The 144179-nt window shown below is 39.7% G+C and overlaps 1 protein-coding gene and 1 non-coding gene across 3 annotated transcripts; both read right to left on the bottom strand.

The window, feature by feature from the left end:
- Positions 1 to 1044: 1044 nt before the first annotated feature.
- Positions 1045 to 79160, bottom strand: CEMIP2 (cell migration inducing hyaluronidase 2). Of its 2 annotated transcripts, XM_065878779.1 has the most exons (24): positions 79017 to 79160; positions 64352 to 64691; positions 59884 to 60024; positions 58719 to 59280; positions 54967 to 55136; positions 50769 to 50957; positions 48674 to 48843; positions 47400 to 47609; positions 46883 to 47088; positions 46673 to 46742; positions 43198 to 43326; positions 40913 to 41001; positions 29927 to 30058; positions 28151 to 28186; positions 27235 to 27390; positions 24511 to 24688; positions 22093 to 22308; positions 17499 to 17707; positions 14230 to 14412; positions 11225 to 11444; positions 8442 to 8540; positions 5035 to 5189; positions 3421 to 3524; positions 1045 to 3070 (listed from the first exon to the last, which is right to left on the bottom strand). In XM_065878779.1, the coding sequence occupies exons 2-24, from the start codon at positions 64677 to 64679 to the stop codon at positions 2874 to 2876; spliced, it is 4149 nt and encodes a 1382-aa protein (XP_065734851.1). In that variant the 5' UTR covers positions 64680 to 64691; positions 79017 to 79160; the 3' UTR covers positions 1045 to 2873. The 2 variants fall into 2 exon arrangements, with proteins under 2 accessions (XP_065734851.1, XP_065734852.1); XM_065878780.1 differs by lacking the exons at positions 50769 to 50957; positions 79017 to 79160 and having other exon boundaries at positions 64352 to 64679.
- A 59714-nt stretch (positions 79161 to 138874) lies between these two features.
- LOC136125233 (U6 spliceosomal RNA) lies at positions 138875 to 138981 on the bottom strand. The gene has a single exon (XR_010656001.1). It is a non-coding gene; the product is annotated as a U6 spliceosomal RNA (small nuclear RNA).
- Between the last annotated feature and the right edge of the window lie 5198 nt (positions 138982 to 144179).

Raw genomic sequence — 144179 nt, forward strand, 5'->3', positions numbered from 1 at the left:
CCCACCCCTCCTCCCAAACCAAGTACTCCATTTAATAGCATGAGGGTATGTTCTCTTCTGATGGAGCCAGAGAACAGAGAAGTCATAAACACCTCCTCCCCACACCCAGGTCTAAACATCAGTTTAGCAGCTGCTTTGGAGTCATATTCTACAAGACCATGAGCCTGCCTTTCATCTTCTCACAAGCACTCTCTTCCAGGCTCTGAAGATAATATACAGCACACTGATTCAGGTGGAGAGGCAGAAATCTCACAGGAAAGACTTAAAACCCAGGTCTGTCGACATATGAGAAGGCCCTGCGTTTCTCATCAGCTGGCTGATTTGTGCACGGCCACATTTCTGGAGCTCAACCAATTGCCTCCCCGATGGAAAATGCTTACGAACTTATAAATCATCTTTGAACACGTTTTCTCAGTAAAAATAAAACAGATTGCTAGCTCCCAACTGCTGAAATGTGGCTATCAGCTTCGATAACCAATTTAACAATTTGAAACAATTAAGGACTAAAAACTCTACTTGAAAGTTCGATTAAAAGGAAACCATAGCGAAATGCTTTGTTTAGGGCTGGGAATTCTCTAAGTAATATAGGAACCGCAAATAAAAAGAATAGATAATCTTAATTTTGTTTTCCTCACAAAAAAATTATAGACTGAAGTTAAACAGTGGGCCTATTATATGAGTGCAGTGGTTCTTAAACCTGGCTATATGGTATTAGCATCACCCAGAGCTTTAAAGAAAACTGCAATGCCCAGGCTGCACCCCACACCAATTAAATATGAATGTAGGAGCTGGGGGGTGGGGCCCAGGACTTCACAGTTTTTAAAGCTCCTCAGGTGACTCCAATGTGCAGCCAACATTGAGAACCTCTCCATTGGCCTCATGAACATTACTTAGTTTTACAAAATCTACTTAGTGGAGGACCATTTCCCTTCCTTATGTCTGCCCATAGGTTCTTTACAGCTGGGATAGGAATAAAAATTGACAGATTGACTGATTGACTGCTTGCTAGATAAATAGAGTCACACACACATATAAAAAAATATACATGCACGCATATTTTTATTTATTTTACTTAGGCCCTGATCATTAGCATATAAATCAGAAAAACTGAGTGCCTTAGAACGTACATATCCTCTCCAAATCTTTAAAGAGCCAAACTCTAAAAATCACACGTAAAAGATATTGGTCATAAAACACACACACACACACACACACACAAACTTTAATCACCTTGAGGAACGATGATCCAATAATATATTTAATAGGTAAGATTTCATTCATCGATATACAAAAAAAAACACACCCCAAAACCTAAACTTTAAGACATGTGCCCTTAGCAAGAGCACTTACAGTTAGAAAGGTTTATCGGTAGCACTTTGAGGTAGCATATTTTATAAAGTAATAGAAGTCACAGAGCTGCTCTGCAGTTTCTCTTGGACAGAAAAGGACAGGCCATCAGCCGTTGCTCTTGGTAGAGAAAAGTGAATTTGTCTGTACTCACTGCCAAAGTCAACCTGAACATACTCCCTCCCGTCTTGCCATGGCCATCCCTCCACTACACTTCATGCATTGTGGGTTTAGGAAAAGGTAAAGGCATTACAATGCTTCTTTCCTCTTGGTGTGGTGACATCCCAGGCTGTGGCAGCAATCTTTCTGCCACATGCAGTGCTCACTGGCAGGAGATGCATGCACCTATAGGGGGAAGGAAAATATGGCATCGCAGTGTCTTGTTTTAATTGGCTCTAACAATTTAGTTAAGAGTAACGGATTCCTCTAAGGCTAAAAAAAGGTTTCTGAATATTCCCTCCATGATTCTGGCCCTTAAAAGGCTCTCCCTTTTTTCTCCCCCTGAGTACAATATTTTGGGGGTATCATTAAGCTTTCTGCAATTGTCCTGCCAGGTTGGTGAGCAGTAAGGCTTAAAAAAAAATCCACACACAAAAACAACAACAACAAAAAACTGGGTGCAGGAGAAACTCCAAGAACAGACTTCCTTTGTGCAAGTTGAAACGACCCAAGTTTATAGTTCAGGAAAATGGCCTGCTTCTTTTTTAAAAAAATGTAAATATTTAGCTCAGCTCTGCATTTTAAATACAAATATACAGTCAAAACAGGCTAAAGATTAAAGCTGCAAAAATGGCCCCACCAACATCAGACCATGGTGCAGGTCAAATTTTTTCCCAATGGTCACAGATTAAAGGGATGTCTAACTCCTAAAAGCCCTTTGTCCCAATATATTCCATACTTCTTGTTTGAAAGTTGAACCCTTAGAAGGAATCAATATACAAATGAATAAAAATAGCACATGTCCAGGCAAAAAAGGGCATGAGCTGGGCCTGAGTTGCCACTTAAAACTCTACCATTCAGTATCATACCAAATCCTCAAAGGCTGCCTGGAACCAGGGCCCAAGGCATTCCTGAACATGCCAGCCACGCAGGTCAACTGCTGACCCAAAGTCAACAACACAACTGAGCATTAGACTTCAAGTATCCAAGGTGCTACAAGAGCTGGTCCTCTCAAGGACTCAGGCTGACTCTCAGAAGCCCCCTCTCCCCACCAAAACATCCCATTGTACAAAGGGTGAAGCACTGTTTATGGTCACTACAAAAACACAGGAGTGGGAGGTGAGGAATAAGAGAACTGATCTCTGAAATATACCAGCCTAACAAATACAAATAAATTCTTTTAACATTTTGTACAACTAGAAGGTGCGTGAGCCCATATTCAAGCAATCACTTTAAATTCTTTCTTTTCTCCCCTTTCTGTATCAAACAGGAAAATAGTTCCGTTGGGTTAACAGTGTCATTTTAAAATGCCATAAATTAAATAAGTTAGTTCACATTTTTTCCCCCAGCTAAGTTACAGTTAGTCTCTAATGTGCTTTTGAAGTTTGCTTCAACAGCTCCAAGTCTCTTCGGCGGACCGTGCCAGCTCTGGGACAACCATATCCATCCAGCTGCAAAGGTACGAATTGTTCAAGCAGCCCAAGGCCCTCTCTAGCAGGACTAGTAAACAGCTTAGTCCATGATGGTTTGAAGTTTCCACTGAATCCCAAAAATATGGTACTCCCTTAAAAAAAAGAAAAAGAAAAAGTTCAATTTGTACCTCTACTAGTTCCATGCAAGAAAATGTGGGAGGTGAAGCGGAGGTGAGCAAAACAAAGATGGCTGTGAAACAAAAACAAAAAGAACTGTACTTCTTTACGTCAGAGAATGAACTCTCACCACCCACCTCTTGCCCCAAATAACAAGCCACGTCCCAACACACTTCCTCTACAACTGTCTTCTGATTTAGAAATTATTTTCATGATACCCACCCCAGCCAAACAAGCTCATGAAAACAGTCTGGTAGCTATACTCCACTGTAAAAATGCATATGTTGCTGGCCTCCTAAGAACTTCACAGAATACAAATACAAACCTTTGTTATAAAGATTGGCTGGTTTGGCTAATCCCAGAGATACTAATGAATCTGAAATATTCAACTGCTTTATCTCTCCTCTTGTGCTCAACAGGACAATTGACCTGTAAAAGTTAGAAAATCAGAGCAAATTTCAGTAATTCAGCATGCATTTATTGAGTACCGTTCTGAACTAAATACAGTAGATAAAAGCAGAACTCAAAAACAAACAAGGGCTTCCCTGGTGGCACAGTGGTTGAGAGTCCGCCTGCCGATGCAGGGAACACGGGTTCGTGCCGTGGTCAGGGAGGATCCCACATGCCGTGGAGTGGCTGGGTCCGTGAGCCATGGCTGCTGATCTTGCATGTCCGGAGTCTGTGCTCCACAGCGGGAGAGGCCACAACAGTGAGAGGCCCTCGTACCACAAAAAAAAAAAAACACACCCCACATGCCTTTTCATCCCTGCTGTTACAAGTGTCCCCTTCAATGCCCCACCTAAAGCTTATGTTGCTATTACAAGGGGTCTATAAATGTAGGGAAAGCAAAAGTCATTTAGGTCAGTGGACCTAGTGGATGGCTTGGGACACAGCTCTGTCATGGAACAAACTATTTTAACAGAGGAGGTTAGTTTTGTTAGTCTCAGATGCTCTATATACCTACTTAAGTTCTATTATCTACTTACTAAGTAAATGGATAAATGCCAATTCTAAAAAAAATGAAATAAAATCTGTTCTCCATGGTTTGGTTTAAATTGCTACTTTTATTGTGAGTATATCAACACACACATTCAGATCTTTTTGTGGATTCTCTCTTCTGATCTCTCTATCCTCTGCCACTACTACACCGGCTTAATTACTATGGCTTTACGGCTTATTTTAATACCTTTTGTGTCTGCCCAACAGAAAAAAAGGAAGATTTCTCTCCTGTGAACCTTTGTTCAGAGACTAACAAAGAAAAATGAATCAGACTAGGGCTCTTAAAAGAGAGACCACACACTCATTCACTTAAAAATCAATTTACTCCTGGGGAATTCCCTGGCGGTCCAGTGGTTAGGACTCCACGCTTTCACTGCTGAAGGCGCGGGTTCGATCCCTGGTCAGGGAAATAAGATTCCGCAAGCCACATGGTGCAGCCAAATTTTTAAAAAAAAATCAATTTACTCCTTTCCAGTCACTTCCAAGTGACCCAGGTGACAACTTCCTATACCACAGTCATAGCACAATGCTGTCTGAGGGTTCATCAGTGGGAAAGATGGCTGCAAAGGTAAAATTATCTGTAAAATTATCTATAAAATTGTTTTAAAATGATAATGAGCCTTCTGAGTGCGTTGGGTACCATGTAGACTAACTTAATACTAAAAAGTGAGATAGGAATGATCCAAAATTTTAAGCCTTTCTCCTTCCAAGAGCCTTCCCATCATTTGCAAACTCTTCTAACATCCAAGTCCTCACTTATCAATGACAAGCAACTTGGATCACACAGGCATCAACCTGAGACTAGGAAGGAATGACTATCTTTCAAGAATCCTAAATACCCTAAAAGGGTAAAAGGGCAGGTAGACAAACCAAAGCTCAGAGTTAACCGGATGTCATCTTTAAGGTACCTTATCCCTCACACAGAGCAAGCTTCACCTACCTTGGAGGGATGCTTGTTTTTAAATACTCTTCCATGAGACTGACATCAGCAAAAGAGAAAATCTTTTTCTCCGTCAACCGGAAGGGAACACTGCAGGCATCCACAACCAGGAGGAGGACGCCCTCACTTCGGAAGGTAAAGTCAGTGCCGTTGATCTGAGAATACAAAAACATCTGCAGTCATCACCATTTCGGCATTTCCAGGATGACTCGTCTTTCCAGCCCCTTTCCCTCTGTCTTCTAAACCCATGAATCAAATAATAATTCCCAAACTCAAACTGCATATTCCATTACTCTTCCCCTGCCAACATTTGAGATTGAGCCTGTGTTCTCACAGACTTTTGCCTTCACTGGTCTTTTCTGACTGGCTAAGTTGCTACAAGCAAGGCATAGCAGCCCACACTCAGCTGAGCAGGGTGACTCTCTCTGCAGGCTCAGGGCCTTCATTCTTATACACGTAGTCTCTCAGTGGGGTCAGAGCTTTCCAACTCAGTGATCGGGTGGCAGCCTCTATACTGCAGCTCAGATACTGTCACATTGGTTCAGGAAAAATACATGTATCTATATGAAATAGATATCGAGTCAGATAGATAGATAAATAGATAGAATGCTTTAACCCACATAAACCCCCCATTATAGCTTAGATTTAGAACAACAGAGGAGCCAGATTGCTTGATCTCCTTTGTTTCATATATAGCTCTCCTTTAAAATCAAAATGGAAAAATGGTAATTTTACCAGGATTTAAGCCACAGGGTATTACTATATCTTGTTCACCATTACTGTGAACTGAAATTTCCAGTTGTCCTCTTTAAATTAATGGTTTGAGACCTTTTCAAGAAAAAGGAATTCCAGATACATCCAAATCTCATTAATTCCTCAACCAAAAAGGAAGGGAAAAAAACTTATTAGACTGAAAAATGATTTAACACTAATTTAAGTCATAGGCACTGTTTCTCTTTAAAATGTGTGAAATTATAAACCATGTTAAAAGCTAACGAAGGAGAGGGGCTTCCCTGGTGGCGCAGTGGTTGAGAGTCCGCCTGCTGATGCAGGGGACATGGGTTCGTGCCCTGGAGCGGCTGGGCCTCTGAGCCATGGCCGCTGAGCCTGCGTGTCCAGAGCCTGTGCTCCGCAACAGGAGAGGCCACAACAGTGAGAGGCCCCCGTACCGCAAAAAAAAAAAAAAAAAAGCTAACAAAGGAGAGATGCGCTCTTCACTACACCTGTCCTTGCTTGGAGAAGTTATACTTAAATTTTATTTCTAATCACTAATGATCTCATAGGAATACAAAATGGCTTTTTGCCTGTATTTAAATAGCCCTAGTCTAGAGAATAATTCTAGAAATGCTTGACATAAAGTGCCATTTTATATTTAGAAAGACTGAAAGTGACTCACTTATTTTTAAAAATCTGGATACTTAGAACTGAGACACATTTGATAAAAAATATACATAATGATCCCTAACACACCCAAACTGTCCCCTTGAAAAGTACCCCCCAAAAAAACCTGTTACTTAAAGGAAACACAAAATTTTCTGTAAAAACTAAAGCAAGGCCATGTCCAGCAAAGACTCTTCAGGTAATGCATGTGAAAAGTATTGGAGGTAAATGTGACAAAACACAGTCCTCTGTGATCTCTTTTAGAGTCCCAGGCACCCAGTGTGCAGAAATGGAGTCAAACAATGTCTACAGACCCAGAGGAATACCCTACCTGAGATGGTCTGGGCAAAACAATATCTTCTTTAATTATATAGTGAGCTAGCAGAGCAGAGAGGCTCAGCACCAACTTGCTTACCTTTGCAACTGACACCCACCAGATTCCACGCAAGTAGGCTGGGATGGGTTCCTCATACAGCTGACTGCATTGAGATGTTGAGCTAACAAACTTCATACCAATAAAATTACATCATGAACATACTACAAAATGAAGAAATGCTAATGCAGGGCAATAGATATATATACTTGAGAAATCTTTGAGTTACGTAGGGATCTTTCACTCTTTCTCTCTTTCTAATTGTGGTAAGAACACTAACATGAGATCCATCGTCAAACATTTTAAGTGAACAATATACTACTATTGACTACAGGGACAATGTTGTACAGCAGATTTTGAGAGTTTATGCATTTTACTCAACTGAAACATTATGCCTTTTGATTAATAACTCCCCATTTCATGCCCCCCCCCTTAAGTAGCAGTATTTTAAATTCAGGGTTGTTAAAAAGTTCTTAATTCAGAGTTAAGTTCTAGAGATGGATGGATAATGGTGATGGTTGCACAACAATATGAATGTATTTCACACCACTGAACTATATACTTACAAATGGTTAGGATGGTGAATTTTATGTTATGTGTATTTTAACACAATAAAAGAGATTGGGAAAGAAAAAAAAGAGTAAGATTTAATTTTGCTCACATATATGGGGATTTGTGAATGTGTTGTCCACCACTTAAAAAAAAACCGAGCTCCTAAGGAGACCACATGAGGCTGAGCCCAGACCCTAGCTGGGTATCAGCTGGATGGCTAGATACCTCCTACCCAAAGAGCTCTTTATACAGATGCACTCAGGTCAACTCGATTTTGGACAGGCCACATGCCTAGAGCTGGTTACCCCGCAGGCTAGCTTGGCTCTTAGTCCAAATTCCAGTATTGATATGAGGCTAAGGCTTTTAACTCCCGTTATCCTACTTAAAAAAGACAACTAACACTTTGCATCTTCACTTTCTTCATCTGAAAAAAATGGGAACCAGGCAACTTCAAAATAAAATGCTGAGGAAATTTTAAAACCTTCACTTCCCATATTTTAAACCAATAACTGGGGAACTTCTTTTAAGTTTCAAAATCCAAGGTTAAAATTTCTGCATATTGATAATCTATGACTTTTTTTTTTTTTTTTTTTTTTTTGCGGTACGCAGGCCTCTCACTGCTGCGGCCTCTCCCGCCACGGAGCACAGGCTCCAGACGCGCAGGCTCAGCGGCCATGGCTCACGGGCCCAGCCGCTCCGCGGCACGTGGGATCTTCCCGGACCGGGGCAGGAACCCGCGTCCCCTGCATCGGCAGGCGGACTCTCAACCACTGCACCACCAGGGAAGCCCCTATGACCATTTTTTTAAACCAAAAACACCTTGTCTCCTACAGAAAAGAAATCTGAATAATTACCTGAATAATTTTAACATTCGCCTAAAAGTAATCAATAAACATAATTGACTGAGAAAAAAATTTAATATTTATTTTATTTATTTAAAACGCAAATGTTTAGGAGGTATTTACACCTCTACTGTATTGCTCACCACTAATAATCAAAATGTGATTATAAACAAGTGAATGTTGCCAGAGATAATTCATGTTACCAAGATAAAATGTAAAATCAAGAAGCTGAGGCAATGTACACACCAGATGGTACTCACAGAAATAACAGAGAGGTCTCCACGCTGAGTCTCTGCTTGACTGGGTGACTGGAATTGCACAGGGAGGTAGCTTCTATGAGGATCACTTGTAAACACCACCTAGACAGGGAAGAAGTTCCACATCTATGTCAACTGCATCTTCCTCCAAAAAGATCCTTCAAAATAAACTCAACTATACCAAAGCCAGTGAGTGGGTTTTTGTTTTTATTTCTGTTTTCTCTGAACTTTCTGTACATATTTCATGACCTGGAATTCTATCTTTTGATACAGGCTTTATACGAGAAGTGTATGTTCCTAACTTTCTGGAGCAATCTCAGTTTCAAATCACTGTAATCTTGTTAATAAAATCAGTTCTACAAATGACTATATAAATATGCTTTATATCTAAATCTTTGTAAACATTTCATGCAAAAACAGTCACAAATCTTTTCAAAGGTCCTTTTCAGACCAGTTATTCTGAATTGGGACTCAAGTCACTCCAGGACTGAGGAAAGAAGTGCAGATGACAAGGACTACCCTGTTTAAAAACTTTCAGGGGCCTGTACATCACCAGGTCTAAATTCCTCCACCAGACCTGCAAAATGTTCCACAAATAGAGCCACGTCGTATACACACAGGACCCTATTTCCCACTATTCTATCACATTCAACATGCAGGGCAGTTCCCTCACTTTCCCATGAGCACTTTACCTCCTCTTCTGCTACCCTGCCTTTTCCGATGCTGTTCCCTTCCCAAGAACACCCTTCCCTTTTTCCTTCTACTCCAAATCACTGCCAGTCTCCAAACCCCAACACCCACCTCCTCCCTGAAGGCTGTCTTTTCATTCAAAAGCACTCTTAACTTTTCACACAATTTAGCACTTAAAAGCATATGCCCTGGGGAATTCCCTGGTGGTCCAGTGGTTAGGTCCAGCGTTTTCACTACCATGGCCCAGTTTCAATCCCTGGTCAGGGAACTAAGATCCCGCAGGTCACGCAGCATGGGCAAAAAAAAAAAAAAAGTGTATGTCCTTATAAATCGATGCCAACAAGAGCAAATAATCATGGCAAGAGCAGATAATCATGATATTAAGCACTCAGAAGCTGGACATTGCTTTGAAGTCTCAGGTCTGAAGTCAAAAAATTCATGTGAATTTTCCTACTTATTTCTAATACACATGTGTTTTTGACATTGAAAACAAAAATTCCCCTCAAGTTTCCAAGTAAAAGTGATGTCCCCAGATGCTTCAAATACTTCTCAACTGCCAGGTCACGAGTCAATACAGCTTTAAGAAATGAATCCTGATCAATGTTTTAAGCCCAAAGAATAAAGAACACTAAACGTCAATGCATGGAACCATTTAACAAGATAGGCCCAGAATAGTTCTGAAGATGATTAAATTATTTTATAAATTGTAGTAATTCTTATAATAATTATAAATTATTTGAAGTCTTTTCAGTAATGAAGGACTTTCTTAACAAATTCAACTTAAGAATTAGGCTGGAAAATTTACTTCCCCACAAAGACTATCTGAAAATTTCACTTTAACAGTCAAAACATTACATAGGACAGGCAAGGATTCATGTAAACTTCTTCATGTACCTGGCTTATTTTTTTGTCTGTTCGTTGGTTGGTTGGTCTAGTTGAATTGGAGAATAGAGGTGGCTCAAGGGTATGAGCAACCAAGACTATGACAGTGAGTTGTCATCAGAAAAATACTTATCATATATCACGATAGGAAGCATAAATCTCTCTTCCTTTCCCTGTTCTTACTGCCTCCAAGGGACAGAAACAAGAAAAATTAGAAATAAAGAACCTGTGCAATGGAAGAATTTTTGTTTTCTCAAATCACTTATAATGATAAGAAATAAAGATTTAGAGGTTTTCTCCATATTAATAGCAAGCATTTCTGTGGCAATAAGGACTTTTTAAAAACTCCTCTAGGCCAGTGAAACTAAAATGTGAACATGTATCAGAATGATCTCCAGGGCTTGTTAAAGCACAGACTGCTAAGCCCCATCCCTGAAGTTTCTGATACAGTAGAACTGGGTGGGACCCAAGATTTAGAATTTTTCATAAGTTCCCAGGTGATGCTGATGCCGCTGGCCTGGGGACCACAAGTTGAGAACCATTCTTCTTGACCCATGTTTGTTTATATAGAGGTTAAAGATCAATTAGGGCAATATTAATTCTGTATTTCACCTGGAATTAGTCTGACTTCCTTTGGAAACCCCATGCCTGATTTTAGCTCATACTTTGGATTTACTTTCATTGCCATGTTTTCTCAAGATCTAGAAGGAGACCATCTCATTAAGAATATGTCACAAGAAGCATTTCACTTCTAGCCAAAGTCAGTTTGTACTTTTAATTACAGGTAAACATAATAGCACATGCTTCAAATTAATGGCTTTTCATCTTGAAGGAAACAATTTTCATACGAGTGCCTTTTCTGAAGATAAATTTCACACTTCCAAGAAAACAAATTATTTTTTGATATCACTGACATGCAAATGAAATAGCGATACTGTAATGGAATCACATCTGAGAAAGAAAAGATGACAACTAATATATCCACAATCATCCAGGGCAAACTGATATATCACAGGGGGAAGGTAGTTTTATTATAAATTTGGACTGGTTTGCTTCTTATGAGCATCACATTCTAGAATGGGCCAAAATTCAGGGGAAACCATGCAATATTTATAAATTGGCAGCATAGATGTTTCCAAAAAAAAATGTGCTGATTGCACAGAACCTTTTGACTTTTTCTCCTGGACCACAGACCACTTTTATTCCCTGTTTACCTGATGGGTTCCGCAGCCTTGACAGAGTCCCTTGAGCATGGATGGCATCGGCTTGAGTGCTGACGGCTTTCTGTAATACTGGGGATACGCTTTGGCCATGCAGTTACTGATGTCTTTGGAGTCTGTTGCTGCCTGGATCTTGACTCTTTCGCATCCCTGAGATGAACAGTAACTGTGACCATCCCTGTGGCTTTTGGCTTTCAGATACAAAAACAGCAACCTGCACAAAACAGAAACCAGTCCAACGGATGTTAGATTAACTTTCAAAAACTTACAAAAATTCCTCAAATAAACTCATGGCCAGAAGGGATATTCCTCCAATGAATTAAATTTTTTTTAAAAGAAAAATAAACTACAAAACCAATAAAGTTGTTTCCCTTTCCTTTCTACCCTCCTAGGGTTCTGAGTCAAATGCAATACCACTTTAGAAAATATTTTGATAACCTGATTCAGTCGTTATGGGCAGTATCAAAGTCGATTTCTGGTTTGAATTAGTTCAACTGGTAATTTAGGAGGATGGAATTTGGCTTGGCTCAAGAATTCCTTGGAAAACTTTACACTTGAGTTTAGGATTTGGTAAATTAGTGTGGTTTATTCTTTTTTTTTCTTTTGGTTTACAAATTGTTTTGGTTTAAGGCACAAAACTGGAATAATTAAAACAGCAACTGTGAGACTTGTTTGGTTAAGGCCAAGATATGGTATCAAATCAATTCCTGTGATATTTACTAAGAGCAGATGGGCCTGGGGTCCTTCTGTCTGTACTTTGGCCAAAATCAAGCGAAATGAACAGTCCTACCCATTCTGAATTCTCCTCCTACTGCCAAGATGAATGGAAAAGCAAGTTCCAGGCAGTAGTCCAATGTCTGTCAGCAAACCTAGGCCTTCTAAACCAAAGGAAGTCAAGATTCTAAAAAGGACTCGATCAAATGCGATTGATTACTGGAGTTCAAGAGTTCACTATCTATCTATCTATCTATTTATTTATTTATTTATAACAGTAAACTTTTATTGAGGACGTACAACATCCCAGGCCCTATGCTGAATGATTTGCATGAACTGTGTGCTCTTCAACCTCACAACAACCATATAATATAGCATTTTTATTATTCCCAAATAACAGATAAGGAAACTGGGGCACAGAAATATTCACTAAATTGCCCAAGATCACACAATTAAGTAAGGCAGAATATTATATAAAGTCAGGCAATCAACTGCAATTCTCCAATTGCAGTCATGAAAAACCTTCTATTTATAAACTCAGCTCTGCTTGGCAAAGTAAGAACCAACAAAATAGAAGATCACCCTGGATCAGTAGAATTTCCTGGTAATAATTGCTTTCCCAGAGGGGGACCCACACTAGCTCAACTTTAAGAATTGAGGAAGGCAATGCAACATCTAAAGTGCCTGGTTTACTGAACCCTTACATGACAGCCCATAGCAGTCCTTTCTTTGGAGACATCACTCTTAAAGAGTTCACATTTTAATATGAGGTCAGTGAACAACACAAAGTTGTGATGAGGTGAAAATCAGCCACTGTTCCAACATCCAGTAATTTTAACATATATATAAGGAATGACAGGGACTTGATTAGGCATGGGACTTTTGATATATAATTTAAATCATCAAAATGAATAGAATTAAAAAAGAATTTGAACCTCAAAGGCTGAAGGACCCTAGAAATATCCAGATGAAGAAATACTTCCCATCCTTTTACATATCAATCATTAATTTGTGATCACCAGACTGTCCTTACAAATTTGGGCGTTCCATTTATTTTTGTGGAAAATCAACTGAGAATGTGGCAGTTCTATCATCTATAGAATAAAAGCCCAACTAGGTTGTTGAAGTTGAAATCAGAGATAATGATGATAAAAAAAAAGGACTTAAGCTGATAACACTGGCTGCTGCACCAGCCCTGAAGGGCAAATGAGTTGCATCTTATTCAAAAGTTAACAAGACACTTGACTGAACCCTAACCTCATTCCCCCACAGTCAATCTTGCCACCCTTCTCTCCAGTAGGAAATTTTGTCTTTCCCCAAACATGCCGTGCCATGTTCTTCATGCCTCCATGCATTCATCCACACTGTCCTTGGAACACCTTCCTCTTAGTCACTCCTCAAGAGTCAGCCCCAGTGTTATCTTCTTGGGTTGTCACTGGCCACCCAAGGCTGAACCTCTGGGTTACCTCAAAAGGCACACTATAGGACTTGTAGCATTTAAACCTTTCGCCCTCTGATTACTTGCTTTACATGCCCACATCCTTCAATGGACAGTGAATTTGCAGAAGAAATGTGCCTTATTTACATTAGTATCTTTATAGTACCTAGACAATGACATAGAGTAGAAATGCCAGGTTAAGGGATGGATATTGAAGGAGCATGCTACTTTCTGGAAGAGCACAGGAGAGAGAGCCTACCATAACCCAAAGGCTGAGAGACTGTAACTGGATAAAAGCAGACAAAGCCAACAGGACCCCAGGTGAACAGGATTAGAACTAAAAAGTGGAAAAAAGCAGGCTAGAGAAAGTTGAAAGCAAATATGCCATGGTTACACAGTGATTTTTTTAAACCCAAGGTCAACTTGAGAGATAGTCTTAAAGGAAGAGAAAAATGAGCTTTCACTAAAATGTGAACTATATCACATGGAAATAATCATCTTTAGAGTCGTTATGGAAAACACTACTTTAATTTTCAATTGGGCCTACTGGTTCTTTATTGACAAGGATAATTTCTCTTTCTAAATCGCCTTAATAGGTAAACAGCAAACATCTCACTCGATTCCTACTGCCAACTGTAATTACGAGTCATTCTAGTTCTCTTCTAAACCTCTAATGGTGATGAGCAGAGAATTACCCACATCAGCTGCTTTTCTAAGCAGCCATCACATCACAATCTATTCTTAGTTACACTGAAGAACTAGTAATTTCACCACTAAAGAAAAACAGCAATAAAAAAAAAAAAAAAAAACCAGCAATAATTCTCATTCACTGGTTGCCCCGAATTACCCCGTGCTGGAGTCAAAGTAGAATTTCCTCTCAGACTGTTTCCTCTGCAATTCCTCCAGCGAATGCAAGGGCTCATACTCTTCCATTTTGGATAATGAGCCATTATGCCGCTGTAGAAAGCCAAAGGTAACCTGAAAACTTGTGTTTGACGGATAGCAGAGCCCAACTCGAATCCAGTCATTCCTATAAAGGAGAGACAATAAAAACATGAATTCACATTTGAGCCAGTACATTTTGAGTATTACAGCATATGTAAATTTTAGCCATGGTCTTCTCCTCCTTAAATTTCTGCTGTGTATGGAGCCACTAACAATGCCAAGTCCTGAATCCTAACACACTAATGAATCATCGACTTTTACATGTTACCCAAATTTCTCTCCTCAATATATGTACAACAATGATATGGCTTATAAAAAATTCTTGGTTTCAACAGGACTTCAGGGAATGTGAAGAGAAGCTGGATAAAATGTACTTAGATACTGCAAGCAGATAATAAAATTGAGACAGTTGGGTATGGGTATACTAAGATGGAAGAAACACTAATAGCCTGATAGTGGAAGCATACACTGGTAAAATCTTTCCAAAGAATTTTTTTATTCATAAATATATTTTTATCTTTTATAATTACATTAGGATAAATTGTTAGTGGTAAATTTGCTAGAGATAAAGGTGCATGCATTTTTAAAGTCTTTGATGAATATTACCAAATTGCCATAGTGTTGTTTCTTACCTAATGTTCTAAGATACAAAATTAATACTTTTTGAAAACCATTAAGAATATTTCCCCCTTTTTTATCATTTCTTTTTTTGGCATTCTTTAAGTTGTGGCAAAATATACATGTGGTAACATATAAAATTTACCATTTTAGACCTTTTTTCACTTTACAGTTTAGAGACATTAAGTACATTCACAAGGTTGTACAACCATCACCACTATCCATTTCCAGAACTTTTTAATCATTCAAAACAGTTTTAAAACAATATGTAACAATGCCTTAAAATTGTTCACACAGATTTCATCCAGTAATCCCACTAAGAAATTAGAAATACAGACCAAAAATGTATAAGAAAAGATGTTGTATCCAGTATCATTTGTAATACCAAAAGGGGGAGAGGGGCAGGAGAAAAATAATCTAAATGTTCACAGGGGAATGGAGTAGTTAAATAAATTTTGGCGTATTTATATGCTCAGAGAACACTTGAGGGTGGAGAGACACGAGAACCCTATAAATGTTTATAATGCCTCAATGTGATTAGAAGAATTATAGGTTATTGTAATTTTTTAAATGTTTTTCTATATTTCCTTATTTTGTTTAATGCATAAGTACAGCTTTTATAACTTTTAAACTGTTATTTTCAAAAGTGCCACTATGACAAAATCCATGACCTCTCTATAATTATATTAAATTTGGAAAAAAAAATTATCCATCTCCTCCTCTTGCCTCTGCCCATGATGTAACTTTTACAAACTTTTAGATAATTAAACAAGGAAAGTTGGACTGAATTTCAAGCCCATATAGAGTTTTGAAACTTCTGAGCTTATCCTTTTTTTCACTTTAAAATCTTTTTACTTTCTTAGTATTTATTCAAAAGTTATGCCTTGTATGTGCAGAACCCTGCATAACATTTGATTATAATACCTCACCTCAGATTCATAACCTGCCAGATATAACTTTTTGTATTGAGGATCACTCTTTCACATATCTCCTCCACCCTCTCTGACAATCGTTTGTTCCTTCATTGACTTCTAGGCAGCTCACTGATGGGGGTGACAATATCAGATTGGCTTTTAGAACCCGCACCCTGGACACAATGTGGACCAAGGATTGAAGGTGAAGGGAGGTGGGGAGACCGAATAGGAGGCTGCTGCAGGGATCCAGGCAAGAGAGGCTAATGACCTAAACTCAGTCACAAGCAGTGACGGTGGAAAGAAGTGGAGAGATTTGAAAACATTAAGCAGATAGGATCAACAGGGCTTGGCCATTGATAAGATGGAGAAATGAGAGAAAAGAAAGAGGAAAGGATGAGTCCTGAGATTTTTTTGGCTTGGTTGACTCAGTAAGTGAAGGTGCAACTGTCCAGCAAGGGCATAGAGAAGCAGCAGCCAGTGTTACAGGAAAATAGCAATGGTTCAGTTTAGAGCATGTGCCAGAGGCCTATCATCTCAGAATAAGAGCATCTACCATGATGTTCAGCCATCCTTGGAGGGGAATTCCTACATGTTCTATGTCCATCTCTGTTCATTCCAATTGGGTATTTTAAGAGAGTTCTGACGAGTCAGCCTTTATGACCAGTCAGGTGAACAAACCAATTTTTCAGGTACATATCTGAGCAGTTTCATGGAGTCCCATGGGTTAACCATCACACGTCTAGATAGTCCCAGCTCTTGTTTCTAGTCTCATCTTCTGTAACTTCCCCCACCTACGCTCCCATCACACTCAATCTATCAGTCCCTGAGCAGAACTAGCCCTTTCCCAACTCTGCTGCTTTTGTAACAAAACTGATCACTTGCTATCACTTCTCAGTGCAGCCTGGCCCAACTCCCTTAGGCAGAATAGTTGCTCTTATCTTTTGTCCTTTAAACAATAGTACTGGTTTATTTACTTAAATTTTGTTCTACCTGTATACTGTGAGCTCCTGAAGGGCAAGTACTTCTCTCAGTCATCTTTATATCAACTGGCAAACAGTAAACGCTTAAATAAATTAATGTAAAAATAGAGCCCTTGATTGAAAGTAATATTATTAGAGCAGACAACTGAGAAATCAAGAAGGGATAGAAAGGTGCTTTCACATTCTGGCAGGGATGGCAAATACCTGGCATTACCCATGCCACAGTTCTTCCACTTCTTGCCCATTGCTGACATGAATAATCAGTCATACTACTCTCTTCTGTCAAGTCTAAACTTGGCCTCAAAAATCTTTTTACTTTCTAGGTAACCGAGTGCTCAGTTGGAACACCAGATAAAATTTATTCCCATCCCAGCTACAGAGAATTAAAGTATTCAGCAGACGGTATTAAAACCTACCGTTAAATGGCTTTCTGCCCACAACTCCTTGACCATAGAGAAAAAGACATGTTTTTAATAGGACAGAATTCAATTTATACAATCTCTTAATTCCATCAATATAACATATATAGCCTCCCCACAGGAGGAACAAAGTACATAAAGTTGAAGTTCTTTACTTGCTACAAAGGAGATACGTTATTTTTTTTGTCCACTAAATTATTAATTGCCCAACTATTTGAAATAACAGTAATAGAAGCATACTTGTTGAAGTTTATGAGGTATAGAAAAGCAGTCTTCGGTGCTGGCCCATTCCAATGGATGGTGTAGCCCTTCTCCAGCATGATCACAGGCTGGTACTGTGGAAAGGTTGCCTTCTGGTTAATTCCCCGGAGCACCATAGGGTAGGCTGGATACTCATCTCGTGTGATGGTCATAGTCAGATTCTGAGTGCTCCATGTCTGCACATAGACCTTCAAAACGAAATTAAGGATTAAAGGGAAGAGAATGAAAATTTAAATAGCTAAAGAAAACATATCTAGCACAAAGTCAAACGTCTCTACTTTCAAAGAGAGATTCTATGATCCGTGCCAGACTGACTGAGTAGTAGCCAACTTCATCCTAAGCTCCACTTACAATGAAGCCTGCTTAAGCTGAAATAGTAAAAACAGACCATGTGTTCTGGTAGCCAAGATCTTCATCATCCCTTCCACAACAGGCCAGCTTATTCGTTAGAATATAAAACCTTTGTGGGTTTACATAGCCTGTCAAAGAAATCCCTCAATCTGAAGTACACACATACAAAAAATTAGTACATTAATGTGAAAACTGATACCCTCTAGTCAAATCTGAAAGACTTTCCTCTGAAATAAGAGATGGAAATTTAAAATATCTCAGAGCTTTGGCTTTCAATTTTCCATGACCTACATCAGCCCAAGAAGTCATTTTCCACCCATTAAAAAAAAAAAAAAGTTATAAAGTGTTCTGCAAAAACTGGAAAAACATATTAAACTGAGGCAGATTTGAAAGCCCTGAATTTATTCCAGTGGCATTTGAGCCCCATACTGTGCCAAAACAAAATCTTCCCCAAATGCATCCTCCAAAGAACAAACCTCAGAACAATTTCCTAAAACAAATCAGTATCCTGTAACAGAATTCCCCAGAAGTATTAAAACATTTGCAGAATGTTGCATTTAATCCACACTACTTCTCTATGTTTTCTGTTTCTCTGATTTCTGCAGTTTTATCCACATTGATTCCTCAATTATAAATTCTTTGAGCCAGAAAGTCTTCTTAACTCTCATTCATGTTTGACTATAGTACTCTTCTCTACTGACACCACTTAAAGATTAAAATAGAGATAGGAATTTACTTATTTATTTATTTATTTTGCGGTACGTGGGCCTCTCACTGTTGTGGCCTCTCCCATTGCAGAGCACAGGCTCCGGACATGCAGGCTCAGCGGCCATGGCTCACGGGCCTAGCTGCTCCGTGGCACGTGGGATCTTCCTGGACCGGGGCACGAACCCGTGTCCCCTACATCGGCAGGCGGACTCTCAACCCCTGCGCCACCAGGGAAGCCCAGGAAATATATATTTTGGGACTACATTTAAATATATATGCTTGGGACTTCCCTGGTGGCGCAGTGGTTGAGAGTCCGCCTGCCGATGCAGGGGACGCGGGATCGTGCCCCCGTTCGGGAAGATCCCACATGCCGTGGAGCGGCTGGGCCCGTGAGCCATGGCCGCTGAGCCTGCATGCCCGGAGCCTGTGCTCCTCAATGGGAGAGGCCACAGCAGTGGGAGGCCCGTGTGCCACACACACACAAAAAAAGTAAATATATATGCTTAATATATTATATTTATTTATTCTTTATTTAAATGTTTATATTTGATCTGTATTTCATTATATAATAGGTTAAAATATAATAGAATACACCCCCGCACCAAAATATCCTGCCTTCTTCCAAATCCAAGAAGGATTTGAGGTGGCACATTCTCCTTATGTTACCACCTTTCTCCCTGAGCACCTCTACCCTTGGGTCAGCAAAGAGCAGACATCCCATTAAAATATATTTACAAATAGCTAAAGAATGATTATTCTATCTTGAGATCCAGTTGCTTCTACCTTTTGTTAAAAAAATACAGTATTATACATCATCCAAGAAATAACAAATGGCTACATATCTGGGCTCCCAGCCCAAATTCCAAATTCTCAGGAGAAAATTTCTGTCCTACCATTCCCAGAGCCGCCTGGGCAGTATTAGATACTTTTTTCTTTCTTCACCTTCAAATAAAAATAGAATTACTACTTTGCTTTTTAAGTTAGAAGTTATCAGGTTCACATTCTCAAATACCTTAGAAAATCCAAAGACTATACAGAGACATTTATAATAAAATATAAAGTTTTCATGAGTGAGCACATACCACTTTAAGACAGATACATGTACCTTTGAATACACATGGCTAGCAATTTAACTAAAACTGTAGCTACTAAAGAATTAAAAGCTTTTTTATCTTTGTTTTAATTCTAGAATTACTATATCTTCTTAGGCATTAATGAGTCAACTTAATTTTAGAGGGCAATTCTGGTTAAGAATAAAACGAATGGAAGAAGAAATCACATTTCCAACCACATTCTCTTCTTCTTTATTTTACTATAATTATTTCTCCATCCTTTCCTTGTCCTTCCCAGAACTTAGGCAAGTATGACTCCTCTCGCTCCCATGGGGATGAGAAATCCCACAACAAAGAAGCTAATACGCCATTAAAATAAACCAGAAAAGGCTCTCTAATCTTTACCCCTCTTAAGCCCTTTGTCTTGTCTATAAATGAGAATCTTTTTAAGGTTTTTTTTTTAAATTTAAGAATCATAGCATTCTTTAACAGTCATGATTCAAAGTCTGAAGAGTAATAAAGAATTCTGCTCCAAGAAGCTCCCACTATAGAAAGCTTAGATGGTAGAAACCACATAAAACTCAGGGGGCTCAAGAAGTTGAAAAGCAGGAGCCACAAACACACCCTTGATGGGCAAAGTAGCCAGAGCTCAGTGGAGGGGCTCCGTCACAGAACTGGTACTTCCCCAGGAAGAACCCACCCTGCAAATAAGAGCACTCAGCAGCACATTAACAAGGGAGGCTTCTTTCCTACCTTTCAGGCTATCAGAGCCCAGTCTGCCTTGGAAGATACTTTGCTCTTCCTCTAATTCTCCTCTCCATGCTCCAATTATCCTTTTTCTCTATTCTTTTTTTTTTTTTTTTTTTTGCGGTATGCGGGCCTCTCACTGTTGTGGCCTCTACCGTGCGGAGCACAGGCTCCGGACGCACAGGCTCAGCGGTCATGGCTCACGGGCCCAGCCGCTCTGCGGCATGTGGGATCTTCCCGGACCAGGACACAAACCCGTGTCCCCTGCATCGGCAGGCAGACTCTCAACCACTGCGACACCAGGGAAGCCCCCCTCTATTCTTTTCTCTCTCTTAACATCTATTATTAAATATGACCATGTAATTCTCTAAAATATGGAAATAAAATTCTGCTCTCTTCAAAATTCTGGGCAACTGGTACCTCCATTCTGCAATCTGTCATCCATCAAATACCACTATTAAAATCATCTTTGCAACTTAGAGCCCTGCTCTTCAAATAATACTAATTGCAGCAAGCACTTCACTATGTGCTAGGCCACGGGTGAAATGCTTCAGCAATACTCGTGCATTCTCTCCTCACAACAGCCATGTACGAGAGGATCTAATATTATCCTCACTGAGCAGAGGCACAGAGCAATTAATTAACTGACCCACCTCATATTAAAGGAAATAACAAAGCCAGAATTCAAACCCATGCAATCTGGTTCTGGCATCTGTGCTCTTTATTTTTGGCTGTGTTGGGTCTTCGTTGCTGCACACGGGCTTTCTCTAGTTGCGGCGAGCGGGGGCCACTCTCCGTTGTGGTGCACGGGCTTCTCATTGCAGTGGCCTCTCTTGTTGCGGAGCACGAGCTGCTCTAAGCATGTGGGCCTCAGTAGTTGTGGCGTGCGGGCTCTAGAGCGCAGGCTCAGTAGTTGTAGCTCACGGACTTAGTTGCTCCGCGGCATGTGGGATCTTCCCAGACCAGGGCTTGAACCTGTGTCCCCTGCATTGGCAGGCGGATTCTTAACCACTGCGCCACCAGGGAAGCCCCATCTGTGCTCTTAACATACTACCTCCCTAGTCATTCCATCCTCTTATACTGGGCATCCAGTTAATAAACTGTACACTAGCTTAATGTTTTCAAAGAAGTGTTTCCCAATCTATATCATCCCCTTCATATTTTCATAGACATTATATCATAATATAATTTGCAGAATTTCCTTGGATTCCTTCCTTATCCACTCATTCCAATTCCTAGCTCTGTTTCTGAGAACATCTCACTTTCCGTGTGATCTACTGATATTCTGCCTCACAAGTCAGAGTCCCTAATTTAGAGATAAAATAGAGATAATAACCCTGAAAGCAAAGAGTGAAACACCCTCTCAGGGGACACAGCTGTAGCACAGCAAAAAAACCTGGCCTAGGAACTCAGGACATATGGGTTCTCACCCCAACTACAATACAACCATATTTAACCAAGAGCAAGTTATCTTACTTCTCTTGGGCTTACTTTTTCACTTTTAAATTGGTTTGGAGTGGGGGAACTTTAAATAAAATTCTGTGAGTCTATGATTCCTAATGAATTTTTTTCTTTTATTTTCCCTAAAGAACCGCCCAAAAAACCCATGCTTTGGAAAGTATCAATCATCCCGAAGAGCTGAAGAGTACTCCTCACAGAAGCAGTGCTGTCAGGAGCTGGTAAGGAATCAGGCCTCACGATGTGTTCTGGCCTACCTGGGCATAGTTCCCACTGCACACCACTGCATTCCATTTGGTAACATTTACACAGCTTGGATGGCGGATCAGGTAGTTGTCAATTCTTCCCACGTAAACATCCTTGTATCCTGTCACAGAGCCATCAATGTCATGGAATATGGAGTTCTTATCACCATCTAGCTCACAATCTTCAAACCAGGGACCAGGCTTTCCAAAGAAGACATTGAGAGACACCTGAAAACAATGAAAAACAGGGACATCATAAAATGAGGGCTCCTGCCATGTTAGCCAGCATTCCCTGCAAGGACCCAACTTCATATCCATTACAATTACTTTAAGGTTAAAGCAGTTCTGAGTCACAGCATAATTGTCAACTAACATTTTTGATTAATTATGACATGCACGGGGAAAAAAATTTCCCAAAGCCTTGTAGAGTTCAAGCAGCAAGCGTTCAATTTCATCTTTGGTGTTTTCCCTTTTTTTAACTTAAAAACTATTACCTATTCCCCAGATAAAACTAATCCATGGTAAGAGAAACTAGAATAGTTGTGGGAAGGGGAACTATGCAGTCATATGTATTTGTTAAAACTTATAAACTTTATACTTAAGATCTCTGCGTTTCCCTGTATGCAAACCATACCTCAATTAAATAAAAATCTATTATAAGTTCTATCTCCTGAGCTAATCATTTTATTTCACTCCAAATGCTTTAGTTAACTTGTTAATGACTCCTCCCACCAAAAAGTAAGTACAGTTCCAAACTAAAACACAATCTAAGTGTTGCCTTGGTATGGCTGCACGACTCACTACAACTTGTTGAAAAGTGTGTTATCTTCTCTCTCCCTCAACGTAGACCAAGTCCAGCTCAGTAATTTTCATGTCGGGTAATGTTAATTCAATGCCCTTATCGAACACATAGTACACAGCTGCAAAGCAGGCTGCAGGTTACATGCTTTATAATCTTTAGCTGCTTCTTATTAGTGGTAAGTTACTAATGTTATTCAAGCCATGCAGATACACCTCTATAACGCTTTTATTGGGAAGTCTTAAAATCAGCTGAACATCTAAATGATAAGCTGCTCAATGGAAAATCAGTGATGTGTGGGACAAGTGGCTCTAAATTCTTAGTTCTAGGCTCTTTTCTCTTTTTCCTTATACCTCCTATGGTTAAATCTAAAAGAAGTCTAGGGCATACTGTCCACCTTTTTAGGAATAACAAATATGACAGACCATTCCCTTTATGAATGGTTTCAGAGCATTGCCACGTTAGAGAATTCTAGGCTGATGAAACACTGAAACACTAAAACAGCATGGATTCTCTTAGGCTGTTAGAACTCTAGAACTCTGCAACAAACGAAACATCTAAAAACTTTTTTTTTCAGTATGACCATGTCAGTGATCACCAAACTCTGTGCATGGGGAGAGCCACGTGGGCAGTAAGCGAACATCTAACCTCTACACTGGAGAGGTAATCCAAGAACCACCCTATTTATTTACGTGGGACCCTATCCACAGTGTAGCTCTTCCTCTTCCCCTGGAGTTATGTGGCCTAGAAGAGAACCAGTCAACCAAGCTGACAACCCAGCTTGCACGTGTGCCTCTGTTCCATGCCTCAGCTATTCATGAAAACCACATATAGACTTTGGTAAACTATCTTAAGTTCTCTTTAAACTGGGCAACCACAGAGTTTGCCTGTGGACGTGAATGAGAGAACTACGAGCCACTTTCCAACTGTGGCTGTGTCTGTGGGAGCAGAAAGCAATACGGTCTGAGGCTCAATCTCTACACCACTGTCATCTTAGAAGTGGAAAGATGGGGTGAGGCTGGGAGTATATAATCAGATTGTCCTGTGTTTTAATGGTAAAGAGGGTACTGACGAAACTACTAAGAAAACTATTCCTGTGGCCTACGGCATTGTAAACAATTATCTCTAAGTCTTCTTTGCAATCTTCATAAAACCCTTCCAATAGTTCATATAAGAAATAACCTCATTTGTTTCATATCACCTCACTATTCCTCTTCTTTCCCAATCTTTTATCCTCTAGTTCCCCAGAAGAATAGACCCCAGAAAAGTAAAATACCAGGTAAAACCCAAATCTCTTCATGGATTATTATACTGAATTTCTACAAATTATATGTCCTCTTGTTCCTATGAAATTCTACAATTCCCATCCCCGTGTCATCACTTTAAGTCATTTTCCTTTTGAAGATATCACCAGAATATCAGAAATACCCCAGGTCACATGGGACTTCTGTTCTCACCTTGAACTCAGCAGGACAGAGTACCTGGAATTAGGAGTTGCTCTTGCATAGATTTCTCCTCCCAATCGTAAAAACTCAGTGCGAACCCTTCGTTTGTGTTTTCGTCTTTGGAAATGTGCCATCCCTCTTCTACCCACCATACTCACTGTGTAGGAACCATGAGAACATACTTACATGTGGACCAAACTTCACAAGGGAGATGTTATTCCTGGGGGTTATCTGCCAAGAATTCTTCATGAGGAAGCCAATAGCACTGGTATGCCTATCTGGAGTTGGCACATATTGTTTGAAAGTGCACCTGGTGACATGAATGGGCCCATCATAGATCTGAAAGCCTCTAATTGGGAATGTCCTGTTGAGATACAAGATTTTGTTTAATGCATATGGGCCCGTCCCTTTAACAGCACTTCACTTGCGTACTTGTTTTATAAATACTGTTGAATATCCCATATACACCAAGCACAATTCTAGGATACAGTGGTAACCAAGCAAGAGCTCCAATCAAATGAAACCTACACTGCAGTGAGAAAGGCAAACAGAAAAACAATGGACAATTTCAGATAATAAGTGCTTGAAGAAAGTAAAGACATGGTAATACAATAGACTGGGTAGAAGAGAGATGCTATTTTGGATAGAATGGAGGCTTGTCTGAAAAGGTGACTTGGCTTCCTTGAATCAACTCAGTTAAGATCTTTTCTTTGATAACTCATACACTTTAGCTTTAGTCCCAAAATCTCTAGCATGAGAACAAAAGACAAATCTGTGCTTAAACAGAGAGAATCTCCTTTCAAGCCACTAAATGATAGTAGGAAGGAGAAATGATATGCTTAAAAGTACAAAAGTGTAAGTCTGCAAGGTTTACTATGTCAAAGGGGATGGCTAGATTGAGAAATTCGTTTTATTCATTTTACTCCTTTCTGTTCCAACACAACTCCTTAACCTACTAATCATATATTATTAACCGTAATTAACGTACAAAACCCATAATATTCTGGATCCCTTAGGTTTTTCCCCTATTACGCTCTTACTGGCATTGCAGAGGACTTCTATAGCAACTAATTAGTTTACAGCTTGGTGGTGTTTTACAATAAAAACATAGATGCTAGCAAGCAAATCAAATAGCCTACTTAAAAATCTATGCCTCTAGACATATATACGCTACCAAACGTAAGATAGATAGCTAGTGGGAAGCAGCCGCAAAGCACAGGGAGATCAGCTCGATGCTCTGTGACCACCTAGAGGGGTGGGATAGGGAGGGTGGGAGGGAGGGAGATGCACGAGGGAAGAGATATGGGGACATATGTATATGTATAACTGATTCACTTTGTTATAAAGCAGAAACTAACACAACATTGTAAAGCAATAATACTCCAATAAAGATGTAAAAAAAAAAAAATCTATGCCTCCTGATGTTTTTCCAAGGATACATCACAAAACGGTCCTCTGCCATAGAAAAGGTTGTAAAGATACAGTAAAATAAAAACTGGATCCAGTGACCAACTAGGAATCTTCATTTCGAAAATTCCTCCTTGGCAAAGAAGCAATAGCATTTTGAAATAAAACTAAAGGCCAGTGTAAAATAAAAATAATGGAATTGAATTGGCCACCATTTTTACTGCAGCCCATACCCAACTAATACAGCCTTTTTTCTTTAATTTACATATTAGAAGAGGCAGCTTTAGCCTAATTGTAAAGAGCAGAGCACTGAAGCCAAACTAACAGGGTTCGAGTCCCACCTTAGCTATTTTTAGTAAGTTACTCACTTATAAAGCAGGATGATGACAGCACCTACCTCACTGGGCTTTGCAAGGATTAACTGAATAATAAAGTATTTTAGAACAGGGCCTGATACATCATAAGCATTTAATAAATGTTTGCCATTAAAAATCCATGAAGTTCCTGTCCCAGTGGCTTCCACAGTCTAACAGGAGTTCTACACATAGCATAGCATATAGTAAAGACGTTCAATATTTCCCAACAACAAACACAGGCAAGAGGAGCCAAGCATAGACTGCCCTTTGCCAGAAGCTAGTTAAGCCCTTCGGCCAACATTCATTACCCGTCCCCCAAAGCCAACTATGTTTGCCCCATCCCCCTGACCTGTCCTAGCCCAATATCCAGACACAGGGTATAGCTTTAAGGGAATTGATGTTTGATAAGTTCTGACATTAGCTCCAATGTAAGGCCTTTAGAACACTAGTTTTTCTCTACCTGGTTTTCCTGCGAGTAAAATGACAACTCCAAACTGTGTCTCAGAACTGAGGTACAGATTAATTAGGTAATAGTTCCCTAAAAGTTCTGAAGAATCTTTCTAGTACTAAGTACTATTTTAATGACTGTGATTATTTTGGAAGAAAACATGCCAAAAGTCTACCCCCATACCCTTTCAACATCTGAAACACTGTTAATTATACACCTGTGGTTAGGTTTTGAGTCAGCTTTGGCATCTATCACCTCATTTTCTAGGACTCTTTTCAATAGGTAGTTTCCTTTTTCCAGGGGCTATTTCTGAAAACTAGCATCACATATTGAGGGAAAACTGACTCAATGTCCATAGTTTATGGTTTGGCAGTTCTCTCAAGAAAGAAAAAAAAAAAGATTACCAGCTTATATAAGGCCTTATACAGGAAGGATAAACAAGATAGGTTCCTTCATTATAAAATTGATAATGAAATCTATAAAGTGTTTAATAGTTAACGCTCCAGAATTCCAGAGGATAATACACACAATAGTAATAGCAATAATAACAACAAGAATAATAGTTTTAATAATAATAAGGTCGGAAAAGTGTCACAGTGGGAACCAATCGATACAGGATTATTACAGAAACTTTTGTAAGGGGGTTAGGTTTTCATTTATTGTTTAAATTTAACACTCCTCTGATAAAGCAATGCTTACCTGTTCCTGGGTAACGTCCGAGGCTTCTGGTCTATTCCTCCAGTGCCTACATACTTGTTCTGACCACCCTGAAATCCGTAATTCCTGCTCTCCCCAATAAAGAGAGATTCAGATACCTCTTGGCTGGAACCTTCATCACTTGGGAAGCTTCCGTCACTGTTAAAATGAGAATAATCATTAACCACACATCTCTAGGAAATTTAAATTGACCCTCAAATGAAGGCAAGCTATAACTTTAAAAACCTAAAAATTGTCAAGGTAGCCAGTAGCTTTTTCTGATACGTATTAGTGAGTCATCAAAAGGTGCCTCAAAATTGAACATACCTCTTATAAATTAATATGTGCTTGGCAAATTAGATTTAAACAAATGAGATTTAATTTACAGAACAACTAATTATTTCAGTACCAAGCAACAATACTGCAAATGAGGAGAATAAACTTGCCCTGGACAATAATTAGAGGACAAGCATGTTTAAGATGGCAATGAGAATAACTGTTATCTGGAGAAAAATATATAACATAAAAAGTTTAGTTCTTAAAGACCACTGTGAAATTAGACCAACTTCTAAGAAAGAAAATATTTAATCTGCTCCCAACTTTTACTCCCTTCCTCTTTATTCCCCTACTTTTTAAGATCTTTAATCTAAAGATCAAGTGTTTTCTTTTAAGCAAAAAATATGGTGGGCCTACCCTTCTGTGTAATTCCAGCTAGATTCATCTCCTACTTTGGTATAAATTCAATTAATCAATAAAAATGTATTTTTGGCCCTCAAGTGGCATCAGGAAGTGAGTGCTAATTTTTTTAATGTTAATAAATAATATAACATTCCTGTGTTATCAAAAAATATATATCAAGGTTATTCTACCTTACAGCTTTAAAATAATCAGGTAAGTATTTTTTAAAGTAATTACAAACCTGGCAAAGGTCAGTCCTATTCCATTATCTGCAAATCTATAAGAAAAAAGAGAATGAGGGAACATTTTAATTTATATTTTAATTTATTTTATTTATTTATTTTATTTAATTTATTTAATTTATATATTTAATTTATCACATCATATAAGAAGAGGTAATTCTCTCAAAATATTTAATTGTCATAAAATCCAGGAAGTTCCAGTAATGTTTACTGTCCAAGACTACACCAAAATTTCACTTTCCAATAATGAAAAGCATAGGCTCCACAGTGAAGCCACCTGGTTCCAATCTCAGCTTTACCTATTACTGGCTGTGTGACCTTGGGCAAGTTATTCAACCTGTTTGCCCCTCAGTTTTCTCACCTAAAGGTTGAAATAATAATATAAGCTTCCTCAGAGTATACTTGAAAGCATTAAAATGCTAATTAGTGTCAACTATTTAGAACAATGTCTGGCACAGAGTAAGCAGCAGGTAAGTGTTAGCTATAATTATAATTTTTATCATTATACTTGGCCCCTATATCTGTGGGTTCTGCACCCACAGATTCAACCAACTGTGGATCAGAAATATTAAACAAAAAATTCTGGAAAATTCCAAAAAGCAAAACTTACATTTGTCCAGTGCTGGCAACTATTTACATAGCATTTACATTGCATTTACAACTATTTAGATAGCATTTACATTGTCTTGGATATAATAAGTAATAGAGATGATTTAAAGTATACAGGAAGATGTGTGTAGGTTATATGCAAATACTATGCCATTTTACATAAGGAACTTGAGCATCAAGATTTTGGTACCCATGGGGAGTCCTGGAACCAATCCCCCACGGATACCAAGGAACGACTAATTTTTAACAATCAGATCATGGTATTCTCTTCAAAACTTTTCAACAGGACTTCCCTGGTGGCAGAGTGGTTGAGAGTCCGCCTGCCGATGCAGGGGACACGGGTTCATGCCCCAGTCCAGGAAGATCCCACATGCCGCAGAGCGGCTGGGCCCGTGAGCCATGGCCACTGAGCCTGCGCGTCCGGAGCCTGTGCTCCGCAGTGGGAGAGGCCACAATAGTGAGAGGTCGGCGTACCGCAAAAAAAAAAAAAAAAAAAAAAAACTTTTCAACATTAATACCCAAGCTATTTCTACAGATTTTATACAATATCCATTTTTTTTGCAATGATACAAGTCAGAGATGATGGTAAAATGCCAAGCAGCTAATGTCAGTACCAGCCAGAAAAAAACATTTTTCTAGACTCCTGAACACCAAATCTTACCTCAACATACATCAGACGTCTCCTAAAATTATACAAATGGAAAAGAAGTGAGATGCTTACTGCCTCAAGTCATGTTAAGACATAAGTCAACAGACTTATTAAGGGAGAATTCAAAACTTTTGTTTTGAATGGCAGTGGAAGAGCATCAGGAAACTGAGTTTCCAAAAGGAAGGAAAAAAATGCAGGTAGTTTCAAAATCTTTATTTAGCTCTCTGACATAGACCATGTTTGTTACATAAAGTTAAAGTCCCAGTTTCTGTTTAATCTCATCAAAAAGCTCTCATGTCACCAGACAAGTTCAGTTCCAATATAAGCAGCAGAATGAGACAATTCCAAACATTTGCAGTCAGTTAATGCTGGCATATTTCCTCAGAGCTTTTCTATTAGTAATGATACTATGATTCCAGAAACTCCACTGTACTTTCAGTCTACTGGGTTTTTAAAAAAGCCTTAAAAAATAAATACATCAGTGTCATCAGATAATAATTTCATAGACAATACCCACGCTGAATTCTGAACGACAATGTCTCCTCCTCTGACCCAAGCTCCGTTATCATTATTTTTAAAAGCAATGAGCCTGTCAATTAAAGCAGCAACACGTGGCTTTTCAGGGTCTGCATCCTGATGAGGCCGAAACCTTGGGGTTAGGAGAAAAAAAAAAAAAAAAAAGGATTTTTAAAAAGAGTAATGAAAAGGCAATGTAAATAAGCTACTTACGACTATAAACTTAAGTGTCAAAAAGCAGAATTTAACTTTGAACAAAACTAAACTTAAAAAAAAACTCCTTAAGACACAACTTAATTATTTACATTTCAAATATTGAAAAAAAATACAAATTTGCAGAGAACTGCTTTCATATTTCATAGTTTATTTTTAATCAATTGATATTATAAAAGGGACATTACAGAACACTCTAAACACTGAAACCATTTCAAAAATAAACAGAGGGCTTCCCTGGTGGCGCAATGGTTGAGAGTCCGCCTGCCGATGCAGGGGACACGGGTTCGTGCCCCGGTCTGGGGTGGGGGCGGGCCGTGAGCCATGGCCGCTGAGCCTGCGCATCCGGAGCCTGTGCTCCGCAACGGGAGAGGCCACAACAGTGAGAGGCCCGCATACCACAAAAAAATAAAAAATAAAAAAATAAACAGAAAAACCTCAGACCAGGAAATATAGTATGTTTTCACAAATTCTCAAGCTACATGATATTAATATAAACTTACTGAGTAAATTAATCATATATTTCAACATACATATATGTGAAGCAGAGTATTATTTGAGTTGTGTGCTGGTGAAATGCTTTAGATAGAGAGAAAACTGGATTCAATATCTTTAAAAAGCCTAAATTTTAAATAGATTATACTTATTCTGCCATTTGCAACGTGGATGGTCCTAAAGGGTATTCTACTTAGTGAAATAAGTCAGACAGAGAAAGACAAATACTCTATATTATCACTTATAAGTGTAACCTAAAAAATAAAACAAACAAATGAATATAACAAAACAGAAACAGACTCACAGACACAGAGAACAAACTACTAGTTACCAGTGAGGAGAGAGTAGATGGGGGGGCAACATTAAGGTTATGGGATTAAGACATACAAACTACTATGTATGAAATAAATAAGCAACAAGGATATATTGTACAGCACAGGGAAATCTAGCTATTCTTTTATATAACTTTAAATGGAGTATAATCTATAAAAATATTGAATCACTATGTTGTACACCTGAAACTAATATTGTCAATCTACTATAATAAAAAATATAAAGAAAAATGTATCAGCACTTAAAAAAAGATTGTATTGCATTGACTTATTAATTATAAAGACTGAATGTTACTTTTTCTTTCTTGTCCTTGTAAAATATTTACAAGGACCTTATTGAAAAGGCAAAAAAAATTGGTATCAAAAACTGTTAACCAGGGGCTTCCCTGGTGGCACAGTTGTTGAGAGTCCGCCTGCTGATGCAGGGGACACGGGTTTGTGCCCCGGTCCAGGAAGATCCCACATGCCGTGGAGTGGATGGGCCCGTGAGCCATGGCCGCTGAGCCTGCACGTCCGGAGCCTGTGCTCCACACGGGAGAGGCCACAACAGTGGGAGGCCCGCGTACCACAAAAAACAAAACAAAACAAAACAAAACAAAAAAAACTGTTAACCAGGGAGATTGGTTCAAGATGGCGGAGTAGAAGGACGTGCGCTCACTCCCTCCTGCGAGAGCAACGGAATCACAACTAACTGCTGAACAATCAATGACAGGAAGACAATGGAACTCACCAAAAAGATACCCCACATCCAATGACAAACGAGAGGCCACAATGAGATGGCAGGAAGGGCTCAATCTCAAGAAAATCAAATCCTATAACTGCTGGGTGGTTGACTCAAAAACTGGAGTACACTTATACCACAGAAGTCCACCCACTGGAGTGAAGGTTCTGAGTCCCACGTCATGCTTCCCAAGCTGGAGGGCTGGCAACGGGAGGAGGAATTCCTAGAGAATCAGACTTTGAAGCCTAGCAGGACTTTGACAGGACTGGGAGAAACAGAGACTCCACTCTTGGCGGGCACACACAAAGTAGTGTGCGCATCAGGACCCAGGGGAAGGAGCAATGACCCCATAGGAGACTGAACCAGACGTACCTGCTAGGGTTGGAGGGTCTCCTGCAGAGGCAGGGGGTGGCTGTGATTCACCATGGGGACAAGGACACTGGCAGCAAAAGTTCTGGGAAGTACTCCTTGGTGTGAGCCCTCCCAGAGTCTGCCATTAGCCCCAGCAAAGTCCGGGTAGGGTTTAGTGTTGGGTTGCCTCAGGCCAAACAACGAACAGGGAGGGAACCCAGCTCCACCCATCAGCAGACAAGCAGATTAAAGTTTTACTGAGCTGTGCCCACCAGAGCAACACCCAGCTCTACCCACCACCAGTCCCTCGCATCAGGAAACTTGCACAAGCCTCTTAGATAGCCTCATCCACCAGAGGGCAGACAGCAGAAGCAAGAAGAACTACAATTCTGCAGCCTGTGGAACGAAAACCACACTCACAGAAACAGGGACAAAATGAAAAGGCAGAGGACTGTGTAACAGATGAAGGAACAAGATAAAACCCCAGAAAACAACTAAATGAAGTGGAGATATGCAACCTTCTAGAAAAAGAATTCAGAATAATGATAGTGAAGATGATCCAGGACCTCAGAAAAAGAATGGAGGCAAAGATATAGAAGATGCAAGAAATGTTTAACAAAGACCTAGAAGAATTAAAGAACAACTAGAAGAATTAAAGAACAAACAAACAGAGATGAACAATACAATAACTGAAATGGAAAATACACTGGAAGGAATCAGTAGCAGAATAACTGAGGCAGAAGAACGCATAAGGAACCTGGAAGACAGAACGGTGGAATTCACTGCCACGGAACAGAATAAAGAAAAAAGAATGAAAAGAAATGAAGACAGCCTAAGAGACCTCTGGGACAACATTAAATGCAACAACATTCACATAATACGGGTCCCAACACAGGAAGACAGAGAGGAAGGACGTGAGAAAATATTTGAAGAGATTATAGTTGAAAACTTCCATAACATGGGAAAGGAAATAGCCACCCAAGTCCAGGAAGTGCAGAGAACTCCACGCAGGATAAACCCAAGGAGAAACACAATGAGACACATAGTAATCAAATTCACAAAAATTAAAGAAAAAGAAAAATTATTGAAAGCAACAAGGGAGAAATAACATACAAGGGAACTCCCATAAGGTTAACAGCTGATTTCTCAGCAGAAACTCTACAAGCCAGAAGGGAGTGGCATGATATATTTAAAGTGATGAAAGGGAAGAAACTACAACCAAGATTACTTAACTTGGCGAGGATCTCATTCAGATTTGACGGAGAAATCAAAAGCTTTACAGACAAGCAAAAGCTAAGAGAATTCAGCAACACCAAACCAGCTCTACAACAAATGCTAAAGGAACTTCTCTAGGCAGGAAACACAAGAGAAGAAAAGAACCTACAAAAACAAACCCAAAACAATTAAGAAAATGCTAATAGGAACATACATATCAATAATTACCTTAAACGTGAATGGATTAAACGTTCCAACCAAAAGACACAGGCTCGCTGAATGGATACAAAAACAAGACCCATATATATGCTGTCTACAAGAGACCCACTTCAGACCTAGGGACATATATGACTGAAAGTGAGGAGATGGAAAAAGAAATCCATGCAAATGAAAATCAAAAGAAAGCTGGAGTAGCAATACTCATATCAGATAAAATAGACTTTAAAATAAAGAATGTTACAAGGGACAAGGAAGGACACTAAATAATGATCAAGGGATCAATCCAAGAAGAAGATATAACAATTATAAATATATATGCACCCAACATAGGAGCACCTCAATACATAAGGCAACTGCTAACAGCTATAAAAGAGGAAATTGACAGTAACACAATAATAGTGGGGACATTAACACCTCACTTACACCAATGGACGGATCATCCAAACAGAAAATTAATAAGGAGACAGAAGCTTTAAGTGACACAATAGACCAGATAGATTTAATTGATATTTATAGGATATTCCATCCAAAAACAGCAGATTACACTTTCTTCTCAAGTGCACACAGAACATTCTCCAGGACAGATCACACCTTGGGTCACAAATCAAGCCTCAGTAAATTTAAGAAAATTGAAATCATATCAAGCACCTTTTCTGACCACAACACTATGAAATTAGAAATCAATTACAGGGGAAAAAAATGTAAAAAACACAAACACATGGAGGAAAAACAGTATGTTACTATATAACCAAGAGATCACTGAAGAAATCAAAGAAGAAATCAAAAAATACCTACAGACAAACTACAATGAAAACACGATGATCCAAAACTTATGGGATGCAGCAGTTCTAAGAGGGAGGTTTATAGCAATACAAGCCTACCTCAAGAAACAAGAAAAATCTCAAATAAACAACCTAACCTTACACCTAAAGGAACTAGAGAGAGATGAACAAACAAAACCCAAAGTTTGTAGAAGGAAAGAAATCATAAAGATCAGAGCAGAAATAAACGAAGTAGAAAGAAAGAAAACAATAGCAAGGATCAATAAAACTAGAACATGGTTCTTTGAGAAGATAAACAAAATTGATAAACCATTAGCCAGACTCATCAAGAAAAAGAGGGAGAGGGCTCAAGTCAAAAAAATTAGAAATGAAAAAGGAGAAGTTAAAACAGACATCACAGAAATACAAAGCATCCTAAGAGACTACTATAAGCAACTCTATGCCAATAAAATGGACAACCTCAAAGAAATGGACAAATTCTTAGAAAAGCATAACCTTCCAAGACTGAACCAGGAAGAAATAGAAAACATGAACAGACCAATCACAAGTAATGAAGTTGAAACTGTGATTAAAAATCTTCCAAAAAAAAAAAAAAAAACTTCCAACAAACAAGTCCAGGACCAGATGGCTTCACAGATGAATTCTATCAAACATTTAGAGAATAGATAACACCGATTCTTCTCAAACTCTTTCAAGAAATTGCAGAGGAAGGAACACTCCCAAACTCATTCTATGAGGCCACCATCACCCGGATACCAAAAACAGACAAAGATACTACAAGAAAACAAAAGGACAGACCAATATCACTGATGAATATAGATGCAAAAATCCTCAACAAAATACTAGCAAACAGAATCCAATAACACATTAAAAGGATCATGCACCATGATCAACTGAGATTTATCCCAGGGATGCAAGGATTCTTCAATATACGCAAATCAATCAATGTGATACGCCATATTAACAAATTGAAGAAGAAAAACCATATGATCATCTCAATAGATACAGAAAAAGCTTTTGACAAAATTCAACACCCATTTATGATAAAAACTCTCCAGAAAGTGGGCACAGAGGGAATCTACCTCAACATAATAAAGGCCATATACGACAAAGCCACGATAAACATCATTCTCAATGGTGAAAAACTGAAAGCATCTCCTCTGAGATCAGGAACAAGACAAGGATGTCCACTCTCACCACTATTATTCAACATAGCACAGGAATCAGAGAAGAAAAAGAAATAAAAGGAATATAAATTGGAAAAGAAGAAGTAAAACTGTCACTGTTTGCAGATGACATGATACTATACATAGAGAATCCTAAAGATGCTACCAGAAAACTAGTAGAGCTAATCAATGAATTTGGTAAAGTAGCAGGATACAAATTTAATGCAGAAATCTCTTGCATTCCTACACACTAATGATGAAAAATCTGAAAGAGAAATTAAGGAAACACTCCCATTTACCATTGCAACAAAAAGAATAAAATACTGAGTAAACCTACCTAGGGAGACAAAAGACGTGTATGCAGAAAACTATAAGACACTGATGAAAAAAATTAAAGACAATACAAACTGATGAAGAGATATACCATCATGTTCTTGGATTGGAAGAATCAATATTGTGAAAATGACTATACTACCCAAAGCAATCTACAGATTCAATGCAATCCCCATCAAATTATCAATGGCATTTTTTATAGAACTAGAACAAAAAATCTTAAAATTTGTATGGAGACACAAAAGACCCTGAATAGCCAAAGCAGTTTTGAGGGAAAAAAATGGAGCTGGAGGAATCAGACTCCCTTATTTCATACTATACTACAAAGTTACAGTAATCAAGACAATATGGTACTGGCACAAAAACAGAAATACAGATCAATGGAACAGAATAGAAAGCCCAGAGATAAACCCATGCACCTATGGTCAACTAATCTATGACAAAGGAGTCAAGGATATACAATGGAGAAAAGACAGTCTCTTCAATAAGTGGTGCTGGGAAAATTGGATAGCTACATGTAAAAGAATGAAATTAGAATACTCCCTAACACCATACACAAAAATAAACTCAAAATGGATTAGAGACCTAAATGTAAGACTAGACACTGTAAACTCGTAGAGAAAAACATAGGAAGAACACTCTTTGACATAAATCACAGCAATATCTTTTTTGATCCACCTCCTAGCGTAATGGAAATAAAAACAAAAATAAATGGGACCTAATCAAACTTAAAAGCTTTTGCAAAGCAAAGGAATCTACAAACAAGATGAAAAGACGACCCTTAGAATGGGAGAAAATATTTGCAAACGAATCACCAAAGGATTAATCTCCAAAATATATAAACAGCTCATACAGCTCAATATTAAAAAAACAAACAACCCAAGCAAGAAATGGGCAGAAGACGTAAATAGACATTTCTCCAAAGAAGACACACAGATGGCCAAGAAGCACATGAAAAACTGTTCAACATCACTATTAGAGAAATGCAAATCAAAACTACAATGAGGTATCACCTCACACCATTTAGAATGGGCATCATCAGAAAATCTACAAACAACAAATGCTGGAGACGGTGTGGAGAAAAGGGAACCCTCTTGTACTGTTGGTGGGAATGTAAATTGATACAGCCACTATGGAGAACAGAATGGAGGTTCCTTAAAAAACTAAAAATAGAACTACCATATGACGCAGCAATCCCACTACTGGACATACACCCAGAGAAAACCATAATTCAAAAAGACACATGCACCCCAATGTTCATCACAGCACTATTTACAATAGCCAGGTCATGGAAGCCACCTAAAAGCCCATCAACAGACAAATGGATAAAGAAGATGTGGTACATATATACAATGGAATATTACTCAGCCATAAAAAGGAACGAAAGTGGGTCATTTGTAGAGAGGTGGATGCATCTAGAGACTGTCATACAGAGTGAAGTAAGTCAGAAAGAGAAAAACAAATATTGTATATTAACGTATACATGTGGAACCTAGAAAAATGGTGCAGATGAACCAGTTTGCAGGGTAGAAACTGATACACAGACGTAGAGAACAAACGTATGGACACCAAGGGGGGAAAGCGGTAGGGGTGTGTGTGTGTGATGAATTGGGAGATTGGGATTGACATGTATACAATGATGTGTATAAAATGGATAACTAATAAGAACCTGCTGTATAAAAAAATAAAATAAAATTCAAAATTTTTTTCTTAAACAGAAAACCCTGTTTACCGGGAATTCCCTGGCAGTTCAGTGGTTAGCACTCCGCACTTCCACTGCAGGGGGCACGGGTTCGATCCCTGGTCGGGGAAGTAAGATCCCACATGCTATGCAGCATGGCACCCCTCCCACACCAAAAAAAACAACAAAAAAAACTCTGTCAACTGTAACAACTCAAATAATTCCATAAGGCCACCTAATTTTTAAAAAGATCATTTCCATCATAATCTTACAGAGCTGGGCAGGTGGGGAGAGAAAAAACTACACAGCTTTACAAAAACCATTTCAGCTGGTTGAGATTTTCAATCATACGTTAAAGAAACATCATTTGCACAAACATCACTATGAAAGTTGCTGGCACATGGTAGGTGATCATCAAATATGTATGATTTGAGAAGCAGCTATGCCCAGAAGACAGCAAGTGCAAAGGTCCTTAGGCATGAGTGAGCTTGGCATATCCAAGGGACAATAAGCAGATTGGCTGGTAAGTAAGAACCAAGAGGGAGAGGATAGACAGGAAGGCATGTGCCAGGCAAGGGTGTGGTTCTTTATTCTAAATGCAAAGGTAAAAGTAGAATGGTGGTTGCCAGGGGCTGGAGGGAGGAGGAAATGGCAAAGTGATAGTCAAAGGGGCACAAAAGGTTTAGTTATGTAAGATAAATAAAGTCTAGAGATCTACTCTACAGCATAGTGCCTATAGCTAAAAATACTGTATTGTATACTTAAAATTTGCTGAGAGTAGATCTTCAGGTAAGTGATCTTTCCACAAAAAATTTAATTTTTTTTAATTAAAAAAATAATGACCATAAAGGAGGTAGAAGGAAACTTTCGCAGGTGATGGATAAGTCTATGCCCTTGAGAGTTCATGGGTGTGTACTTATCTCCAAACTTACCGAGTTCTATACATTATATATGCACAGCTTTTTACATGTCAATCATACCTCAATAAAGCAGGTGGATAAATAAATGTGATGGAAAGTCATCAGAAACATGGAGTCAGGGCAGTGATATAACCGGATTTCACTTTTTAACTGGTCACTAGCTGCTACTTGGTGAAAGGATAATGGTGAACGGATGGTAAGGAGACCAATCTAGAAAGCGCTACATCCACCCTTAGATTGTGTACATAAGCCCTTACACTAAATGGCTCTGACCTAAGGGGTAAAAAGTCTGACTCTGAGCCACCACCCACTCTTCTGGCATTGTAGTTGCTGCCAAACAGCTTTGCAGTCATCACATAATATCAAGCAGATGGAAGAGTTCTGGTAAGGAAACTACACAATGTTCTAAAAGAAAGCCAAAAAGAAAAGAAAAAAAAAAAGTACAGTAAAGCAACATCTGATTTTCTGCTGTAGCCGTCTCATTTTTTCTGAAATTTCTATCCATATAAATCACTGACCACTTGCTCAGATAACCTTTATTTTTCATCCTCTTTCCCACTTGGTATGTAGAAAATGCAGTTAATTTTCTATCACCTTCATGTATAAGCCTTCAGCACACTTCCCAACTCTCCCTTAATTGTCCTCTGCTTTAAATGCACTAGTTGGTTCTCATGCTCTTTTACCCTTTTAGATGAAATTTCCCAATCTTAAACTGGGAGCTTTCTGGATTTAAAATATCCCGTCTTTGGATTCCTGTAATTTCATATCTTGAAGACACAAGGAAAGGCTCATCTGATTAACAATTAGGTCAACTTCCCCTTTGATGAATAGACTAAATATCTTCTGGATCCCATGAGTCTGATGTTTAATTCATGGGCTGGATTATTACTCATTTGTGTTTGAGTTTTATCATTTTTACTCATGTCTGAACTGCATGAATGCATGAGGGCATATCTTATACATTAGTTTATACAAAATTAAATGTATATACTAGCTGTCAAATGTCTTGTTACTCCTCTCCTATAATCAGTTCTTTTCAATAACAACTTCCAAATGGAGTCTAATTCCTTACCAATATGTATGTATTTATAAACTAGTAATAAAAGTAATAGAGAGCAGAGGAAAGAATACCATTATCATAATATCATACACTCACACACGGTAAAGAACTTCTTAGGCCACTATGAACAAGTTGTTTTATTGTCAAGTATAATGAAAATATCAATAGACTCTGAAATATATTTTCTCATCCATCCATTTATACACACACATGTAATTTTTTAAGGCAGATAAGAGAGTCAATTGTGCTGTGTATAAAGATTTTTCTGTTAATACTAACTTAGCAAAGTACACATTATTAGTTCTACCAGTTACAATAAACTCTTTTAAAAAGCAGCAGCAATCTTCTAGCAAAGTTTGTTTTGTCAGTTAATATTCTCTTTTTGGTTCATAATTTGTTGTCATCTGTATGCTCCTTTTTCATCTCAAGTTTATCTCCTCTTTTTCCATGTCATACCTTGCCCAGCTATTAGGTGTCCAGTACCTTCCTTGTGTTTTATTTAAACAATGCCTACAATTTCTCCACTTGTCAAATGTTTTCTGATCATTGCTTTAATACATTTCAGGCTCACCTTGACCTTTAACAATGACTAATTTTACTAACTTATTTGCCCAGTTTTCTCCTGACCTTTATTACTGTGTCACAAGGATTCTGCTTTACCAACCTCCAGTGTGACTCCTACTTTATTCCCTTGTGAACAATAGCGCCTGTCATCCTTTTCTTAAATAACTGTCAACAGACCCTATTAAATCTAGAACCCTTTCAGATCCTTTAGTTGGTCAATCAACTTGAAGTATAGAAAAATAACATGTACACAGCTTCTACTGAATATGACCTTAAGTTGCCATCTTTTCCAGAAAATTTTGTTTCCATTGGAGATATTTTATTTATTTTGGCTCATATACAGCATGTAAAAAAAAAACTTTGTTGAAATGCTGATCCATATCCTAACCACATTTTGTGGTTATAAAGGAGAGTAACACATAGTCCAGCTATGATATGAATCTGAGACTACGAAGAACTGAACCAGAACTAGCTTAATCATCAAGTTTGAGACTTTTCCCTTTGAAATAGATTTAACGCAACATTCCACTTTGACCACTAACAATAAATTATATATGCCTTGGTTTCCAGGGGTTATATTAAAACATCTTAGCTTAACTTGTTTTTCAATGAATCATGTTCTACTTTTGGCCAAATTTTGAACCCTTTTTCAACATATCTCTCTTCTTTTTCTTTCTCTTTCTACAACTCTCTCTAACATCAATTTACAACTGTCAAAAAGAGAAAAAGCATCAATTTCTTTGGCATCTCAATAAGATGAAAAGCCCAGCCACAGGACCTAGAACAGCAAAATAAATGTTTTTCCAAAACCCTCCTACAAACCCTGAAAACTTCAGTTTAAACATGTTACTGGAGAAAGAGCGCAACAGCTTAACTCAGAAAGTTTTACTTTGGCAAGATATGGCTTGAGTGTGATTTAAAAGGACCAGTTCTACCTTGCACTGTTATCCAAACAGAGGTACTCCCTTGGGTCAGCAGCACTAGCATTGGTTGTTTTGACACCTTTGTCAATAAATAAGCCAGCCTGGAAAATATAATAATGGACTGAAATGAATATGAATCCCAAGTTATAACTATATATATAATGATTCATGAAATAAGTTTTAGCTTATCACATCTACCAAAAAAGGAGGGAGAAGGGAATAAACAGCAAAGCAAAGGTATTACAAAAAGAGCTACTTTACTGTATTTTTTTAATACTTTTACTCATTCGGTCATTCAGCAAACATTTATTTAGTGCCCACCTTAGGGTAGGCACCAAGCATTATACGTCAACCAGAGAACTATGGTCTTTGCTGTTACTGACACATAAACTATCAGGAAGACATGCAATGAAATAAACAATTACCATCCAATATGATAAGCATATAACAAAGGAAGTAGATGATGCTTTGGCAGCACATAAGGAAAGCACCAAGATAAGACCTTTTGTGAAGGTAAGAGAGAGAGAATTCAGGGAATGTCTCCAAAAAGAAGTGACATCCTAAAGCTGAAACTTGAAGGAACTAACCACACAGAACAGGTCAGGGATGAAGGGCAGGGAGTGGGTGGGAAACAGTTGAAGAACCCAGCGGAAAGTACTCAAGGGAATCATTTGTACAAAACGTCTGGGGATGAGAGAAAGCATGGCACATCTGAGGGAAAAAAATCTTAGCTGGACTAACAGGAAATATATGGAGGGAGGAAAGGTAAGGAAGAAGACTAAAGAGAAGCAAATGCCAAATGGTGCAGAGTTGATACGCTAAAGAGTCAAGACAATGGGACGTTTAATAAAGGCAATGGAATCAAGTGCATTTTAAGAAAGAATACTGTGGCTACAAGATGGATAATGAATTAGAAAGGGGCAAAAAGAGAGATAAGAGAAAAAATAGGAGCTGACTACAGTAATCCAGAATAGAAATAAAGGTGATCTAGACTCGTGACAGTAACAGGTAAAATAGAGTGAGAATTCTTTACTAGGTAGAATTGATACCATTTAGTAATTAATAAAATGTCTAAGGATAAGGGAAAGGAAACAAACAATAAAGGTTCATATATTTCTAGTCTGGGCAATTAAGTGGCTAATAGTTTCATTCACTGAAACGAAGACACAGAAATGGGTCTGGGGACAAAAATAAGGATTTTCGTGTTGAACACATTTTATTTATGTGTCCCTGAGACACCCAGCAGGCTGGATGTCTCATATCACTCTGGATAGTCAGTCCCAAATTTAACAAGTTAAAACCTAATAATCCACTCATTATTTAGATCTAATACCATTTAAATTGATACAGTAGATTACTACATGTCCTCATGGTATATGACATTTAAAAAATTAATTAGAATAAGGTGTTTTTTGTAATACCACTTATAATTAGAAAATTTTGAGGATTTCTGCTTTGAAGTGCTGCTTTCAACAATTACTAGCCTTAATCAACTATTCAGTCCATAAAAACCACAATTCTTTCTAAGTTTTTTCCTCTCTCAAGTCTTCATCAAGTGATTCTAAGCTCTTCAAAGTACATCACACTTAGGTTTTTAAAGGATCCTCTGAGTATCATAAATGGAAAGTATTAATTCAACTTTGACGGGCACATCAGAGTAAAGAATCTGGGCATTGTATCACATGATGAAAATATCAAGATGCCTTGGGAGCATAAAATGAACCAGATGCATTTATCACCAGGGAGGTGGGGACAAGTGCCAAATATCATGAAAGTGAGAGTTCTTAAATGGCCTTTCGTCTCCTTGACCTATATATCATTTTAAATTGGGTCAAATATTCTTAAACAATATTTCACTATTTACATAACTAGTATTAAGTATCCAATAGGACACGCTATTAGCACTGAGAGAAGAGAGAAAATATGCTTTTTAAGCTCCAGAAGCATATAATACACTAATGTGTACATCCTTAGAAACATGTAATGATATTAAAGATTGGAAAGAAGGCAAGGGGAGAGAAGGAAGAGGATGAGGATTCATAGGTCAAGTCCATTATTATAATTATTCAGATTGCATGTACACGTGTGCCGTAGCATATATTCCTATGTGTGTATAAACAGAAAGCTGTCTATACATCCTGAATGTGGCAAGGTTAGGAGTCTGCTTATTTAATCACAAATTACTTTCTCTGATGACAAGTTCTACCTAATATTAACATTTCTCAGTTGTAATCACAGTAGTCCATCCTTTACCCTGCAAATCATTATGTACTGATTGTTAAAATTTAGGAACCTACCTTAAAACTTGAATGGACCCTGTTGTTATAAAATATTCCCAATGGAGTGAGTTCTGGTTTTGCTAAGAGCTGCAATCCACTGGATTCCCCCGTAGGTTCCTTGTGGAATAAATACCATATTCCAGCATCCTATAATTAAAAGGGCAAGATTATTAAAAAGCCTCCTTTTATAAAGCCACTCTATGAAACACTCTCACATAACCTAAGCATTTCACAAACAAGTTTCATCTTTTTAACACTAATTATTCATTGGTTCAGGTTCAGAATTGACTCTAAGAGTTGTGCACTCATCTAGTACACTCAAAGCAGTATATCAGGCTTAAAAAAAAAAGGCATATTTAACTTTGCTTGTAAGATGGGACGAAAGATAGAATTGGCTGATACCAAAATTTATTTTTGAAGTAACTTTCCCATCATTATCTACTTTAAAAACTCATGCAGCCAGGACATGGAAGCAACCTAAATGTCCATCAATAGAGGAATGGATAAAGAAGATGTGGTATGTACGTACACACACACACACACACACACACACACACACACAGTGGAATATTACTCAGCAATGAAAAAGAACAAAATAATGCCATTTGTAGCAACATGGCTGGACCTAGAGATCGTTATACTGAGTGAAGTAAGTCAGACACAGAAAGACAAATATCATATGATATCACTTATACGTGGAACCTAAAAAAAGGGTACAAATGAAGTTATTTACAAAACTGAAGTAGAGTCACGGATGTATTTGGTTGGCCAAAAAGTTCATTTGGCCAATCCAATAACAAAGAAACTTTTGGTTACCAGGGGATAACGGGGGGGGGGGGGGGGGGGGGGGGGGGGGGGTGGGTGGGGGGGGGGGTGGGATAAACTGGGAGATTGGGACTGATATATACACACTACTATATATAAAATAGATAACTAATAAGAACCTGCTGTATAGCACAGGGAACTCTACTCAGTTCTCTGTAATGGCCTATATGGGAAAAGGATCTAAAAAAAAAAGAGTGGTTATATGTACATGTATAACTGATTCACCTGAAATTAATACAACATTGTAAACCAACTATACTCCAATAAAAATTTTTTTAAATCAAAGTATTAAATAACAGCTGGGGAAAATAAAAAAAGAGTCATACAGAACTAGAACCAAATCCTCCCTTCCCTTCCATGTGACCAGGACAGCACAGCCTTTTAGCAATATGGGTTTTTTTCTGTTTACCTCCAAACCTGATCAATAGATGAGTCATACCTATTAAACAACTATCCATCACTGACTTCTTTCAAACAACTCCAGTGCCCTTCTTGTCCCGAGGCAAATTTTTGCCAAACAGAAAAAACCACCACACACATGAATCAGGATGCTGTCTCAGGCTGGGTCCTGTCTGTTCAACTTCAGTGTTACTTACCTTAACCAAAGCAGCAGAACAGTTTGAAAATTTCTGACACTCAAAATGAGATATAAAAATCGAAATGAAATGTTCTTAATCTCTGTGATAATATTTTAATTTACAATTTAATTAAAAATCAGCCCAATGTGAAGGACAACTTCACATTAAGGAACTCTGATTAAACAGATTGTTAAAACTCAAATATATAGTCTTAAAGTATGGTATCAATTCAAATTTAGCAAACATTTATTTAGTGCCAGGTCTCAAAGAATTCATACTCTAATGGGAAATACAGAGAGAACTAAAATATAATATATGTAATAAGTACTATATTAGTTGTAACAAAGTCCTTTAGGAGCATAGAGATATGAATTGTGGAAAACATATCACCAAAACGAATGCAATGTGTGGCATTTTTCCACGATAAAACTTTACAGATGGGTCTTAGTAAAACAAACTACTCTGAAAATTGTGTTTGCCACCTCTATTCTTTTGGGCACAAAACAGACTTGGAGGGCTGTGAAGAAGGCTCCATACCATAGCCCTATAAACTGAGGGCAGAGTAAACCCTCCCAAGATGCAATGGAGTTTCAGGTTGGGGGACAGAAAAATGGGGATAAGGAGGTAGCAGCTGTTTCCTGTTAAAACTCTGTGGTGTCAAAACAGGTAAAGGGAGCTTTGTAAAAGGCAGTGGAAAGGTACCAAGAAGAAAGGGTTTGATTTACTTTGGGAGGAAAACCCTTGCCAAAACATGAGCTTTACTGGAACAATTTTTCTAGAGAGAAAAAAAGAACTCACAGAATGCAAAGGACGAAGAACACACAGGAGATGGAAAAGATAGAGACCTGCTTTCTTCTTTTCTCACATGAGGCCTAATAAGGATGTCTGGCAACCTCACCTTACATTTTTCATGGACTATTTGCAATTTGCTTTGATCTTCTACCCATGACTTCTGAAAACAGCTTAAAGGAAGCTCTGCTCTGACTGTTGATTTGTAATGTAACAGATCAGAAGACGATCCTGGGGTAAGACTGAACGTCAAACCCTTGGTCACCTTTACCCAAAATCTCATCTTCCAATCAGAAACTCTCAACACAAATCCTGTATGGGCTCAACAAATATTTGATGAAAAATGAATTAATAGAAGCCTGAAATGATTGAATGTCCAGGTCTCTGCTCTGTCAAATAAGAATTTTATGTTTTATGTTTTTAAGAAAAATCACAGATGTGAATTCTACCATCACCCAGTGATACCTGTTTTCTGGTTATCTTGAAGAAATACTCCCTTCAACTATTTTTTATTTCATCCTGGAAAACAATGCTAGGTATTTCTTTCCTTTTTAAATGTTAATAGCCATGATGTATATATATGAATATTCAGGTTTTGCTACAAAGCTCATATTTCTGTGCTATAGTTTTCAGCACAGATATACTCATAATAGTATCATGTCTTAAAGATTCATTTTTATGTTATAAATTAGCAGCTCTAAAAACACACAATTACAAATGTAAATTTCTCCAAGCTTATCCAGGAGACATTTCTGTCATCCAAAAACAGTTCATTTATTCTCTTAAGTTATCCCTGTGTATGTGTATGTGAAACAATTTAAGGCACACAATTGAGTCCTTGCTTTACCAAAGAGATGAAATCCCTAAGTGTATACAATCCCTGTATTTAACAAAAGGTTGTGCCCCTTTGACCAGAATGACCATTGTCATAATATTCTACAGAATAATCCACTCTCATAAGGCTTTCTTTGCTCATTAATATATGACTGAAATAGGGAAGCCAGAAAGATCGTACATAATACAGTAAAAATACACTCTGGAGATGGCATGATAACCCTAGATATGAGCCCACCTCTTTTCTGGCATTTAGCACCTGTCTTACTACACTCATAAACACTAACTGGCACAAATGATTTAGAAAAAATAGAAGAACCATCTCAACTACAGCCTGCTCTCAATGAAATAAGCTGTACCAGAAAGCAAGGTGCTTGAGTTAGATTACCACAAACTACATTGCATATATATAAACCAGAATACTTACAAACTTAAATACAAAAAAACTGAAGCACTTTATTATTTACCTGTGAGCCTGCAGCTGCATTATTAATCAGATTATTGTTGGGATGAGCAATCCAGAAAGTTGAAACAGCCCTGAAAGGCATTTTTTAAGGTGATTTAAACATTCATCAGGAAAAATCCCACCTATTAAAAACCTCCCCCAAAACATCTTCCCCAAAAGCCAACAGCCCTTGACCATCACAAGTGAGTTTTTCACTCCGCCAATTACTCACATACAGTCAGTGGCAGGCACAGGGATGTAATTTCCAAACACTTTTTCCCGCATGGTGGTACACATGGAGTTATTCCTATCAGTGGGAAGTAGGGTGCCTGGTTTGGTGAGGAGTCCCAGATTGTGGAACAAAGTGTTTCTCTGTTCAATACCATCTTCCAAAAAGAAACAATGACCTAGTGTGTCAAATCCGATGGTGTCTTTTATCTGCAGAAATACAAGTGTATGATGTCACTGGTAACAAGATTGACTGCGGTTTAAGCGACAAGTGCTATTCATGAGGCATGCTCAGTACAAAAGCAAAAACAAGTTTTCATCTTAGCTGATGGGGCAAAGTCAAATGTCAGGGTTCATTGATCTCTTAAAAGAACAGAGAAAAACAGCAGAACTCTCAGTAAAGCAGGATAGAGTAAGACATGTGGTATAACAGCTTACTTATATAAAATTGAGAAGTCATGAGAATGAAGGAGAGTTAACTGTTTCCATAATATGCATCAACATAATGTGAGGCTACTTACCAGCAAGCCATTTGTCCCATGCACAGTGATGCACCTTGAGAAGCTGTGATGAATAGATAGGCCGTCCACAAACGTTGCATGTCTGTACCCTCCTTTATAATCCACGTCCCCACACAGGTGAAAATGAACAGGATACCGCCCCAGGTGCTGCTGACCCATGTGTTTCAATTCCACATGAGAAAGATGGACTGAAGTAAAATTTTTCTTTATCTGTAAGATAACCAAAATCAAACTAATACGTAAGCAAAGTAGCTTCAGCAAAGTAGCTCAGAATAGCAAAGTAGCAAAAAATATTGTTTTAATAGAAAATATCTGAAGGAGACTAGACTAGACTGTTTTCCTGGATCATAATTTAGCAAATGCTTCTTTACATAAGTGAATGCTTTGAAGAGCAATAAAAATAGCCTCTCATTAGGAATAAAGGAAATGTAACAAGGAAAACTACAGAAATGGTTTCTGTATATATGTTTGGGTTTGTTCAAATATTTTGGCCATTTCCAGTCTTGTCTTATTCTTTCATTTCTATAATCTCCACCAGAGTTTGATAAATAATTATTTCTAAATCCTCCCTCAATGTTTTAGTTAGCACATACTGTTGTTTACTTGAGTTCTTTTTAAAAACGCCTCTGTTGATCCACCACTGGAGCGATCTCAATATTTACAAACACTGGATTTTTTATCACACTACTAAAAACAAAGAAATGACACTGACCAACATTTTAGAAATCCATGCAATAGAAACGTAGCCAACAATAATAGCCTACTTAATGCACAAAAACTGATTTTAAGACACATGTAGCCAAAATGCAGCCCAGGAGTCCAATACATTAGTACATAGAGCAATGCTTAGCACACAGTAAGTGTTTAGTACTTTTACAGAGTAAAAATCTGCATACAAAAAATATCTTTACAGAAACATATTTTGAATGTGTACTGCTTACCGTTTCATAATATGTTTTTTTAAAAAAAAACTGATTCTTTCAGAGATTGCATGCATGATACTGAGATTGTTTCTTTGTCTGTATAATTGGTTCTTCCCAATGTAAACTGATTTAATCCTTCACAGGACAGTTCTTAAATGGTTTAACTATAGGTCCAGATCAACTAAATAAAGATATAACCTTATCTTTTAATCATCTAAAATCTCATTGTTATTGGATAAAGAAATAAAATGATTTCAATAGCCATAAAGATCTCATTCCAAAACTTGAAGTTTTTTCAACATGCACTTAGCAGCCAGGGTTTCAAAGAGTCCATTAAATCCTTTTGCCTACCATGACATGTCCCCCAAAGGTATCATAATCAAAGAATTGGCACTGGTTTTCAGCGTAGCATGAGTCTTCCATTTCTCCTCGGATTACAATATTCTGGGTAAGAATTCCAACCTCAGCTCTCATGTCTACACCATCTATAATCTCACCCATGTGCAGGAACTGAGGAGTTTCTGGTTGATGAGAGCAAAGCAAAAATAACATTAGAACAATGAAAACATAAAACTTATGTCAAAAACATAGTCCTCTTTATTCTGTAACTCCAAGACATTATTAAAATTTATTGTTTTCTTCCATTCTTCAATACCTCAGAACCACAGAATCCCAGGAAGTAAAGATTTTAAGGATTATATAGTCTAATCCCCCACTCAATGCCTTAACCCTCACTACCAACTATCAAATCCACACACAGAGAGCTTACTCCTCCCTGAAGTAGTTCAGTCCTCTCTTGAACAGCACCAATAATCCAGAATCTAACTAAGAATCCATGCTGTCTCTCTCTCTCTGCTTCCTGTCCATGTGCTCTTGTTCTACTCCCTTGAGGACACATGAAGACCCAGATGCATGTTGGATCTAGGAAAACGAATGATTTTGTACATGTTGATAACAGAGTGTCAAGTTGTTTTTGCTTCTACTTCAAAGCTAAAGTAATCTACATTTGGACATTAACAGTACAGAAATAACCATCTTTCCTTTCCCACTTCTTATTGTAATATTATTATGCACTTTTAAATTCCCACCATTATTGGAAGCTTAGAAACACTTTAATAGTGAGCTTTTATCTGATCTTTACTATATAAACTCAGGAAGGAAAAATACAAATAAATCAAGGAGCTGAGATTATGGAGACTCATTATCACGTAGACTTGTTAACAAGAGTGGGAATTTCCAAATGAAATTAATGCCAGATCGTATCATGGTTTTTTAGCTTTTTGTTTTCTGCTTATGCCCTGTATTGTCAAGAAAGAAAAGTACAACACTGAATGAAACAAGAAAAAATTGCTAAGTGGGCCAATCCCATTTTTTTCTAAAGCAAAAAATTTTCCTTTAACCTTCAAAGCTCTAAATTACCCATTGAGTACTTATTAAATAGTTACTATAAATTATTCTGTTTTGTTTTTATTTTGTTTTGTATCATAAATGTATAATTTTTATTACAGAAGCAAGGACATATAATGAGTGAAATGCACAATGAATCCCATAAATGAGGCAATAAAGGAAGAAGCTTTGCCTATTACCAGGCTCAAAATAAGTACCTGGTAAACGTCAGTCATCCTTTATAAACACAGCTTACAGTAAGAATCTTATTGTACATTGCTCTTTCTCAAAAAATGTATTATTCAAGATTACGATAGGAAATGTAGTTTTATGAAAATACTTTTTTTTTTTTTTTTTTTTTGCGGTACGCGGGCCTCTCACTGTTGTGGCCTCTCCCGTTGCGGGATGCGCAGGCTCAGCGGCCATGGCTCACGGGCCTAGTCACAGCTCACGGGCCTAGTCACAGCTCACGAGCCTAGTTGCTCCGCGGCATGTGGGATCTTCCCGGACCGAGGCATGAACCCGTGTCCCCTGCATCGGCAGGCAGACTCTCAACCACTGCGCCACCAGGGAAGCCCTGAAAATACCTTTTTGGTTCCATTTTAAATATATTAGTGAGATCTACTTTTTGCCAAGAAAGTAGACACTCAAAAACCATGAGTTTCATTTTTTTTAATTAAAAAAAGAAAGACTTCTATTAAAAAATGAATCTGGTTTACTATTATTTAATAGTGGAAAATTAATAAGAAAGAAGTTGGAAAGGATCTTGGGAAAAAATAATCCATCCAGTCTGCATCGTTTTTTTGGTTTTTTTTAACATAGAAACTGGCATAAAAACACTGATTTGCCTATAACATATCATTAACAGCAACATTATTGCTCAATGACTACTTTTATCTAACATCCTCTGGGCCTCTAGTGTTCAAAACACCCCACTACTAAGAACTTCAATATTGATGAAGATGATGATGATGATGACGACTGAAGATAAAACAAAGAATTCCAGGAGTCATATCTCAAAAAGAGGGTTTCCCAAGAAGCCTTCTGAGCAGTCTGATACCTTTGACTTTGACCTGGAAGCGGTTGCACTTGGGACAGGGGAGAAGAGTGAACTCCTCTGCTTGGTACATGGAATAGTCCGTGCTTGCGACCACAATCTGATCTCCGGGTTTCCAGCTACTAACGTCATCCAGCAGATGAAGTTTCACTCCATCCACGACCTCTACCCGGAAACCTGAAAGAGAAACACCTAAACCAAAAAGAAAGAAAGAAAGTGATTTTTTTTTTTCTAAAATCAACCCCCTCACTGATTCACAAATCAAAAGTTAAACACAAGTCAGCAATGCTTCAATTTGATCCATGCACAGGATGAAACAGGACATTAGCACACATGTAATCTTAATATTAAGAATAGAAGCTTGCCTTAGGCAATCTCTCATTTCTGTGCCTTTGCTCATCCTTTAGTCTTTATCTACAGTGTCCTTCCACTCTTAATTCATCAACCAAGATACTATCTTAACCAAGATAAAGTTCAGGCGAACCTTTAAGTACTTCCCAAACATCCTTGCTGGAAGTAACCTTTATGTCCGGTATTCTCATTCTGATATTTTCTCTGGTATGATTCATATCATTCCAATGGGAAGACAGCTCACCTCCTTGGAAGCTACATCAGTAAAGGCAGCAAAGTACATGCATCTGTGTATTCACTGCTCTGTCTCATAGTGCAGACTCATAAGTGTCTACTGAAGGGATGAGTATTCCCACTATTATCTGCAATGTGACCTAAAGGCCACATGATAGTGCCCCAGTCCAACTCGGCTCCTTTCCTGGGATAACGTCAGGTTTGCAATCCAGGGACTACTAATTACTGATCTCTCCTAATACCTCCTTTTGAAATTCAGAATTGGTTCCCAACTAGGCAGATGAAAACTGAAAAGTTGATCCAGCATCTCCATAACTTATACTCTTTAACATGCAACCAAGTGTAGAAGTGTTTCCTACTTCTAAACTGTCCATGATATAATCTGTTATGGTTTAAAAACTGATTTAGGGCTTCCCTGGTGGCGCAGTGGTTGAGAGTCCGCCTGCTGATGCAGGGGACACGGGTTCGTGCCCCGGTCTGGGAAGATCCCACATGCCGCGGAGCGGCTGGGCCCGTGAGCCATGGCCGCTGAGCCTGCGCGTCCGGAGCCTGTCCTCCGCAACGGGAGAGGCCCGCGTAACGCATAAAAAAAAAAAAAAAAAAAAAAAAAACTGATTTAATGTAAATGAATATGGAATAGATGGAAGCTACAGAAAATATGGAAATGTGGGAAAACACCGCATTTCAAAGATATCTGTTTACTAACTGTACTTCACTATCATCCTTCTAATTAACTGGCAAACTACTCTGGGGCTACTTTAAGACACTGACTCTAAAAGTCGATGATAGGAGTAAAAAAAACTCATTTACTCAAGTTAGGGGAATAAAAAAAAGGGAAATTTAGGCAAGGCACAAAGAGTAACACAAATATCCTTACAGTCTTGAGGATATCCTGATAAAACCTAACCTGAGCAAGTCTTGAATTCTGCTCCTTTAGACTCTGATCCACCATGTTTTCCTGTTTCTACAAAGCACCAAAAAAAAAAAAAAGAACCTAATAAATGTAAAGTGTTTTCTTTTTTTATATGTTTCTTGCATATAAATACTAAAGCCTATAATGGAATTCTGTCTAAATAATAATAATAACTAACAATAACAAGAGCTAACAGTTGTGGGACTTCACATACATAATAACTTTTCATCAAAACAACTTTGAGATACAGGAACTATTATATGCATTAAAGATAAAGAAAGCAAAGGTCAAGGAGTCTGACTGACAGCTGAAAAATGATAGCGCCCACAGATGAATGCTAATTTAATTCCAGAGTCCAATTTCCTAAAGTCTATTATCATTCTGCCTTCCCAAGAATCAAAACAGGCAAGTTAAAAGCAAAGGTAAACAAAAAACTCATGGTAGCAATGACAATCACTACCCAAAATTTCAGATTTTACCAAAAAGAATTATCTAAAAAAAGAGCAACTAAGAAACATTAATTTTTTCATATAAAATTTCAATAATGCTTTTAAAAAAAGATTTCTAGGGCTTCCCTGGTGGCACAGTGCTTGAGAGTCTGCCTGCTGATGCAGGGGACACAGGTTCGTGCCCCGGTCCGGGAAGATCCCACATGCCACGGAGCGGCTGGGCCTGTGAGCCATGGCCATTGAGCCTGCGCGTCCGGCGCCTGTGCTCTGCAACGGGAGAGGCCACAAGCAGTGAGAGGCCGCGTACAGCAAAAAAAAAAAGATTTCTAGATCAATAAGTTTTGGCTTAAAAGACCATCAGAATTTGTTTCTGGTTTAAAAAAAAAAAAGCTAGGTTACATGGAAAAAATCTGTATTGTTCGATTATTCCTCACTTTTTTCTGGCTGTAGAAGAAAATCCTACCTGAGATATCTCCTATTAGCACTACTGAATTGGAAGTATGAAAGGATATAAGTTTTATCCTCCTTGCTTCCTGGAGAGAATTTCTACCTCTTCCAGAAAATAGGAGCCACTGTGAACATAGAACACAAACAATATTCTATAGTGGATAGCTAGAATGTACCCTGTTCCAGAAGAGAGGAGTCATTGGCAATGTGGAAATGAAAGCAAAATTTCCCACAAAGGAAATGTTGACTCAAGGTTTGTCAGTGTTATCCTCTGCCTGGAGTCTTCCTGGAAGCAGTTCCACTAAACTCTTCATGCAGGTCCAAATTCCTGCTTAGAAATACTCCTCATCTACCTATGCTTTTTGCCAGAGGCAACCATGAAGTGGTCAAAAGAGCAGTAGTCTTGGAGGCAGAAAGCTGAGGCTTGATTCCAGCTTCCTTATCCATTATAGAAACCATCTCCTCACCTCAGTCAGACTCAGAAGGCTGCTTAGATGGAACATGTGAAAGTCCCTGTTACATACCAGGAACTCTGTTTTAAAGCAAAAGACTTTCTCTCTTTAATTACAAGGACACAAAATACACCCAGGTCATGTTTGCATTATTGTTAAAATAGCTAACCTTTATTTAGTGCTTACTATATACACTGTGCTAAAAAACTTCATATTCTTCACATTTGATACTCACAGCAGCTCTATGTGGTAGTTCCCATTATTATCCCCATTTTTCAGATGAGGAAACTGAGGGTTAGGAAGTTAAAGTCACATGCCCATCATCATATAGTAAGTAAAAGAGCTGGGATATGAACCCAGGCATTCTGTCTCCAAAAATCCATTTCAGTGAATACTTTGCTACAATGCTGCTCAAAACAGACTTACAAGCTCAGTCTAAACTAAACCTTTCTGGCTAATTACAGATGTAATAAAGCACTTTTTAATGACTCATTTCACATTAATTTTGGTATAATATTGGGTTGGAAAAGAAAGCTGGTGGGCAAGCACAGACAGAAGGCTGCCTATCTACCTGGAGCCAAAAGAATCTAGCAGCAAAGTCGGTAAGTACAGAAATTCTGCAGCGAACATCCTTAAGAGAAAAAATCAGAGCATCAGTGCTAGACATGATAGTTCTTCTGAAAGGTGGATTATAATTTTTAAAATATGCTGAAGAAAAAGTAAAGACCTAAGGTAACTTTACAATACATTATTTAAGGAGAGGAAAGCAGGTTAAAATAAAATGAACACTAGGGGAGGCAACATAGATTGAAGAGGGCTAATTAACTCTGAATGATAGGGTTAAACATTAATTTTAACTGTACTTTTCTGTGTTTTCCAATTTGTCCATAAGATAAATGTACTAGCTGGATTATCAAGGAAAAATTGCTAAGAAAATGAGTAATTTGTTTATACAGCATGTGTTCAAAGGTAATATTTGCCGACACGTCTGTGTAACAAGAAAATCTAAAGTACAAGATCATTTCACTGTCTCAGAACATAACCAAAGACAGCTCACCCGATCACATCCAGATTGGTTCAATTGGTACCAAATCCAGGAAGCAAATCCATTAACTACACCATATAACTCAAGAATGAAGAACAAAAGTCCAATTGGGGGCGTGCCTAAACTAGATCATTTTCTAGTCCAGAAAAAACCCTTGAGTCTAAAAGAGTATGTACAGTGGGGAATCTATAGGTTTCATCTTTAACCAGTTGAGAAAGCTAAACAGAATGTCATTTGAATACACTTAAAAAAAAAAATCTGTCACAATACTTACCAATGTCTTACAAGAGTATAAACTGTACTCGCCTACCTTCAATCCATTCACTATAAGCTGTCACAGAGAACTTCTGACCATCCACAGTATAAAATTCTCTTTGGGCAAGAGCCTTTCCTCCACTACTATGATTCTCATAGTTTCTCACAGATTCATTGCAAGAAGTACTTCCACCATCAATGACACCAACCAAAGCCCAAGCTTGCCTAGAAGGAAAATAAGCAGGTGCATTTGATTATTTGTCATGGTACTGACCAAATTCCCCAACACAGATGTTATGACAGGTGCTGTTAATTCATTTTTTCATTTTTGTCAATCCCTCCACCTCTTTTTTCATATGTGGTTGCAAGTCCAAACTTGACTGAAATAACTGACATCACAGAAGGAAATGCACCTGAATTTTAAATCCTTGTTTGTCCAGCTCTGTAACAGGTGAAACACTGATGACTATGACTTCAATTAATCACTAACTTCCTTCCTCAATGCATACTCATTTCATTCCTATATCATTCTGGGCAGAAACCCATTTCTTTTTAAATGATTATTACCTGCTCTCTTTTCCACTATCCTCTCTGCTATGTTCTCAAACCTAGCTGCATAATAGAATCACATGGAGCTTTAGGAATATATCCATGCTTAGACCCAGCCCACACTGATGCAAACAACATCTCTACAGGTGGGGCCTGGCATTAGTCTGTTTTTAAAGTTCCCCAGATGCCACGATTGTGCAGCCACACTGGAGAACCACTGAGTTAGAGCAGTGGTTCTCAAACTTTGTAGGCATCAGAATCATCTTGTTAAATCAGATTGCTGGGCCCCACCTTCTGACTGTTTGAGGCAGGGCCATAGAATCTGCATTTATGACAAATTCCCAAGTGATGTTGATGCTGCTGGTCTGGGAACCACACTGAGAACCAGAGTCACAGGTCAGAGGTTAGAGCCGTAGGTATCAACCTTAACTGCACAAATTGCAGGGGGGGCGTGTCCTAGCCTTCAGAGATCCTGAGGTAAATCATGTAGGGTGGGCCCTGGGCGTGGGATTTTTTTAAGATCTCATGTATGCAAACAAGGCTGAGCACCACTGGATTATTGGTTTCTTAATATTCTTAAATTAAAACTGTAGAATCACTCTCCAATAGATTTAAAATTTTACATGCTTTATATCTATTTGTTGAAAGCAGTATGTTTGAAAAACACCATTTTATTTCTGTGATACTGTGATAAACACCCCAGGGACTTTGCTCAAGCTTGTGGCAAAATAAATCAAAAAAAAAAAAAAAAAAAAAAAGAAAGATAAAAAGTCAGAAAATTTGCCTTAAGACTCCTGGTTTAAAACATGAAAAGAAAAATGTCAACTTCCTACTGTAGAAAAAAAAAAAGCCAAATGTAATCTATGCTAGACAGATGGCTGGATACTCACAGATGAAAGTTAATCAGAGCATGCCTACAACCTTACAAATTCTACACCCACCCCTGCGTGGATTAGCTACTCTTTGGCCGACTGTGCTTTATAGCTCTATTTATATTCCTTGATACAGCAGAAAGAATCAAACGAAGAATGTCTCCATTTATTATCTCCTGTGTGAGAGGGAAGAGGAAGAATATCAGAGGCTTCCTTTATTTACCAGAACTGCCTCAGCAACTATAAAACAATGTTCTATTCTATTGATATTATCTCCAAAACACTCCTACTTCCCTCCTCCACTTGAGGAAAATTCCAGCGTGCCAGAACATTATCTTCAAAGAGGCATGTTTATGTACCCTGGAGATAATGTCAATGCAATGGAATGTTGGCAAAGGATCACAACTCTAATTCCTCCATCAAATCAGCAGCAATATTTCTAAATTCTAAAGGGAATTTAGAAACAGTAGGGAGAGGAACCCCAAAAGAGTCAAACAAAATATTCATAGCTAATGAACACACAAAACCTAGAACAATAATGACATAAAGTTGTAATCTCCGGTATTACTGGATAGTGAAACAAAGTAGGTGTCTGACTTTGAACAGACCACACTTCCATTCATAGGTCTATAAATTATAGAAATATGTGCACATGAGCATGAAGGGATGGATAAAAGAACACTCAGAGAAGCACATTTTATGAGAGGTCCGAACTGGACAACCACCCAGATGTCCAGCAGTAAATACACTGTGCTATAGTCATACAATAGTAAATAAACAACGATGAAAATAAGCCACCCTGCATGCACCAACATAAACGACACTCAATAACGAGGTTGAGCAAAGAAGCCAGACACAAAATATAACATATCGTCTGCTTCCATTTATATGAAGTTCAAAGACAGGCAAACCTGAACTTTAGGGTTCTCCACAAATCCAGGGGAGTGGTTTACTCTGGTGAACAGAGGGAGTGGTCAGTGAACAGGATGGGATAGGATGGGGGCTTCCAGGACACTGGCAACGTTCTCTTTCTTGAACTGGGTGGTCGCTACCCCGATATCACATGGTGATAAGTCATTAAACTCTATATGCTTGTTTTTAGCACTTTTCTGTATATGTATAATATTTAATTAAACCACCACCACCACCACCCCAAAAAAACCACCTCTAAGCCCTCCTTCTCTACAGCCTACACAGTATACTCCTAAACTTCCCTCGGGCTTCTCACCTTTGGGGAGCCTCCAAGGCTCCTTCTATTTGCACTCCCATCATACCCTGTAGCTGCACTAAGTTTCTCACTGTATGATCCCCTTCTCCTTAGGTCTCTGTTTATCCACCAGATTAAAAGAGGACTCTGAGACAGTGTCCTTTCATCTAAGCATCTATGGGTACCCGGCGCTTAGAATCCCCTAAGTATTCCCTGGGTGAGTAAAAAGCATTTTAAGAACATTACAGATGCTTTTTCTTCACTAATTTTTGTCTTCTTAACTTTCTCTACAATTTCTATAGATAATATTCCATTCCAACACTGACCAAAGAAAAAATAATAACTAGACCAAGCAACCATCAAAGGAAAAAAATAATAACTAGATCATTTCAACATGGGAGTTTTGAAGTCCTCTTACTTTTCACTGCAGATATTCCCTGACTTTATTGTGAACAGTAAGCAGAATTAAAACTTGTTGTTTTTTTTTAATTAAATGTTGAGCCAGCTGCTTCCCCAGAACCCAGAACTGCATTAGGAAATCATGATTAACTAGACTATGGCACAAGAACACAAGAATAAACTGTAGGGATGAATCCTACTATCTGGATGAACCTCGTAGCCCTCCAACTTGTGCTTCCTCACATGTGCCAGGGCCCCAGAGGCCTGTGCCCATCAAACAAGCAGACTCAAATGAAAGGATTCAAAAAAAAGAAAAAGAAAGAAAGAGAAAGAAAATTGTGCATGTTCCACCCCTCCTCAATCTTTTCAGACAACTTTTCCACCTTAGCACGGAATTGGGCCCTAACCTTTCAACTCATAAGGTACCTCCAATTAGCCTGAGCTTCATATGATCTTCAGAAGATAATAAAAGAAGGAAGTCAATCTCCTTAAACTGCCTGATTGCTTTCAGTACGTTTCTGTTCTTAATTTTTCACAAGCCCAACGCTAAGGTTCACAAAGTGCTTCATAAACCAAAGCCAAGAAAAGAACTTTGTAAACAGTCTTCTGTCCTCCAGTTCAAAGCAAGAGGCAACGAGACTTCCAAATGGTAGTGGCCATTCTGGCCCCTGAAGTCAGACTGTGAAGTATTTTGTTTCTTTCTCCATCCCGCTCTCCTCTCACACAGACACAGACGCTAATACATAGCAGGAAGGAAAGTAAAGAGATATGTATGCCCACCTGTAGCCCAGTCCTTGGATCAGCTTACTTCCCAGCCGGTCCTGGATCATTTGTATGGTTCCTTGTAAGAGGCTTTTGACTGCTGAATCTCCAACAGCTATGGCAACAATCCGTCCTGGATCCTGGTCTCTCAGGAATTTCTGAAGTCGCCTACTTTCATTGTGGTATTCGTGCGTATCAAACCTCTCGATTTCCAAAATTTTGGCTGTGTCTTGGTCAATGACCCTCACATTGAGGCCCCTGGAAAAGTCCTTTTCAAAGGCATGGGAGCCAAAGGTCAAGCCTGAGGAATTCAGAGTTCTCACCAACAGCGTCCACGATGCCTTCTGTGCCCCATGTAATTCCAGTGTCCCGCCGGCTTCCACACCAATAAATTTTTTGCCAAATGTTGGCATACTTTCACCTTCATCTGACTTGCCATACAAGACAATTGTCGCTTTGGATTTATAGCGGCAATTTTCTGCTCCAATATGAAGCGCCCCACCATCCTTGATCAGGATGTAACGAGTCCTCAAAGTAATATTTCTGGATCCATCTTTATCGTCCCCAAATACAAGCAGTCCTGCAGGGAATAACACTAAGTAAGCCAACTTCTGAAACATCTTTCTGAGGTACAGAGAAATAAATTTCATCTTAAGAGGGGAAAAAAGCACTTCCGCAGTTAAGTTGGGACAAAGAATTTATTAGAAGTCTGCTTAGAAAATTGAACCTGTTTTCAAAACATATTAAAGGAAGAAATGGAGAGTTCATACCTCAACACCCTAAAGATGCCCATGTGTATGAATTTCAATCCATTCACTTTAAAGGTACATCATTTCTAGAAAAATATGTAAGACTCTACAAATCTGAATCTCATTTTCACATACGTTAACCCACATTAACTCTCTCATCACTGTTCATAGTTGTAACAAAGATTTAGCTATGAGAGATGACCTTCTGGAACTATTTCCTTTTCTATAAATCAAGGGTCTTGACTTGAGTGATTTCTACGGCCCTTCCAGCTCTTGAATTCTACTGTTCTACCTTAGGAACTTTTCCTGTCTCCATGGTTAGAGTGACACCACATCCTAAAAGCTAAGAATAGTTTTCTACATAAAGAACATCAAACGTTGCCCTGCAATAAAGAGCAACCTTGCTGTTCCCATAGACAGGGACTGCTACTTACCTCCATCCTTAATGACTATAGAGTTCACCGTGGCATCTGAGGTCAGGCGGAACATATCTCCCTCCTTGATAACAACTTGTTTTGCAGAATCTTGTCCTGGATCCCAGTTCCTGAGACGGGGGTTTTGATCTGGGCAATTCTCTATAAAACAATGCAACATCGATATTCCATTAACCAACAATATGCAAAAATACCTTTAGCCAAATCCAAGTACTACCATCATTTATTGCAACCTGCAAGTAATGGGCTGACATATTTTAATTTCCTTCCATAAGGATGGAAATTCCATCCATCCCACCAGGCAGAGATGTGTCAAATCCTTTACTTCCTCAACGCATAAAAAAGGTTTCACCACAGGGCTTCCCTGGTGGCGCAGTGGTCGAGAGTCCGCCTGCCGATGCAGGGGACACAGGCTTGTGCCCGGGTCCAGGAAGATCCCACATGCCGCGGAGCGGCTGGGCCCGTGAGCCATGGCCGCTGGGCCTGCGCATCCGGAGGCTGTGCTCCGCGGCGGGAGAGACTACAACAGTGAGAGGCCCGCGTACCGCAAAAAAAAAAAAAAAGGGTTTCACCACAAAACCAAGTCGCCATCCACTAGTTTGGGTCAGAGTCCACAAGGTGAAAACAGAGTTCGCCAGAACTATCTACTCTGGAAATAAATCAACAGTAAGAGGCAAAACTCTGAATTGTTCTTGGACCCACTGTAGAAAGCCGTTTTAGAAAAGAAACTATGTTCACAACACACTGATAAATAAAAAATAGAAATTGCTAACCAATATGTATATTAGGTCTTCCCAGGTTCCTTCCTATGCACAGTGAATCATAAAGTAGGTGATAATAGCAATTCTTTCATTCCAAAGGCAGCCGCTGATAAACATCACTATCTTCAGACATATACACTTTCCCAACAAAGCTTCAAGAGGCAAATGGCCAAAGACATGACTTCTCATTTTAAGAGATGAGTAAACAGCAGATTAGAGAAGCCAAACCTAGATGAATCAGCAAGTTGAGTGATATGGAAGTTCCCCTTTAAGAAATGACGTTTACTTCCCTTGCAGCGTTTCTTTACTAGAGTTAGAATTTTCCTCTTGAGGGACTTCCCTGGTGGTATAGTGGGTAACACTTCGTGCTCCCAACGCAGGAGGACCGGGTTCAATCCCTAGCAGGGAAACTAGATCCCACATGCATGCCACAACTTAAGAAGTCCGCATGCAACTAAGACCTGGCACAGCCGAAATAAATAAATAAATTTTTTTTTAAAAAACAGATGTGTATAGTGTACATAATATGTTAGTAACGTGTAAGATATGTTAAAAAAAAAAAAAAGAGGACTTCCCTGGTGGCACAGTGGTTAAGAATCCACCTGCCAATGTAGGGGACACGGGTTTGAGCCCTGGTCCAGGAAGATCCCACATGCTGCGGAGCAACTAAATCCGTGTGACACAACTACTGAGCCTGCACTCTAGAGCCTGTGAGCCACAACTACTGAGCCCATGCACCACAACTACTGAAGCTCGTGTGCTGCAACTACTGAAGCCCACACGCCTAGAGACCGTGCTCCACAACGAGAAACCACGGCAACGAGAAGCCTGCTCACCCCAACGAAGAGTAGCCCCCACTCACCGCAGCTAGAGAAAGCCCACATGCAGCAACAAAGACCCAACGCAGCCAAAAATAAATAAATTAATCTTAAAAAATAAAATAAAAAATAAATGGAGTGTTTACAATAAAAGAATTTGCCTCTTGAATAGATGATGATGAAAACATAAAAGTATTTTGCATTGCCACAGCTATTTAATGCATGAGACATTTAGTTTCTGATATAATTTGGAAGAAAAGAGAGGGAAAAAAAATCACACCAATTTTGACCAACTAATGACCAGGTAGTTACTGAGGATCAATTTGTCCACTCTGGACTAGATAGTGTAAAATTTATAAAGTATATAATTTATAAAATTTAGAATGAGCTCACAGCCCTCAGAGCATATAACCTAGCTTGGGAGAAAAAGCCGCCATGTATGAAGTAATACTGAACAATGTGGCAGTTACTTTAGATGAAAAAGAGCTCAGAGAAAGGAGGGGTGGGGCTAGAGTAACTGAGGCAGCTTCAATGGAGCAGAAGACACTAGACATAGATCCTCAAAGGGTGGATAGTATTTAAATAAGAGGAGCATGAAGGGGAGATAAGAATACTAGTGATGCAAATATCCCTTACTATCCAAGTCCATTTGGTTGCTCATTTAGAATAGCAAGATACAGCCTACATTTAAACTAAGCCAAGATAAGAATGGACAGGATATGCTTGCAAATCATATGAAGGTGGAAGGTATATGCTGGGGGATAATATGAGAAAAAGTAGAGACACTGGGTACATCACAAAGATATAATTTTTTATAGGAAGAAAACTGTGATTCCTCATTTTGAACTTGCACACCACTAATGCAAGCATCTATTTCTAAGCATTCATGTTGGCTCACGCTTTCTCTTTGAGGTAATAATAACCACTACAGTTAAAATTAGTCCCACTAGTTAAGACCTTGGCAATTATTTCATGGAATTAGTTTTTCTCCTAGCAGTTTCATAATCATTGATATTTAATTCTGATAAATCAATGATCATCACTATTATACTAAGAATAATCCTTAAACTTTTATTCCCATCGAAGAAACAAAAAACGTCTTGAATTCGTTCTGACTTAATACTGAGGATTTCTTGAGCTTTTCTTCTACCTCCCTCTCTACCCATAAAACATTTAGCTGGAATGCTCCATGATATCATAAGCAAATGTAGGTCCCAGGTAACAAGCACTGCACCCAGCTACAGAAGGAAATCCAGAAGGAATCTAAGTCTCAAAAGATCTAGAGCCTACTATAATAGTTATATAATTCCTCTTAATTGTTTATAATTATTCCCCAGGAAAGCATGCTTCATTAGAAATTTTTTATCACCAAAAATTCCAGTCTGTTTTTTTCCAGTAAACTACACTTAATGAGAAAATACATAGTCTGCAGAAAGCATCAAAAAACTAGCTTAGCTAGTCCTACCTTCTCAGCTACCCATTTGTTGAGCAGTGGATGCATTATCAAAGTTACATAACAGTCATAACCACAGTGAGGCTGATCCTGAAATATTTCAGCATACCAGATCTTTCCACTGATATTCTGCCCTTACACTGCCAAAATGTGAAACTGAACGATGTTGATTCAAGGAACCACATCAGCAATTCAATGTCTTAGCTAGAATACGAAAACATCAATTAAAGCCACAGATTTCAGCTCTGATTTTCCAAAATCTAGCATCCCTTTACTGAAGATTACTTGGAAAGAATGAATCAACAGCAGTGAATTTGGTTATTTCTCTGGAGAAAAGGGGAAAGAAAGTCAATGCTATGTGCAATGGAAAGCAATGTTGCAAGTTCTTTATGTGGTCTACTGGCTTGGCCAACAAAGATGTTGAATGAACATCTCTCTTACTTTAGGTCTATTTTCTTAGAAGTATTGACATTACCTCCTCCCAAAACCTTAAAGTCTATAAGACCCCTAAATCACCCATGAAAACTAAATAAACTAATATTTCTAAGTCTTATAACTGGTAAAATGCTTCTCAAACATTATACCCATTTAAGGAGGCACTAATTCAACAAAAATCTGTTGCAGACTATAAAAAAAAAAAATGCAGACCAGTATGGTACCAATCCAGTGGCCTGGTCTGCTTTTTCCACAGTGCTGAGCCCTTTGATTTTCGGAGAGACAGATAGGGTATATTATGAGGCCATTCTTCATTGTTACTATATTGAGGCTGACTGACAATAAACTTTTCAAAATCATTCAAAGTACTGTTATATTACCAACTTGAAAAGCAAAGGCCATTTAAGAAATTAAAATCTCCCTAAATGATGTTTAACTATGAAGAGAAGTGTATCAGAACTTATACCTACTAATGGATCTTCTTCTTTAAGGATATGCTTTGTTCCTCAAAAATATTGGAAGCTTCTCTTTTGGAGCTGTCTCCTCAACTGGTTTCAAATGGCAGAACACAAAACTTACCACTTTCACTTATTTTTCAATTAAATATACTTTATCACTGCATTTAGTAATTTTTATTACTAAAAACTTGTGTCAGTCTGAAAATCATACCTACCAAAAAAGATGAAATTGTGCTACCACAGGATTTCAAAAAAGACTCTTAAAATTACTATTTTGAAAAGAAATGCTCCAAGAAAGTCTTGAGCCCTGGGACAAAGTGGGAAAATGGAAAGGAAGAGCAATCCTTTAATTTTGTCATTTCCAGTGGATTCCTTTAACAATTGCTCTCATTCATAAGAAGATACACCTTATATTATCTAATTATATATTAGTAAGCTAGAGCCAAGTTAAAATAACAAAAGACTTTTCGGAATTTATTCTACTCTTTCCTTCCCTTCTTTCTTCTCCTAGAATGGGTTCTGTATGCACACATACGCACTTACCATCTGGAGCATATTTTGAGGATATTCCTAAAATGACTGCAAGTGCAACAAAAAATGAAAAACTAGTAATAGCAAAGCAAATGAAAGTATTTTTGTGCCTCTTCTGCTTTCGGCTTTCTCTCTGGGCTTGTTCCTCAGATGAGAAAGCAAAGGTGGCCCGGGCTTCCGGTCTGGTAGAGGTAAATTTGGCTGAAGCTTGGCTCTTTGGAGGAGGAGGGGGACGCAGTGGGACAACCTTCCCTGGAACATAGCCAGATGAGCGATGGCTGTTTCCATTCTGAGGTTGCAGGAAAGCAGGGGAGTGGCCCCTGGAGTTAGTGGCATGCATGATATACTGTCACTGTGAAAAGAAAAGAAAATTAAGGCTCAGAAATGTGAGAATTGTAATGGCTTTTTTTTTAGTATTGTGGTAAAATATACATAACATGAAGCTTACCATTTTAACCATTTTTAAACGTAAAATCAGTGGCACTAAGCACATTCACAATGTTGTACAACCATTACAACCATCCATTTCCACAACATTTGCATCATCCCAAACAGAAACTCTATAGCCATTAAGCAATAACATTCCCCACTTCGCCCCAGCCCCTGGTAACCACTGTAATGACTTTCTGAAAATATCAAGTCAGCTTACATCCTGGTATAATAAACTATGTCAACAATCACCTCCACTAATCGTCTTCTAATGCCATGGCTCTTCCACCCTGCACATTATAATCACCCACTAACGTTAATGTCCAGTGCCACACTCCCAAAATTAAGTCAGGAGCCCAGCATCTGTATCTTTTAAATGCCCCCCAAGTGACAGTAATGAGCATCTAGTTTGAGAGCCACTGTTCTGTGGCAACTGTTCTCAATTGTGCCTAAGAATCACCAGGGAATCTTGTTAAAAATGTAGATTCCCAGGCTTTCCACCCCAGTGATTCTGGCTCAATTGGTGGAAAGAGTGCCCTGGAGTTCACATTTTTAAAATGTACCTTGGTGACACTGAAGCGGGTGGTCACACCTTGAGTATCATTACTGTAAATCTCTTCAAATTGAAGTTAGAGTCCACGTGTCATATGAGAACCATAAGGTGGCCCTAACAAGTTCCAGGAGGCAAGCATGCATGTTTAGGTGTCTAATTTTTCCACAAAATTTATCTCCTTGTAAAGCAACTGAACTATTTTTAACCATGTTATCACTTAACAGACTGTGAATTCATTTAATGAGAAAGTCTATATTATTCCTTTAAATCCTCAAATTTTGTTTAAAAAATAGTAGCATTCAAAGATTATGGTTAAGATGATTTTAAAAAATAGCTAACATTCATAGAGCACTTTACTGCCAGGCCCTGTCCTAAACACCTTAAGTGTGTTAACTCATCTAATACGTTTAATTTGTCGTATTCATCTAACACGACACATCTATGAGTAGGTGCCATTATCCCCATTTTACACATGAGAAAACTGAGGACTAGAAAAGTTGATTCGCTAGTTTACAGAGAACCAGGACTTGAACCCAAGAATTTTGAATCTAGAGTTCAGGCTCTTAACAGTTACACTCATGTGTCTTCCAAAACAATTGAGAGGCAGTAATTTCAAAGAATCAATTCTGCAAGGGTATAACAAGAACTGTGTTGAGTCTGAAAGGGCACCTTAATATTCTCAGAACTTCTTCATGCAGAAGTTTACCAGACTACATGATTCTTTCTTATCTAAGAGAAGCTGACATACACACAAAACGGCAGTCCTTTTTACTTTCTATATTCTTTATAGTAAGCATTTACCAGTTTTCGAATAAAAGAATAAGTTTTGAATGAAACCTTACTCTGTAACTTTGCCAAGTTAAAGAAAGAGAGGAAGGCTAGGAGGTAGAGAGGGAGAAAAAGAGAAAGAATGGAAGGAGGGAGGGAGGGAGGGAGGGAGGGAAAGAAGCGCTGCCATTTAATGTTCTTACTGCAGCAACTGTGAATAAATAAGAAACATGATGTTCATTACTGCCCTTCCTTAACAACTGCAGCATCTCAGAGTCACCTGACTTCATTCAATACTCTTATAATTAATCCCACTCACCTTCTGCCAAAACAACAAAAAAGGGTACTTCCAAGCTACTCTAAATTACAGCAAATCCATTAAACACAAAATGTGGCCATTAAAGAAGCCACAAATAAGTGTTCCCAGGACCCAAACGACCTGGAAATTAATAGGGACAGAAAGGGAATCTAATCAGGAATTGATGCAGATTTTACATGGGGCAAAGAACTTTCTCAGAGTGTGTCTGTCAAAAACACTTGCTTTGCGGGATTTGATTTCTGAACAAAGGTAATTATTTAGATGAAGCTTAAGCTCTATGACAAAGGGAGAACAACATGATCGAAGGTGCTGTTGCAGAAACTGCTGTATGTGTCAAGCAGCCGACCAAAATAATAGATACATCCTGCTGGAACAAATGAGAGAGTATGACAAAGACCCCTTTATGATCATCTATTAAGGAAGAAAGGACTAAACTAGATACTCTTGAGTGCCAGGCTCACCAGGGTGAGAGGGGAATCAGACTATAATCTCCTCTGAAAGGGAGTAGAAATCTTTTGTTTGAAGCTGAAATCACTTGATACTTTATTGTTTCAGGGTGAGAAAGGTTGTTATTACTTAACAGCCTGGAGGCCCCTTCTGTGGGGGATAATGTCTCCAGATGTACCCAAAGCAATAGAAAAAAAGGCAGTGAGAGCCTAAATGAAGTCACCATCCCACTGGGAAAAATATTTGTCTTCACATTCACAAAATGGTATCCTAACATGAAAATTCAGATGGTGTCTGCCACAAACTCACATGACCAATAAATCAATGGTAATCATGGTATGTTTTCCCCAGGACCCTTCTGCAAAACTGTATATATTTTTTTCTACATATTATGAGTCCATTAGCTCTATTTTACTGAAAAACATGTAAATACATAAGCAACAAATACAATCATTATTTTCCTAAGTAACACATTATTGAAACTATGTTAGAATAAATTTACAAGAAAATAATATGCAGATTTTCCTCGCAATTTATTACAATTTTTTAATAAGACACAAATACATTGCTTTAGGATTTCACTTTACATTTAAGAGCTTGCTTTAGTAGTATTATAAATCAATTACTTTAAAATATATTGATTGCTAACTAGATTTCAATTTTTCATGGGAAAAAACTGTCATTTCACTCATTCAATAAGCAATTGCGAGCTCTTACTGTCATTAGAGAATTGTGGTAGGGACTATGGGGGATAAAGATAAAAGATATACAGCATCCCCAAGAAATGCAATTCCTAAATTCAATTTTATTATTTATTTATTTTTAATTATTCCAAGTATTCATTTTAACAGCATTTGTGTCAATGAAATAGTATAAAAAGTTAAACAATATTATACATAGAGTCCTAAATTCAATTTTAAATCACTTGCTTGAAGGAAGAGTGAAACTGACCAAAGAAATATCATGAAATACTGTGATAGGTTCCCAGGCTGTTCAGTCCATAAGGTTGTCACTACTGGTAGCATTAGTTTGAACATTAGTTTATGTTCCCAAGAACAACGGAGAAACCTAATAGAGGAAGAAAGAGGATGAAGAGTTTCCCCTGGCTTTCAAGCTTTATTCAAGGCTAGCATTAGGTGTCACTTTAAAATTTTTACTACAGATGGAAGTTTTTACTTAATATACTGTTAATTTGTTTATATCACCTGTCATTTTTAAAAGGGCTGTATTTCTAGTGGAAATCACATAGTATACAGAAGGAACACACCAGTATTTTAAGATATATTTTAAGTTATTTTGGACTGTGCTAAACCCCTAAACACAAACAATCCAAAATGAGGAATAACCCAAGTCATTCATATCAAATTTGGAAATACACTCTACAAAGCTTTTGGAGCACAATTTTTGGTACTTAGATGTTCCTTAGAAGAATTATCTTGTGAGTATTTATTTCCTGGATGATTAAAAACCTAGTAGCCCAAAAGGCTTGGTAATAATTAATTTGAAAATAAAATCACGCAATTAAAAATTTGCACCAGGAATTTAGGCAAAATTTAAAGTAAATATGAAAGAAATGACTAAAAGTATGAAAAAATCATATCAACTTAAAGATATGCAAATACTGAAAAAAGAGGTAGCGTTCAAAACCTAGTACTTTTGTCAAACTCTCAGTTGCCCTCACAAAAAAAAATACCTTAAAAATTTGCGGTTATTTTAAATAAAATTCTTCTTTTGGATAAAAAGAGTGTATAAACTCAAACAGTAACTGTGGGAGGGGCTTACAGCTGGTAAGAGTATTCAATTAATTAATTTGATTATAAATTACAATAATCACAGAAAGTAATTTATTTTGAAATTTCAACAACATTAAAGGAGATCATAGTTGGTTTTTGACCTATTAAAAAGGGGCATGATTTTAAGAAAACTAAGAGAGTCTCCTATAAAGTTTTCAAATACTGTGCTATTTCATCCATGAAGGCTTCTCAGGATTCCAAAATAAGTTCCCTGCCTGTTCTTCCCTGTACTCTGTTTAAAACTCTTATTGAATCACCTTGCTTTCTGCCTTATGTTGCAGTTAACCTAAGTACGTGTCCATCTCCTGCAGTTGACCAAAAGCCTCTTGAGAGCAGGGACAACACCTTACTCTTCTTGGTATTCTCACAGGAACTTACACCCAGTAGGAACTCAGTAAGTGCTTACTGAACTTAGAACTTACTGTTTTCCTCTCTCTCTCTCTCTCTCTCTCTCTCTCTCTCTCTCTCTCTCTGTCACACACACACACACACACACACACACACACACACACACACACATTGGAATTTCCCATTTACTCCTTTTTCAACATCCTTGAGGCTCTGGGAAATTTGTCTAATTTCCATATTAGTTACCCTAATTTGGGAAAAATTGAGAACATTTACTACTTCAAGCAAAAAAGTCAACGCATTAATTTTTACAAAATGCTAATATGCAATCTAATGGGTGACTAAAAGTTATTATTAACAACTGCAAATAGAAATTCTAAAGATACAGAACAGCAAACCATCTAGACAAGCTCAACTTTTCACAATATTTGTAAGTTTTAACCACACACTATGAAATGCAGTAGGTACTTAGGAAAAAGGAGATGTTCCATTCCACTTTATATTGTTACGCTGACAGCAAATAAATGCTATGATCAAAGCAAAAGTCTTCTCAATACAGAGATAGCGGCAATTAATTCAAAACTCCTAAGAACCCTTTAAAAGGGTTGAGTTTTCATTTTCTTTCTACTGCTGAGCTACTAATACAGAAGGCCAACTGCCTACCACAAGTGCTTATCACTTACACAGTGGTTGAGGACACTTGCCCTATAGTGCAAAATCATCCAGCCCCTCCAACCCAACATAGGGGTGTCCCACAGCCCATTGCTATGCCATGCATATTGGCCCCATCATACTGAACACCTAATGAAAATGCAATACTTTTGACTCATTTAAGCCCTTTTAAATCCTGCCTACACTTGGTATAAAAACTTATTTCTGAATGGAAAATTCAGGTGTGTAGGAACAGTCAAGAAACTGGCATGATCTCCTCAAGTTTATCTTTTTTTGATCAAGGACATAATTCTTGAAACAGTATCCAACCTAAAGGTCAGCTCTACAAATTAGTCTACTTTCTGAGAGTTTCAGTACAACTGGCCAAAACCTGGCTAAGGAAACTTTTCCTTTTATTAAGATCTTAGTAGGTCTTTGTAACACACTGACTGGTGTGCTCAGTCACAGCAAAAATAAAAGTAAATTATGCCAGGAAAGAGAGGTGTTTGCGAATTATCATGAAAACAAATGATAATTTTGTTTATAATTACTAGTAATCATGACCTAACAAAATTCTTAACCAGCTCTTAATGGCCTTGAACTTTCAATTAATGGTTCTAACTTCCAATCTCCTATTTTTAAGTGAAGGACAAGAGAGAATAACATCAAGGTGATTTTCAGGTTTGGGTTTTTTTTGTGGCGGGGGGCGGGGGGAGTAGGAGATAGGATGTTTCATCTAGCTTTGTTTTAGATTCAGATTATGTCTGTAGCTGATAAACAATGAGCTCAACAACTCAATCATACAAAATTATGCAGTAAGAAACAAACTTAGCGAAGTTGACTTTTAGGATCTTCAATTTCACAAACTGTCAAATATTTAAGTGTGATCAATATTCTCATATAAAGATTTTCAAATGCAAAGGATAAAACAAAGAGTTTCGGAGAGGGGGAATTCTCTTATACATAGTTTAGCAGAATATACTTAATTACATATTCTATTCCCAGACCAAACAAGATAAAACACATTTTTCTACAACAATGACTGCAAAGGAATTCAGCATAAATGCTAGGTCTATTCCTATAGCTACTTGAGAGAAAATAGACAGATGGTGGGGAAAAAAATAAGTTCACTTTCATTCAGAGATCTGCTTGGTTTTGTGTAAGCAGACTGGCAAAGAAATGAATACTGAGACTTCTAAACAGGACAGTGCCTTCACACTGTCACATTCACACATTCTCCATTATTACCCAGCACTTGTCATAGCCCTTCTGTCTTTGTCCTTCAATTCTCCAAATCAGGATGAGTCACTAGCACCTGCAACTGTCTGGCACATTCCCAAGAAATAATACACTTTGCAGGGTTAGTTTACCTGCATTGATTCCTGCTCATTTCACTAAGCTGATCACACTGAGGCCAATGTTCAGAAATAGAAGGGGAATGCACCAACCCTGAACCATAAACAGCTCCCTATGAAGTAAAAGGATAAGGTACTGAGACACTTTAATTCTAATCTTCCACCTTCTTTTCTCCACTTGGTCAATTTTGACACATATGATGAATGATATACTCAAAAGTTAACCTAGTATTATATATAAACACCAATATGCACCTGACTCCCAGTTTGGTACCATTTATTGTTCACATTATCTTCCCTCTCAAAAGGAAATAACTCTCTCAATACACACTAACTCTATTAAACCACAATACCGAGAAATCACAAGGAATATTTCAAACATATAATCCTAAAAAGACTAAATTTACTAGAAAGAAATTTTTTTCCCACTAAGCATTTGAGTTGGAATAATTATTATTTAAAGTTAGAAGACATTTTTTTCCCTGCTTAGAAATTCACTTTTCACTTAATCTATACTCTCTTTGCTATAAAACTATAGTCAGAAAACAGTAAATTCCTGGAAAACAAAAATTAACTACAAATACTAAGAGTGTGCTTTCCTGGAAAACAATGAAACAATATATGCTCATGGGTCTGTATTTAAGGATTTCAGATTAGCAAATTAGCTACAATTTCACTAAAGTGTATATATCCTTGGCAAATTCTATTGGAATCTCCTGTTAAAATATGGTCCATCAAAAGTCTTTATTTATAATATCTAATGCCCAAAGTAAACCCAGTGAACACTTTCCCACTTTAAAGTAAGTGACCTTTAAGAAATAGTTTAATTCATTATTTTACTCCTCTCACTTATGCAAGGTACAGGAGGCAGATGTCTGATTTTTCTGCCACCAAATATACTCATTAATCCTGTCTTTTTTCAGATCCGTCCATGAAAAGCAACGCTTGACCCTAAAGCCAAGATGGCTGATAGAGCGAAAAGGCTGGAGAACATTATCCCGGGAAACAAAAGAGAAACAAAAGGGGCAAAAATACAGATCTACAGACCAAGGCGGGTAGAAAGGGTGACAACTGAACAATATCTCACATTCCTCGCCCAATCAAAAATAAAATTTTTAAAAAACAGCAAAGTACATAGGCCTCTGGGTAGAAGTAAAGAACTAAAGGATAAGCAAAACTAGAGCATGATTGTTCTTCAACTTGGAAAATTGGAGAGAGGAGAGGGTCATTTTACCTACCAGTTCTCTGCTCTTCACTTGTTTCCTTTCTTCTGACTATTATTCCTCAGATTCCTTTTTCTCCTTAATTCTTTCTACTGAAAGCTGTTCTTTTTTCTCCCCTCCCTCTCAAGGGTCTTTAGACCATCCCCCTTCGCCCTTTTTCCCCACTGGCTGGGAGGACACAGCAGAGAGACTCCCAACCTGCTGACAGTGACGGATGGCTGTGCAGAGGCACACAATGGCAGACGCAGGCATGTCATCAGCCTTGCAGCTGGCCTTCGAAAGAAAGAACCAAAGCCTAAGTCTGACCTGAGGGAGGCTGATTTAATTAAGGTCATAGCAAAGGGCAGAGCTGCCTGTGGGCTACATTCTCTGCCGAGCGCCAGGGACAAAGCTTTAAGATGCTTTTCCAGAAGAAAAATTCAAGAAAGTCATGTTGGTAGAATGTTGAAAGGTGGGGAAAAAAGAAAAGACAACAGAGATGTGTTTGATAAATCAGTACAGGTGTACCAAAAGTTTATGATCCAGTGACATACAGACATCAAAATGCAATGACAGTAGGAAACATATACCAAGTATGTTTTGACATGCCTTTCAAACTAAGAAATATTCCAGATGAATAATGAGATGCCCAGACTGAAGTGATCCAGGCTACTCAATCCAACATCAAAGCAAAGTTTCTATTAATGGCAGGTGCAGGATCAGAATCCAAATGTATATATATTTTTTAACCTACAACACATAGTCTATTTTTCATACAGTATATTTAAGAGAAAAGCCTTGCCAAACAGGGAATGCGTTCAGGTTTGGGGATTGCTTATGAGACAAGGATTTTGCTAGATGATTGGGACCCAGCAGTGCAAAAAATATACATGATCTCCACCTTCAAGAAGCGCATAGCCTAGCGTTGGGGGGGTGGGTGTCAGACGATGACACAGGTAAACAAGTAATTACAATATATGTTGAGGCAAAGACACTAGGCTGGTGTGTCTAAAGGGGTGATAGTCTGATTTTATTAAATCCCAAACTTACTTACCCAAATGTATACCATCAGACTACTACTAATATCTTCCTTTGCATGTGTGAACTAAAATCTACCACTGAACTCTGCCCCTAAAATGACAACACACTGGGCTTCCCCGGTGGCGCAGTAGTTGAGAGACCGCCTGCCGAGGCAGGGGACACGAGTTCATGCCCTGGTCCAGGAAGATCCCACATGCCGTGGAGCGGCTGGGCCCGTGAGCCACGGCCGCTGAGCCTGCGCGTCCGGAGCCTGTGCACCGCAACGGGAGACGCCACAACAGTGAGAGGCCCACGTGCCGCAAAAAAAAAAAAAAAGTCACCTTTAAAATACATTAAAGCTAAGACCGCCACAAGCTCTCCCAGGCAAACTTTTCATAATATAAAATCTTATCGAATGTTGCCAAAGTTTTACTTATTGTCCAAACTAAGATGAGGCCCTGATAAAGTAAATAAAGTGAAAGGTTTATCACGTGTCACCATGTAATGAAAATAAATATCTTGTTACAAGTCTGGTTAGTCTAATAATAACAATTTCAGAGCAGATTTGCCTACTAGATCAAAGGACTGATTTGCTGGGAGATAGCAATTCTGAGTTTGAAGTCATACACAGCTTTGAGTCTGTTTCACTTTTTGTAAAGAGACATTTTAATAAAGACCCTATGCCTCACACATCTTTGTATCATTCACAGCAACTTGCACAGTGCCTTGTACATCTTGGGAATGTAACAAAATATTTGCTGGTCATAGTTTCTAACAACCAGCATTAAAGGCTTCCCAAAGCAAGTACAGGAAAAACAAAAGAACATGCAAACCTATTCCTAATATGCTTTTATCATATGTTTCACAACACAAATCTGAGTAATGTTTCTTACTCAGAAGAACTTGCTTCTTCTAAAAAATGTGCACTTCAACAATATTTTAAATTAGTAGACTATTCATAGAAAATGCAAGTAAAGTTAATGTTACTTTTACGCTTAGTTCCTTATCTGACAAACTTATTACAAGTAGCTTCACCCCACTCTGTGCACCATATCATATCCAGATTCTCCCAAACAAAACAGAAGGTACAGTGTCTGCCTTAAACTTGGGCGCAGTGGATTTCTAAGCCAGAATGCAAATTATATCATATTAAAACATTAAAATAACTAAATTGCTAACAAAACCAAAGAGTAACAAATTAGAGTATATTGGAGAAAAAAATATGCTGGCTGGAAATAGGGACAAAGGGGTTATTGTCCCTGCTCAGCCATTAATTTACTACATGACCTTACCTAATTAGTTAGCCTCTCTGGGTCTCAACTTCCTCATTTTAATATTATTTTTGAGGCCCATTCAAACTGCATGCTAAGATTCAGCATGTGTAACTGTCCTGCGAACTGATTTACAGTCATATCACCCTTCCCCCAAAAAGTCACATTTAACATGGCAGTTTTAAATACTGAGTATGGATTTCTATCAAAGGCAATTTATTAAAATGTCAGATGAGCTTAAGTCCATTTCAAGCAGAGAATTAAGGCAAGTATATCAAAGCAAGTACTGCTTACAGATTCAAGTTTCACCTAGACAGCAGCTGTTGCTATTGAGAGCACAGCCTTTCTTTAATAGTGTAGTTGAAAATTACACCTCTATACAAATGGAGAAAACTATTAAGGGTGATTTTCATGGTCTCAAAAACATAGATGTATAGTTTTTCTTGTCCTTTCTTTTTCCTTTTCTATATTCATTTTGTTAGGATCAAGACAAACAGAAGGACTAGCCTGTCTTGGGAGGGAGGGAGGAGAGTACAGACGTTACAGTACAGACCCAGACAAGCCCCTCTCAATTGATGTACTGTACTAGACAGCCCATCCTTCTAATTAGCGTTCACAACCCAAACGCGATGAAAAGATTTCCTATGGCTGAGATGAAGATGCCTGAACAAGTGAGACTCACCATATGACAACAGCTGAAGACTTGCACTCAAGATGGGATTCAGCACACTCAGGAAAGGGCCAATAAAATAGAAATCTGTGACTGAGACCAATCAGACTAAGTTATAAACTGTATCTATTTACAGCTTTGAAAAAGAACATATTTTGAAGGTACCAAACAGCATTAGCTTGTATGGTACTTTATCATATACACAGCAAATTAAATCAAAGGTAATCCTCAAAGAATTCCATAAAGTTATTTTACAGATGAAGAAACAATATGTGAAGAATTTGGGGATCTGCCCAATAAGCAAATGGTTAACAATTGTCAGAGCTTTGTTTTAAACTCAATTCTGACTTCAAGTCCTCCAATCTTTACATTTCAAAATGGTACGTCTAACACCAGTTTGCAGCCCCTACTATTATGTCTGATTTAGTAAATTTTACTTTTCACTAAATTGCTTCCCCCTCCCATTCCCAATCTGATCTTCCTCTGGGTTCTTAAAGCATTCTATGCATAATTCTCCAAACACTTATTGGGCTTTCTAATTGTTCATTTCCTTTTGTACCTGAATAGACTCATTTCTTCAACAGCAGAGATTGTTTTATCTTTCTTTATAGATGGAAGCCACCAGGTTATCTTTGCTCCTTGTTTTTTGTGGGTTTTTTTTTTTTGGCCTCGAGGCATGTGGGACCTTAGTTACCTGACCAGGGATCGAACAGGCGCCCCCAGCACTGGCAGCTAACCACTGGACCCCCAGGGAAGTCCCTATCTTTGCTTCCTGTGACCTCTGGAATTTCAACCAATTCATCCAACTCCCTCTCCCTACCAAAAAGAACACTCCACAAAGAGAGTGGGCAATCAGATTGCTTCCAGAAAGCCTGACACACAATAGGTGATTAATAATTGTTAGCTGAAGGGATGGTGGGTGGGTGGATGATGCAATACTCATAAATATTTTACAGCACTTTACAAGGTACACATTTACATACAGCATCCCATGTGAGTAAAACTGTTGATTTGACAATGATAATTTAAATTTTCTCTTTCTGACATGTGGTTCATCATTCTCAATTTCAGAAACTTGCCCAGAGGCACATAGCTAGTAAGTAGTAACTTTTCAAATTCAGAAATGGCCCACAAGACTACCTTACTCTCTGCTTTGTTTCCTCTTCATTTCCAAGATAGCTGTTTGAGAACAGGCTTGATTATGTCTATTAGAACATGAATGAGGTGTTGCCCCATTCTGGTTTCCTGTTGTGAAAGTTTCCTGACTTGTGAAAATTTGAGGGGTTATAGGCCAAACCAAGGAAAGAGACTTCATGGGACTTCCCTAGTGGCGCAGTGGTTAAGAATCTGCCTGCCAATGCTGAGGGTTCGAGCCCTGGTCCAGGAAGATCCCACATGCCGCACAGCAACTAAGCCGTGCACCACAACTACTGAGCCTGCGCTCTAGAGCCCACGAGCCACAACTACTGAGCTTGCGTTCTGCAACTACTGAGCTTGCGTTCTGCAACTACTGAAGCCTGAGCGCCTAGAGCCCATGCTCCGCAGCAAGAGAAGCCACCGCAATGAGAAGTCCGCGCACCATAACGAAGAATAGCCCCCACTCGCCTAGACCCCGCTCGCCGCAACTAGAGAAAGCCCACGTGCAGCAACCAAGACCCAATGCAGCCAAAATTAATAAATAAAGAAAAAAAATCCAATAATCCTTAAAAAAAAAAACAAAGACTTTTACTCAATTAGCTGTGACAAAGGAAATCTAAACAAGTACCATGTAAGAATTCACTGATTCAATTTTCCTGTCCACACACACAGTGCCCAGTCCTCCCCTTGCTTGCTCATTCACAGACTGTTAAAGGGAAACAGGGGATGACTCAGAGTTCACTTCTAACCTTACTTTTCTGGGCCTGTAAACACATTCAGATAAGCCAGCGTCAGGTGGACTGAACTGAAAACCACAAGACTTCCAGTTACACACACACACACACACACACACACACACACACACACACACACACATCCTGTAGTGCAGGTACACAGAAAATTGAGAGGAATGGTTTTAATGTAAAGGATAAAGCATCAAAAGGTGCTAGCCAATGTTTACTAAACAGAGGAAGTGCACTACCTTCTGCTTTGCCCAGAAATGCAAACCCTCTGCATAGCTAATCAAAGATACAACCAAAGTATGATGCCCAGACCAATTCTGAAAATACCAAGTTTCCTTCAAGGGTCAAACAAACATTAATAGCTCCTTTCTAGACAACCAAAGAACCATAAGGCTAAATATTTTAAATGTATTTGTTTTTATTTTATTTTTTAACATCTTTATTGGAGTATAATTGCTTTACAATGCTGTGTTAGTTTCTGCTTTATAACAAAGTGAATCAGCTATGCATATACAAAAACCCGATATCCCCTCCCTCTTGCGTCTCCCTCCCAACCTCCCTATCCCACCCATCTAGGTGGTCACAAAGCACCGAGCTGATCTCCCGGTGCGAGGCAACGGCTTCCCACTAGCTAGATATTTTACATTTGGTAGTGTATATATGTCAATTCTACTCTTACTTCGTCCCAGCTTACCCTTCCCCCTCCCGGTGTCCTCAAGTGCATTCTCTATGTCTGCGTCTTTATTCCTGTCCTGCCCATAGGTTCATCAGAACCTAAATGTATTTGCTTTTAAAACAGAGACATTTCCAACAGGTAAGCCTGGCTGCTTTGAGGACTCAGTCTTCACTCAGCTCAGGTGAAACCTCCCTCCATCCCCCTTCCTCTAAATTCTTCTCACTTTGTACTGGGAAGAGCTCACGAAGAGAGTATCTGCACACCCTCAACACGCGTAATTATGCAGCATCGCATCACAGTCACACTGAAACAAGGGGAGTGAACACAAGCCAGTGAGTGGCTCCTGTGCGGAATGAAAGTTCTTAAAATTATTAAGCACTCTATCCTTAACCCTTACTGCTGATGAAAGGAGACATATATCAAAGTCTGTTTTCCTAACCTAATGCGGAGAATTTAAGTGAGCGGCTTCCGCTCCACGGGAAATCTGGGGACACAAATCAACCCTCAGCAGACAGCATCCAGGGACGTCAGAACCTTGGTTTTATTACAAGGGGTGTAGCAACCAGCATTAACCGCAGCACTTAGGGGTCCTCACAGAGCCGGACCCCCTTCCTTTGCCAAGACCTCCCAACTTTGCAGAGGAAAGCTGGAAGTGGGGGCCAGTGCTAAGCCTTTCCCCAGCTTTAAAGAAAGCTGCACGAGACCTTAAAGAGTCGCCTTACCTTAACTAAAAGAAACTGGGGTGGGAGACGGGGGGGTGGGCACCAACCCAGGGTAATAAAGGGACAAAGATCACCCCAAACGCGTACGCGCGCGCTCACTGAAGCCGAAACTCTGCAATGCACATTCCACCAACCTTTCACTGTAGTCGGCTTCCTGTGGGGTTTATTCCCCCAAGCCAGCCCTCTCCAGAAAATTTAAGACTGTTCACACCGACTTTCAAAGGTCCATTGTTTGGTTCCCCGTAAAAGCAATGAAAAGAGCGAGGGAGAGAAAGAAATCAAGATGTGGTTCCCAAAGACCCTTTCTTATGGACAGGACTTACTCGGAGGAGTCTTGTTACTCCTAATCCAAAGAGGAGAAAGGCGGCGCGCGGGGGGGGGGGGGGGGGGGGAGGGAGGGTGCTATGGGAGGCGGGAGGATTTTGCCGTTTCAATAGAAATGCCCCAATGCCTGACTGCCGGGAGCCGGGAAGGAGCGGAGGACCATGGTCCGCGTCCTGGCAGTGGCCCCCAGCGGGCAGCAAGGGAGGCAGAGTGGAGGGGGCGGGGGCTGGTGACCCCGTTGCTTCTTACCTTCCCCTCCCCCGCTTAGCGTCGGCTAATTCAGGTGCCTACACAGCAGTCCAAAGAGACAGAGCCGAGCTCCTGGCGTCCCAGGATCTGGATCTTCCCTCCATGGCCAGGTAGCCCCTCCAGCCCCGGCCTGCCGCCGCTGCCGCTTTTAAGCAACTGGCAGCCGCAGCCTCTGCCAGGAGGTGAAACACTCTCCTCCCGGGAATGACGCGCACTTCCCTCCGCCTCCGCCTCCTCCTCCTCCTCCAGTCCCGAGCCTCAGGGGCAAGGGCCTCGGCTTGCTCTCTCCGGAGCAGCTACTCCTCCGTCTCCGTTCCTTCCCCTCCGGGAGGAAGAGGAGGAGAATCGTGGCCCGGGCGGCTTGGGCCGAAGCGTCCGCGCGACAATGAAGTGGGGGGCGGCCGCGCGGGGCAAAGCGAGGTTCCGGGAGTCCTGCCTGTCCCTGGTCGGCGGGCGCCGCGGCTCGCTTGGGTCGCGCTCAGCCTCCGCCGCCCAGACAAGCAACCCGGCTCTGCTGGGCCGAGGGCTGCTGATTGGGCGCTCGGGCAGGCGAGACGAAGAAGGCGGGGGGAGAGGAGGAGCCTGTGGCCGGAGGAGGCGGTGACCGCGCAGGGCTCCTCCCGCTGCCCCAGCTCAGGGCGAGCTGCGAACGTCGGGGCTCAGCGCCTCTCGCTGCGGCGCCCAGGAACAGCACCTGACCGCCCGGTTGCCGGAGCAGGCCCCCCAAGCAGCGCCCCCACGCTGCGGCACCCATCAACCCCAGGTTGAGCCTAACCCAGAGCCCCCGTAACCTCCCAGCTGAGCTTGACTCTGCACCTTCATCACTTCCCGGCTGAGCCTGACACTGCGCCCCCCCATCACTCCAAGGCTGACCTGGACATTATACCCCTGTCACCTCCCGGGGGAGCCTGACTTTGCGCCCCAACATCTCACGGCTGAGCTGGACATGCCCCTTCATCGCTCCTGGCTGAGCCAAACTGCGCCCCATCATCCCCGAAGGGACTTCCGCAACTCCCGAAATTTTTCTGTGCGTTCGGCCACCGCACTACGGCTGCCCCCACCTGGCCAATCACCGGCTCTGGTTTCTTAGCCTTTTCGGGAGAACGGCCAGCTCTCGACTCAGGACAGCTCCTCCGGCAGCGTAGAGCGGTCCCAGCATCCCGCTCTCACGCCAGAATAAATATACCTACGTCTCCCCACGCCCCCTGCCCGCGCCACTCTGGAGTGGCTGCCACTTGCAGGAGTGGCGCTGCAGGCCACTCCCCCGCCCACCCCAACTGCGATGTACCTCTCTATGGACACCCACACTAGGGCTGGAATAGCCTGGCCGCCACCACAGCTGGAGCTGCTCTCACCGAGGGAAAGCTTGGTTCCCGCTGAGGGCGCGGCCGGGGCTTTATCACTCAGACCTACGAGGTCCCGGGCTAGTGACAGCAGCAGGACTGCCAAATCCAGGCTGTCGCCATCCGCCACTTAATCCGGAATTGGAAGTTTTCCCGCTAGGGAGCTCTTTCAGGGAATACTGTACAGATAGGCTGTTCAGTTTTCAGGGTTGCTCTTTTCTTTTTTCTCCACCCTTTTAAAAAAACCTCAGTCATGCAACCATGACACACCCAGCAGGCGGGAAGGGGAATTCCCTATTTCGAGGGTTTTTGCTTCAGGACTTTGCTGGAATCAATGTTTCTAAATCTTGGCTGATAAAATTCCTGTGGGCCACTTTGAAAATTTTAGATTGCCAAACCTCGCACCATCTACGGAATTAGAGATGCTGGGAATATGCAAGTTTGAGAAACAGTGCTAGAGTGCATCCCGGAATTAAATAAAACCTTGGAAAGATGCCTCTAAAATAGCAACATGGTCTAGTGCTGAGACCTTAAAGAAACCACCCAACCCTGGGAGCCACTGTCCCCTCTGGAAGAGGGAGGAATGTTCTTAAAATAAGGCAGATGGTTTTGAACCACAAACTGGGGGGAACAAAGGACTATTTTAGTAATCTAAAGGTGAGATGTCCAGGACCATGCCTTGTAAGGACAGGACAGGAACTGTGTGACCCTGTGTGGTAGGCTAAAAAATAGTCCCCCTAAGATATCAGATTTTCATCACTAGAACCTGGAAATGTCCCCTTACAGAGAAACAGGGCCCATGCAGATTAAATTAAGGATCTCGAGTTGAGGAGATTTTCCTGGGTTTTCAGGGTGGCCCTAGCTGCAATCACATGTACGCTTATAAAAGGAAGGCAGAGAGGAAAAGGCAATGTGTCCAGGAAGGCAGGGATTGGAGTGATGCAGTCAAGGAATGCTAGCAGCCACCAGAAGCTGGAAGAGGCAAGAAAGGATTCTCCCCTAGAGCCTCCAGAGGGACAGCAGTCCTGCTCACACCTTGATTTCAGACTTCTGGCCTCCAGGAGCCTGAGAGAATAAATTTCTCTTGTCTTAAGCCACCAAGTCTGTGGTAATGTGTTAGAGCAGCCACAGGAAACAAATATACCCTGTGACCTGTGCAGTGCCAACTTTATGTTAAAATGCCCGTTTTCTGAAGCTTTATTATCTGCCAGGCACTTTGCTTAGAGTTGGGACATCTCATTTAATCCTCCCAATAATTACTATTCCAATTTTAGAGATGAGGATACTGGGACTCCAAGTTTAAGGAGCCTGCCAAGTTCACACAGCAAGAGCCTATTGGAATAAAGTCAGCCAACAACTCAAACATCAAAAATAACAATGAAAAGTTCACATAAACTATTTTAATGAAAGTTTTGGTTTTAAAGAGATCTTACTTCCATAACCTATATCTATTGCCAAAACCAAAGCAAATGGATGTTGCTAGTAGGGGAGACTGTGCATGTGGGAGAATGGCAGGGGACACAGGGGAACTCTCTGTACCTTCTGCTTTTTGTTGTGCACCTAATACAGCTCTAAATAAGTTCCATTAACAACAACAACAATAACAACCAAAGAGGGGGATTGAATTTTTGTGTAAGCTACCTTTGAGAATTTTAAAACTTTTGTTCTTAGATATTTATCTGGAACATGGAAAATCAAAGGTCCTTTAAAAACAAAAGGCCGCATGGTTTTGAAACTAACATGAAAGGAAGTTACAAAGGAGACAAAGTGAGAGGTCACAGAATGGAATTGATGTTGTCACCAATTGGGTCCCCAGGGAAGCAGGCTCTGAGACAGAGTGGTGGGACGGTCATTAAGGAATGCCCATGGGGTTGACACCTGTGGAGGGAGGGACAGGAAGCAGGATGGGACAGAAGGAGAAGTGGAGCTTCAGTGTAAACCCAACAATAGGCTCAGCAGACCTCCCCTAGAGGCCCTGCAGCTAGCCTGACTCATCAGAGTTTTGGGCCTACATGGCTGGACCTTTATATCGCTTCCTGAATTAGTCATTGGATGTGGTACATTCTGGGAAGTAGTACGACCTTGGGAAGGTAACTCAGCAACTGAGGCAGTCCCTGAGAGGGCCAGCTGTCAACAGCACTCAGAGCTGAGTAGCATGTCCTCCCCTGAAGGCAGATCTGGCTGGCAAACTCCATGTCACCCACTCACACCATAGGTGACACCCTCACCCTCACCATTGTGCTGTCTTTTCCATATGAGGAGGGAAGGCCCCAGGCTGGGTGGGATGCTCATACGATATTTTTTGATTCCTGGTGGCGGCAGTGCTCACACTTTTGAGGCAGGATAGCACACTGACTAAGACCTGAGTCCCTTCGGTCAGATTGCCTGGGTTAGAAGCAGACTGCATAGCTCACTTGCCATATAACTTTGAACAAAATGCCTCTAAGCCTCAGTTGTTTTATTTAAAAATGGGAATAATAATAGTACCTAGCCCACAGAGTCATTATGAGAATTAAATACGGTAATGCTGTAAGGCAGGGGTCCCCAACCCCGGGTCCACGGCCCGGTGGGAACCAGGCCGCACAGCAGGAGGTGAGTGGCGGGCTAGCGAGTGAAGCTTCACCTGCCGCTCCGCGCGCTCCCGACCCCTCGCCTTACCGCGTGAACCATCCCCCCGCCCGCCACCCCCCACTCCACTCCAACCCCCTCCCCTAGAAAACTCGCCTTCCATGAAACCAGTCCCTGGTGCCAAAAACGTTGGGGACCGCTGCTCTAAGGGCCTTACCTGCACACCTCATAAGTGTTCAGCAGATTGTGTTACGGGTGCCTCAGGTCATCTCATCTTTAGCCCTCCATAATTCACTAAATTGGAAAATACATCAGGTTACACTCACAACCTGGGGACAGGAAACTGAATGCTCTTTGGATCCAGGTTGGAGGTGAAGGCCATGAGATACATACAATGAGCATTACCTAAAGGAAACTAGAATTTTCTTTTTAATGGTAAGAAACTACAGCCAGACTCCAAACATGTCTTATTCTTGCAAACCTCTCTGGTTCTGTATGTGCTTCCCTTTCCCAATCTCTCTGAAATGCCAGTTCTCCCATTCTGTACCTTGGCTGGCCCAACACTTTACTACACTTGCCACTGTCCTTTTTGTCCCCTGAGCTGTATCAAATGTCACCCTCTCTGTGAACGTTCTAGGGTCACCATTTGGGGCTTCCCCTCAGCTTCAATGGCTCTGCACACACATCTGCTACAACCATTACCACACGGCACTGTGATTATTAAACAGGTCTTACCCCCAGCTATTCCCATCCTGCCCACTCCCTCACAGCTGGTGAATTGGGGACCTGAAGATTCAGAGATTCACTCATTGAAAGTGAACTTCATTCATTTTTAAATCCTCAGGGCCTAGCACTGTTGTTGAGTGACACTGCTTACTGACTAGATGACAAAGGAGTTCACAGAGCCCTTCGAGAGAGGGCAGAGGACAAAATACCATGATTTGGAAAGCGTTTGTGCACCTCCGTGCTCAGCATTTTAGTGCCTCTGCTTGCTTTGCATTTTCCAGCTCCCCCTTTTAAGACAGAACCTTGCTTGACTATCACCCACTCTTTCCCTTCTGTTTTCCCCCAGGCTGTAGAAAGTAATTTCCACGGTGTTTCATTCTGAGGGTCTGAACAGATCGTTTTTAAATCATGTTTTTCTATTCATACTTGCTCCCAGTTACATTTGGTAGAGGGTGTGGAAATGATTCTCCAGGTGATTAATGCTTCACTAGGAAGGTGTTGATATGCTGTTTGCCATCCTCACATTAATTAAAAGTCTTAGAGGAACTTTCCCCCTCAGTGACCCAGTGCAACAACATTACAGAATGTTAGTGTGAACTTTCTCTGCTGTGGTACAGCTGAGTGTCTACAAAACCATCTTTTCTTTCTTTATGTCCTTCCATCCAGCTAACCTCATTCTCACACTTCATCAGCTTGTTATGAGGATTGTACATATTTCCAGTTCAACTCTCTGGATACTTGCTTTAAAGTATGATGTAAGCAATTCTGATATAGCTAAAATTCTGGCACAGTCATTTCAGAGAAAGGAAAAAAATATTTATTTTATTTTAAGCCTCTAAATTCTGTTAATTAAGTAGGAATTCATTGTCTTTTCTTTTTCCTGTTAAATAACTTGACATTTTACTCTGAAAAAAGTGATATCCCATCCTGATTTCTACCTTCAAATTTTGTACAAAACCCTCTTAAGTTATATACCCTTAGTATTTTTCTGTTTTAAGGACCTTTATAGGCATCTTTTTTTTTTTTTTTTTTGCGGTACGCGGGCCTCTCACTGTTGTGACCTCTCCTGTTGTGGAGCACAGGCTCCGGACGCGCAGGCTCAGCAGGCATGGCTCATGGGCCCAGCCGCTCCGTGGCATGTGGGATCTTCCCAGACCAGGGCACAAACCCGTGTCCCCTGCATCAGCAGCCGGACTCTCAACCACTGAGCCACCAGGGAAGCCCCAGCTTTCACTTTTGTGTCCTTGGTATCCCTGAGCTGCCAGGTAAAAATCTGCCTACCCTGCTGGAGAAACCACACAGAGAGAGTGTTGTACCTTCACCTTCTCTTTATACCGAGAGACCATGTGTAGGGAAAGAGGACCAGAGATGATCTTAGAGAGAAAAGAGCCAGCCACCTCACTATCCCAGCTGAGGTCAGCCCCACCTGCCACACCAAATACATGCAGCCGTATGAGCGACCACTGGCAAGAACAGCAGAGGAACTGCCCAGCTGAGTGCAATCCAGATCTCAGAATCACAAGCAAATCAAAAAGTTGTTGTTTTAAGCCATTAAGTTTGTTGTTATGCAGTAATAAGAAAACCCTCAACCAGTGGTTCTTGACTAAGGGGAATTTTGTCTCCCATAGATATTTGGCAACGTCTGGAAGCAATTTTGGTTGCCACACTGGAGGGAGAGGTACTATAGGCGTCCAGTGGGTAGAGGCCAGGCCTGCTGCTAAACATCCTGCAATGCACAGAGTAAGAATTATCTGGCCCAACATGTCAGTAATGCCCAAGTTGAGAAACTGTGACCTAAACAAGGGTACATGCACTTATGATTTTGATAGGTAATTGTCAAACAGTATTTCATAGAAGCTATGCCAATGTATTTTTCCAAGAGCAATGTATGAGAATACCTATTTTCCTATTACCCCACCAGCAATATATATTACCAGATATATGTAGATATAAATACAGACATAGATAGAAATATGTACCCATCTTTACCATAGGAAAAATGTCATAACTTTTACATATATTTACCTAATAATAACCAAGGATTAGTACACACATACAAGAGCCATTTGTAGTTCCTTTTCTGCAACTTGTCTGTTCATATCCTTTGCTCATTTTTCTCCTGGGCTGTTTTCCTTATTCTCATTAATTTGTAAAAGCTCTATAAGTATTAAGGAAATTATCCTTTTGTTTGTTATTTTTAGTTGAAACTATGGTTTCCCAGTTTAGCAGACTGATTTAGAAATGGTAAATAGCTAAAAACCAAGCTATACCAAAAAACACACTTAAGTGAAAAAGTACATTTGTAAGCTTCAATTTGAACTAGTGCAAAGAAACTAACAAATGATGTGTTGAGGAAAGAAAAGTACTATTTGCTGCCAAGAACCACACAATGGGGTACAGAGGGAACCAGCACACGTGAGTAGGGGGCTGAATGGATGGATTGCTGCAATCAGGGAAGAAGGGAGCCTTCTTTGAGGCTAGACTGTGAACCCGAGAGACTGAATTTCAAACTGTGGGCAATTATTTAAAATACTAGATGATACCACAGGTCAAAAATCAGGCTCCAAGTTCAGTCTCAGCTCCACTTCACCTTCTGGACCATTCGACTCTTGTCCCTCTCTCAGTCCCTCCTGATATAAAAATGGCTACCAACCAGGGAGCCTTAAGCAAGGGTCTGGAGTCACACTGTTTCAGATCCTTAGCAATATCACTTACTTGCTGTTTGACTTTGGACAAGTTACTTAAGCTCTCTGTGCCCGTTTCCTTATCTGTAAAATAGGAATAATCTCCTACCCCCACCCCCTTCACAGAGCTGCTATGACAGTAAATGAGATAATAAATGTGAGGCATTTAGAAGAGTACCTGGTGCATGTAGGCATACAGTTAAGGTTATTTAATGCTATTAATACGCACTAATACACACACATACTTACTCTATTTCAGATAAGTAACACAATATCTCAAAATTTCAGTCACCTGCATTTCTCCAAAGAAGACATACAGATTGTCAACAAACACATGAAAGGATGCTCAACATCACTAGAGAAATGCAAATCAAAACTACAATGAGGGCTTCCCTGGTGGCGCAGTGGTTGGGAGTCCGCCTGCCGATGCAGGGGACACGGGTTCGTGCCCCTGTCCGGGAGGATCCCACATGCCGCAGAGCGGCTAGGCCCGTGAGCCATGGCCGCTGAGCCTGCGCGTCTGGAGCCTGTGCTCTGCAATGGGAGAAGCCACAACAGTGAGAGGCCCGCATACCACAAAAACAAAAAACAAAAAAACAAAAAACTACAATGAGGTATCACCTCACACGGTCAGAATGGCCATCATCAAAAAATCTAGAAACAATAAACGCTGGAGAGGGTGTGGAGAAAAGGGAACCCTCTTGCACTGTTGGTGGAAATGTAAATTGATACAGCCACTATGGAGAACAGTATGGAGGTTCCTTACAAAACTAAAAATAGAACTACCATATGACCCAGCAATCTCACTACTGGGCATATACCCCGAGAAAACCATAATTTACAAAGAGTCATGTGGGCTTCTCTGGTGGCACAGTGGTTAAGAATCTGCCTGCCCATGCAGGTGACATGGGTTTGAGCCCTGGTCCGAGAAGATCCCACATGCTGAGGAGCAACTAAGCCCGTGCGCCACAACTACTGAGCCTGTGCTCTAGAGCCCGCGAGGCACAACTACTGAGCCCATGTGCCACAACTACTTAAGCCCGCGCACCTACGGCCTGTGCTCTGCAAGAAGAGAAGCCACCGCAATGAGAAGCCCATGCACTTCAACAAAGAGTAGCCCCCACTCGCCACAACTAGAGAGGAAGCCCGCGTGCAGCAACAAAGACCCAATGCAGCCAAAAATAAATAAATAAATTAAATTTTGAAAAAAACCAAGAGTCATGTACCACAATGTTCATTGCAGCTCTATTCACAATACCCAGGACATGGAACAACCTAAGTGTCCATCGAAAGATGAATGGATAAAGAAGATGTGGCACATATATACAATGGATTATTACTCAGCCATAAAAAGAAACGAAATTGAGTTATTTGTAATAAGGTGGATGGACCTGGAGGCTGTCATACAGAGTGAACTAAGTCAGAAAGAGAAAAACAAATACCATATGCCAACATATATATATGGAATCTAAAAAGAAAAATGGTTCTGAAGAACCTAGGGGCAAGACAGGAATAAAGATGCAGACATAGAGAATGGACTTGAGGACACAGGGAGGGGGAAGGGTAAGCTGGGACAAAGTGAGAGAGTGGCATGGACATATATACACTACCAAATGTAAAATAGATAGCTAGTGGGAAGCAGCCGCATAGCACAGGGAGATCGGCTCGGTGCTTTGTGCCCACCTAGAGGGCTGGGATAGGGAGGGTGGGAGGGAGACGCAAGAGGGAGGAGATATGGGGATATATATATATGTATGGCTGATTCACTTTGTTATACAGCAGAAACTAACACACCATTGTAAAGCAATTATACTCCAATAAAGATGTTAAAAATAAATAAATACTGAAAAAAATTTCAGTTACCTGTTGTGGATATATTATCTTCATTTCACAAATAAGGAAACTGAGGCTAGGAGAAAGTAAATAAGACCCATTTTTTTCATCACCTTTAGGTCACCTGCCAATATTAAAGAAAGCAGTATCTTTACAAAAAAAGCTTGGAGAAAAAAATCTTAGTTACACAGGCAACTGGAAAACCATCTTCAAGTATATGAAGGATTATTGTGAGGACCAGAAATTAACCTTGTTCTGTTACTCCAGAGGGCAGAAGTTATACATCAATAGGTAGAAAGTCAAGGGATGCAGAATATGGTCCAGTCTTACGAAGAAATTGCTGTTTTTACTTTCCATTGTATCCTTAGTCCCTAGCTCAGGGGTTGGCAACAGCTCTCAGCTCTCAATATTTGTTGAATAAATAAATGAATTAAATAATAAGAGTTATCCAAAATGAAACAGGCTGCCTCAGGAGCACTCCATCCTGGCCATGTGTAAGAAGAGGCTACAGCTAAGCATCTGATGGACAGTTAGACTAAATGCCTGTTGGTACCTAATTATTCTAGCTGAGTCTTCAGGAAGAAAAATGACCCTAGTGAAAATGCAGAAAGAGAAGTTCTTCTCAGAGCTACTAGGGGACTGACTTCTGACCTTAAAACTTTCTGTACTACAGGAGAAACTAACTTGAAAAGGGATTCTTGTCAAGTATTTCTCTACCTGGTGAGTCACTGTCTTTGTGAACGCAGGTGACCAGGGGCAAGACTATGCTACTGATATTTTATACAGGTAAAACCTAGTAGAGAAGAATGTTGTAAGCAGCCTACCTCGGCAAGGGGAAAAAAAAAAAAAGAGGGAAAGAATGGTTCAAACATATAAAGTATTAATAGAAATTAACAATAATAATCCCTATCATTTGAGAACTTACTATGTGCCAACCACTGTGAAAAACCAAAGTCTCAGTGGGAAAAGGGCAGTTACCTTCCAATAATTAAAGATATTGGAGCCTAAGAGGCCCAAGTTCAAATTCTGACAGGATCATTTAATCATTGTTTGACTCTGGGCAAATTTCTCAAATCCCCTGTGCTTCAGTTTTGTCACGTGTAAATCAATAAAATGAGAATAAATAATTCCACAGGGTAACAACACAATATATGCAAAAAATCTACCATAGGACCCAGTATATTTTTGGCACTCCCTTTCTCTTCCTACTCCCACAATATAAGGAGCTTGTACATGATCATTGGAACAGACCAGCGATTAAATGGCTTGCTTCATGAGCTAGGGAGTTCTCCATCCCTGGAGCTGTTTACGCAGAGGCTGGACAGGTACATGAAAATTGCAACACATATAATGCTTCCTATGAGCCAGGAACTGCTATGTGTGTTTTACGGATATAGATAGATATAGATATAAATATAGATATAGATATAGATAGATACGAAGACAGAGATATATAGATATAGATACATTCTGCTGATCTTCATACAAGAACCCTGGGTAAATACTATTATTATCCATACTTCATAGATGAGGGAACTAAGACAGAGCAGCTAAGTAATTTGTATGAGATTATACAACTAGTAGGTGCCAGGAGTTTGAACCCAGGGAGTGTTGCTCTTAACCACTTCACTGAGTGTACATAAGCAATAGTATGAAGGACACTTGACTATTAACTGAGTGGGTGCTGGCATCAATGACCTTGACGTTCCTTCCAGCACAGAGATCCCAAGAGCTCCTAATCTTAGTACAGTGTGAACAGCTAAAGGGATTCAACCTGGATAGACAGAAGAGACAAATTTAAAACGGGAAGCAGTACATGCCCACACGTGGTGCGGCCAAAGGCAGCCTCTATCTCCCAAGCTCGTAAGAGCACTTCATTCACTCTGGCTCAAGCCTAAAAAACACTTGACTTTACAAGGCAGGACAGTGAATCAAGGATGTTTCCTAAAGCCAGACCCTAGGCGCTACCCGTGTGACAGGACGACCAGTCATCCTTGCATCCTTTTGCACTTTCATTCACACAGGAAATAACACTGTCAGCATTGCTGTGGTTCCGGCTTGCGCTGAGGGGCGCTGACGCACGCAGGGCGGAAAGGGAGTAGGTGAGAAGGTGAGAGAGCAGGTGGTTTGTGCCCACACGTTTCAGCTGGTCATGGAGCTCTGCCTGCTCCGGGCCTCGGGCCTTTCTTCCGGCCCTGGGCCTTGTCTGCCGGCTGCTTATACAAGGCTCAGGCTGTTTGGAGGGGGGCATATTTGAAGCTATAGTTTGAAAAGTTATTTCCATGGACTTAGGTTTGGGGTTTGGATTCTGAAGGAAACAGGAGGATTAATTGGTCATAACAGAACTTTTCTCCCTTTGCTCCCCTCTGCCTGTGGCAGTGTTTAGACTTATGTCTCATGCTAACTCTCAAGTTAAAAAGCCATTCTTCTGGAGAAAATGATAATAATAATGCTGACTTACATGTGCATGCTAGTAAAAAGAATGCTTTCACAAACTTGGTCTTGTTTGATCCTCATGACACACCTATGGAATAGACATGACAAGGATTATCATCCCCATTATATAGATGAGAAAAGTGAGGTTCAAGGAGCCTGTAAATACTATTCAAAACAGTATTCAGTTTGTCTCTAAGAAATCGGGGGCTTCCCTGGTAGCACAGTGGTTGAGAGTCCGCCTGCCAATGCAGGGGACGTGGGTTCGTACCCCGGTCCGGGAAGATCCCACATGCCGCGGAGTGGCTAGGCCCGTGAGCCATGGCCGCTGAGCCTGCACGTCCGGAGCCTGTGCTCCACAATGGGAGAGGCCACAACAGTGAGAGGCCCGTGTACCAAAAAATAATAATAATAAAAAATAAATAAATAAAAACATCACCTATTTTTTTTAAATTAAATACTTCTGGGGACTTCCCTGGTGGTCCAGTGGGTAAGACTCCACACTCCCAGTGCAGGGGGCCCGGGTTTGATCCCTGGTGGGGGAACTAGGTCCCACATGCGTGCAGCAACTGAGAGTCCGCATGCCGCAACTACAACCCGGCGCAGCCTAAATTGATTAATTAAATAATAAAATAAATAAATGTTTTTAAAAATTCAATACTTTGGTATGATTAGCCCATATTGTATACAAAGACTCAGCCTTATTCAACCTCCTTATTTAACAACCCCCCCCCAAGATTATATTTGCTGGACACAAGAGGAAAAAAGTTACAACCCAGAGCAAAGAGGGAGACAGTTATAGATTAAAAGAGACTTAAAATACATAATAAGCAAGTGTAATGTGTGGTCCTTGATTGGATTCTGATTTGAACGAATCAGTGAAAGACACATCTGGGAGTAAATGGGAAAATTTGAATATGGACTAGAAATTAGGTGACATTTATTGCTAATTTTCTTAGGTGTGTTAATGGTGTTGTAGTTATAAAGAACATTTTTCTTATTTTTAGAGCTTCCCACTGAAGGATCAGGCATGAAATGTCATGACACCTTTCAAAAAGTTAACAAAAAATAATAATGAAGCATATGTGACAGTATATTGACAATTGTTCACTCTAGGTTACGGATTTATAGGTGTTTATCTCACTAATTCTAGTTTTCTATGGACTTAAATTTTCACAGTAAGTTAAAGAAAAACTGTTGAGGAAAACAATGACTCATTCTTCCTTTTACATGTAAACATCTTTGTCTTTTTAAAATTTTTTTTGTATTTTTAACTTTTCCTTGGCTTCCTTTCAGTGTATAAAAAATTCTGTGACACGTAAATGTAAGAAAAGGCCTGACCTCACATTTGACTGAAATTTTACAGCTATAACTGTCTTTGGTCACATTCCACCCTGCATCACTCCAGATTACAAATGAGAGCCCAATACATAGACTGTGAAAAAGATTTCTCAGAAAAGAAAAAAAAAAGATGCTCTAAAGTTTTTTGGGGTTTTTTTGCTTTTTGCTTTTCATTTTGAAATCATTTCAAACTTACAGGAGTTGCAAGAATATTAGGAACTCCTGTGTATTCTTCACTTACGTTCATCAATTGTTAACACTTTCCCACATTTGCTCATCTCTCTATCTACACAGTTAAATGTATTTTCTCTGAATCATTTGAAAATAAAGGAGACCTTCAAGATGGTGGAAGAGTAAGAAGTGGAAATCACCTTTCTCACCACAAATAACATCAAAAATACATCTACATGTGGAACAACTCTTACAGAACACTTACTGAACACTGGCAGAAGACCTCAGACCTCCTAAAAGGCAAGAATATCCCCAAGTACCTGCGTAGGGCAAAAGAAAAAAGAATAAACAGAGACAAAAGAATAGGGATGGGACCTGCACCAGTGGGAGGGAGCTGTGAAGGAGGAAAGGTTTCCACACACTAGGAAGCCCCTTCACTGGTGGAGATGGTGGGGTTGGCCAGAGGGAAGCTTCAGAGCCACGGGGAAAGCACAGCAACACGGGTGCAGAGGGCAAAGCAGAGAGATTTCCGCACAGAGGATTGGTGCTGACCAGCACTCACCAGCCCAAGAGGCTTGTCTGCTCACCCGCCAGGGCAGTCGGGGGCTGGGAGCTGAGGCTCGGGCTTCGGTCAGAGCGCAGGGAGAGGACTGGGGTTGGCGGTGTGAACACAGCCTGCAGAGGGTTAGTGCACCACGGCTAGCCGGGAGGGAGTCTGAGGGAAAGTCTGGACCTGCTGAAAAGGCAAGAGACCACTGTTTTGGGGTGCGCAAGGAGAGGGGATTCCTTCCCCGTGTGCCCACAGAAGGCAGAGCATCACCTAAGCAAGCTCCAGAGACAGGTGCAGGCCGTGCCTATCAGCTTGGACCCCAGGAATGGGCATGAAACGTTAATGCTACTGCTGCTGCCACCAACAATCCTGTGTGCAAGCACAGGTCACTATACACACACACACACACACACACACCCTCCAGGAGCCTGTGCAGCCTGTCACTGCCAGGGTCCGGATATACAGGGACAACTTCCCCAGGAGAACACATGGTGCCTCAGGCTGTTGCAATGTCACATCAGCCTCTGCCACCGCAGGCTCACCCCACATTCCAATTATGACTACCGTACCCTTCCCTCTCCCCGGCCTGAATGAGCAAGAGAGCCCAAATCAGCCACTGCTTTAACCCCCTCCTGTCTGGGCAAGGAACAAACACCTGAGAGCGACCTACACGCAGAGGTGGAGCCAAAACCAAAGCTGAACCCCAGGAGCTGTGCAAACAAAGAAGAGAAAGGGAAATTTCTCCGTGCAGCCTCAGGAGCAGCAGATTATATCCCCACAATCAACTTGATATACCCTGCATCTGTGGAATACCTGAATCACCAACAAATGCTCCGAAAATTGAGGCAGTGGCCATTGGGAGCAACTGTAGACTTGGGGTTTGCTTTCTGCATCTGATTTGTTTCTGAGTTTTATGTTTATCTTAGTTTAGTTTTTAGTGCTTGTTATCATTGGTGGATTTGTTTATTGGTTTGGTTGCTCTCTTCCTTTTTATTTTATTATTTATTTATTTATTTTTAATTTTTAAAATTTTTTCCTTTTTTCTCTTTTCGTGAGTGTGTATGTGTATCTTTCTTTGTGTGATTTTGTCTGTTTAGGTTTGCTTTTACCATTTGTCCAAGGGTCCTGTTTGTTTTTTTGTTTGTTTGTTTTCTTTTTATGAGTGTGTGTGTGTATGTTTCTTTGTGTGATTTTGTCTGTTTAGTTTTGCTTTTAGCATTTGGTTTGGGGTTCCATCCGTTCTTTTTTCTTTTTTCTTCCTTTTCTTCCAAGCCATGTGGCTGGCAGGGACTCTGTGCTCCAGCTGGGTGTCAGGCCTGAGCCTTTTATGTGGGAGAACCAATTCCAGGACATTGGTACACCAGACAACTCCCGGCCCCACGTAATATAAATAGGCAAGAGCTCTCCCAGAGATCTCCTTCTCAACACTAAGACCCAGCTCAATTAACGACCAGTAAGCTCCAATGCTGGATGCCCCATGCCAAACAACTAGCAAGACAGGAACACAACCCCACCCATTAGCAGAGAGGCTGTTTAAAGTCATACTAACTTCACAGACACCTCAAAACATACCACCGGATGCAGCCCTGCCCACCAGAAGTACAAGATCCAGCTCCACCCACTAGAACACAGGCACCAGTCCCCTCCACCAGGAAGCCTACACAAGCCACTGAACCAACCTCACCTACTGGGGGCAGACACCAAAAATAACAGGAATTACGAACATGCAGCCTGTGAAAAGCAGACCCCAAACACAGTAAATTAAACAAAATGAGAACACAGAGAAATATGCAGCAGATGAATGGCCAAGGTAAAAACTCACCAGACCAAACAAATGAAGAGGAAATAGGCAGACTACCTGAAAAAGAATTCACAGTAATGATAGTAAAGATGATCCAAAATCTTGGAAATAGAATGGAGAAAATACAAGAAATGTTTAACAGGGACCTAGAAGAACTAAAGAGCAAACAAACAATGATGAGCAACACAATAAATGAAATTAAAAATTCTCTAGAAGGAATCAATAGCAGAATAACGGAGGCAGAAGAACGGATAAATGACCTGAAAGATAAAATAGTGGAAATATCTGCGGTGGAGCAGAATAAAAAAAAAAAGAATGAAAAGAATTGAGGACAGTCTCAGAGACCTCTGGGAAAACGCTAAACGCACCAACATTAAAATTATAGGGGTTCCAGAAGAAGAAGAGAAAAAGAAAGGGTTTGAGAAAATATTTGAAGAGATTATAGTTGAAAACTTCCCTAACATGGGAAAGAAAATAGTCAATCAAGTCCAGGAAGCCCAGAGAGTCCCATATAGGATAAATCCAAGGAGAAACACACCAAGACATATATTAATCAAACCATCAAAAATTAAATACAAAGAAAAAATATTAAAAGGAGCAAGGGAAAAGCAACAAATAACACACAAGGGACTCCTCATAAGGTTAACAGCTGATCTTTCAGCAGAAACTCTGCAGGCCAGAAGGTAGTGGCAGGGCATATTTAAAGTGATGAAAGGGAAAAACCTACAGCCAAGATTACTCTACGCAGCAAGGATTTCATTCAGTTTTGATGAAGAAATTAAAAACTTTACAGACAAGCAAAAGTTAAGAGAATCCAGCACCACAAAACCAGCTTTACAACAAATGCTAAAGAAACTTTTCTAGGCAGGAAACACAAGAGAAGGAAAAGATCTACAAAAACAAACACAAAACAATTAAGAAAATAGTAATAGGAACATACATATCGATAATTACCTTAAATGTAAATGGATTAAAGGCTCCAGCCAAAAGACACAGAATGGCTGAACGGATACAAAAACAAGACTTGTATATATGCTGCCTACAAAAGACCCACATCAGACCTAGGGACATATACAGACTGAAAGTGAGTGGATGGAAAAAGATATTCCATGCAAATGGAAATCAAAAGAAAGCTGGAGTAGCAATATTCATATCAGACAAAAGAGACTTTAAAACAAAGACTGTTACAAGAGACAAGGACACTACATAATGATCAATGGATCAGTTCAAGAAGAAGATATAACAGGGCTTCCCTGATGGCACAGTGGTTAAGAATCTGCCTGCCAATGAAGGGGAAACAGGTTCGAGCCCTGGTTCAGGAAGATCCCACATGTCACGGAGCAACTGGGGCCGTGCACCACAACTACTGAGCCTGCACTCTTGAGCCCACAAGCTACAACTACTGAGCTCTTGCACTGCAACTATTGAAGCCCGTGAGCCCTAGAGCCCATGCTCTGCAACAAGAGAAGCCACTGCATGGAGAGGCCCGCGCACTGAAACAAGGAGTGGCCCCCACTCGATCAACTAGAGAAAGCCCATGCAGAGCAATGAAGACCCAGCGCAGCTAAAAATTAATTAATTAATTAATTTTTTAAAAAAAGAAGATATAACAATTGTAAATATTTATGCACCCAGCATAGGAGCACCTCAATACATAAGGCAAATGCTAACAGCCATAAAAGAGGGCATTGACGGTAACACAATCATAGTACAGGACTTTAACACCCCACTTTCACCAATGGACAGGTCATCCAAAATGAAAATAAATAAGGAAACACAAGCTTTAAATGATACATTAAACAAGATGGGCTTAATTGATATTTAAAGTACATTCCATCCAAAAACAACAGAATACACTTTCTTCTCAAGTGCTCATGGAACATTCTCCAGAATAGATCATAATGTGGGTCACAAATCAAGCCTTTGGTAAATTTAAGAAAACTGAAATGGTATCAAGTATCTTTTCGAACCACAATGCTATGAGACTAGATATCAATTACAGGAAAAAACCTGTAAAATATACAAACACATGGAAGCTAAACAATACGCTACTAAATAACCAAGGGGTCACTGAAGAAATCAAAGAGGAAATCAAAAAATACCTAGAAGCAAATGACAATGAAAACATGACAGCCCAAAACCTATGGGATGCAGCAAAAGCAGTTCTAAGAGGGAAGTTTATAGCAATACAATCCACCTCATGAAACAAGAAAAATCTCAAATAAACAACCTAACCTTACACCTAAAGCAATTAGAGAAAGAAAAACAAAAAACCCCCAAAGTTAGCAGAAGGAAAGAAATCATAAAGATCAGATCAGAAATAAGTGAAAAAGAAATGAAGGAAATGATAGCAAAGATCAATAAAATTAAAAGCTGGTTTCTGAGAAGATAAACAAAATTGATAAACCATTTGCCAGACTCATCAAAAAAAAAAAAAAGGGAGAAGACTCAAATCAACAGAATTAGAAATGAAAAAGGAAAAGTAACGACGGACACTGCAGAAATACAAAGGATCATGAGAGATTACTATACGCAGCTATATGCCAATAAAATGAACAACCTGGAAGAAATGGACAAATTCTTAGAAATGTACAACCTTCCAAGACTGGACCAGGAAGAAACAGAAAATATGAACAGACCAATCACAAGTAATGAAATTGAAACTGTGATTAAAAATATTCCAACAGGGCTTCCCTGGTGGCGCAGTGGTTGAGGGTCCGCCTGCCGATGCAGGGGACACGGGTTCGTGCCCCGGTCCAGAAAGATCCCACATGCTGTGGAGCGGCTGGGCCCGTGAACCATGGCCGCTGAGCCTGTGCGCCTGGAGCCTGTGCTCTGCAACGGGAGAGGCCACAACAGTGAGAGGCCCGCGTACCACAAAAAAAAAAAAAGAAGAAGAAGAAAAAATCTTCCAACAAACAAAAGCCCAGGATCAGATGGCTTCACAGGCGAATTCTATCAAACATTTAGAAAAGAGCTAACACCTATTCTTCTCAAACTCTTCCAAAATATAGCAGAGGGAGGAACACTCCCAAACTCATTCTACGAGGCCACCATCACCCTGATACCAAAGCCAGACAAAGATGTCACAAAGAAAGAAAACTACAGGCCAATATCACTGATGAACATAGATACAAAAATCGTCAACAAAATACTAGCAAACAGGATCCAACACACATTAAAAGGATCATACACCATGATCAAGTGGGGTTTACCCCAGGAATGCAAGGATTCTTCAATATATGCAAATCAATCAATGTGATACACCATATTAACAAGTTGAAGGATAAAAACCATATGATAATTTCAATAGATGCAGAAAAAGCTTTTGAGAAAATTCAACACCCATTTATGATAAAAACTCTCCAGAAAGTAGGCATAGAGAGAATCTACCTCAACATAATAAAGGCCATATATGACACACCTACAGCCAACATCATTCTCAATGGTGAAAAACTGAAAGCATTTCCTCTAAGATCAGGAACAAGACAAGGTTGCCCACTCTCACCACTATTAGTCAACATAGTTTTGGAAGTTTTAGCCTCAGCAATCAGAGAAGAAAAAGAAATAAAAGGAATCCAAATCAGAAAAGAAGAAGTAAAACTGTCACTGTTTGCAGATGACATGATACTATACATAGAGAATCCTAAAGATGCTACCAGAAAACTACTAGAGCTAATCAATGAATTTGGTAAAGTCACAGGACACAAAATTAATGCACAGAAATCTCCTGCATTCCTATACACTACTGCTGAAACATCCGAAAGAGAAATTAAGGAAACACTCCCATTTACTATTGCAAGAAAAAGAATAAAATACCTAGGAATAAACCTACCTAAGGAGACAAAAGACCTGTATGCAGAAAACTATAAGACACTGATGAAAGAAATAAAAGATGATACAAACTGATGAAGAGATACACCATGTTCTTGGATTGGAAGAATCAACATTGTGAAAATGACTCTACTACCCAAAGCAATCTACAGATTCAATGCAATCCCTATCAAACTACCACTGGCATTTTTCACAGAACTAGAACAAAAAATTGCACAATTTGTATGAAAACACAAAAGACCCTGAATAGCCAAAGCAATATTGAGAAAGAAAAACAGAGCTGGAGGAATCAGGCTCCCTGACTTCAGACTATACTACAAAGCTACAGTAATCAAGACAGTATGGTACTGGCACAAAAACAGAAAGATAGATCAATGTGAACAGGCTAGAAAGCTCAGAGGTAAACCCACGCACATATGGTCACCTTATCTTTGATAAAGGATGCAAGAATATACAGTGGAGAAAAGACAGCCTCTTCAATAAGTGGTGCTGGGAAAACTGGACAGCTACATGTAAAATAATGAAATTAGAACACTTCGTAACACCATACATAAAAATAAACTCAAAATGGATTAAAGACCTAAATGTAAGGCCAGACACTATAAAACTCTTAGAGGAAAACACAGGCAGAACACTCCATGACATAAATCAAAGCAAGATCCTTTTTGACCCATCTCCTAGAGAAATGGAAATAAAAACAAAAATAAACAAATGGGACCTAATGAAACTTAAAAGCTTTTGCACAGCAAAGGAAACCATAAACAGGATGAAAAGACAACCCTCAGAATGGGAGAAAGTATTTGCAAATGAAGCAACTGACAAAGGATTAATCTCCAAAATACACAAGAAACTCATGCTGCTCAATATCAAAAAAACAAACAACCCAATCCAAAAATGGGCAGGAGGCCTAAAAAAACATTTCTCCAAAGAAGATATACAGATAGCCAACAAACACATGAAAGGATGCTCAACATCACTAATCATCAGAGAAATGCAAAGCAAAACCACAATGTGGTATCACCTCACACTTATCAGAATGGCCATCATCAAAAATCTACAAACAATAAATGCCGGAGAGGGTGTGGAGAGAAGGGGACCCGCTTGCAGTGTTGGTGGGAATGTAAACTGAAACAGCCACTCTGGAGAACAGTATGGAAATTCCTTAAAAAACTAAGAATAGAGCTACCATATGACCCAGCAATCCCACTCCTGGGCATATACCCTGAGAAAACCATAATTCAAAAAGAGAAAAAAAAAAAGAGACATGTGGGCTTCCCTGGTGGCGCAGTGGCTGAGAGTCCGCTTGCCGATGCAGGGGACGCAGGTTCATGCCCCGGTCTGGGAGGATTCCACGTGCCGTGGAGTGGCTGGGCCCGTGAGCCATGGCAGCTGGGCCTGCGCGTCCGGAGCCTGTGCTCCGCAACGGGGGAGGCCGCGGCGGTGAGAGGCCCGTGTACCACACACACAAAAAAAAGAGAGACATGTGGGCTTCCTTGGTGGCGCAGTGGTTGAGAGTCCGCCTGCCAATGCAGGGGACACAGGTTCATGCCCTGGTCTGGGAAGATCCCACATGCTACAGAGCAGCTAGGCCCATGAGCCATGGCCACTGAGCCTGCGCATCCAGAGCCTGTGCTCCGCAACGGGAGAGGCCACAACAGTGAGAGGGCCGCATACCGCAAAAAACAAAAAAAAAGAGAGAGAGAGAGACATGTACCACAATTTTCATTGCAGCACTATTTACAATAGCCAGGACATGGAAGCCACCTAATTGTCCATCAACAGATGAATGGATAAAGAAGGTGTGGCATGTATATACAATGGAATATTACTCAGCCATAAAAAAGGAAAGGAATTGAGTTATTTGTAGTGAGATGGATGGACCTAGAGTCTGTCATACAGAGTGAAGTACGTCAGAAGGAGAAAAACAAATACCGTGTGTTAACACATATATATGGAATCTAAAAAAAATGGTTCTGATGAACCTAGGGGCAGGACAGGAATAAAGACGCAGACGTAGAGAATGGACTTGAGGACACGGGGAGGGAGAAGGGTAAGCTGGGACTAAGTGAGAGAGTACCATTGACATATGTACAATACCAAATGTAAAATAGCTAGTGGGAAGCAGCTGCATAGTACAGGGAGATCAGCTCAGCATTTTGTGACCACCTAGAGGGCTGGGATAGGGAGGGTGGGAGGGAGGCACAAGAGGGAGGGGATATGGGGATATATGTATACACATAGCTGATTCACTTTGTTACACTGCAGAAACTAATACAACATTGTAAAGCAATTATAGTCCAATAGAGATGTCTAAAAAAAAAGAAAAGAAATGGCAAACATCATTCCCTTTTACTCCTATCTACTTCATTGTGTATCTCATGGAAACAGAGACTTTTTTTTCATAACAACAACATAATGATCAAATTCAGAAATTTTAGTATACACAGTCTGTATTCTAACTTTGCCAGTTAGCCAAACAATGTCACGTACAGAATTTCCCCCCATGGGAATCCAAGATCCAATCCAGGATCATCCATAGCCTTTGCTTGCCATGTTTCTTTAGTTTCTCCTATTCTGGAGCAGTCCCTTGCCTTTTTCTCTCTTTCAGGACGTGAACAATGAAGAGTATAGGCGAGTTGTTTTGTATAATCTCCCTTTATTTAGGCAAAAATAGTAATAATTCTCTTTAACTATAATAATGAGTATTTTATCAATTCAACCTCTCTCTTCCCCCAAGAAAAGCTAGAATTATATTTATAGAGGAGAAAGTTTTAACTGTTAAACCTTGAAAGTATATATAATGAGCATTATTCACCAGCAGAAGGTTCAGAAGACTCCACTGGTGAATAAGATTAGTTAAATAAATTTACATGGCAATATCAGGTTTAAACTAGGCCAAAAGATACCTGGTGACTGTAACAATTCAGAAGTAAAACACACTACTAAGTGAATCTCTAGTGATCTCTAAAGGGGTTTCTTTTCTTTTAATTGAATTAATTTTAATTGTTTTACTTTTAAAAATAGCATAAATATTTCCTTATCTGGGATGTGTAAGAAATGTTTACAGAAAAGCAAGAAATCAAATTATAACTTAAGATAATCTTTCAGAATTTGAATTCTTAGAACCTTAGAGATCTTCAAGTTCTTGTTTTACAGAAAAAGAGACTAAAACCCAAACTACATCCTACAGAAATAATCAGATAAGTGCACGTGGGTGTTTTACAAGGATGTTCACCCAGCACTGTTTTGAATAAGGAGAATGGGGAAAAGGAAATGATCTAAATGTCCATCAATAGGAGGTCGGTTTTTAAAATTGTTTAGGCAATACATTAGATTCTGTGTAGCCATTAAATAATAATGGAAATATATATTTAATGAAAGATGGCCATCATATATGAAATGGAAAAGCAAACTGTATAATAACATATGTAGTATAATCTATTTTTGTAAAAGTAAACGTGTGTGTGAGAGTTGAAAAAGTCTGGAAATAAATACATCAGAATATCACTAGAAATAGCCTCTAGGCAAGACTAGAATTGATTTCAACTGACATTTTCATACTTAGTAAAGCGTGAATTTTTGTATCAATTATTACTTCACTAAACAGGAAAAATAAAGTTATTTTCACTGCAGGAAAGTATCTTTTTTTGATTTTCACTTTTACTGGTGAACATTAACCACCCCCAAAAGTGTGTTGAACAATGTTATGAAATTGTTATTGGAGGCATTATTCTTAATGTCCCAGATCAGAATTGCAGTAAAGATAGCAGGGAAGAAAGCCATACCAACAGTGTATTTGAAAATGGAATTATGTCACTGGGGTTAGAATCTGAAAACAGAATGTATCTCTCTCATTTGAGTATGACATGCTGTGGGGAATTTTTTGGAGGGATGGATAGAAGGAAGGAAGGATGGATGGATGAACGGAAGGATGATGGTTGGATGGACTTCAATATGTATAAATGTGCAGGACCTATCATTCCATAAAAAACTGGAGGTGGCTGGGAGGAGAGATGGACTGCTAGATTTGATCTTAGGCTTTCATCCTTTAGTATTTACAGCCAACTTTTACAGTAACTATATATTTTTTGTGTTATTATACTCTCTTATGGAAGAAAAGGGAGAAATTCAGGCCTCTGCTACTCCTCAAGCCCCTGCCCAATCAATAGTCCTATATTGGCAACAAAGATGGATGAAGACACAGTGAATGGTGCTGTCATGATTTGAGGAGTTCTTAACCTCTGTAGGAGGTGTTGGGTCTCCTTTAAAATCCAGAAAAATGCACACACAATTCTGACTCAACTTCAGGAGATTCTTGAGTCCCCAGAATCTCATCCATTAATTTCACTGAGGTTCAGCAACTCCATATTAAGAACCTCTGAACTAAGTTGCAGCAGGAGATGACTAGACCTGATGATGACAGGCAGAACTGACTGTAAAAGCTTTGGAGGTCAAGCCCATGTGTTTCTATTTGGAATCTTGGCTGCTTTAAATGTAGCCGAAGCAACTGGAACTTAAAATTAAAAAGGAAGAAAATGGAAGTTTATATATTTTTCTAATTAATATTTTGAGTTCAAACAATGCCTTTCAGAATAAATAATTCACCATAGTCCCAAGTGGTGAATTAAGGACAAGAGTTCATGATTCCTTACAAAGAAAAAGAAAGAAAGAAAACTGAGGATGCATTCATTTATTCAACAAATCTATATTGAGTTCCCACGATATGCCAGGCCTTGTTCCAGGAGCTGGAGACATAGCAAAATAGACAAAGTGCCTGCCACGTGGACTAGTTTTCTTGTTGAGGTGGGGGAGGGAGACAATAAACAAGCAAACAAATAATTACATGCTATAGTGTCATACTGTAATAAGTGCCAGAAAGAAAAATGCAGCAAAAGAAAGCAAGCAATGGGGAGGCTGTTTGGCAGAGGGCAGTGAGGGAAGGCTGAGAAAGACACACTTGAACAGATGCCAGAATGGAGTGAAGGAGCGAGCCATGCAAGCGTCTGGGGAGTTTTCCAGGAAAACAGAACAGGAAATGCAAAGGCCCTGAAGAAGGAATGTGCTCCATGTGTTTGAGAAACAGCTATGAGGCCACTGTAGTTGGAGGGAGGTGAATAAGGGAGAGAGTGGTGGGAGGTTTGGGAGGCATCCTGGAGTCTGAGGCCACAGGAGGGACTCTGAGTTGTCTTCTAAGAATTGTGGGAAGCCACCAGAAGGTTTTCAGGAGGGCAGTATCATACCTGACTTATAGTTTATGATGGGTCATTCCAGCTGCTATGTGGAAAAGAGACAGTAGGAGGATGAGTGTGAAAGCAGAGGAGAGGAAAGAGAATGCTTTCATTCCATTCCCACATGGTACCCAGCGGTTTTTGTTGGCCCCGGAAAGAGAACATAGATACAAAGATTATCAGTATCAAACTGCACCCTTTATACCAGTTCATTCTACCCAGTATGTCACCAGCATCCAGTTGGTGGGTCCTGGAAATGAGACAGCAATCACCTACCTAACATAGCTGTGATATTGTGACTTATAATAAGAAATAAATATTTGGTCTTTGGCCAGTTCCTAGCATAGGATTCCTAAAATCCCTTAGAATTTCATAAGTGATGAGAATGAGTGTCTTTTTTTATGTTAATGGCTTTGGGGTGGAAAAACCTAAGGGTGGGGGCTGCTAGCCTGGAGAACCAACCATGTGATTAGAGGATTGAAACTTTAAATCCCACCCTCCCTGACTTGGGGAAGGGAAGAGGGGCTGCAGTTTGAATCAATCATCAATGGCCAATGCTTTAATCAACCATGTCTATGTAATGAAGCCTCCATAAAAACAGACAGGGTTCAGAGAGCTTCCAGGTTGGTGAACATATGGAGATATGGAGAGAGTGGTGAGCTCAGGGGAGAGCATGGAAGCTCTGCACACTTTCCCCACACCTCCCCTATGCATTCCTTCCATCTGGCTGTTCCTGACATATCCTTGTTTATAATAAACTAGTAACCTAGTAAGTAAAATGTTTCTCTGAGTTCTGTGAACCCCTCTTGCAAATTAATCCAAACTAAAATGGGGGTTGTGGGAACCTTCGATCTATAGCTGGCCAGTCAGAAGCCCAGGTGGCAAACTGGAGTTGCCAGCAGTTTGAAGTGGGGTGTGGAGGGAAGTCTTGTAGCACTGAGCCCTTAACCTGTGGGATATGACAGTATCTATAGGTAGATAGTGTCAGCATGAGTTGAATTGCAGGGCACCCATGTCAGCACGTCTGAAAAGTGCTTGGTGATATGTGGGAAACCACCCCCTGACACTGGTTTCCAGAAATGGTACCAGAATACTATTAGCGCTTATCTTCTTTATGCAAATAATTGCTTGTCTTTTCCTCAGTCTTCCCACTGGGAGGTAGATATGGTAGCTAAGACATAGTAGCCAAAGCCCCGGACTTGGGATCAAAAGACCTGGGTCCAGGGCTTCCCTAGTAGCGCAGTGGTTGAGAGTCCGCTTGCCAATGCAGGGGACACGAGCTCGTGCCCTGGTCCGGGAAGACCCCATATGCCGCGGGGGCGGCTGGGCCCGTGAGCCATGGCCACTGAGCCTGCGCGTCCGGAGCCTGTGACCCGCAACGGGAGAGGCCACAACGGTGACAGGCCCACGTACCACCAAAAAAAAAAAAAAAAAAAAAAAGACCTGGGTCCAACACTCCATAGGACCTGTATAGATTGGGTAAGTCCTCAGATTCTTCATCTGTAAGATGAGGATAATGCTAGCTTCTTCACAGAGCGGTTGTGAGAAGTAAAATTCAAAAATGTTTTTGAAAGGGCTTTGTGAATCCTATGCAAATATAAGGAATTATTTAAAAAAACTTACTCCCCTCCAATTCAATCTTAACCCAGCTCAGACCTAGCAGCCACTAAAAGAAGGAAGTGACAAAACAAAGAAATGGTTCTCCCACTACTCTCTTGGACTCATCTCTTGGAGCTGGGGGATGGGGTACGGGGAGGAGGTATTGGAGGGCAGGCTAGGATTTTGCAGAGTAAGGACAAAGAGAAGAGAAAAGAGAAGTGAATGGAAGAGAGAGAGGTTTGGAGGCAGTGCATGAAGAAAAGTGAGTCTGTGTAGCAGACAAGCACTGCTCAAATCCTCCTTCAAGTCTTGTAATCAGCAGCATCCAACTATCAGTCCCTCAGGGTCTGCCTTAGTTGCAGAGAGCCACCTCATCCAAGGGGTTCCTGGGGCAGCTTGCATCTGGTGACTGATAGACAAGTGTTATAAAGGCCTACCCATTTTGGCCCACTGATGGAAAAATATGACAGGCAAATTCACACCAACATTGCCAGCTGAGCTGCTGGAAACATTGTCAGGCCTACATCACAGATAAATTTCTCCCGCTGCTTCTCCTTCCTTACAAAAGTGTTGACTCCAACAAATATCTTGCAACCCAAACTCTATCTCAGCATCTGCTTCTGGAGAACCTGGACTGCACCAGGACGGGTCTGAAAGAGCAGATGATAAGATTGGGTTTACAGCCAGATCACTCTGCCCAGACTGGAGATAAGGACTCCATCAGTGAAGCACAGATAATCTCTGTCATAAACTTTCACTGGTGGTGAATTGAGAAGGTGGATCTGTGAAAGGGAATGCACTAGCAGGTGTGATGAATCAGGCATTTGAGACATATGGAGGAAATAGAAGCTATAAAGAAAACAATATTGGATAGCTATTGCTAAGGACCACTGTTGTGCTACAGAAAAACAAGGAATAACTGAAAGTAAGAAACAAGGAATTGGGGAGACGCAAGAGGGAAGAGATATGGGAACATATGTATATGTGTAACTGATTCACTTTGCTATAAAGCAGAAACTAACACACCATTGTAAAGTAATTATACCCCAATAAAGATGTTAAAAAAAATAAAATAAAATAAAAATTAAAAAAATTTTTAAAAAAAGAAACAAGGAATTGAAAGCCAGATGTGAAAGGAGGAGGGTCTCTTTGGTTGCAGAGAAGTTCTCATCTTCTGCAGCTGGAAAATAGAGAAAGTCAAGGTCCAAGCCTAGGTCTTAATGGAATGGCTGAACTTCAGAGATGATTAAAAGCCTAATCAAGGAAACTCTGTTATGCTAAGGTCAGAGCCCTGTTTGGGGAACTAGGGACTCTGACACATGGGCTGGGACATCTGGGCAAACACCCCCAAAGATTTTGATTCCTTAGATTTCTTTGAACTTTCTGAAGCTGCAGATGTTGGCCATATCTCCTTATTAAGAAACAAACAATATTGTATCTTAGGACCTAAAGGATTTAGGGCTTGTGGTCCTTATCACATCTCCATTAATTCACTGGTCTGTCACCTGCAGAATGGATCTAGTAGGATGATTGTAGACTACTGATAGTAGTCTAATCACAGATGCCAGGCCAGATGTGATATTTTTGATAGAGGAGATTAATATGGCCTCAGGAATACAGACTGAAGAGGACCTATCAGATTTTGGTAGACACTTCTGTTGGACACATGTACCCAGCAACATCAGTTGTAAGCATAAATGATGATCTAGCTTGACTTCTGAGACAAGTCTTGACCTTTGAGGTCTAAACCAATAAAACCCCACTTTGGGATAGTAACTGAGCCAGCAGCTGAAGTCTTTTTTCCTCCAGTCTGGAAGAATATCAAAATATCTTTGCATGGATCAAGCTTGTATGCTTGATCATTTTTATATTACTTTCATAAATACTCCTGTCTGCATTCTACTTCACATTTGGCTGTGGTTACCAAGTATCTGTAACCCTTAAATTTCTAGACAGTATTGTACTTTCCCTAGAAAGCCATATTCCAGCAAACTTGTGCTATAGTGTGTACCACCTGTACATACATTGTATAGGATATGTGTAAATATCCCCCCAAAACCCACTATTTTTAAGCACTTAGGAAACACTTCTATGTAAATTATTGTAAACTTTTTCAATAGTTGGGACAATGGCAATTTAAAAATTGACTTTGATTTTGCACATATGTTCTTTTCTCTCAATCAGAAAAGATGAGCCAGAAACAGTTTGAGTTCACATGTAGTAGACAAAAATATATATTTTCAGTTTTCCCCCATGGATATATTAATTCTCCTTCTGTCACAATATAGTCCAAAGAGATCTGGACCACCTGAGCATCCCACAGAACATCACATTGATCCATTACACTGGTAGCAATGTGTTGATTGGACTGGATGAGTAAGAAATGGCTAGCACTTCAGAGAATGTGCTAAGATATATGTGTTCCAGGGAATGAAAGAGAAACCCTGTGAAGATTCAGGGCTTGCCTTATCTATAAAATTTAAAGGAGCCCAATAGAAAGGGGTATGCTAGGATACCCCTCCAAAGTAAAAGATTAATTATTGTGGGACTTCTCTGGTGGTCCACTGGTAAAGAATCTGCCTCCCAATGCAGGGGACGTGGGTTTGATCCCTGATCCCTGGGGAAATAAGACCCCACATACTGTGGGGCAACTAAGCCCACACACCACAACTACTGAGCTCGTGTGCCTCAACTTGAGAGAGAAAACCCACACACCACAACTAGAGAGAAACATGGTGCTGCAACAAAGATCCCGCATGCCACAACTAAGACCCAACTCAGCCAAAATAAAAATAAATAAAATAAATATTAAAAAAAAAGATTAATTATTGCATAACGGGGTTTTCCCTGGTGGCACAGAGGTTGAAAGTCCGCCTGCCGATGCAGGGGACACGGGTTCGTGCCCCGGTCCGGGAAGATTCCACATGCCGCGGAGTGGCTGGGCCCGTGAGCCATGGCCGCTGAGCCTGCGCGTCCAGAGCCTGTGCTCCACAATGGGAGAGACCACAACAGTGAGAGGCCCGCATACCGAAAAAAAAAAAAAAAATTATTGCATATTATCTCCTACCATGAAGAAGGCAGCACAATGCCTGCTGGGCCTCTTTGGGTTCTGAAGGTAACACATTCCACACCTAGAGGTATGGCTTTGGCCCATGTATAGGGTGACCCAATAGGCTGCCAGCCTTGAGCGAGGCCCAGGGCAGGAAAAAGCTCTGCATCAAATCTGAGCAGTGGTGCTAGCAGCCCTACTGTTGGGCCATGTGATTCATCAGACCCTAGGGTGTCAAAAACACAGGGATGAGTTTAGAGCAAGTCCCAGCGGAGAATCCCAGCACAGGCTATCCTCACAGAGTACAGAGTACAGTGCTGTGAAGCTGGTCGTCAAGCTGTGCCTTCAGCAGGCTATTCCAACACTGCCTCAGTGTAGCAGCTTCTGAGTGGCATGGTAGGTGATAGGACGATGGTCAGGGACCCACTCCCACATCTCCTTTGCTGTAAAGTGAGTCCCTGGTCTAATAAAAAGTTACGTGCGATCCCATACCGGTGAGTTAAACACTTTGAAAGCCCTCAGAGAGTGGTTCTATCTGAGGCCCAGAATGCAGGAAAAGGCAAACCCATACCCAGAATATGTGTCTACTCCTGAGGATGAACTGCTGGCCCTTCCAGGATAAAAGGGGCCCAATATAGTCAATTTCTTCTTCAGTCTCTGTTGCTAGCAGGTGGACATTCAGCAGTGGCAGTCTTGGTAAATGGGAATCAACAATGCTTGTTCCCTGCATGGTTTCCATCCCCACTACTACAGCCACTTGATTCATGACAGCACTGAGGTAGCTGATGACAGGGGCTGGCTGTCAGTCAACTGGCCAGGTCATTTTGTCTGTTTGGTTGTTTAGTGTCTCTTCTGTAGATTTTCTCTGGTAGATGTTAACATTTGATGCACTTCATGCCCACTCCTGTGTCTATCCACATGCCTCTACTCCAGACCTCCTTGTCTACAAACTTCCAATCTTATTTAACCTTCCATCCAGACCACTGGACAACTGGCCATGCTGTTTGCCACTGCCCATGAATTCATATATATTCTAAATTCAGGTTACTTCTCTTTCCATACAAAATGGATGACCAAGTGCACTACTCAACACTCTACCCACTGGAGGATCTTCCATTTCCATTGTCTTTCAAGGCCACCTCTGAGGGGACTGTAGAGAAGCCACTGTCCATTTCCAGCTTGCATTTGAATTCAGAATGGACCCATCTGCAAAGCAAACCCAGACTATTTTCTCCTCCTTCAGTTGGTCATGCACAATCCCCCACACAGCTATGTGTGTGAGCTGAGAAGGGGCACTGGAGCAACAGTGGGAGGTACCATGTGTCTGGGGTACTTTTCATGCAGCTTAGTTGTGCCCTCTGGTCCTGCTTATGCTCAGTCCTGGATGTAGCACCTTTTAAAATCATGGATTGCTTATCTTATGACTTGGTTGATTGGCTGCAGCTCATGATGGGATGTTTCACTGCCTGGTCATTTGGTGACCACTGACAGGCTTTCTGTCTCTACTAGAGTCTTAAAGCATGGCAGGAGTACTTTTTCAAAGGGATGTGATTCTCTACTGCAGATAGCATGGCCTTGCTACCAATTCCCAAGGCCCTGAATTATGATTCTCACACTGGGGGTTGCCACAAAAACCATACAGCATCTTTGCTCACCACTGATACCTCCAACACCGTGGGGTCTGCAGGATCATACGGCCCAAGTGACAGGGTTGCTCACACCTCAGCCTGGACCTGCTGTAAAGCGCTTTCTTGCACAAGGCCCCGCACACACCTGGCAGTCTTTCATGTCACTGAGCATATGAGCTGCAGCAGTAACCAAAACATACATATGGCTTCAAGCTTTCATCTATTTTTGATAAACATGAGAGTGAAGGTGGTTGAAAGCCGGGGGACCCAGCAGAACTTCAATTTGCATGTAGGGACCTAGCCAGAGTAAGTAAAAACTACAGAATATAACCCCAAAGCCACCTAGGACCTTTTCTTCCTGAGGCATGCAAAAATCAAACTTTCTAGTTGATTAGCCAGGTGTGAGAGCTCTACCTTGACAAGAAAAAAGTACCTCCTGTTGTCTTCATTTCTTGATCTCAAATGGGCTCTTGTCACACACTAATACATTACAATCCTTTAAACAGGGAAGTGGCTAGGACAAATTATTTTCTCAAAGGCTCAGAATGGTATAATGCTTGTTCCTCCCCACTCCCCTTCCCCCAACACACAAAAGATATCTGAGAATATACCTGGCTGTTATGTGTAAGTTTTCATTGACTCAAGTCTAGTAGAAGGGCCTAAGCAGTATATAGCATTGTTCTATTATAAATAAAAGCTCAGTACTTATTTTTAATTATTTTAAGGGAATTCACTTTGAAAAGTGTTCAGAAAGTTCAAGGGTAGTTAGTGCCATTTTTCTGTCCCATGTCCTTTAGCATAAGACTCAAATCAACCAGGTTATCACAAGATAAATAATACTCCTAGCTATCATTTATTATTATTTATTACCATAATATTATGTTAAGTATAATTACATTTAATAATTGGAAAAATCTAGTAAAGGAGGATGTGTGAGGGGTCCACAAGGCCACTCCCAATTTCAGCAATTTGCTAGCAGGATTCACAAACTCAGCTTATAGTCATATTCATGGCTATGATTTATTATAGTAAAGAGATACAAGGACAAATCAGCAAAGGGAAAAGGTGCTTGGGGTGAAGTTTGGAGGAAACCACAAGCTTTCAAGAGTCCTCTCCTAGTAGAGTCACACAGGACTCCGCAATGAGTTGTGACAACACATGTAATACGGTATCTACCAGGGCAGCTCATTAGAGACTTGGTGCCCAGAATTTTTATTGGGGCTATTCATACAGGCACTCTCTGCCCAGCATGTACGAAAATTCCAGACTCTGGAAGGAAAACAGGCGTCCAGCATAAACCATATCATTTGTACAAACAATTAAAGCAAAGTGAGCCACTGTTGGAAGAGAATGGTGGAAGCACCCTCCCCAAATCCAATTTCCCAGGTACCAACCAAGGGCCAGCCTTGCAAGCAGGCCTTTCAAAGGATAGATTTCTTGAGACTTCTATGTCTTTCTACACTACATCTTTTAACTCTTTTCTGTATACCGGCACTATTATCTTTTTCATTTTTTTTTTTTCTTTTTGGCCACACCACACGGCACGCGGGATCTTAGTTCCGACCAGGAATTGAACCCGCACCCCCTGCTGTGGAAGTGTGGAGTCTTAACCACGGGACCACTAGAGAAGCCCATATTATCCTTTTTAAAATATATTTTGTATTTTCAAACTTTATATTTTTATATGCTATTTTACTTATATATTTATTTAAAATATTTATATTTTATTTTTATACTTATATATATTACCCATTTTTTAAAAGAACGCAAAACAAACTCAAATAGGTTAAATATCTTGCTCAAGACCATACAGGTCATATATGGCAAAGCCAATATTCAAACCACAGTATGTCTGCCTCCAAAAGCCATAGAGTTCACTAGGTTGTAATATCTCAAATCATAGCATCCAACACGTAAACTGTGTGTCTTTTTACATAGTAAGATTAACTTACATACATACACATTCTTCTATGAATAAATTCCTTTTTTTAAAATTAATTAATTAATTTATTTTTGGCTGCACTGGGTCCTTGCCGCTGCGCATGGGCCCTCTCCAGTCGCGGCGAAAGGGTGCCACCCTTCCCCGTGGTGGACGGGCTTCTCATCGTAGTGGCCTCTCCCGCCGCGGAGCATGGACTCTAGGCACGCGGGCCCCAGCAGCCCTGGCTCGCAGGCTCCAGAGCTCAGGCTCAGCACCCGTGGCGCATGGGCCCAGCTGCTCCGCGGCACGCGGGATCCTCCCGGACCAGGGCTCAAACCCGCGTCCCCTGCACTGGCAGGCGGACTCCCAACCACTGCGCCACCAGGGAAGCCCCTAATAAATTCTTTCACTGATAATTATGGCTGCTCCAAATCTACAGATGGAAAGAAGAAAGGAAACAGGTTTTAATATCAGTACTTCTCATTTCTAAAACATTTATGGGGACTTCTGGTTTCAGATCCTGCACGTAAGAAGCCTGGAAGTTGCTACTCTACCTTAACAAGTAAAAAAGCTAAACAAACTGTAAATCAACAACTCCTCTCAAATTCATTAGAGAAGTGAAGCCACAGGGCAAACCACTGCTTCCCAAATTGTAGAGACCAATAGGTGGATACAAAGAATTATAACTTACTAGAGCAGAAACCTCCATGGGAACCAGAGCCAGGGTAGGGAAACCTGAACAGCAATTGACAAATTGCTGGAAGCTCAATGTGGACAAGAGATAAAAACTCCAGAGAACCTAGTCATCAGGAGGACACCACACTTTTATAAGTTTTACCTACTGGAACTCTACCAGGGTCTCCACTGGCAGGGCAGGGGAAAGGAACCCATTTTGAAATATACCAGATCACTGTGTTCTTCTTAACAGGTCTGCCTTCAGGAGTGACTCTTTGACCAGACCCTAATCTCCTGGGATTTTATCAGAATAGAGGGCCCAGAAATAAACCCATATTAATCTATTGGGAGGGCCAAAAAGTTCGTTCATTTAGTGAATACGTTGCTCAATAAAGTTCTTCATGAAAATGAAAAATGTCTTTTATTTTTACTTAAAATCAAACAAACGTTTTGGCCAACCCAATAGTCATGGAACTATAAGGGATTAGCAGATACAAACTACTATGTATAAAATAGATAAACAACAAGGTCCGATTATTGTATAGCACAGGGAACTATATTCAATATCCTGCAATAAAGCATAATGGAAAAGAATATGAAAAAGAATATATATATATACATATGTATAACTGAATCATTTTGCTGTACACCAGAAACTCTAACACAACATTGTAAATCAACTATACTTCAATTAAAAAATATATATATATATATATATATATATATACACATATAGTTCACTGATTTTTGACAAAGGGGCTAAAGCAGTACAATGGAGCAAAGACAGGCTTTTCAACAAATGGTGCTGAAACAACTAGACATCCACATGCAAAAAAGTGAATCCAGATACAGACTTTATACCCATCACAAAGATAAACTCAAAATGGATCACAGACCTAATGTAAAACACAAAACTATAAAACTCCTAGAAGATAACATAGGAGAAAATCTAGATGACCATGGATTTGGCAAGGACTTTTTAATGCACATCAAAGACATGAATCATGAAAGAAATAATTGGTAAACTGGATTTCATTAAATTAAAAACTTCTGCTCTATGAAAGATTCTATCAAGAGAATGAAGAGACAAGCCACAGACTGGGAGAAAATATTTGCAAAATATATATCTGATAAAGGACTATTATCCAAAATATACAAAGAATTCTTAAAACTTAACAATAAATAATAAACCAATTAAAAAATGAGCCAAAGACCTTAACAGATACCTCACCAAAGAAAATATACAGATGTTAAATTAGGGGAAAAAAGATCATATATCATCAGGGAAATGCAAATTAAAACAACAATGAGATACCACTACATACCTATTAGAATGGCCAAAATCCAGAACACTGACAACACCAAATGCTGGGAAGGGTGTAGAGCAACAGGAACTCTCATTCATTGCTGGTGGGAATGAAAAATGGTACAGACACTTGGGAAGACAGTTTGATGGTTTCTTACAAAACTAAACATACTCTTACCATATGGTCCAGCAATTGTGTTACTTGGTATTTACCCAAATGAGATGAAAATTTATGTCCACACAAAACTTGCACTTGAATGTTCAGAGCAGCTTTACTTAGAATTGCCAAAGCTTGGAAGCAACTAAGATATCATTAAGTAGGTGGCTGGATAATTAAAACTGTGGTACATCCATATAATGGAACATTATTCAGTGATAAAAAGAAATGAGCTATCAAACCATAAAAAAAATGGGAAAATCTTAAATGTATATTACTAAGTGGAAGAAGCCAATCTGAAACAGCTACATAGGTATGACTCCAATTATATGACATTCCGGAAAAGGCAAAACTATGGAAATAGTAAAAAAGATTAGTGGTTGCCAGAGGTTGAGGGGTAGGGAGGGATGAATAGGCAGAACATGTAGAATTTTTATGGCAGCGAAACTAATATGTACGATAATAAAAGGTGGATGGGTGTCATTATACATTTGTCTAAACTCATAGACTATAAAGCAACAAGAGTGAACTCTAGTGTAAACCAGGGACTTTGAGTTATAATGATGATGTATCAGTGTAGGTTCATCAATTGTAACAAACTCTGGTTGGGAATGTTGATAATGCTGGAGGCTATGAATGTGTGGGGCAGAGGGTGTATCAGAAATCCCTGTACCTTCCACTCAGTTTGGTTGTGAACCTAAAACTGCTCTAAAAAATAAGGTCTATTAGGGGTTTCCTGGTGGTGCAGTGGTTGAGAGTCCGCCTGCTGATGCAGGGGACATGGGTTCGTGCCCTGGTCTGGGAAGATCCCACATGCTGCAGAGTGGCTGGGCCCGTGAGCCATGGCTGCTGAGCCTGCGCGTCCGGAGCCTGTGCTCCGCAACGGGAGAGGCCACAGCAGTGAGAGGCCTGCGTTAACGCAAAAAAAATAAAAAATAAGGTCTATTATACATTCTAAAGAAAAGTCTGTGAGTGAACATATACTTAATGAAAATGTTATACCAATAAACAAATTTTAAAAATAATATATGAAGGAAAAGTAAGGAAATTCAGCTATGTAGTTTTGTTTATTAGTTTCTTTGTTTGATTATTTGTTTTTATTTTCTTCTATGAAAAAAAGCACCAAATAGAGGTACCCAAAAGCAAGTTCCCAGATTGGGTATCCTTTACTACTTTTCAGAAAACTGTCTTTGCTACTTTTCAGCAGAGGAACAAGAGAGAGAGGTAATGCATCAAAGCTTGCGTGTGAGAGGCAACTCTTCCTTTTTCAATTTCTTCACAGGACTGGAGGATTCTCCCTCTGAGTCATAGCCCACTAAGTGTCTACAGGACCAACAGCTATTTCAACTTCAGTAACTTCACACGGGTAAAATCCCTGACACAGCTCTCAAGTTGAAATGAATGCAGAAATGTGTATTTGTGAGCCTTTTAGACACAAAAATAAGGCCACCTATGAAAACTGTTTCATGGGTATTAAAGGACAAATACAAAAGGATAAACATATTATCTAAAAAAAAAAACCTCAATGTACTCTTACCTGCTTTTACAGTGCAAAGAGACTACTTTGCAGCACAGTCTAAACTGCATGTTTGTCCTGAAAGCTTCTTGCATTTGATTTGCATGGCAGATAAAGATGTTCTCATAGGGCATTATTTATATAACAACACAACAAATATTTGATCTATTACCCAATCCTAATAAAATTCGGGCCCATTCATGATTCATCTCAGTCTCACTTGTTTCCTATCAAATCATAGAAGCTTTATATAAATGAAATCAGGTTTAGGTTTAAGGAAGTCAGTGGTTATTTCAACCACCCCTTGGCCCATATGTCCTTCCTTTTGTCTCCCCAAACGATGCTTTTATAACCAATATCCTGCTCTAAGTCTTGGTGAAAATTTCAGTTCCTTAATTTACAAGTGAAGTGAGTTTTGGCAAGCTACTTTAACTTGCTGGGACTTAAGTTTCTTCATCTGTAAAATGGGGATAAGAGTAATACTTATCTCATGACATGGCTCTAAGGATTAAATAATATAATGCATGTTAAGCTCTTAGCACACTCCCTGGCATATAAAACATGCTCAATAAATTTTGTTTTTCATTATTACCATAAGGGCCATTCAGTGATAAATAGCAATCCTTTCTGAGCTGTGTGTAATCTATTAGGACAGAAATCTTTTCCTTTACTTTTTTTTTTTTTTTTTTACCAGTAGCATTTATGCAATATTAGCATCATTCTTATCTATGGGGGCTGGATATTGAGAAAGTCATGAAAAAATCCATGTGAGACCTTTGGTGCCAAATGTTGGGAGTATGGGGATCCATCTGGGACTTTTCCAGTGCTCATGGGTGAAAGCTGAATGTCACACGATGCCAGGAAGCAAGGAGATTGAGCACCAGCTGAGATCCTGGAAATAATTTTGGAACTAGGAATGGAGGTTCCATTTGCTGGCACTTTCTTTTAAGCTTTCCTGATAAACTTTTGCTTATCTGTCATGTGGGTTTCTATGGTGATGGGATGATCGGAAGGAATTGTACAACAGATGGTCCTAATCTATTTAAACTTTACTACAGTTTACTCCTTTGAGGTAAAACTGTGACAGCACATACCTAGCTGCCAAGACTCCAGTGAGCATCATGAGTTTAGACTTGCCTCTGTCTTTCCTTCTTTTCCTTGTGACCCAGGAAGGCCACCACTCAGGCCCAGTAGTAGGGTTTGGTAAGAGGTGAAGGGTACTGGCAGCAATAAGAGTTTGCTTATGAAAGACTCTAGCTTTTTATTGTGGGGATCATTTCATAATGTATACAAATATCAAATCATTATGTTATACAACTGAAGCTAATGTATATTAATTATACCTCAATTTAAAAAAGGAATCTAGGGAGTTGCCTGGTAGTCCAGTGGTTAGGACTCCACAATTTCACTGCTGTGGCCCAGGTTCAATCCCTGGTCTGGGAACTAAGATCCCACAGGCTGGCCCAAAAAATAAGGAAAAAAAAAAGGAATCTAGAACATTTTACTCTAAGGTTATAAAAAGAGCTTGAGATTCACAAAATTAGGAGTTCAAAGTTTGCCTTTACCTCTTAATAGCTCTGTATCCTTACATATGTTAGTTTACCTCTGGAACCTTATAAAACAGGACAATTATGTCTATTTTCACTACTTTAGGGTCCTTAAGAGAATCAAATGAATTAACAAATGTGGAAACGTATTATAAACTGTCACACATTATAACAATATTACAGCACTATCTAAACGATAGCCTTGGAGTGAAATTTCCTGCAGTCTTTTCGGAGAAAGGAGCTTCCTGCCTCCCAGAATGAGCTGAGTGAACTGAGTTAGAAGGTGACACTCCCCAACAATCCACAATTTAATGGGTACCCCAAATGAGAACTTTGGAAAAGTACTACATTCAGTATAATTTCTTTTAAACCTGTTATATACCTTCTATCAAAAATCTATCAAAAGTTTCTAGTAGGAAACACTACATTTGAAATTAAAACTCTAGAAATTAAAAGTTCACCTGATGTTTAAAATTACTCACAGTGTGGTCATTTATTTATTAAAAAAAAAAATAGAGATGGAAATGAGTACAGGTTCCTTCATACCTTACCTAAACAGAAAGAACCAAGCTGTGAAATTTAGTGACAGTTCGAAATAGGATTCGTAAGAATGATGGTATGATATGTAAGCCACTTAGGCTTCCCTCTATGAAAGGGAAGTATGGGTAAGGTTACTAAATATTTTTCAAGCTGATTTTTTAAAAAAGTTTGACAGGCTATGCCTCAGTTTCCTTGCAGTAGGTATTTCAACTTGTTACCAGGCAAAGCTCAAGATTTTTGTACTTGGGCTTTCAATTTTTAATAACATGCCTCCAGTTTTGAGATTTCTTTCAAATGAGGATATTAAGACAGAGAGACTTTTATTTTTATTAATATTATTAATGGTTTGTCTTTGAATATTTATTCGACCATGTGAGATATATAAATGTTGTGAGGGCTTAAATTTGCCTGAGCCCTTTAACAAGAGCAGAGCAAGCCAAATTTCAGCATATGTGATGTTTGTAGTTGCCTCAGATCATTTTTTTAAACATATGCTTCCATTTTCTATCTGTTCTATCTTTGAAGATGTCACATTCTTTGTAAAGAGCATGAATAAAATATAAAGTGTGGCATACTTCCATCATTGTAGAATATTTTTTACTTCATTGAAACCTAATACATAGACTTCTAAAATTATTAGTGTCTATATTAAGTTTTAATCTTTTTAAAATTGTTTTTCTCATTGAAAAGAAAACAATTTTTTATAATATGCGGTATTTTACAAGGTTTGATACATTTTATTTATTAAAAATGTTTTTTTTGGGATCAAACCATTTTATTGAGGTGCTTTGGGGGAGGGTTGAAGGACTGGGAGAGCAATGAGATCTGAAAATGAGGACAATGGGATCCAAAAACCACAACAACATTTTTGTTTTTGTTTTTGTTTTTTGCGGTATGCGGGCCTCTCACTGTTGTGGCCTCTCCCGTCGCGGAGCACAGGCTCCGGACGCGCAGGCCCAGCGGCCATGGCTCACGGGCCCAGCCGCTCCGCGGCATGTGGGATCTTCCCGGACAGGGGCATGAACCTGTGTCCCCTGCATCGGCAGGCGGAGGCTCAACCACTGCGTCACCAGGGAAGCCCTCTTTAGCATCTTTTTAAGAAATGTGCTTTTATTTTTATTTAATGACTTGGGATCATGCCCTTAATATAAATAGCTTGGCTATTATGAGCTCTATACTAATACCACACTAAGGAAATTCTTTTGATGAAAAATTTCTGATTGTTGTTAAACTTCATAAATGATTAATTTTATTCCTTATATACTGAAAAATGTCTAAAAGAATAATATCATGAAGTATACATAAAAGGAATTACTGTAAACTACTTTCGACTGCCATAGCAATTTGCATTTTAAATTGCAAATATATTGTTTTCTACCTTTAACTCAAAGCTCATAATAAATAAAGAGCTAGCTGGAAGATCTTAGGGTGTGCTATAAAATGATCTATTCCAGTACCCAAAGCCATCAGTAGTCAGATTCTACGTCCCCTTTCTGGAAATGCTCTGCTCTGCCAGGAGAGGGCACCATTGCCTACCAGGCAAAGAGAGCCAAAGGCTTATTATTATGTACATCTGCTTCTAGCTCTTGGTTTCTTTCTCTTTGAAGAAATAACCCAGCCAGTGTAGGTATGATTGGGGGTAGGTTGCTACAGCACTTGCGTGGAAATTCAAGCTTTTCTATAATGCCTCTGATCATTTCAATACCCAGAAGTGCCTGAATTCAGCCTTATCCCTGCTGGGAACACAGAGTATAATTATAATTGAATGTTTGTTTTTAGAGGCTGCTGGCAAAACGGAGAGTGAGAGTTGAGGACATGATTTTATGTTTGAGGCAGGTCATGCAACAAAAATAAGACAAGGCCTGGGGGTCAGGAGACCTGGTTCTATTTTCAGCTAGACCAATTCCTGAGTAACTTCATACAAGCAAAGAGAGGGAAACAAGTTCTGTATATATTTAGAAGCTTTGCCCTGGATTTTATTATGCATGCTCAATATAAGGGCTCATATTTCTTTTACTTTGCTGTCATAATTATGAAAATTTGTGTTTCTATCACTTAAATATTAATTAAATATTTGATATGGAAGAATACATTCATATTTTTTATGCATAGTAATGTTTAAAGATTTAACTGCAGTTACAATTCACAATGCAATATTAATATAATTCAGAATTCCCTAACTAATTTTTAATCTAACAAAGAACAGACAGCAATGGCTGAGGTACTGAAGAAATTTGAAAACTTGTGCATATTTGATTCAATATTTCTTTGAGACTCTCCTAAAAATAGGCATGCAATGCCTCAAGATAAAAATGCCCAAGTTGGGACTTCTCTAGTTTGTCCAGTGGTAAAGAATCCACCTTCCAATGCAGAGGATATGGGTTTGATCCCTGGTCGGGGAACTAAGATCCCACATGCCATGGGGCAACTAAGCCCACATGCCACAACTACCAAGGCCACGTGCCTCCCTGAGAGACACTGGGCGCCGCAGACCACAGAGCCCACGCACACTGGAGCCCACATGCCACAACTAGAGAGAAGCCCACACGCTGCAACGAAGATCCCGGGTGCTGCAACTAAGACCCGAAGCAGCCATAAATAAATAAATAACAATTAAAAAAAAAAAAGCCCAAGTTTCCAGAGGCAGAATTTTATATGGAGGGAAAACAACCCACATTGTTGAATTGTTCAAAATATTAGAGAAAATATATGTGAAGGGGCTGGCATGTAATAAATGGTCTGTTTTTCTGTTTATTCATAACATTTTATTAGTGATGGCTGTAGTTGAAGTAGCTCTCTCTAGCTCATAAGTCTAACCTGAAAACAATAGGACTATCTCAGGTGCAGGTTCATCACATTGTCATGTCTGAAAGAAAGACAAATCCTGCTCCGAAGAGCAATAAAGAGTTATACAGATCTTAACTCTGGGTCTCATTGCACAACACACAACAAAACTTTATAAACCTCTTCCTTAGCAAACACTCACCTCTCCTTTCCTTTCCCCCAATATCAGTTTCTCTAACTTCTTCAATCATTCTCCTTAAAACACTCACCATTCCAGCCTTCCTTCTGTACTATAATTCACATTTCTTCAGCATTGCATCTTTTCCATTTCATCTCTCAGCAAAAGATATCCCTTGGAAAGTGAAGGAAAGGGAAAGACTGCATTTCTATCTATACAACATAAGAAGTGATGGGGGAAATTCCCTGGCAGCCCAGTGGTTAGCACTCCACGCTTCCACTGGAGGGGGCACGGGTTCAATCCCTGGTTGCAGAACTAAGACCCCATGAGTTGTACAATGCAGCCAAAAAAAAAAGTGATGGGAATATCATACTGCCAAAAAGAGAAGGGAAAGAACAGGAGAGAAAGAAACTACTTCTGTAAAGAGATACATGGCAAAATGATGTTTACTTTTGTTAGATTTGACGTCAGCCAAATTTGACACTACCTGGCTATACTACATTATCAAAATCACAAATAGAGTCAGAAACTCCTTGACCTGGAAGAGATCATTAAGTCCAAAACCAACATTTTACAGATCAGAAGCTGAGACTCAGAAGGGTATTGGATTGTCCATAATTCCCTCATTGGTAACAAAGGTAGGATCAGAATTCAGATCCATTTACCCCGACCTCCTTTGCCCATTATGACATACTTTCTTGAGCTAAGTGTTTAGCTACGGCATTGGCATTTTAGTGAGATCTTGCGTAAGAAAAGCCAAAATCTTAGAACAGAAATAAAATCATCTTTCTTAGGATTTTCTCCCCCTGCTGCAATTATAGAAAAACTTTTCTGCCTACACAGAGAATAAACATTCAATATTAAAGTATTTATTAATTGCAAATATTTTTCATCCAAGTGAAACACTATAAATAATTCAGAAAAATAGTGTATATATATATATATATTTTGTGTGTGTGTATATATTTTTATCAAAGGTGATTTTGCAAATATTTGGGAAACCAAAGGTAGGTAACATTACATTAGTTTACTTAAAATAAAATACAACTACAGAAATTTTAAAAATTAATCATCTCCATTTCTTTGATAAGAAACATAATGAACTTCTTTGTTTCTCCTTTACCATTGATGGTTTTGTTCTCAGATCAAGTACAGACCTTCATGAGAAGCAGTAAATTCTGAGTAGAACATATTTTCCAGCACAGCTATAGGCACTAGAAATACAAAGATGAGTGTGTCATTCTCTTGAGCACAACAACCTAGCCATACTTACTCTTGATTATTGAAACCATCTGACCAACCAGAATGACTTGCTCCTCTCTAACAACCTGTAAATAATTTCACAAAAATGTTTCAAGTTTTTCTTCCCAGAAAGTGAAAAACAAGTCTGCTCCAACAATACCTCTACTGTATGAAACACAAAATATGATACATTTCATTCTTATCAAAATATTGCTGCACAAAAGCATTTACCTTGACTTTCCTGGCAGCATACTTATGATACCCATGAAATAAACAGTTATTGGAAATATTCCTTATCATAACTGCAAAAGGTAGGATAACTACTTTTCTTCCCTGAGAAAAAAAAAAAAAAGATATAAAGGTTTTCTGCTCCAGGATGAGCATTATCATCTACAAGCTGAAAAACTGAGTCTGGGATGGCATCATAGTTTTTGTGCAAGTAACAAGAAAAAAAATTATACATGCACAAATGGCTTAATTATGATTATCTTCATCTGGGAACAAATCTGACTGTATACGAATCTTTGCAACTTTAGCTTGGTTTAAATTAAGGCAATGTGTGGTGGTCAACCGCCTGTATTTAAGTGTAAAGGTGAAATGCTAACATTTTTCACTTATCACATTGGCAAAGACTGTACATGCTAACTCCCTATGTTAGTCGGGACACCGAGAAACTGGCTCTCTAATACACCATTGGTGGGAATGTAAACTGGCATAACCTTGCTGGAAGGCTATTTGGCAGTAGATATCAAAGCTTTAAAAGTAGGACCTAATGCTATGTTTCAACAATTGTGCTTTTTAAGACTTTGCTTTTGAATACAATCACGGTTAAACAAAAAAGAGGTTTATCACCACATTACATAAAAAAGCAAAAAGCTGAAGAGCGCTTAAACATCCAGCAATAGGGTTATAAGCATAGGATGGCATACTATGCAGCTGCTAAAAATAGTGTTAAATAAGATTTAATGGTATACAAAAATGTCTATGAAGTATTTTAAGAAAAAAAATAATACACACAAGTAGAATCCATATACATATGTTTTAAAATCTGTAAAGAATACATATAACAGGGAATTCCCTGGTGGTTCAGTGGTTAGGGCTCCACACTCTCACTGCCAAGGGCCCAATCCTTGGTCAGGGAACTAATATCCCACAAGCCTTGCGGGGTGGCCAAAAATAAAACAATAAATAATGTTAAAAAAAAAAAAAAAGAGGGACTTCCCTGGTGGTCCAGTGGGTAGGACCCTGTGCTCCCAGTGCAGGGGGCCTGGGTTCAATCCCTGGTCAGGAAACTAGATCCCACATGCATACCGCCACTAAGAAGTCCACACACTGCAACTAAGAAGCCCGCATGCCGCAACCAACATCCTGCGTACCGCAACTAAGACATGGGGCAGACTAAATAAATAAATAAATTATATATATATAAAACAAAAACTTCCTGATGAGTCCTCCAGGATGGTAATCTAATAGTTGGCATTTATTTTCTTCTTTGTATTTGTCTGTACTTTCTAAATTTTCTACAATAAATATATGTAGTACTTTTGCAATTAAGAAAAATAATATTTCTTTTCTTTAAAGCCTGGTCTTTCTCAGTTGATTGTTCCAATGTGATGACATGTATTTAGGAGAAAGTTTGCAACAGTGTGCACTTGTCTTCAGATTACACTTGCTGTTGCACATTTATGCAAGCCATTTGTCACCCTTGGCTCTGGAGCTCAGCACAGAGCTTCCTTTCCTTTAGCAACATACAATCAATCCAAGAAGAAGTGCCTCAGTGGACTGGCCCCAAGCCATCTACCCTTCCAAAACCCTGTTAGAGGAGCAGAAAGGCCAGTTCCCCCACTAATAGGCAGATGGTGAAACATCCTCTTGGCTCTTGTAAACCCAGCCATATTGGTTCAGACACAGCTGAGAAAAAGGCAAGCAAGTTCCCTAACGCCAGGCAAAACTAGCCCTCTTAAGGGAGTGTTGTTCCATGCCAGCTGGCATTTCCTGCAATGCCCTCAGCTTTTTTCAAGAATGAACAATGGGCAAAAAAGTAGAGGCTGTAAACTTGAGACCTGAGCATCTCAACTGGAGAGGAGATAGGCACTGAGCCCTGTGAATACACTGTCAGGAAGCAAAGGATTCCATATGACAGCAAAGTAGAAAGAGCTCTGGATTACGAATTAGGAGCCCTGGGTGCTAGTGATGTCTTCCTTACTCCCCTCTTCGAATTTCAGTTCCTTCTATAAAGTAGTGGAGTGGGAAGTAGATAGATTAAAAGAGCTATAAAGTTGCTTCTAGCCTTCAAAACCTTTATAATGATTTACAGTGAGGTGATACAATATACATTTCATTCAATAAAAATTTACTCAATGCCTACTGTACCAGGCAAGCAGGAGCCAAGGTGGAAAAAAACATTTTGCCTCCCTTAGGACTTACAGTCCAAAGCACTGACAAATTTCCCAGCTCTGATATGTATAATTATTCACTATACCATTTATTTAAGAAAATATTTTTCAGCAAGATTGAATTTTCTCTTTTGCTAATATAGCTTCTTATCCCATTGTCAACAAGCAATGTGTCTACTATATACTGGGAGGCAATATAGGTGTGGGTTAAAAGCATGAGATAGAATCAGAGTTCCAGTTAAATCTGAGCTTTACCTTATGCTAACTAAAGAAGCTTGGAAAAATTACTTAAATTCTCTCAGCTTCAGTTTCTTCATCAAAATAGGATTAATAATACTACCTACTTCCTAGGGTAATTATAGAAAGAAAATGACTTGAAGCATGCCAAGTAAATTCTCAGTAAGTCATTCTTATTTGTTGTTAATATGTAAAGTATAAAAATAATTTTAGGCCATTATCAAAATATCTATAAACAATAAATGCTGGAGAGGGTATGGAGAAAAGGGAACCTGCCTACACTGTTGGTGGGAATGTAAACTGGTACAGCCACTATGGAGAACAGTATGGAGGTTCCTTAAAAAACTAAAAATAGAGCTACCATATGATCTAGCAATCCTACTCTTGGGCGTATATCTGGAGAAAACCAAAAAGATACATGTACCCCAATGTTCATTGCAGCACTATTTACAATAGACAGGACATGGAAGCAACCTAAATGTCCACTGGTGGAGGAATGGACAAAGAGGATGTGATACATATATACAATGGAATATTACTCAGCCATAAAAAAGAATGAAATAATGCCATTTGCAGCAACATGGACGGACCTAGAGATTGTCATACTGAGTGAAGTAAGTCAGACAGAGAAAGACAAATATGATATCGCTTATATGTGAAATCTAAAAATATGCTACAAATGGGGGGCTTCCCCAGTGGCGCAGTGGTTAAGAATCCACCTGCCAATGCAGGGGACGTGGGTTCGAGCCCTGGTCTGGGAAGATCCGACATGCCGCAGAGCAACTAAGCCTGTGTGCCACAACTACCGAGCCTGCGCTCTAGAGCCCGCGAGCCACAACTACTGAGCCCATGCACCACAACTACTGAAGCCCACACGCCCTAGAGCCCATGCTCCGCAACAAAAGAAGCCACTGCAATGAGAAGCCTGCGCACCACAGCAAAGAGTAGCCTCCACTCGCAGCAACCAGAGAAAGCCCATGCACAGCAACGAAGACCAATGCAGCCAAAAATAAAATAATAAACATAAATAAATAAATAAGATTTTTTAAAAAAATGGTACAAATGAACCTATTTACAAAATAGAAATAGAGTCACAGATGTAGAAAACAAACTTATGGTTACCAAAGGGGGAAAGTGGGGGTGGGGGGGAAGGGATAAACTGGGAGATTGGGATTGACATATACATACTACTATATATAAAATAGATAACTAATAAGAACCTACTGTATAGCACAGGGAACTCTACTCAATACTCTGTATATAGGGAATAGAATCTAAAAAATAGTGGATATATGTATAACTGATTCACCTTTCTGTACAGCAGAAATAAACAAAACACTGTAAATCAACTATACTCCAATAAAAATTAATTTAAAAAATTTTTTTAATTAAAATAATTTTAATGTCAGTTTGAAGGCACAGATTTTTAGAATTTTAGATTAAAAGGGACCTTAGAAATAATCAATTTCATTTCAATTCTCTCGTTTTATAGTAATGCAGAGACGTTGAATAGAGCTCTGGGACCCCTTATTCTCTTTACACATCCCAGGAATTAATTAGGTAATGTAAAGTGCTTTTCTGAGAAAAAAAAATGTCCTAAATCATGTGGATATTATTGCTATGATTTCTATTATTTTGAATCTTCTATTTGCCATTTACTGAAATTTGACTGCTGTTTCAGAGAGTCTTTCCAAAAAGAATATGGCATTTTGACTAAATAGCTCAACTGATCCTTGCCCGAGCTTCTCCAAGTAGACTTAGAATCTCCCTCTCTGTGTGTATATACCATGAAGCCTGTTTTCTCTATTGGTTTTTCTAGCCATTTATAGCTAGTTAGAAAAAAATACTTTCAAGTTTAGATAAGCCAAGTTTGTTTCATTGACTCCAGTCAGACAAAAACACCTCCTCTGAAAATCAAGTCTCTAGATATTCAACAGTATCTGCAGGACAATAAGATTAAAAGAAAGGGAGCTCATACAGAATAGAGAGAAAGCAAACTAACATTTTCCCATGCTTTCCCTGCAGCCAGGGATTCACTTAATCCTGACAATGACCCTGTGAATTAGATATTACTATCCCCACGGCAGGTAAAAAAGCTGAGGGCCAGAGAGCAATTTGTGTGAAGTCACCCAGACAGGAAATGATGGAGCCTGAATTTGAACCGAGGCCAGTCTGTTTCCAAACTCTTTCCAGTAAATCAGCCACATTCTCTCCCACCCATGATCTTCACGGCATTCAACTGATAAGAGTACTTCTTAATGCAAAAAATAAAAAAATAAAAATAAAGAATTCCTACAAGATGGTGTAGTCACACTTTTGGAGAAAAGAGATCCATTATGCAATTCACTAAAAGTATGCTGAATGTCTACAAGGTGTTACCAAGGCATTGCACTTCAATCACTAAGAATCATCTCAAGTGATGTTTTAGTCCTTCCTAATAAGATTTTCTTGTATAATGTATTATGATTCTTGTATCATAAGAAGAGAGAGAAACTTAATGGATAAAGACATAGAAAGAATTGTATACATTTTATTTCTATAAAAATTTTTCTCTAAATCCAATCTCCTTGCAATTGATCGAGTCATTTTTCGTGGACTTTTGAGGGTAAATGTTTTGTGTTTTCCTTCACCTCCCTCTTCTGGCTTTTTTTCAAAGCATTTTTCCAGTCCACTTACAGTTCAGAACAGATGTAGATGCTGGCCTGCTCCCAGAATCTTGCTGCTATATCACGACTCCACCATTCCCCATGGACTTAGTAGTGCCAAAGTAGAAAATGACTTTAACCCACAGCAGAAACTGTGTTGCAGCCAATCCAATATAAGTCCAAAGGAATCAATCCTATTTGCAGCTTTTTATTCTTCATTTCAGTATACTGAGAATGTGTAGTATGTTGAATTTGATGATTTATAGAGTATTCTCTCCTCCACTGCCCCAACATTGTCATTTGTCAATTCTCCAGACTGGAAGAGCAGCAGATAAAAAGGAACTCAACAAGAAAATAACTGCAAATCATTTAAAATGTGATAAAGTTAGAGTATATGAACGGGAAGATTAATACAACATAACTTTGGGTTACTCAACACCTACTAATGTCAGCAGTATCATTTCCCCACCACTTACAGATACAGGAAACAGTACAATGTTGATAAAGAGCAGACGAGAAGGGAACGGCTGTCAGTAACTCAGCCTTTTACTACAACAAAGCTACTCCAGAAAACTCTGACTCAAAAAACTACAGTGTGCAACGAACAGCAGGAACACAAAGAGACAAAAGAAAATATTGTTACCACCTTCAATTCCAGGGACATTTGGACAATATCCAATTGAAAAGCCCTGGACTAGGTGTCATTATAGATCAAGCAGAAGCATCAAGTGGTTTCCAAACGGCAGATTTTGAACCTCAAAGAACCTGTCTCTTCAGGGTTGTCTTTTTCACTTGTTTCAATATATTTAGGCTAAGTTCTGACATCCCCCAAATGAGCTTACTGACCTCATTCATTATTCTGTCGACTAAAAAAATTATTCACAACCTAAAAGTTGAGAGTTATGTTTTATTTGGCAGGAATTTTTAGGACTTCAAGCCCGGGAGGCAGCATCTCGAGTAACCCTGAGAGAACAGCTCCGAGGAGGCAATGGGGGAAGCCAGCTTATATAGAAGTTTTGTAACAAAGGGCAGGTAGTCAGGAACATCAAAAGATTATCGTTAATTAAAGAAAATATCCCAAGTTAAGGAATTTAGCGCTTTTCTGTGGATGGGAAGATGCAAGAGTCTGGGCTCACTGAAATCATTCCTTTGATATGCAACTCAGCTGTCTTCGGGCCATTATCCCGTGTTTTCACATCCTGAGTTTCCTCAGGGCTCACCGTAGGGAGTGGCTGCGGTCTGATGGCTGCTAGATGGCAGGTATTCTTTTCCTTCCTGAGTTCCTTCAGGGCTCACCAGCTCACCGTTGGCAGTGGCTGCAATCGCTGATGACTGTGACATTCTTTGTTAATTGACATGGCAGGAAATATTGCATTTCTCAATTCATTCCCCAAATATTTGTGGAGCTCCTACTAGGGTCAGACAATGTCTGAGGAACCAGAATAGAGTGCTGAATAAAAAAGACAAGGCATTCATTCCAGAATCATACTGCTTATGTTCTCAAAAGACAAATTTTAAGCATGTGATCTATTTCATCAGTGTAGAAACTACTTAGTCCTCACAAGCGTATTTCAAAATGAATATGTTTTACTGCCAATGTCCATATTTTTCTTCTTCAAGGGATCCGTTCATTTGTTAGCCACAAAACATACTGTCTTAAATCGTAGTAAAAACAAGCAATGAAAACATGGAACTTTTAGAAGAGTCATTTATTTCTATAAACTCTGCTAAGCTTGCCCTATCCTAAAATCTCCATAGAATGAAAACATAAAAATCCAAAGGGACACACATTCACCAAAGGGGCACACTGGTCTTTGACTCATATAACGCTCAAGAAATAACTTAGTTTTTTATTAACATTTGATGAACTTTGACAAATTAGCATGAAGAACTAAATGAAATGATCTATTTTAACAGGAAGGCTAAGCAAATGGAACAGAAAATAACATGTAACTGAAAAGGAGTAGGATTTGCCACCCCAAAGTATACCTCTTTGGCATAAGGATTATCTTAGGTTGGTTATTTCTGAGAAGCTGCAGACACAGGAGAATCTCTGAAAACAGAGCAGAAGTTGCCCTTTTGTGAAGGAAATTTATGTGTATAGGGATATCTCCATTTGTAAGGATTTTTCCCTTTGCAGCCAGGAAGAGAAGGATAAGACTTCTAATCTCTAGAAACTCCTTACCAATAGGGAGGATTCCATTTAAATGTGCATAACAACCTTACCCTTGTTTACGGTGCTTTTCCTGGTAACCTTTCATTACAGGCTCCCCCACTCCCACCCCAAACATCTTTCTTTTGTCACTAGCTGAAGATGGTATTTAAGGTGGTAGCTTAGGCCATTTTGAGGAGTTAATCAGTTTTCCTGGGTTTCTCCCATGTGTACAGGAGGTATACATGTTATTCATGTTATTTGTTTTTGTCTTCTTAATCTGTCTTTTATTACAGAAAGCTATGGGGAAGGAAAAATAATTTTCCCCTCTACCCTTCTAGGTTCTTGACTGAGAGCTCCCCTTAAAAGCCATCTTCAGCTAAAGACAAAAGAAAGATGTTGGTGGGTGGGGGAAGCTGGTTATGGGAGGTTACCAGGAAAAGCACAGTAAACAAGGGTATGCTTATTATGTAGATTTAAACAGAACCTTCTGCATGCATAAAGAGTTTCTAGAGATTAGAGTCATCCTTCTCTTCCTGGGTACAGAGAGGGAGACATTCTTACAAATGAAGATTTCCCTTATAAATGTAAATATCTCTTATAAAAAGGTAACTTCTATTTAGTTTTCAGAGCTTCTCCTGTGTCTGCTGTTTCTTAAAAACGACATGCTCAAGATAATCCTTATGCCACAGAGACATATATTGGGCTGGCATATTCTGCTCCCCTTCAGGGGTCTCAGCCAAGAACACAGAAGGGTAGAGGGAAAATTATTCTTCCTCCTCTGCTTAACTCTCTTATAAGGGATGTTGGACTAAAGTGTACCCTTTTTATAGATGGGGAAACTGAGACTTCCAAGAGGTAAAGTGACTGGCTCCAAAACACAGAATTAGAGTTAAGGGAAGGAGGTCACTGGGGTGGGGAAAGCTCTGTAGTAACAACGGTTACCACTAGATTTCAGCTCCTTGTCAGTAAAGGTTCACATCCTTCTCATGGAGAAAAAAAAAGGAGAGCAGCCAGAAGCTAAGTTTCAGCTAGGAACAATGGGAAGCAGTAGCAAATCAAGAGTCATTATGGCCACTTCAAAAGGCAAAAGGTGAGAGACGGGCATGGCCAAGCAAATAAAAATGTATCTTTGAGCACAAGAGGACAGAAATCAGGATTTCAGACTCTGGGGTGCACTAATGAATAAGACATGGGGGGATCTGTTCTCCAAGAACTCTGAGTTTAGTAGAGGAAACAGACTAATTACACTATGTGAGAAAAGGGCACAGGAGTCAAAATGAGAAAACAGTCAGCCCAGGGGAGTCAGGTGATAAGTCAAATAACATAGGCATCATACAGCAGGGATTATATACTGGGTATCAAAGTATGAATAGAAATTTTCCAGGTAAAAAGTAGGTGAAGACCATAGCATTCTAACTTAGAGAACAGCAAGTGCAATGGTAATGAACTGAAATCATGTATTGATATTTATGGCTAAAGCTTAAACACCATAGGGAGAAAGAGTAGGAGATGAGTCTGAAGAAGTAGGTAAGGGCTTTGGACATTATTCTGAGGAAGCCAGTGATGTTTTTGTTTTGTGTAACCTTGTTTTGAAAATTATTTCAAACTTATAGAAAAGTGGCAACAATAAGAAAAGTACATAGAACACCTGCATATCTTTTACCCAGATTCACCCATTAACATTCTGTTCCATTTGCTTTATCATTTTCTCTTTCTCTCTGAACGGCAGGGAAGAGCAGAACCAAGTTTTGGGACTGGATAACTGAATGGTGGAGGCTCTGCCAAGACAGACAGTAATGATAACAGCACAACAATATGAATAACTTACATATTATGTATGCTAGTTATATGCAAGGCACTGTTCTAAATGCTTTAGATATATTAACTTATTTAATCCTCAAAACAACCTTATGAGGTTAGTTTACTTATTAACTTCATTTTACAGATAAGAAAAATAGATATTTCGAGGGGAAAGATGATGGAGTCAGTTTTTGAGAGAGTAAGCAACTCCTACTCATTCTAGAAACTTACAAGAAAAGGGCGAGAGACATTTATGACAAACCCCCAGCCAACATAATACTCAATGTGAAAAGATGAAAGACTTCCCACTAACTTCTGGAAAAAGACAAGGATGCCCATTCTTATCACTTCTGTTCAACGCAGTATTGGAAGTTCTAGTCACAGCAATCAGACAAGAAAAAGAAATAAAAGGGAAGATGATAATTGCAGATGACATGATACTCTATATAGAAAACCCTAATGACTCCACACAAAACTATAAGGACTAACAAATGAATTCAGCAAAGTAGCAGGATACAAGATTAATATATGGAAACCTGTTGCATTTCCTTACAGTAACAATGAAATATCAGAAAGAGAAAGTAAAAAAAAAAAAAAAAAAATCCTGTTGAAAATTGCATCAAAAAAACACCAAAAACAAAAGCAAAAAAACCCTAGGAATAGCCTAACCAAGGAGGTGAAAGACCTATATGCTGAAAACTATAAAACATTGATAAAGGAAACTGAAGATGATGCAAAGAAATGAAAAGATATCCTGTGCTCTTGGACTAGAAGAATTAATATTGTTAAAATGGCCATACTACCCAAAGCAACCTACAGATTTAATGCAATCCCTATCAGATTATCTGTGACATTCTTAACAGAACTAGAAAAAATAATCCTAAAATTTATATGGAACCACAAAAGCAATCCTGAGAAAAAGAATCAAGCTGGAGGCATAACCCTCCCAGACTTCAGACAATACTATTACAAAGCTGCAGTAAATGAAACAGCGTAGTACTGGCACAAAAACACACATATAGGTCAATGGAACAGAATAGAGAGCCAAGAAATAAGACCACACCCCTACGGTCAATTAATCTATGACAAAGGAGGCAAGAATATACAATGAGGAAAAGACAGTCTCCTCAGCAAGTGGTGCTGAGAAAGCTGGACAGCCTTATGTAAATCAATGAAGTTAGAACACATCCTCACACCATACACAAAAATAAACTCAAAATGGCTTAAAGATTTAACTATAAGACATGACACCATAAAACTCCCAGAAGAGAACATAGGAAAAACATTTTCAGACATAAATCATATCAATATTTTCTTAGATTGGTATCCCAAAGCAAAAGAAATAAAAGTAAAAATAAACAAATGGGACCTAATCAAACAAACACAGCAAAGGAAACCATCAATAAAATGAAAAGACAACCTATGGAATGGAAGAAAATATTTGCAAATGATGCAACAACAAGGGGTTAATTTCTAAAATACACAAAGAACTCATACAACTCAATGTCAAAAAAAACAAACAACCCAATCAAAAATGGGTCAGAAGACCTAAACAGACATTTCTCCAAAGAAGACGTACAGATGGCCAAGAGGCACATGAAAAGATGCTCAACATCTGTAATTATTAGAGAAATGCAAATCAAAACCACAATGAGAAATCACCTCACACTGGTCAGAATGGCTGTCATCAAAAAGTCGACAAATAAATGCTAGAGAGGGTGTGTAGAAAAGGGAACCCTCCTACACTGTTGATGGGAATATAAATTGGTGTAGCCACTATGGAAAACAATATGGAGGTTCCTTTAAAAACTAAAAATAGAGCTACCATATGATCTAGCAATCCCACTCTTGGGCATATATCTGGAGAAAACCATAATTCAAAAAGATACATGGGGACTTCCCGGGTGGCCCAGTGGTTAAGAATCCACCTGCCAATGCAGGGGACACGGGTTCGAGCCCTGGTCCGGGAAGATCCCAAATGCCGTGGAGCAACTAAGCCCGTGCGCCACAACTACTGAGCCTGCACTCTAGAGCCCGCGTGCCACATCTACTGAGCCCACATGCTGCAACTGCTGAAGCCCGCGCACCTAGAGCCCGTGCTCCGCAATAAGAGAAGCCACTGCAATGAGAAGCCCGTGCACTGCAACTGGAGAAAGCCCATAAAAAAAAAAAAAAAAAAAAAAGAAAGCCCGTGTGCAGCAACAAAGACCCAACGCAGCCAAAAATAAAATAAAATAAATAAATTTATATTAAAAAAAAAGATACGTGTACCCCAGTGTTCATTGCAGCACTATTTACAATAACCAAGGTGCAGAAACAACCCAAATGCCCATCAACAGATGACTGGTTTATGAAGATGTGAGATATATGTTAATATACAGATATAGATGTCTATATTAATATCTCAATGGAATATTACTCAGCCATAAAAAATGAAATATTCCCATTTGCAGCCACATGGATGAACCTAGATAATATTATACTAAGTGAGGTAAGTCAGACAGAGAAAGACAAATATATGATATCACTTATATGTGGAATCTAAAAAATAATACAAATGAATCTATATATTGTACAAAACAGAAACAGACTCAGAGACATAGAAAACAAACGTATGGTTTCCAAAGGGGAAGGGGAGGGGGGAAGGGATAAATTAGAATATGGGATTAATAAATACAAACTACTATACATAAAATAGATAAGCAACAGGGATTTACTGTACAACACAGGGAACAATATTCAATATCTTGCAATAATCTTATTGCATCTATATTCAGTATCTTTCCTATAATGGAAAATAATCTGAAAAAAATATATATATATAACTGAATCAATCTGCTGTACACCTGAGACTAACACAATATTGTAAATCAACTATACTGCAATTAAAAAAAGAAAAGAGCAAGAGAAATGTGGGAACTATGGGTCAAGAGCTTATCTTAGAAAATTGGAACATTTATCCTTCATTCACATCAGGAGATAGCTTGTCAATCTCTAAACCTCCAACCTTAGCTTGAATGCTAAAGATTATATTAATTTTATGTATGTAACGCTGGAAATTATATATATTATATCAATATAGCTTCAGCTCACATGGAAGAAAATTAAACCCAAAATACCAAAACGTAAGAGATGCTTTCAACCACAAATTTATTTCAAATTATGAAGTAAAATTAGATATGGAAATGGCAAACCAATTTTATTTGTATTTTAATACTCAAAATGGTTTTAAATTATTCAGATGGAAATCAGCATCTCTCAGTCGCCGCCTTGTGGCTTGGTTTAGTGATTTCCAAATTGATCAGATGGACAGACTTTATCTGAAGAACTTTATGAAATAGTTTCCAAGGCTGCATCTATGATCAGAACAGGGTAGGAGAAGACCTGTACTTTTAAAAAGCTCTCCGAGGTGATTTGGATGACCAGCCAGTGTAAAAACTGGCAGCGTAAAAATTATCTTTTTTTTCAAGTTCACCTGAAACAGCTTCAGACAGTTTTTAGAACAAGAAGGAAACTTAGAGATCATTTTCTCCCGTTGTTTCATTTCACTTGTGAAAAGACTGAAACTAAAACTGTGAAATGGCTTGTCCAAGGTCACAGTAAATGGCCAAACCCAGAGCAGAACCTAACATCTCTTGGCTCTAAATTCAGCATGATTAATTGGAACAATTCAGTCTAATCCGATCCATCTCCACCTGTTTATCCCTTAACTTACTGAGAGTTCAACAATGTCCCTACCCTCCACATCACTTCTGCCTAAGGAAAGCATAGGCAGAGTTGCCAACAGATAGTCTTTGGAGAGAAATTCTTTCCTTTTTAATACTTGGCATATCTTAAAGATTGATTTCTAGGAGGCAGGGGAAATTAAGCAGGATAAAATATTCCCTATAAGACAAGCCATTTGAACTGGTGGTCTCTTCCCTTCTCCAGGATCGGTCTACATCAGCTTTGAAGGAGGGCTGAGCAGGGACCCCTTCCCCCAAATATCAAAGTATCACCTCTCATTCTACATAATAAAGTTAATTATCCTTTGGGTCTAGAAATTTGAAAGTGCAGTGGAAAATACAGCTTCCTGGGACGGGTAACAGGAAAAAACACCTTCCAGTCTGCCCCTAGGCAAGGATTAGTGAGTTAATCTGTAGAAAGATGGACTAAGGCGTGGGCAGGTGCTGAATGAGGAAAGGAATTTGAAAAGTGAGGAAATAGGCCTGGCAAAGTTTGTCTGCTTCACCATTTTGCAAGGGTTAGATCTGTTTATCCCCAACATAATTACATTTCTGGGATTCCTTTCAGTCCTTTCCCTCTGATCTCTTTCAGTGTCCACATCAGCTTCGAGAAGTTCTGGGCTCATCTAAAATAAAACCTTGCCTTTTCAAAAGTCAGACCAGCAGTGTGGGCATCTCCTGGGAGGTTGTGAAAAATGCAGAATCTTGAGCCCCACCCGAAACCTACTAAAGCAGAACTGGCATTGTAACAAGATCCTGAAGTGATTCGTATGCACTTAAGGTTTAAGAGATAATGCTCTAAAAGATAAATTGCAGAATGGTGTGGCTGGAAGAGAACCAAATGTTACCTAGGCCAGTTCAGAGTTTTCTCAACTACATTAAAATCCAGGGTTTCATGAAATGGTTCCATGATTCTAAGAAGCATAATTATGTTTTGCTGAAATTGCTGAATGTATAAATGTTTTAAGCTTGAGGACTGTATCAGAATTCAGTTTCTTTCTCTCTTCCTTTAAATTACACTCTTAACTTCACCTATGGTGGGGCATTTGTTTCTAAATGCAATCAAAAAGAACAAGTTTGGACTTCCCTGGTGGCGCAGTGGTTAAGAATCCACCTGCCAATGCAGGGGACATGGGTTCGAGCCCTGGTCCAGGAAGATCCCACATGCCGCGGAGCAACTAAGCCCGTGAGCCACAACTACTGAGCCCGCACGCCACAACTACTGCAGCCCGCGTGCCTAGAGCCTGTGCTCCGCAACAAGAGAAGCCACCGCACTGAGTAGCCTGCGCACCCCAATGAAGAGTAGCCCCAGCTCACTGCAACTAGAGAAAGCCCAATGAACGTGGGCAGCAATGAAGACCCAACGCAGCCAAAAATAAAATATAAATAAATAAATAAATTTATATTAAAAAAGAAAAAGAACTAGTTCAAGTATTGTCATCTTAAGTAGAAGCTGCAAGAAGCCAGCAACAGCTCTCAGCATGTAATGAGTTATGTGGACTTCAGCAAATTATACGGTTTTCTTGAATATTAGTCACCACATCAGTGAGATGGAGACACTATTGTCTGCCCCTGTATACCTCCCAAAAGAGTAAAGGATCAAAAGAATTCCTAGTTTCTGGAAATAGCGCTGCTGATAACTTAGTGGCTCAGATCAGAAACGGAGAAGCCATTCTTGACTTCCCACATCAGGTCCATCACCAATTAATCTCAAGCTCATTACTTCTCCCACAACCTTCCATTTCTTTTATTTTCGCTGCCACTAATCTAGACCAAACCACCACATATTTTTTCCTAAACCATGGCCTCCTCTGGGTGACCCCTGCCCCTGCTGCCCTTTAAGACATCATTTACTCTGAAACTAGAGGGATTTTTCAAAAAGCACTGTTTTGATCACAGATTTTCCCTACCTAGAACTCTTCGATGGCTTTCTAGGGCTTTTATGGGAAAGTCCCAAATCCTCCTGTGATTCATTCTGCTTCAGATCTGGTCCTTGCCACCTTCTTTACAATCTCTTCTCTTGCTGCTCTCTAGTTATATCATTTTTGAAAATCAGAACATCATGAAGAAACAATATGTCTCCCACTGTCCCTTTAACCTTTCATGTGACTGTTTCTTCTCTCACACTTAGATGAAAATACCAGCAGTTGCAGTAACTTTTTGGTTCCCTACTGGGTAACAGAAAATATTATGGTCACTTCCAATGTCAATACATTCTCAGTTCAATATTTCAAAACAACAAGTCCCATATGACACTGAAAACACTCAAAGTTGATTTAAAATTGAATTGTGCCCCTCCCCCATGCTGGAGCCCAAAGTGAGCTGGTTGCTTGTCGAAGAAGAGGGTGGGTCCTAGTCTCTTCTCATTTTCCCCACATGGTGCTCCCACCTCTCCCACCCCCCTCCAATGTGCTAAACCTGGTTTCTGATTCCACCAGCGGGTTGAAGCAAGGGAAGAGAGGAGTGGTAAGGAAAGGGTTAAACTTCTTCCCTGGCTCATACTGTCTAAAGATGCCTCACCAAATGTAGAAGTCTAGCTGCTGCCTGCTGACCTCTCTTCTGGCTCTGTAACTGCAGATGACTCCAGTTTTTAAAGCACGAGTTGACATCAGTCCACCATGCCCCCTAAACTCCTCAGGGTACATATTAAATTCCCCTACTGGTCCAAGGGAAGTCCTTCTCTCTAATCTCAAGATGAAAGGGAGCACCGCATTCCCATCCCCCTTGGAGAGGTTGGAGGAAATAACTCTCTCTCCAAAAAATCATCTCCACAAATCATTCCCTCATTTGGAATTCAGGAGTCAAATAACCAGTTTCTGGATGTTTAATTTGAAATTACTATAGAGTGGTATGTTGTAGAACCTGCTTCAATTTCAGATCTCTCTTACCTTAAAGTCAAAGCTTGCATTTTAGCATCATATTGCATGGAATTTCTGTTGGTTTCTCAAACATATTTCTCAAACCATATTCTTGTTGATTTCTGGCCTTTCAAACATGTTGTCTTCTCTTCTTCCACTCATTCATTTATCTTGGCACTACTCATGTTATCTCCAATTCCTCATCCACATGTCAGTATAAAAGGGTTGAGAGGGCTTCCCTGGTGGCACAGTGGCTGAGAGTCCGCCAGCAGACGCAGGGGGACATGGGTTCGTGCCCCAGTCCGGGAAGATCCCACATGCCGCGAAGCGGCTGGGCCCGTGAGCCATGGCCGCTGAGCCTGCGCGTCCGGAGCCTGTGCTCCGCAACGGGAGAGGCCACAGCAGTGAGAGGCCCGTGTACTGCAAAAAAAAAAAAAGACAGATATGAACTGTATTTGCTTCATAGATAAGGAAATCATAAAAGCCAATAAACACATGAAAAGATGCTCAACCAAATAAATTATGTAGGAACTACAAATAAAAACTAATAGACACCACTTTCCACCTACCAGACCAGCAAACATGAAAAAGTATAACAATATCAAATGTTGAGAGGATATATAAATACTTAGCTATTGCTGATACCAGTGTAAACTGGTCTAAACTCTTTAGAAAACAATTTGTCACTGCCTTATCAAGGAGAACATGTGCATACTCTATGACTCAAAAATTTACTTCTAGGTAGTAACAATGCTCAGGAGATATGTACAAGGATGTTCATGATAGCACTATTTGTGATGGTCAAAAACGGGGAACAATCCAAATGCCCACTGACAGAAAGAATAGATTAAGGTATGTTCATACAATAGAATACTATACATCAGTAAAAATGAATGAACCACAGCTCTATGTGACAAAATGGATAAATCCGGGAACATAACGTTAAATTTTAAAAAAGCAAGTTGCAGAAGAATACTTGAAGTATAATACCTTATATATAAAGTTAAAAACAAAGTTAATAAAATATTTTGCACATGCATATACATAGACATGTAATAAAACCATACAGAAAAGCAAGGCGAAAATAAAAAATTTAAGACAGTGGTAATTTCTGGATAAAGAGATTCTTTATATATATATTACATACATATGAAGAAATTTTATATACATGGGTGATGGGCACATATGTGTTTATTTTATTATATTCTTTATAACTTACCTATTTTTATTCATATTTTGTATATGACATATCCATAAATTATTTTATATGTATAAAATATTTGATTTTAAAAGTATGGTTTTACTCATTTCTCCATTTATCTGCCATAATCAGTTGTCTCTGTCTGTTATTTCAAGGTGGGACCTATGATTCTTTTTTTTTTTTTTTTTTAAATACGGAACACTTCACGAATTTGTGTGTCATCCTTGTGCAGGGGCCATGCTAATCTTCTCTGTATCGTTCCAATTTTAGTATATGTGCTGCCGAAGCGAGCACAGACCTATGATTATTGACTATCAACCTGTTTCAGGGCCAAAGTCTGAACCCCAGTTCTGAGGAGGCATTTTGCCTCCATACTAAGTCCAGTATTAGACAGCAGGGAAAGTAGGATAAGAATTACGTTCCAGAGGTTCCCTGGTGGCGCAGTGGTTGAGAGTCCACCTGCTAATGCAGGGAACGTGGGTTCGTGCCCCGGTCCGGGAAGATCCCACATGCCGCGGAGCCGCTGGGCCCGTGAGCCATGGCCGCTGAGCCTGTGCGTCTGGAGAGACCACAGCAGTAAGAGGCCCGTGTACTGCAAAAAAAAAAAAATGGTGCACAACCATTACTGTTATTTACAAGTTAAACTGAAGCCTGGGCACTACTTTCTTTAACTCACTATTTCATTTGACAGACATTCACTGAATGGTTACTAGGCACCAGATATTTTGATGATGGGTCAGTAGCTTCAGCCTCATAAGTGAAAAATGGCATTTGTTCTAACCTCAGGGCTAGGCCTAATGAAGAGGTTTCTGACCCAAGGCATGCACAATGTGAGAATTGAGTTACAGGGACTTAGGCTGTGAGCAAGTAAAATGTTTAATAAATAATGAAAATATGACTCTTGGCGCCAGCATGGTACTTAAGGCCATCTGCTGAGTCATTCCTAAGCTGGGGAAACGTAAGTTCCTGAAGCTACCTGGAAAGCTGGTTATGTCATCTCTGCATGAAATGAATTCCGAAATATATGTCACCTCCTGGGGTGGTGTGGGTGTGGGAAGAGGTTTTAACTCCTGGGAAGTGAGATATTACTTTGTTCCATTTTGCAAAAATGATCTATTAGACTCCATTCCCAGAAACTGTCTCCTGAATGGCTTAAAGCAGGGCTAAAGAAACAGAATGCATATTTTAAATAGATTCTGTCTTTCTCTGAGCTGAACTCCAAGTTGCCTAATAAATTTTTAAATTCCCAAAGAGCTAGATGCATTCAGTGACTCCAAAAAAGATGTTCTATTTTGGGATGTCACAAGCATCACTGCCATAAATCATCACAAACAAAACTGTTGCTTTGACTAACTGGGGGCTATACAAAAGGCTGACCTCTTTGTCCTCATCTGCTTTCCCCTTCTTCCCTTTATTGGATATCAGTTTTCAGAATTAAGGATATGAATCTGATCTATCTTCCTCTTAATAATTCAGGCTTTAGGTCATAGAAGGACCATAGGATTTCAGAGCTGGCAACTGGAACTCAGAGTTCTTGCATGCATTTCTCAAGGTCATACATCTTAGTGCAGTGGTTCTCAAGCTGTGGTAACAGAATCACCTGGAGGGCTTGTAAAAACACAGATTGCTGGGTCCCATTCCCCGAGTTTCTGATTCAGTATGCATGGGGTGGGGCCTGAGAACCTGCATTTCTGGCAATTTTTAAGGTGTTATTGATCCTTCTGGTCCAGGTCATAGTTTGAGAGCTACTGTCTCAGTTATTCGAAGGACAAGATATAGAGGCCAACCCTCAAACTGTCCAGTACTTTCTCCAAGGCGGCTCTTCTATAGCATATAGATTTTATGTCCTATCCTTTATAAAGTTATGGAAACCAGAGTTTCTTCTCCTCCTGAAAGGGGAGAATTCCATTGGAGGTAGACCTAAAAGCATGAGCTTTGGAATCAGACAGGCCTGGGTAAGGGATTAGCTATTCCACAGTTTAGTTTTGTGATTTGGGGCAAGTTACTTAGCTTATTTGAGTTCTAGTTTCTTCATCTGTAAATTAGTAATTATTAGCTGTTCTAATGCTTTGAGACTCCTGAATGAACTGTTCAAAAACTATCTGACAGTTATAGGACTATAAGCCATTAATAAAGCATCTAATTTAGCTTCTTCACTTTCTAGATGTGGAAACAAAGACCCAGGGAAAGTAAGTGTCTTAACTGAGATCTCATAGCATATGGCAAAGGAGGACCAGGATCCTGGCCTTTTAATGAGTTTTGTTTTGTTTTAATCCTTCACATTGAATGAATATTTCCAAATCAAACACTTAAAAACTAAACACTTTAATAATGGAAGTCCAGTCATATGACAATATATAGACTTATGACATTTTAGAGAGCCATATAAGCCAAGTTCTGTGATTTAATCTGCTTTTCAAAATACCATTTTTTTTGGAACAAGGTTATATATTACACTTATACAATGGGACATATTATATGGGAAGATAATAAAGAATCTATTCTACTCACATTTAACAACTAAAAGAAAACTTACAGCAAGTCTCCAAAATTTATTTTATTTTTATTTACAATGCAATTTCAGAAAAGAACCTTCCTTGTGACATGGTGGTGTTTTGCAAAAGGGGTGTGGCTGTATAGAATTCTTGTCTTTGCTGTTAGAATTCAGTACATTTGAAAAATGAGAGTTAGCAGATGGAAAATCATTTTCTACATCAAGGAGAAAAATGTTTTAAATGTATTAGGAAAATTATAGCAAATGTTTAAAAGAGAAAAAAGCAACTCAGAGGACATTGCACACTCAAGCTGTACTTGTTTGGGATGTATAAAAATTAGAGTGTTTGAGGGCTAGATTAAACTCTTCATCTAGTGAACACGGACCCTGGGGTGCAGTGGTGTTGGGAGATTTGCTGAACTGATCAAATGGCTTTGGCAAAGAGGAGCATGGAGCCCAGTTCAGTGCTTTTGGCATGGTGACCAGCTCATCATTGCCTTCATTTTTTAAAATAGTAATATTTTCCAAAATATTAATATTTTGATGAAGTCAAGAAACAAAGGGTCAGTGTTGTGGATTAAGAAACCAAGGTGTGGGCTTCCCTGGTGGCACAGTGGTTGAGAGTACGCCTGCCGATGCAGGGGACACGGGTTCGTGCCCCGGTCCGGGAAGATCCCACATGCCACGGAGAGGCTGGGCCCGTGAGCCATGGCCGCTGGGCCTGCGCGTCCGGAGCCTGTGCTCCGCAATGGGAGAGGCTGCGGCAGTGAGAGGCCCGCGTACCGCAAAAAAAAAAAAAAAAAAAACACAAAGAAACCAATGTGTGCTTTGGTGCTCTCTTGTTATTTGTCTTGATGTGAGCTGTTTACATCTAAATCATTATTTGGTTTATAGTAAGACTAAGACCAATATATTTTAGAAAGCTTATTTGATCCAAGTAATAAGAGATATATCCACTAAGTTACCACTAGCTGGTTGGTTAAGTAGACAAGTAATGGGCCTCTTCTTACAACTCTTTAGTTTCCTGTTTCAACCTGCAGTATCCAGATTTAATCAATGCTGCAGCCACTCCAAGATGGCAGGAATATTCAATTGCCTTGGAAGCATATACTGATGTTGCATGATCAGAGGGGATAAGGCAGAGGGCTTTGTTCACAGCTAAGAGACAGGGGATTGTGCCAATCAGAAAGCCTAGCTTATAAGAAAAGAAAAGCCTAGATAAGAAAAGCCTTATCTGCCCGGCACCTGATAATTAACAACCCTCACTAATGGGAAGCTGCAATCCCAGGAAGATAATGGAAATACCTTTAAAAAGCCAATTTGACCCTTTGCCAAAATTTGCAATGGGCCCTACCTCAGATGATTTGGAGCTCATTTTAATAGGCTTGAAAATCTGAAAATAAATGATTTTGAAGTGATGACATAAATTATGTATGAGTATCCATTGAATATTCATGTATAATGAGTTTATGGAATACAAGAGAGTATTTCTTTTGAGATGCTGCAATACTGTTATTGTTAGATTCAGAGCCCAGCTGATTGCTTATAGGGAGCCTTTGTGCAAATTTGAAAAAGGCACCCCCTCTGAGTGATGCAGCCATGTGGGTACATGATTTGGCAAGAGGAGCCTGGGCTGGATCTTAACTCCCTTTTGTCCCATTGGCTGGGTGCTTTTGTACAATGCACAAATTGCAATCCTTAAGTGGCAGCCCCAATTGCTACATGAAATGTGTGCCAGTAGCAAGGATTTCAAGGCTTGAAGTGCTTGTGTTGGCTGTTAGAGAGTACATTTGAAATTTATAAAAGTGATGGTTCCTTCTCTTGCCCCAGCACAGAATTTATCTGCAGAGATGAAGTGTCAGTTAAGCTCTAAAATGCCATGAAAGCAGGGGGAGCCTTCATGATAAGAGAACAGAGATCTTGTCTTGGCAGCTATGTTCCCTGAAGAAGCATAGCTAGTGAGTCACACTTCCCAAGCCAGAGGCAAACAACTCAACACCTGGGAAATTTAGATTTCTGGCACCACAACTGTCTCATTTCCCACCCGGTGCACTGACACTAGAAGGGGAAAACTGTTGTGTTGGGTGTTGAGGTAAAACCTTTTACATCCACCCAGTTGTACTGGAACTTAGGGTCAGTGGGTATTAGCAATAAAAGTATATGGGCTCGGGGCTTCCCTGGTGGCTCAGTGGTTGAGAGTCCGCCTGCCGATGCAGGGGACACGGGTTCGTGCCCCGGTCCGGGAGGATCCCACATGCTGCGGAACCGCTGGGCCCGTGAGCCATGGCTGCTGAGTCTGGGCATCCGGAGCCTGTGCTCCGCAACGGGAGAGGCCCGCGTACCGCAAAAAAAAAAAAAGTATATGGGCTCAAATGTTCATTTTCCTTCTTGGAACCACTGACTTATGATACCATGGTAATGAGAGCAGGAATCCGATATTGAGTTTCCAGTTCCAGGACAAAATGGAGTAAACACACATCTCTTTGTTCCTCTGGCTAAGAACAGCTAAAGGCCCTTGACACTGTATATAAAACAAATATAAGAAGGTTCTAACATGTAAAGGGAAGAAGGTAGACCTTTTAGGGATCTCAGGACCAATGGAAGGACATGGGGATGTGGGTTTCCTTCTTGCCTGGGATAGCCCAGACTGTGTTCTGGAGAAGCAGGCATCCTGGAAAAGCCAACAAGTGTAGACAAAAAAATCCCCAAGAAAAATCCATTCTCTCTAGCTACTGGAAAAGGAAAGGGGCAGCCTAGCAAAACAAAACTTTTGGACAGCATTTCCCTGATGGCACAGTGGTTAAGAATCCACCTGCCAATGCAGGGGACACAGGTTTGAGCCCTGGTCCGGGAAGATCCCACATGCCACAGAGCAACTAAGCCCGTGCGCCACAACTATTGAGCCTGTGCTCTAGAGCCTGTGAGCCACAACTACTGAACCCATGTGCCACAACTACTGAAGCCCACACGCCTAGAGCCCATGCTCCACAATGAGAAG

Source organism: Phocoena phocoena, chromosome 6 (assembly GCF_963924675.1).
Source record: "Phocoena phocoena chromosome 6, mPhoPho1.1, whole genome shotgun sequence".
NCBI classification, from domain to species: domain Eukaryota; kingdom Metazoa; phylum Chordata; class Mammalia; order Artiodactyla; family Phocoenidae; genus Phocoena; species Phocoena phocoena.

Coding starts and splice junctions, on each gene's coding strand:
- CEMIP2 (XM_065878779.1), bottom strand. CDS start 64,679: ATGCATGCCACTAACTCCAGGGGCCACTCCCCTGCTTTCCTGCAACCT. Junction 47,610..48,673: donor CCTTTGGGGGACATGTCATG/GTAGGCAAAAGG, acceptor GTTATCTTACAG/ATAAAGAAAAATTTTACTTC. Junction 8,541..11,224: donor AAGGCTGCGGAACCCATCAG/GTAAACAGGGAA, acceptor TTCCCTGTCTAG/GTGGTGTTTACAAGTGATCC.